Genomic DNA, 130,000 nt, shown 5'->3' on the forward strand with positions numbered 1-130,000 from the left:
GGCTCTTCGGCCCAACTTGCCCACACCGGCCAACATATCCCAGCTACACTAGTTCCATCTGCCAGCTTTTGGCCCATTTCCCGCTAAACCTGTCTTAAATGTTGCACTAGTCCCTGCCGCAAGTACCTCCTCTGGCAGCTTGTTTCATACACCCACCACCCTTTGTGAGAAAAAAATCGCCCCTCAGGTACCCAGCAAATCTTTCCCTAATTCTGCCTGATTCTGCTCCTATAATTTATGAACTTATGAACATGTGCTTCAGCGAGTTCAGTAAGAGGCAAAAGCATATTCTTGGGAGGCTAAAGGCCCTGATATTCACTGGGGAGGGAGTATAGCCAAAATGACTCAAGAATTTGGCAGACCAACTAATGCCAAATTTCATGCATTTTCTTATCATGTTTAGCCGATCCCTGGACTCCCGAGACGGCCTGGCTTCCAGCAATTAGGAAAAGGAATTGACAAAAGGTTACGATCAATGCCATGGGGAGAGACAATAGTGACCGGGAGGTACTGATTGAGAATGATCAGCCATGATCACATTGAATGGCGGTGCTGGCTCGAAGGGCCAAATGGCCTCCTCCTGCACCTATTGTCTATTGTCTATTGATACAAAGTCGCTGATCATGGGAGGGGAGGCCCCAACCAAGCCTCCCGTAGATAGGAGATCAAAAGTTTAGCTTAGTTTAGTTTCGTGTAGTTTAGTGATACAGCGCGGAAACAGGCCCTTCGGCCCCACCCCACGTGCGCACCGACCAGCGATCCCCGCACACTTACACCACCCTACACACACTAGGGACAGTTTTTCATTTGATACCAAGCCAACTAACCTGTAAACCTGGGTATCACAAAATGGTGGAGTAACTCAGCAGGTCAGGCAGCATCTAGGAGAGAGGGAATGGGTGACGTTTCAGCTCTCGACCCGAAACGTCACCCATTCCCTCTCTCCCAGATGCTGCCCAACCTGCTGAGTTACTCCAGCATTTTGTGATACCTTCGATTTGTACCAGCATCTGCAGTTATTTTCCTGTAAACCTGCACGTCTTTGGAGCGTGGGAGGAAACCGAAGTCCCCGGGAAAAAAACCCACGCAGGTCACGGGGGGATCGTACAAACTCCGTACAGACAGCACCCGTAGTCTCTGGCGTTGTAACGCAGCAACTCTACCGCTGCGCCACCGTGCCGCCCCAATAGTCAGTCGGGGAAGGGAGCACATCAAAGGGAGAGGAAAGAAAGGACCACTTCAGCTGCACAGAAAAGAGGACATTTGTGGCAGGGGGAACAAGTTCTTTGCAAGTGGAAGGAAGAGAGGACATTGCGGGCAGGGAAAAGAGCCTTTGCATGTAGGGAGAAGAAGCAAAGCAGGTGGATGGAGAGAGGCTAATGCAGCAGGGAGTGGGGGAGACATTGCAAGTAGCGTCATAGAGTCACGCCCTGTGGAAACAGGCCCTTCGGCCCAACTTGCCCATACCGACCAACATGTCCCATCTACACTAGTCGCACCTCCCTGCGTTTGCCCCATATCCCTCTAAACCTGTCCTATCCATAGACCTGTATAATTGTTTCTTAAATGTTACAGTAGACCCTGATTCAACTACCTCCTCCGGCAGCTCGTTCCATACACCCACCACCCTTTGTGTGAAAAAGTTATACCTCAGATTCTTATTAAATCTTTCCCCCTTCACCTCAAACTATGTCCTCTGGTTCTCGATTCCCCCAATCTGGGCAAAAGACTGTGTGTCCACCCGATCCAACTCGGCACGGTGGCGCGGTGCCACGGCACGGTGGCGCAGCGGTAGAGTTGCTGCCTTACAGCGAATGCAGCGCCGGAGACTCAGGTTCGATCCTGACTACGGGTGCCGTCTGTACGGAGTTTGTACGTTCTCCCCGTGACCTGCGTGGGTTTTCTCCGAGATCTTCGGTTTCCTCCCACACTCCAAAGACGTACAGGTTTGTAGGTTAATTGGCTGGGCAAATGTAAAAAAAAAAATGTCCCTTGTGTGTGTAGGATAGTGTTAATGTGCGGGGATCGCTGGGTGGCGCGGACCCGGTGGGCCGAAGGGCCTGTTTCCGCGCTGTATCTCTAAATCTAAAAAAAAAAATCTAAACTCCTATCACGATTTTATACACCTCCATTAGATCACCCCTCATCTTCCTGCGCTCCAGGGAATAGAGTCCTAGCCTACTTAACCTCTCCCTATAGCTCAGACCCTCGAGTCCTGGCAATATCCTGGTAAATCTTCTCAACACCCTTCCCAACAACACATCTTTCCTATAACATGGTGCCCAGAACTGAACACAATAATCTAAATGCAGCCTCACCAGCATCTTATATAACTGCAACATTGCCTCCCAATGTCTATACTCAAAACTCTGACAGATTAAGGCCAATTTGCCAAAAGCCTTTTACCCTATCCACCTGTGACGTCACCTTCAAGGATTTATGTACCAGCACTCCTGGAACCCTCTGCTCTACAATGCTCTCATTTCTCTGTGTTAACCAATTCCATCAACCAATCGTCAGCCCACCTGGCCAACCGATCAAGATCCTGCTGCCATTTTTGACAACCATCTATTACTATCTGCAAAACCACCCAGTTTTGTATCATCAGCAAACTTGCTAATCTTGCCCTGAACATTCTCATCCAAATCATTGATGTAGATGACAAACAGTAACGGGCCCAGCACCAAACCCTGAGGCACACCACTAGTCACAGGCCTCCAGTCCGAGAAGCAACCTTCCACCATCACCCTCTGCTTCCTTACATGGAGCCAATTTGCCATCCATTCAGCTATCTCTCCTTGGATCCCATGCGATCTAACCTTCCAGAGCAGCCTCACATGCAGAACCTTGTCGAATGCTTTACTGAAATTAGTGTTTAGTTTAGTGTTTAGTTTAGCTTAATATTTATTGGTTTAGTGTTTAGTTTAGTTTAATATTTGGTTTAGTTTAGCGATTAGTTTTAGTTTTAGAGATACAGCGCGGAAACAGGCCCTTTTGGGCCCACCGGGTCCGCACCGACCAGCGATCCCCGCACATTAACACTATCCTACACACCCTGGGGACAATTTTTTATTTTATTTTTTACATTTACAAAGCCAATTAACCTACAAACCTGGACGTCTTTGGAGTGTGGGAGGAAACCGAAGATCTCGGAGAAAACCCACGCAGGTCACGGGGAGAACGTACAAACCTCGTACAGACGGCGCCCGTAGTGGGGATCGAACTTGGGTCTTCGGGTGCCCCATTCGCTGTAAGGCAGCAACTCCACCGCTGCGCCACCGTGCCGTGTTTAGTGTTTAGTTCAGCGCAATCCCGACTACGGGCGCCGTCTGTACGAAGTTTGTACCTTCTCCCCGTGACCTGCGTGGGTTTTCTCCGAGAACTTCGGTTTACTTTTAGAGTTTAGTTTAGTAGTTTAGTTCAGTTTCATTTATTATTGTCACATGTACCGAGGTACAGTGAAAAGCTTTATTTTTGCCTGCTATCCAGTTAGTGAAAAGACGATACGTGATTACGATCAAGCCGTCCACAGTGTACAGATACAGGATAAAGGGAATAACATTTAGTGCAAGATAAATGCCAGTAAAGTCTGATCAAAGATAGTTTGAAGGTCTCCAATGGAGTAGATGGGAGGTGGCCTGGTCCTGCTGTTAGTTTCTTGTGTCCTTGTGTGCAATATTACAAGGATGGTTCAGTGCTTTAAAGACACAATGGTCTCTTTACCCACATGGCCATGTTTCACAATAACCCATCCACCGTGTTCACTATTGGTGATTTAAAATGGCTCAAAATGAAAATGAAACTATCGCAAGCAGGAGCATATCTCTGGTACTTGGATGTTACAACAAATTTCAATATTTTAGCAGCTCATTAGCAACAGATTCTCAAACTTTTCTGCTCAAGTATTTCACTTCCTCACAAGTCTCTCAAGAGCCCAATCAAAAATTAACATGTCACAGATAAACACCTCAAAAGTGCCATCGTGAAAAGGATGCAAGGTGTAATTGAAGTGAAAGGTAGACACAAACTGCTGGAGTAACTCAGCGGGTCAGGCAGCATCTCTGGAGAGAAGGAATGGGATATGGTGGCGCAGCGGTAGAGTTGCTGCCTTACAGCGCCTGAGACCCTGCTTCGATCCTGACCACGGGTGCCATCTGTACAGTATGCAGTTTGTATGTTCCTCCCGTGACCTGCGTGGGTTTTCTCTGAGATCTTCAGTTTCCTCCCACACTCCAAAGATGTAAGTTAATTGGCTTGGTATGAATGTAAATTGTCCCTAGTGGGTGGGATAGCGTCAATCTGCGTAGATCGCTGATCGGTGCAGACTCGGTGGGCCGAATAATAAACATTATTATTTATCCTGTATCTGTACACTGTGGACGGCTTGATCGTAATCGTGTATATAGTCTTTTCGTTGACTGGTTAGCAGGCAACAAAAAAGCTTCAGACCATCTGAAGAAGGGTCTCGATCCAAAACGTCACCTATTCCTTTTCTCCAGAGATGCTGCCTGACCCGCTGAGTTACTCCAGCTTTTTGTGCCTATCTTGGTGTAAACCAGCGTCTGCAGTTCCTTCCATTGAAGAGAAAGATGCTGTCTTTTCTTGGGGTAGAGGGACAGAATTAGAAAATCACAGAAGAACAATTCACGTTGTCCACAGCCTGCTCTCTCCTTTTGGCCCCTCAAATCCATTATTTCAGATAAAAACCAACTCCTTTTTAATTAGGGTTGCCAACTGTCCCGTATTAGCTTGGACTTCCCGTATATTGGGCTAAATTGGTTTGTCCCGTACGGGACCGCCCTTGTCCCGTATTAGGCTCGGGGGGCGTTGTAGGCCCGGACACTGTAGGCCCGGACACTGTAGGCCCGGACACTGCAGGCCCGGACACTGCAGGCCCGGACACTGGAGGCCCGGACACTGCAGGCCCGGACACTGCAGGCCCGGACACTGGAGGCCCGGACACTGTAGGCCCGGACACTGTAGGCCCGGACACTGCAGGCCCGGACACTGCAGGCCCGGACACTGCAGGCCCGGACATTGTAGGCCCGGACACTGTAGGCCCGGACACTGCAGGCCCGGACACTGTAGGTACTTGGGTGTAAGCTACCCCAGCAAAATATGAGGTGTTGTTCCTCCAATTTGTGCTGGCCCTCACTCTGACAAGACAGCACCTCATATTTTGCTTGGGCAGCTTACACCCCAGCGGTATGGACATTGATTTCTCTAACTTCAAGTAGCCCTTGCTTTCCCTCTCTATCCCCCACCCTCCTCATCCCCCTCCCCAGTTCTCCCACCAGTCTTACTGTCTCCGACTACATTCTATCTCTGTCCCGCTCACTCCCCTGACATCAGTCTGAAGAAGGGTCTCGACCTGAAACGTCGCCCATTCCTTTTCTCCAGAGATGCTGCCTGTCCCGCTGAGTTACTCCAGCATTTTGTGTCTACCTTTTTAATCACAACTATTGAATCTGCCTTCTACACAATTCCTGGCACTGCATTTCATCATCTACCCACTCCATGTGGTGGGTGAAGCATTTAAAACATGTTCGCATAGGCATTTGGACAGGCCTGGAATTGAAAGATATGGGTTATGTGCAGCCAGATAGGACATGGCCTTGGCATCATGGTCATTGACATTGGGGTCAAAGGGCCTGTTCTTGTGCTGTACTGTTCTGTTCGATGTTCATGCGTGAAAAAATCCCTCATGTTACCTTTACTTTAGTTTGAGTTTGAGTTCAGTTTATTATTGTTGTCAAGCGTACCGAGGTACAGTGAAGAGCTTTTTTGTTGCATGCTGCAATCACTTTCATTCTACACCGATGAGCCAAAACATTATGACCACCTGCCTCATCTGCTGTTGGTCCTCCGTGTGCAGCCGCATACGCAGCAGGGTGCGATGCACTGTGTATTGTGACACATTCCTCCCGTGACCACCATTAACATCTTCTGCGACTTGTGCCACAGTCGACCTTCTGTCGGCTCGGACCAGACGGGATAGCCTTCGTTGCCCTCGCGCATCGATGAGCCTTGGGCGCCCAACACCCTGTCTGTCGCCGGTTTGTGGTTTGTCCCTCCTCGGACCACTGTCGGTAGGTACTCACCACTGCTGACCGGGAGCACCCCACAAGCCTTGCCGTTTCAGAGATGCTCTGACCCAGTCGTCTGGCCATAACAATTTGGCCCTTGTCAAAGTCGCTCTGGTCTTTACTCCTGCCCATTTCTCCTGCATCCAACACAACAACTTCAAGACCTCACTGTTCACTTGCTGCCTAATATATCCCACCCCTTGACAAGTGCCATTGTAACAAGATAATCAATGTTATTCACTTCACCTGTCAGTGGTCATAATGTTTTGGCTCATCGGTGTATGTCCTTTCCTTCTTGACTCCACTCTCAAAGTGAGTAGTTCCTCTCAACCCTCCTCTGTCTGTACTTGTCCTAATTTTACATTCCTCCATTAGATCTCCTCAAGGTACACAATCCCAGCTTCTCTCCACATAACTAAAGTCTCACAGAGTCTTGAAGAAGTATCCCGACCCAAAACACCGCCTGTCCATTCCTTCCACAGATGCTGCCTGACCCTCTGAGTCCTCCAGCGCGTTCTATTTTGCTGAATTCCCACCTCCCTTGTGTGGGAAGGAACTGCAGGTGCTGGTTTATACCAAAGATCGACACAAAATGCTGGAGTAACTCAGCAAGTCAGACAGCATCTCTGGAGAAAAAGACTAGGTTGTGTTTAAGTTTGGTTTCATGCGTTTGAAAAAGGGTTCCGACCTGAAACGTTACCCATTCTTTTTCTCCAGAGATGCTGCTTGACCCGCTGAATTCCTCTAGTACTTCTAAGGTTTCAAAGGTCAAAGACCTTTTATTGTCACATGTACCTATTAAGGTACGGTGATATGCGAATTACCATACAGCCCCACGAAGGAAAAAAGCAACAAGACTCACAACTACATAAGAGTTAACATAAACATCCACCACAGTGGATTCCCCACATCCCTCACTGTGATGAAAGGCAATAAAGTCCAATCCTCTTCCTCTTTATTCTCCCGCGGTCGGGGCAGTCGTAACATCCATCGGGGCGATCGAAGCTCCCGCAGTTGGTGGTCGCAGCCTTCGCATCAGGGCGATTGAAACTCTCATGTTCGGGCGGTCGAAACTCCCACATCAGAGTGATCGAAACTCCCGCGTCGGGGCAATCGAAACTCCCGCTTTCCCTGCTTTCTCCCACCTACTATTGGGTATTTTTAAGGCACAGATTGACAGATTCTTGATTAGTGCGGGTGTCAGTGGTTATGGGGCGAAGGCAGGAGAATGGGGATGAGAGGGAAAGATAGATCAGCCATGATCGAATGGCGGAGTAGACTTGATGGGCCGAATGACCTAATTCTGCTCCTATCACTTACGAACTTAGTACAGTCAGTTTGAAGAAGTCCTGACCTGAAACTTCATCTATTCATCTTCTCCAGAGATGTTTGAGACACAGAATCACCCTGGCACTTTGTGCTTTGCCCAAGATTCCAGGGTCTGCAGTCCCACGCGTCTGTAAACACCATAATTTCTTGTTCTTGTCTGAAGAAGGGTCTCGACCCGAAACAGTCACCCATTCCTTCTCTCCCGAGATGCTGCCTGACCCGTTGAGTTACTCCAGCATTTTGTGTCTACCTTCGATTTTAACCAGCATCTGCAGTTTTTTCCCTATACATAATTTCTTGTTTCCTGTACATCAAGGAAAGCTCATTAATCAATTACTATTGCACTTTGTTTAACAAATTAGCCATCTTATCAGTGTCAGTAAGCAGTAGGTCAACAATGATTTCCCATTCATTTCTTTGCGTGTGGCCCTGACAATCTGTCCCTACCAAATGTCCAAATGTCCTCGCATCCGTCCAAACGCAACGGCCAAAGTTCAATATGACTGGCAATGATTCATCCAAAATAAATTAGATATTCACGCCTGAACAGAAGATTTTTTGGTAAGTAGTCACAAAATAATGAACCTTTTTAACCTTTTTCTCTACTTTTTCACACAGAGAGGGTGGTGAGTGTTTAAGAATAAGGGGTAGGCCATTTAGAACAGAGATGAGGAAAAACTTTTTTAGTCAGAGAGTTGTGAATCTGTGGAATTCTCTGCCTCAGAGGGCAGTGGAGGCCAATTCTCTGAATACATTCAAGAGGGAGCTAGATAGAGCTCTTAAGGATAGCGGAGTCAGGGGGTATGGGGAGAAGGCAGGAACGGGGTACTGATTGAGAATGATCAGCCATGATCACATTGAATGGCGGTGCTGGCTCGAAGGGCCGAATGGCCTACTCCTGCACCTATTGTCTATTATCTATTGTCTATTGAGTGCCTAGAACTCAGTGCCAGGGGAAGGAGGTGGTGGGGGTAGATACGATAGTGGCATTTACCAGGGTTTTGGATAGGCACATGGATACGCAGGGAACTGAGAGGTATGGATCACATACAGGTAGAGGATGTTAATTTAACTTGGCGTCATGTTCTTAAGTTCATCGGTCATGGGAGCAGAATTAGGCCATTCGGCCAATCGAGTCTACTCCACCATTCAATCATGGCGGGTCTATCTTTTCTCTATCTTTCTATCTTTCTGTCTGTACGGAGTTTGTACGTTCTCCCCGTGACAGTGTGGATTTTCCGCAGGTGCTCCGGTTTCCTCCCACACTCCAAAGACGTACAGGTTTGTAGGCTAATTGGCTTCGGTAAAGATTGTAAATTGTCCCTCGTGCGTAGGATAGTGTTAGTGTGCGGAGATCGCTGGTCGGCACGGACTCTCTTGAACTGTAGGTGTACGGTAGAGAGCCTGCTGGCCGATTGCATCACGGCCTGGTTCGGCAACCCGAAAACGCCCAGGAACGAAGGAGACTGCAGAAAGTGGTGAACACTCCCCAGTCCATCACGGTTCTGACCTCCCCACCATCGAAGGGACCTCCAAGAGTCGCTGCCTCAAAAAGGCAGCCAGCATCATCAGAGACCCACACACCACCCTGGCCACGCTCTCATTTCACCCCTGCCATCAGGAAGAAGGTATAGGAGCCTGAAAACTCTAACGTCCAGGTTCAGGAACAGCTTCTTCTCATCAACAATCAGGCTATTAAACACCACAACCTCCAAATGGGCTCCGAACTATATAGACTTGGGGACATTATTTTTGACTTTGCACTACTGTTCTCTATTTATTTGTCTGTTCGATTTTTTAATCCCTGGGATGGCAGGACTTTCATATGAAGAAAGACTGGATAGACTAGGCTTGTACTCGCTGGAATTTAGAAGACTGAGGGGGGATCTTATAGAAACATATAAAATTCTTAAGGGGTTGGAGAGGCTAGATGCGGGAAGATTGTTCCCGATGTTGGGGAAGTCCAGAACAAGGGGTCACAGCTTAAGGGTAAGGGGGAAGTCTTTTAGGTCCGAGATGAGAAAACATTTCTTCACACAGAGAGTGGTGAGTCTGTGGAATTCTCTGCCACAGAAGGTAGTTGAGGCCAGTTCATTGGATATATTTAAGAGGGAGTTAGATGTGGCCCTGGTGGCTAAAGGGATCAGGGGGTATGGAGAGAAGGCAGGTACAGGTTACTGAGCTGGATGATCAGCCATGATCATATTGAATGGCGGTGCAGGCTCGAAGGGCCGAATGGCCTACTCCTGCACCTATTTTCTATGTTTCTATGTTTAAATATATATATTAGTCACTAGTTTTTGTTGTTTATTATGGGTTTTACAGAGAGGTACGTTTAAATATCTGTTATGCTGCTGCAAGTTGGGTGGCGAGGCCTTTCTCCGGGTGCTCCCATTTCCTCCCACACTCGAAAGACGTACAGGTTTGTAGGTTAATTGGCTCTGGTAAAATTGTAAAATTGTAAATAGTCCCTGGGGCATGTAGGATATTGTTAGAGTGCGGGGATCACTGGTCAGCACGGACCCGGTGAGCCAAAGTATCTTTCGTTTAGAGTTTAGAGATACCATGCGGAAACAGGCTCTTCGGCCCACCGGGTCCCCGCCGACCAGCGATCCCCGCACACTAATACTATCCTATACCCACTAGGGACAATTTTTACCTTTATACTGCCAATTAACCTACATACCTGTACGTCTTTGGAGTGTGGGAGGAAACCGAAGATCTCGGAGAAAACCCAGGCTGTCATTGTGAGAACGTACAAACTCCGTACAGACAGCACCCGTAGTCGGGATCGTACCCGGGTCTCTGGCGCTGCAAGCGCTGTAAGGCAGCAACACTACCGCTGCGCCACCGTGCCACCCCGATCTTTTTTCGCACTGTATCTCTAAACTAAACTAAACTAAAACTAACCAACACTTCAGGTTAAGGACAATCCTCAACTGGAGGCTTCCTGCAAAGAGAAAAAGTGGCATTATGATGGCATTTGGCAGAGATACATTTTTGTGGTCGTGGTCATGGAAATTCCACCAATAAATTATTCCAGAGAGCTGGGAAGGGGGGAAAACCGAGTGACAAAATACCAACGAGATCAATCCTTTTCCAAATACAATCCTTTACACGCAACTTGTTAAAACCCATTAAGAAACTATGATGTGGTTTTAAAATGCAATTATTTCGTAAATGCTGGTTGTACTGGAATAAATAATTAAAACAAAAAAAAAGTGATTCTTTTTTTTAATCGTCAGCAAATATTTTCTTCATTGTTTGTGGCGTATGCTTTGTAGTTGTAAATGAAACCAAATGCATCTGCCTTCAGTGCAAACTAGGCACGGGAATGACCAAAGTATGGAGTGACAACAAACATCGATAACAAGATACGTAGAAAAAAACCCTGCAGATGTCGGTATAGATCGAAGATGGACACAGAGCGCTGGAGTAACTCAGCGGGTCAGGCAGCATCTCTGGAGAAAAAGAATGGGTGGCATTTCGGGTCACCCATAACGTCACCCATCCTTTCCCTCCAGAGATGCTGCCTGACCCGCTGAGTTACTCCAGCACATTGTGTTTTCATCTTCGATTAAAAGATAGTTACAGAAGACATGAGGACTAGAGAACTAGAGGGCGGCACGGTGGCGCAGCGGTAGAGTTGCTGCCTTATAGCGAGTGCAGCGCCGGAGACTCAGGTTCGATCCCGACTGCGGGCGCCGTCTGTACGGAGTTTGTACGTTCTCCCCGTGACCTGCGTGGGTTTTCTCCGAGATCTTCGGTTTACTCCCACACTCCAAAGACGTACAGGTTTGTAGGTTAATTGCCTGGGTAAATGTAAAAATTGTTCCTAGTGGGTGTAGGATAGTGTTAATGTGCGGGGATCGCTGGGCGGCGCGGACCCGGTGGGCCGAAGGGCCTGTTTCCGCGCTGTATCTCTAAATCTAAATCTAAATCTAAAAAATCTAAACTTGGGAATGTGAATGGTGAAGTCTTGAGGAGGAGGAGGAGGAGAGTATTACAGTTGACCAAGAGGTGCTGGATATCTTAAAACATATGAAGGTAGATAAATCTCCTGGGCCTGGTCAGATATATTCAAGGACAATCTGGGAAGCTAGAAAAGAAAATACAGGAGCTGAGGCTCCTTATGTATCTCTTTATATCTACTGTGATCCTTCTCACAGTTCACCAGTCCTCTATGTTAATGTCATCTGCATATTTGGAAACTGTTGACCCATCATTGACTCCATCTACACTTCATTCTTACTCAAGAAAGCAGCCAACAAAATCAAGGACATTCCACACCCTGGTCACTCCTTCTCCCCGTTCCCATCGGGCAGAAGATACGTAACTTTGAAAGTGTCCACCGTGTCGGGCGGCACGGTGGCGGAGCGGTAGAGTTGCTGCCTTACAGCACCTGAGACCCGGGTTCGATCCTGACTATGGCTGCTGTCTGCACGGAGATTGTACGTTCTCCCCGTGACCTGCATGGGTTTTCTCCAGGATCTCTGGTTTCCTCCCACGCTCCAAAGACGTCCATGTTTGTCAGATAATTGGCTTGGACTAATTGTAAATTGTCCCCCGTGTGTGTAGGAGAATGTTAGTGTGCGGGGATTGCTGGTTGGTGTGGACTTGGTGGGACAAAGAGTTTGTTTCCGTGCTGTATCTCTAAACTAAACTAAAGGAGACGCAGGAACAACTTTGTCCCCTTTGTTATTGGATTTCTGAACAGGTTCTAACAATAGACAATAGGCAATAGGTGCAGGAGTAGGCCATTCGGCCCTTCGAGCCAGCACCACCATTCAATGTGATCATGGCTGATCATTCACAATCAGTACCCCGATCCTGCCTTCTCCCCATGCCCCCTGACTCCGCTATCATTAAGAGCTCTATCTAGCTCTATCTTGAAAGCATCCAGAGAATTGGCCTCCACTGCCTTCTGAGGCAGAGAATTCCACAGATTCACAACTCTCTGACTGAAAAAGTTTTTCCTCATCGCAGTTCTAAATGGCCTACCCCTTATTCTTAAACTGTGGCCCATTGTTCTGGACTCTCCCAACATTGGGAACATGTTTCCTGCCTCTAATGTGTCAAATCCCTTAATGTTTCAATGAGATCCCCTCTCATCCTTGTAAATTCCAGCGTATACAAGCCTAGTCGCTCCTGTCTTTCCACACACGACAGTCCCGCCATTCTGGGAATTAACCAAGTTATTCCATAACTAGGGTACAGTTTCCATCCTCCAACCTAACTTTTGGAAGGCATTGCACTTTTTCTCTGGAACTGTTAGGCTGCAATGTTGAGCACTACATTCTGCACACTGCATCTTGGTCTGCCTTGTGCATTTGAGTTTGGCTAGATTGTGTCCATGTGTAATATCATCTAAAAGGTAGACACAAAATGCGCTGGAGGCAGCATCTCTAGAGAAAAGGAATAGGTGATATTTCGGGTTGAGACCCCTCTACTTTGATTAGACAGCATCTTGACTTATGAACTTAAGCAAACAAAATGTATTCACTGTATCTCAGTAGATATGATTAAAATAAACATAAACCCAACCCTGTAACCTGTACGCTTTTAAGTCCAAATCATTAGCAGATTTTCTTAAAAGTAATAGTTCTAGTGTACCTGTCAAAAAGCCCTTTCTGTACTGCCTTCTGAATCCTACTTTCTATCAATGTTGTTGTCAAGCTGGAAAATCTGGAAAGGGTGCAGAGAAGATTTACATGGATGTTGCCAGGACTCGAGGGCCTGAGCTATAGGGAGAGGTTGAGCAGGCTGGGTCTCTATTCCCTGGAGCGCAGGAGGATGAGAGGTGATCTTATAGATAATAGACAATAGACAATAAGTGCAGGAGGAGGCCATTCGGCCCTTCAAGCCAGCAACGCCATTCAATGTGATCATGGCTGATCATTCTCAACCAGTACCCCGTTCCTGCCTTCTCCACATACCCCCTGACTCCACTATCCTTAAGAGCTCTATCTAGTTCTCTCTTGAATGCATTCAGAGAATTGGCCTCCACTGCCTTCTGAGGCAGAGAATTCCACAGATTCACAACTCTCTGACTGAAAAAGTTTTTCCTCATCTCAGTTCTAAATGGCCTACCCCTTATTCTTAAACTGTGACCCCTTGTTCCGGACTCCCCCAACATTGGGAACATGTTTCCTGCCTCTAACGTGTCCAACCCCTTAATAATCGTATACGTTTCGATAAGATCTCCTCTCACCCTTCTAAATTCCAGTGTGTACAAGCCTAGTCGCTCCAGTGTTTCAACATATGACAGTCCCGCCGTTCCGGGAATTAACCTAGTAAACCTACGCTGCACGCCCTCAATAGCAAGAGGTGTATAAGATCATGAGAGGGATAGTCGGTGTGGGCAAGTTGGGCCGATGTGTCTGTTTCCATGCTGTATAACTCTATGACGCTAACACATATTATTCCACTGCTTTCAGTTTTGACGGCACCTTATTAAAGCTTTAAAATTAAACAATCTCAGGAACTCAGGAACAGTTTCTTCCCAGCTGTTATCAGGCATCTGAACCATCCTACCAACAACTAGCCAGCAGTCCTGAACTGCTATCTACCTCATTCATGACCCTCTGACTATCCATAACTGGCTTTACCTTGCACTAAACGTTATTCCCTTGTCATGTATCTATACACTGTAGATGGCTCGATTGAAATCGTTTATTGTCTTTTCATTGACAATAGACAATGGACGATAGGTGTAGGAGGAGGCCATTCAGCCCTTCGAGCCAGCACCGCCATTCAATGTGATCATGGCTGATCATTCTCAATCAGTACCCCGTTCCTGCCTTCTCCCCATACCCCCTGACTCCACGATCCTTAAGAGCTCTATCTAGCTCTCGCTTGAATGCATTCAGAGAATTGGCCTCCACTGCCTTCTGAGGCAGAGCAGAGATTGAATGGATAGGTCGCAACAAAACCTTTTCACTGTACCTCTCGGTACACATGACAATAAACTAAACTGTAAAGTGGAAATCTGTATGTAACTCATTTACCCCAACAAACCTCTTTGTTGCTTGGTATTCTACCAAGCTAGTTAGATATAATTGGTGTTTAACAAATGTACACTGGCTTTCTGTAATCAATGCACACATGCACACATTGGATTAATCAATAACCCAAGTGACTGCAGTTCTGCCCATGATTTGCTTTTAGAATGTTCCTTATCACCAACGACAGACTGTGTAGTTACTAGATTTCCCCCCCCCCCCCACCCCCCACCCCCACCCCCACCCCCAGCACACCAGGGTGGCATAGAGCCACAGCTGGTAGAGCTGCTGCCACACACAGCCAGAGCCCCGGGTTCGATCCTGACCTGGGGTGCTGCCTGTGTGGAGTTTGCATGTTTTCCCTGCGACCGTGTGGGGTTTCCGGGTGCTCCGACTTCCTTCCACATCCCAAAGATGTGCAGGTTTGTCGATTAACTCTGTAAAGTTGCCCCTAGTGTGTAGGGAGTGGATGGGAAAGTGGGATAACAATGAACCAGTGTGAACAGGTCGAAGGTATTTATTCACAAAATGCTGGAGTAACTTAGTGGGTCGGGTCAGGCAGCATCTCAGGAGAGAAGGAATGGTGACGTTTCGGGTCGAGACCCTTCTTCAGACTGAAGAAGGGTCTCGACCCGAAACGTCACCCATTCCTTCTCTCCCGAGATGCTGCCCGACCTGCTGAGTTACTCCAGCATTTTGTAAATAAATCGATTTGTACCAGCATCTGCAGTTATTTTCTTATACTAGGATATAGGTGGAGACAGGAAGATAGAGGGAGAACTGGGAAGGGGGAGGGGAAGAGAGGGACAGAGGAACAATTAAAGTTGGAGAAGTCAATGTTCATAATCGACGGTCGGCATGGACTCGACGGGCCAAAGAGCCTGTTTCCATTCTGTGTCTCTAAACTCTTAAACTCTTTTGTGAACATGTGCAATATTCAATTTCTCGGGCACAGATAAATCTATAAAAATTTGGAAAAAAATATGGGTCGGAGGGAACTGCAGATGCTGGTTTAAACCGAAGATAAACACAAAAAGCTGGAGTAACTCAACGGGTCAGACAGCGTCTCTGGAGAAAAGGAATAGGTGACTTTCGGGTCAGGACCCTTCTTCAGACTCGGGCTTTGACAATCTCCTGCCTTATTATGCTCAGCAATCTATCATGCATTCCAGTTGCCATCCATTTTAAGTGCAACTAACCTTCAGAGCACCTTTTATTTATCAATGTTTAGCCCATCCAGAATCTAAACTACTGCTTAAAGAATAAATATGCCCTTTGTCTCCAATCAGCCACTTCCAACCATTCCGCTGTTAATGACTGCACAGTAACTTTGGATTTCCTTCAATGTTTAATCTTGTGCTGTTTTTTAAAAATCTTTTTTAACTTCCTCTCTGACCTTTCTGTGTAATCAGTCTAGTTCTCACTGGCCGAATACTGTCTGATACCTTTTTGTCTGCACTATTTTACTTACTAAATTTTAGTTATCAGGGAGCTCTCGGGCAGACTCCATCATCGGAATGGACCTAGACTGTGGCTAAGACAACTCAGCCTTGAAGGTCTCCCATTCAAGTACAACTTTGCCCAAGTTTTGTTTCCAGTGCACTGGAACCAGACCTCTTGTCAATCATAAGGTCAAGTGATAGGAGCAGAATTAGGCCATTCAGCCCATCAAGTCAATGGTTCGATGGTTCAATGGTCCTTTATTGTCAGGTGTACCGAGGTACAGTGACATTTGTTTTGCCATACAGTCATACAAGAAAAAGCAACAAGATACATAACTACATAGTCAAGTCAAGTCAAGTCAAGTCAATTTTATTTGTATAGCACATTTAAAAACAACCCACGTTGACCAAAGTGCTGTACATCAGTTCAGGTACTAAGAACAAACATACAATGGCACACAAACATGACAGCACATACATAAACAATTCAGCCACCACAGCGGTGTGTGAGAATCCCCAGGGCACACAGCATAAGCTGAGACCCACAGTCATCAGTTCAATGTCCGGGCCACACACACGCTCCTTCACAGTGAGTATTTATTCACAAAATGCTGGAGTAACTCAGCAGGTCAGGCAGCATCTCAGGAGAGAAGGAATGGGTGACGTTTCAGGTCGAGACCCTTCTTCAGACTGATGTCAGGGGGGGCGGGACAAAGGAAGGATATAGGTGGAGACAGGAAGATAGAGGGAGATCTGGGAAAGGGGAGGGGAAGAGAGGGACAGAGGAACTATCTAAAGTGGGAGAAGTCGATGTTCATTCCACTGGGCTGCAAGCTGCCCAGGCGAAATATGAGGTGCTGTTCCTCCAATTTCCGGTGGGGCTCACTATGGCACTGGAGGAGGTCCATGACAGAAAGGTCAGACTGGGAATGGGAGGGGGAGTTGAAGTGCTCGGCCACCGGGAGATCAGTTTGGCCAACGCGGACCGAGCGCAGGTGTTGAGCGAAGCCCTTTACCGTGATGTGACCAGAGTTGTACCGACCGCTGTCACTCTCTCTGCAGTCCCTGTCCGACTGAACAGTCAGAAAGCCGTCCACACTCACACTAGACTCCGGGATGTCCCCATGGAGCCACGTCCCCACAAAACACCGAGGTCACCGCACTCACGGCACTCTCTCCGAGTCCTCACCAGCGCAGGCAGCACGGCCATCTTGTTTTTTGGCGACCTCACATTCCCCACTGTGACGGAAGGCAAATTACTTATAACTTCTTCCTCCTTTCCTCCACCATTCAATCATGGCTGACATATCTCTCCCCTCTCACCCCATTCTCCTGCCTTCTCCCCATAACCCCTGACTCCTGTGCCAATCAAAAACTATTTAATCCATTGAAATCAACCCTTCCCAATTGACTGGGTTTTACTTTAGACTTAGTTTAGTTTAGTTTAGAGATACAGAGAGGTAACCCGTCCTTCGGCCCACCGAGAGCACACTGACCGGCGATCCCCGCATATTAACACTATCCTTCACGGACTAGGGACAATTTACATTTATACCAAGCCAATTAACCTACAAACCTGTACGCCTTTGGAGTGTGGGAGGAAACAAGATCTCAGAGAAAACCCATGGGGTCATGGGAAGAACGTACAAACTCTGTACAGCACCTGTAGTCAGGATTGAACCCGGGTCCAGGCACTGTAAGCGCTGTAAGGCAGCAACTCTACCACTGCGTCATCATGCCACCCTAGAGTGTTCTATTCATTTTCATACCTATCCTAAACCTTATGATATTATATTGGATAGCATGCAACAAAGCTTTTCACTGTACCTCGGTACACGTGACAATAAACTGAACAAAGAAAAAAGCTGCCCATTCGGGAACCCGATAATTCGGCACGGTGGTGCAGCGGTAGTGCTGTTACCTTACAGCGCCAGAGACCCGGTTTCAATCCTGACTACGGGTGCTGTCTGTATGGAGTTTGTGCGTTCTCCCCATGACCGCGTGGGTTTTATCCAGGTGCTCCACAAACTCCAAAAACGTACAGGTTTGTAGGTTAATTGGCTTAGCGTGCAAAACAAGCTTTTTCACAGTACCTCAGTATACGTGACGATAATGAACCTAAATTCTGAAAATCCTCTCCAACTACACCATGGGATCACATTCATTCCTTGGTCTGAGGCCAGGGATGAAAAGACAAGTAGGCGCCCAAAAAGGGTAACTGGGAGGCATGGTGGCACGGCGGTAAAGTTGCTGCCTTACAGTGCCAGAGACCCGGGTTCGATCCTGACTATGGGCGCTGTCTGTATGGAGTTTGCACGTTCTCCCTGTGACCTCTGTGGGTGCTCTGGTTTCCTCCCACATTCCAAAGACTTACAGGTTTGTAGGTTAATAAGCATCGGTAAAAATTATACATTGTGCCTAGTGTGTAAGATAGCGTTAGTGTGTGGGGATCGCTGGTTGGTGCATTCTCAGTGGGCCGAAGGGCCTGTTTCCATGCTGTATCTCAACACTAAACTAATGTGATGAATTGTAAACTATATTCTGCACTCTTTCTTTCACTTTTGCTCTACCTATTGAATTTGAGTTTAGTTTAGTTTAGTTTAAGAGATACAGTGCGGAAACAGGCCCTTCGGCCCGCCCCGACCAGCGATCCCCGCACATTAACATTCTCCTACACCTACTAGGGACAAATTACACCAAGCCAATTAACCTACAAACCTGTATGTCTTTGGAGTGTAGGAGGAAACCGAAGATTTCGGAGAAAACCCACGCGGTCACGGGGAGAACGTACAAACTCCGTACAGACAGCAACCATAGTCAGGATCGAACCCGGTTCTCTGGCACTGCAAGCGCTGTATGGCAGCAACTCTACCGCTGCACCACCTTTTGACAATTTAATTTACAGTATGTATAGCATTATCTGATTTGATGAATAGCATGCAAAACAAAGCTTTTCACTGTACCTTGGTAGATGTGACAATAACAAACGTAAACCTATCCACTATCTTCCTAGCCATCAATGGCATTAACCTTGGTTCCCCAGTATTCCTGTGAGGTTTTCGAGTCAATTCCTGTTAAGCACAATGCAGTTGTTTTAAACCCTTTGTCATTTCCTGCTCACTATAAATTCTCATGTCTCATTCACCCTTACTGGACTTTTCCTTTTGCCTTATCATTGGACTTTATCTTAGACCATGCCTTGGACTTTATTTGCACAAGCGTTATTCCCTTTATCGTGTAACCGATGGCTCGATTGTAATCATTATTAGTCTTTCCACTGACTGGTTAGCACGCTACAAAACCTTTTCATAAGTTCATAAGTGATAGGAGCAGCATTAAGCCATTTGGCCCATCAAGTCCAATAGACAATAGACAATAGGAGCAGGAGGAGGCCATTCGGCCCTTCGAGCCAGCACCGCCATTCAATGTGATCATGGCTGATCATCCACAATCAGTACCCCGTTCCTGCCTTCTCCCCATACCCACTGACTCCGCTATCCTTAAGAGCTCTATCCAGCTCTCTCTTGAATGCAATCAGAGAATTGGCCTCCACTGCCTTCTGAGGCAGAGAATTCCACAGATTCACAACTCTCTGACTGAAAAAGTTTTTCCTCATCTCAGTTCTAAATGGCCTACCCCTTATTCTTAAACTGCGGCCCCTTGTTCTGGACTCCCCCAACATTGGGAACATGTTTCCTGCCTCTAACGTGTCCAACCCCTTAATAATCCACCATTCAATCATGGCTGATCTATCACTCCCTCCTAACCCCATTCTCCTGCCTTCTCCCCATAACCCCTGATGCCCGTACTAATCAAAAAGCTGTACAACAAACTGTTCACTATACCTCAGTACACGTGACAATAAACTAAACTCAAACTCAATTGAAGCTCTTACAATCTTAGTCCCTGAACCTATTTGTTACGGTCCTAAACCAGGAAGCATTAATGGGCGGAAATAAACAGAGTTCACATTACATTTTACAGACCTTTCATCGGAGCTGTTCGGCTGATGCCTTGTATTTGAAATGTAAGTCATCTGAAATGTAACTTGAAAGGTATTGTATATGAAATGTAACACACAAAAGACTGGCACATGCTGGACTTTGGACCAAACAAAACCAACCAATGGAAGAACTCACTAGGGCAGCATGGTGGCTCAGCGGTAGAGTTGCTGCCTCACAGTGCCAGGGACCGGGGATCGATCCTGACCATGGGTGCTGTTTGTACAGGGTTTGTACGTTCTCCCTGTGACTTGCCAATGGAACAAGAGGAGTTGAGTATAGGAGCAAAGAGGTCCTTCTGCAGTTGTACAGGGCCCTAGTGAGACCGCACCTGGAGTACTGTGTGCAGTTTTGGTCTCCAAATTTGAGGAAGGATATTCTTGCTATTGAGGGCGTGCAGCGTAGGTTTACTAGGTTAATTCCCGGAATGGCGGGACTGTTGTATGTTGAAAGACTGGAGCGACTAGGCTTGTATACACTGGAATTTAGAAGGATGAGAGGGGATCTTATTGAAACATATAAGATTATTAAGGGGTTGGACACGTTAGAGGCAGGAAGCATGTTCCCAATGTTGGGGGAGTTCAGAACCAGGGGCCACAGTTTAAGAATAAGGGGTAGGCCGTTTAGAACGGAGATGAGGAAAAACTTTTTCAGTCAGAGAGTTGTAAATCTGTGGAATTCTCTGCCTCAGAAGGCAGTGGAGGCCAATTCTCTGAATGCATTCAAGAGAGAGCTAGATAGAGCTCTTAAGGATAGCAGAGTCAGGGGGTATGGGGAGAAGGCAGGAAAGGGGTACTGATTGAGAATGATCAGCCATGATCACATTGAATGGTGGTGCTGGCTCGAAGGGCCGAATGGCCTACTCCTGCACCTATTGTCTATTGTGCTTCAGGGTAAAAAGAAACCCCATCACACCCCATGACTGTAATAAAACTAGTGCAGTTATGTCCTCCCTGTGAACCAGGTGGGTTTTCTCTGGGTGCTCCGGTTTCCTCCCACACTCAAAAGACGTACAGGTTTGTAGGCTAATGGGCTTTGGTAAATTGGTAATTTGATAAATTGTAAATTGTCCCGAGTGTGTGTCGGGTAGTGTTAGTGTGCGGGGATCGCTGGTCGGTGTGGACTCGGTGGGCCGAGGGGCCTGTTACCTCGCTGTAAACTATCATCATCATTACGTGTGGGTTTTCTCCGGGTGCTCCGGTTTCCTCCCACACTCCAAAAAAGTACAGGTTTGTCGGTTAATTTGCTTTGGTAAAATTGTAAATTGGCCCTCGTGTGTGTAGGATAGTGTTAGTTTGCAGGGATCGCGAGTCTGAGTGGACTCGGTGGGCATCTCTAAACTAAACTAAAATGTAACTTGAAAGGCCTTACATATGAAATGTAAGATACAAAAGACTGGCACATGGCCCAAAAAATCAACCTCTGGAGGAACTCAGTGGGTCAGGCTGCATCTGTGGAGGGAAAGGACGGGTGACATTTTGAGGAAGCACTTGTTTTTTTTGCACATATTTGAAATTGTTGAATGGTGTTGAGTTGGAAGATCAACCATGATCTTGTTGAATGGTGGAGCAGGCTTGACACAGTGAATGACATATTTCTGTTGTTTTGTATGTTCTGATTCAATGCTAAATCTTGAAGAAATTAGTCAGAGGCTTTTCCTCTGCTAACATTGAGTATATTTGTCAAGAGGTCAGAGTGGTAATTAAAGTGACATTGCCATTGTAAGATTAGGCACACCCTTGTGAACTTAGTTTTGCTTAGTTAGTTTATTGTCACTTGTACCAAAGTACAGTGAGAAGCTTTTTGGTGTATGCTATCCAGTCAGCGAAAAGACCATATAGGATTACAGTCAAACTGTCCACAGTGACTTTAGATTAAGCCCCATATCTGAGGAAGGATGTGCTGGTGTTGAAGAGGATCCAACGAAGGTTTACGATAATAAATCCAGGAATCATTGGGATAACATATGATAAGCATTTGACGGCATTGGGCCTGTACTCGCTGGAGTTTAGAAGGATGAGGAGGGACCTCATTGAAACTTATCAAATAGTCAAATGCCTGTATAGTGCGGATGTGGAGCGGATGTTTCCACTAATGGGAGAGTCTAGAACCAGAAGCCATAGATTTGGACGCATCTTAAGGAAGGAGATGAGGAAAAATGTATTTAATCAGAGGGTGGTGAATCTGTGGAATTCATTGCCACAGACTGCTTTGGAGGCAATCATTGGGTATTTTTAAGACAAGAGATTGACAAATTCTTGATTAGTATGGGAGAAGGCAGTAGATCAGAATGGCGGAGTAGACTTGATGGGCCAATGACCTAATTCTGCCAACCAGCGATCACCTCGTACACTGGGTAGGTTTACTCCGGGTGCTCCGGTTTCCTCCCACACTCTAAAGATGTATAGGTTTGTAGGTTAATTGGCTTTGGTTAGTTTATAAAATAGTCTTGTGTAATTTGCCTATTTTAATGCTTTATTGTGTAATCTGCCTATTTTAGTGCTTTTATTGTTGGACTGTGGGTGACTGAATTTCGTCCAAAAAAACTTTTTTGGATGACAAATAAAGCTATCTTGAATCTTGAATCTTGAATCAGAGGTTATCGGGACAAGGCAGGAAAACGGGGTTGAGAGGGAAAGATAGATAGATTTGAATGGCTGAGTAGATCTGATGGGCTGAATGACCTAATTCTAGTCCTATAACTATAACTTGCGAACTTATGTGCCTTGAACGTGTTTGGGAAAGAACAAGACCAACAAGAGGGTTAGGAGATCTCCACCACCAAACCAATAATAGTAGCAGCAAGAGGGGAGTTGGCGCCTGCAACTGAAGTTGTGGAACCCAGCATAACTAAAGTCTGAAGAAGGGTCTCGACACGAAACATCACGCATTCCTTCTCTCTAGAGATGCCGCCTGACTCTCTGAGTTACTCCAGCATTTTGTGTCTACCAGCATAATTAAACCTAAGTCCTATCCATACTTTACATATCCTGTTGTGCTGCTGCAAGTAAGAATTTCATTGTTCTATCTGGGACACATGACAATAAAACACTGACTCAAGACTCTTCACTCGTGACTCTTCACTCGTCTATACTCTTGACTCTTGACTTCACTCGTGATTCTTCGTTCGTCTTTAGTCTTGACTCTTGACTTGACTCGTGACTCGTGACTCTTCACTCTTGACTCTTCACTCTTCACTTGTGACTCTTCACTCGTGACTCGTGACTCTTCACTCGTGACTCATCACTCGTCTTTACTCTTGACTCTTGACTTCACTCGTGACTCGTGACTCTTCACTCATGACTCTTCACTCATGACTCGTGACTCTTCACTCGTCTTCACTCGTGACTCGTGACTCTTCACTCTTCATTCGTGCATCATGACTCTTGACTCGTGACTCTGCACTCTTTCTTCACCCTCCACTCTTTCTTCACTCTTCCCTCTTCACCCCTGCAAACCAGCAACCAGACCAATGGGAGATGAAGAATGAGGTGGGGGCGGGTCAATATGAATGATTGACACAGACGACAGCCAATGGGCGGTGGGTTGCGCGGAAGGGGCGGGATGCAGTAGTGATTGACGCGGTAGTGAACCAATGGGCGCGGGGATGAGCTGAAGGGACGGATCAATGCCAACGGTTGACATTGCCGGAGACCAATGGGAGATGAGGATTGAGGAAGGGGCGGGATCATCCCGGTGACGGGCAGCGCGTGTGGCCAATGGTAGGGTGGGGGCGGGATTATCCCGGTGATGGGTAGCGGGTGCGGCCAATGGTGGTGTGGAGGGCGGGATCGGCCCGCTGACGGGCAGCAGGTGCGGCCAATGGTGGGGCGGGGGACGGGATCATCCCGGTGATGGGCAGCGGGTGCGGCCAATGGTAGGGCGGGGGGCGGGCCGGAGGGGAACAATACTGGTGCGCGGGGAGGAGCGGCGCGGACTGGCGAGCGAGGGCAAGGCGAGCAGCTGCAGGCCCGGCCCCGGCGTCGGCCACCCTCACTCCCCTCCCGCAGACCCAGCCTGGCTCCCAGCACAGCCGCCGCAACCAGGCCTCGGCCCTCTGGTAAGCCGCCGCCGCAACGCAACGCAACGTCTGTGGGCTAATGCTTGGAGGGAGAGGTCGGGAAGGGACAGGGGAGCCGCCGCAACGAGCCCGGCCGCCCGCGACGCCCGCCGCTGCTGCTCCCCCCCCCCCCCCCCCCCCCCAGCTGCTGGCGGGCGGCGCATTGTTGGCCCGGCCGGTGTCATGGCCGTGGGGTTGCAGGCTGAGAGAGTTTGGGAAGATGCAAGGGTTTAAGGGGTGAGACTGGCGGAGGGTTGAGGGAATGGTTGGGGGTTGAGGGGATGGGGAGGGTGTACGGGTTAATGATGGGTGAGACTGGTGATGGGTTGAGGCTGTTGGGGAGGGTTTAAGGGGTGAGACTGGTGAAGGGTTGGGGGTTGTAGGTTGAGGGTTTGGGGAGGGTGTACGGGTTAATGGGTGAGACTAGTGAAGGGTTGAGGGAATGGTTTGGGGGATGGGGAGGGCGTACGGGTTAATGGGTGAGACATAGTGAAGGGTTGGGGAGGGTTAAGGGATGAGACTGGTGAAAGGTTGAGAGGTTTTAAGGGGTGAAACTGGTGACCAAGGGGTTGCAGGTTGAGGGGATGGGGAGGGTGTACGGGCTAAGGGGTGAGACTAGTGAAGGGTTGAGGCTGTTGGGGAGGGTTTAAGGGGTGAGACTGGTGAAGGGTTGAGGCTGTTGGGGAGGGTTTAAGGGGTGAGACTGGTGAAGGGTTGAGGCTGTTGGGGAGGGTTTAAGGGGTGAGACTGGTGAAGGGTTGAGGCTGGGGGGGGTTGAGGTGTTGGGGTGGGTGTAAGGGTTGAGAGGGTTAAGTAAGGGGTGAGGCTGGTGAAGGGTTGAGGCTGGAGGGGGGGTTGCAGGTTGAGGGGATGGGGAGGGTGTACGGGTTAAGGGGTGAGACTAGTGAAGGGTTGAGGCTGGAGGGGGGGGTGCAGGTTGAGGGGATGGAGATGGTGTACGGGTTAAGGGTGAGACTGGTGAAGAGTTGAGGGAATGAGAGGGGTTGGGGGGGGGTGTAAGGGGTGGGATCGAAGTGGTTGAGGCTTTGGGGGCTGAAGGGAAGTGAGGATTGGGGTGGAAGGGAATGGGGTTGAGGGTTGGAAGTGGGGTGAGGGTTGAAGGAGGGTTGGGGTCTGAAGGAGGTGAGAGTTTGAGGGTTGCTTGGAGAGGGGGGCTGAAGCTGGAGTGGGGGGTGGGGGAAGGAGGGATGAGGTTTGGGGCAGTCTGGAGGGGGAGGGGTGGGTGAAGGTGGTACGGGGTGGGGCGAGGGGGGGGGTGCAGGTGGGGGGGGAGGAGAGTTTAGTAGAGGGGGAAGAGGAGAGGGTTTTTTTGGGGGGGGGGAGAGACACCGAAGGAAAATAAAAGACTAACGACCTGCAGAGGCAAAGGGGGCAACTTCAAGGAGGATGTGGTTGGTGGGGGGGGGGGGTCGAATAGGGAATTCGAGCGCTTTAATCGTGTCCGATCATTACGCCTCTCGTTATTCTGTTCATAAACTATTCATCTCTTATTTAACTTTACCCCCCCCCCCCCCGAGATTGCGGGATAAAATCTTGCTCAGCAGCATTCTGTAATTCCTATTCTGTTTAAGTTTCTCTTAATTTGTTTTTGTTTTGGAAAATAATTGCAACAAATTAAACTAAAACCTCGTTCTGCAAGATTACGCCGACCACGTATCTACTACATTAATACGGTCCATATGGATTGTTCTGCGGGGCGTCGTGTTACCGTATTGCTAGCGACCATAAGGCGCCTTTGCTTTTTCTTTAACCACCGTATTTGCCCATAAGAAACGAAGAATGCAGTAAAATGTAGATCGGTTGCGTTGTATTTTTGCAATATTGGGGTGCAAAGATGTGCAATAAAAGTTTCTTTTAAAAAAAATTAAGAGAGCTCTCGCCGTTCTACCTTAAGCAATAACTGATCTCCTGATTACACGAGTCTCCATTGCTGCTACGCCAGCCAGTCGGACAAAAAAAAATCAAATCTGTAAAAGTTGTTACTGGCTTCCCTTAATCTTGCAAATCTACAAGAAAAAATTCTTGCCGTCGCCCCCCCACCCCCAAAAAAAGTGCAGTGCATTGAATATTTGAGCTTCACCGAGTAATCAAATCCACATGCCCAGGGAGACTTCCATTTCCAATCTGCAGTTTTCCCTCAAAGCAAAAAAACGAACCGCAGATGCTGAAAATCTGAAATAAAAACAGAAGTAGTGGAAATAGACGAAAGGCTGTCGGGCTAAAATATTAATTTTGTTTCTCTGCGCAGACGCTGCCTTCTCCGAGTCTTTATAAGCATTTTCTGTTTTATTTCAGCTTTTCTCTATTCTTTTAAGGATGATTTTTTTAAAGTTCCTTAGATATTCAAGATATATATGACATTTGCACCATGAATTAACAGTAAATGAAAACTATTTTGATAAATTATTGAAGCATTTGTAATCTTAGTTTTCAGATTTTTAGATTATTGCTTGGTAATAATTATGGAATTGTATTGGGTTACCTTTTTGTCTTCAGTTTAAGTAATGGATTATCATGATTGAGTTGTTTTTCACACTGAATTTATTCTTTGTTCCTTTCATGGATGATCAAATACAATGACACAGGCTTTCAGTGTTTTTTTAGTTTCCTTTTGTAGGTAGCATCAAATTTCTGTCTGGCACATCAAGTGAATTTGCAGTTGGAATACTATCCCATTACACCAAGGGTTACGCAAAATATCTCAAATTTAGAATTATTTCCAACTCACTAATGCTGTGAAGCCAATAATTTTCTAACGCCTTCATCTCGTTCTTGCTTCAGTGCTAATTCTCTGAATGCATTCAAGAGAGAGCTGGATAGAGCTCTTAAGGATAGCGGAGTCAGGGGATATGGGGAGAAGGCAGGAACGGGGTACTGATTGAGAATGATCAGCCATGATCACATTGAATGGCGGTGCTGGCTCGAAGGGCCGAATGGCCTCCTCCTACACCTATTATCTATTGTCTAATATATTTGTTATTCTGTTCCCTTATTAATAACTGACCACCCTCAAAAGATATGAACATAAAATTTGATATTGTATTAAACTAGTTTATTAAGTTGTAAATTATAACTCCTGCATTTTTTTGCATAATGTATTCAAGTACATAATATACAAATTCTGCATTTGGTTGAGCTACTTCATATGAATCGTGCACGAGTTGTTATGATTTAGCTATTGTATAAGAAACGAGATGGTAATTACCTTCTATTAACAAAGAAAACATTCCTTTTCCCCTTATAGGTCAGAACCAGTCAGAGAGCAAAGCAGTGGATGCAGCTTGATGTTGACTGGATACAGTGGATGGAGCACTTAAAAAGAGATACTTCAAATAATTCACCTCAGGAATTTTTCAAGAATCTGCTGATGCCATTGAGAAGAATAGTTTCTTTAGAAGAACCGAATTGCAAATTTTTGATGGAAATGGTACAGAGTAGTTTGAGGCTTTTTTGATTAAGCAAGGCACTTTTGGTGAATACTTTATTGCGTGAATCGACTTGGGGGAAAAAAACCCTCATTTATAATTTGAGTTTTCTCACCTGGCATGTACATAAAAGCCAAATCTCTTTGCATGTTTTGCAATAATAACAATGGACAAAATGAGTGCAGATGGATATCAATATAGAGCTCTGTATGAATACAAAAAGGAACGAGAAGAAGACATTGATTTGCATAGTGGTGACATACTGATTGTCACTAAAAATACTCTGTTAGCTTTGGGCTTTGGTGAGGGAGATGAGGCGAGACCCGAGGACATTGGCTGGCTCACCGGCATAAATGAAACCACCCAGGAAAGGGGAGATTTTCCAGGAACATATGTAGAGTTTTATGGTCGCAGGAAGATTTCTCCGCCAACGCCCAAGCCACGTCCTCCCAGGCCGTTGCCAGTCGCTCCAAATCCATTGAGACCTGAGGATGCGGATCAACAAGGTCAGTCCTTTCAGTAATACTTGGATACAAGGCTGGCGATGATTGGGTGGGGAGGTGGGGCAGTCGAAGTTGCTTGGCATAAAGAAGCAGGGATTGTCGTCGTAGCAGTTAGGGAGCACGTTAAGGGGGATCACAACAATTCCACAAATTAATTTATTGTATTAATATAATAGAAAAAATTAAATTATATAGTTTACTAATTCTATTAGCTGAATTATACTTAAAATGTGGAATGCATTTCTTTTATTGTTGGACTGTGGGTGACCGAATTTCGTCCAATATTGGATGACAAATAAAGCTATCTTGATCTTGATCTTGATATTTATGCATTGATCCGTGTTCATGAAAAGTGACTTTTGAAGTCGGTGAACTGATTGGAAAATTGCCCATGTAAATTTACTTTGCTCATATCTCAAGGTTATAAATGCTGCTGGGGTAGAATTGGAGCAGACCTCTGAACAGTTGATTATTTGATGCTTTTAAGGGTAATGTGTACAGTTTGATCTATTTTTCCAAAATATATATTTGCCATGGAGGGTGTGCAGTGAACCAGATTCACTGGTTCCAGGTTTGACAAGTTTTGTTTGAGGAAGGATTGGGTGAACCAAGTTCTCAGAGTACAGAATGAGTTTCGATCCCTTTGGAACTAATTCAACTCTTCCAATACCTCGATAGACGCAAATTGTTGGAGTAGCTAAGCGGTCAGACAGGCAGAGAAAAGGAATAGGTGATGTTTTGAGTTGAGACCCATCTTCGGACTCGGCCAAACGTCACCTGTTCCTTTTCTCCAGACATGCCGTGATATTCCAGCATTTTGTCTATTTTCAGTGTAAACTAGCATCTGCAGTTCCTTCCTACATTCTTCCTAACACCTGACTGGCTGGATAGAAGGAGGATGTTTACCCTAATTGAGAAATCTGGACCCAGGAATTGCAGTCTCAAAATATCATGGAGAAGAGAAATTGTTTCACTGAGGGTGTTGAATGCTTAGAATTCTCTATCGCTGGGATATGGGGAGACTGTCTTGTTCTAAACATATCAGTAGATAAGGTGGGATTATGGAGTTTCAGGAAAATGGCACTGTTAGATCAGCTATTGTCTTGATGAATAGTGGATGATGAAGCATGCTTGGGGTCAGCTGGCTAGCCATTTCTTGTATTTACAATGTCACGGGCCAGTTTTGAATTGCTTGCACTTCTTGACAGGCATGAGTGAGTTTTTCAAGTAGAAATGATTGACAAATGGAGCAGGTAAATTGTTTTTGCTTTCCTTATCTCTCTCGTTGTGAAACCAATAATTTGCTCTCCACGTGCTGAGAACTCTTGACTGAGGATGGTGTCAATTACTTGCACATGCAGAAGGATTGAGAACAGGTATACATTGGTAGAAGCCCAAAGAAATTTACTGAGCAAATTTCCAGTGACCTGATAAGGACAAAGAATAGTAAAATTATGCCACAAAATTGAAAATCTTGATTTGATTTATATTTGGCTGTTCTTCTTGGTCATGCAGTATCATTCTTGTGGAATTGATTGAATGTACCACTCAGGGGTTACATCTCTAGTCGTGGTTATACATCTTGGTGTTTCAATACTTCCTGTATTTGGTACTTCGAAGTTTGTAAAATAACAGGTGAATGCGATGGCTTTGGCCATATGATAGCCTTCTAAATCTCCTATCTCTTAAATCCAATCTATATTCTCTTATATCTCCACTGTGGGGTGGTGTATGATTGAAGGGGTGAATTTTAAGACCATGTCTATCTTAAGATAGAGGTTGTAGATTTGGGAGATCCTGCTGGTATTGTTTGGACAAGTAACTAGATGATGGGCGGACTACTATTCGAGCAGTCTGCTTTGATCTGAATGGTGTCAAGCTTCATGGTGGAGGTGCACACATCCAGTCTTGGGCCTCATAGTTGGTGGAAAGGGTTTTCCATGTCTAGAATTTAGTTGCTCACTACAGGATATCCAGCCTCTTTCTTGCTCACTTAGCCCACAGATTTTTTGGGCCTGGTCTGGTTGAGCTTCTGATCAGTTACAACCTATATGATATTAATGGGGGTATTTGGGGATGGTATTGCCATTGACCACCAAGATAATTGTTGGAGATTGTTATCTGCCATTTTGGTGGTATGAATGTTACTTCCCAGCCATGCCTGAGTGTTCAAATCATGCTGTATGCAGGGCATATTGACTGCTTAATTTGTTGAGGAATTGCATGTGGAGTTAATATTGCATGGTTATCGCTAAACCTTGTTAAAGCAAAATGAATGTGTCCAGGGTGATGTGGGTCTCTGCAGACTGTCTTTTTTGAGACAGCGACTCCTGTAGCTCCCTTTGATGGTGGGAAAGTCAGTATCCCTGATGGACTGGATTTGCAATCTTTATTTCTGGGCATTTGAGTTGCCATAGCAGGTTGTGATACATAGGGGCCACAGTCTTAGAATAAAGGGGAGGCCATTTAAAACTGAGGTGAGAAAGAACCTTTTCACCCAGAGAGTTGTGAATTTGTGGAATTCTCTGCCACAGACGGCAGTGGAAGCTCAAAGGTCCGAATAGCCTCGTCCTGCACCTATTTTCTATGTTTCTATTCTACTGTACACCTATTGAAGTTCAAGAGTATTAGTTGACATACCAGATCTCCTCAATCTTCTAAGTAGAGGTATTGATGGACTTTCTTTGTGATTGCATCAATGTGCTGGGTCCAGGACTCTCCACAACTGTCCCATCGATGAGGACTGGTGTGTGGATCCTTGACCTTCCTCTTCCAATGTCAAGCAGTTAGTTCCTTGGTTTCCAATCGCTTTTGACAGTTTTGATGGAAGTCAAAGTAGAGGCTGCAGCTTTACCATCTCGTAGGCAGGGCTGTAATTGGCCTTAATAGTCTAACCTGACACAAGAATCCTAACTCTTGTCAATCAGTTGAGGAGTTCAGGGTATTTGCAGGCTGCGCTTGATCAGGAAGTTTGTTTTCTATTTTCATGCAGGAGTTCAGAGGTTGCAGGACGTGTGAAATGTCAGATTCTTGTATGTCTGCAGTCCAAGATCCATTCTATTATTTCCTTGTCTCATTCTTCATCCAATACCAAGTTACCGTAATGGGATAATTTGAGCACACTGCTTTTGCAGTATTATAAGATCACTTGCCGAACATTTCTGTTTGGCAAACAATTTGAAAATTTTCAGTATTTGGGAAAGATTCGAATTTTAATTCTAGTTCAGTTGATATGTTTGTTACAAGCAAATACAACAGTTCAACTCATTCCTGTCATCCTTGTCTAATACTCTCCCACTCCACTTTTGTTGCCCCCATTGTCTTTCACCTTGGCATTATTCCCCCCCCCCCCCAGTAGATGTAAACAATTCTATATGTTTAAGATGAAGCATGCAGCAGTTATTGTTTGGAATTCTTTCCAGTATTTATCTTGTTCTAATATTGTGACATTGATTTTCTCTGTTTTGCTTGTGTCAGCTTGCTACATGCAAATTGGCAGCTGTTTTTCACTGTGAACTGTAGCTACGTTGGCTCAAACATTTTTGGACTTTGCTTATATTTTCATCTGTTTTAGTTTTTCTTCTGAATGCCTAAATACCAATTGATTTAATTGCTGTTAGAGAATTATGTTTCCTGGGTGAAAAGCTTTTACTTGTATTCATTTTGGTGCTTAGATCATAAATGTATTGCTGTGGATCAATGGAGTCCTTTTGAGTCTGTTCTTGCTGTTTGGTAGCACTCTCATTTCTAAACCCATTCACCCATTCAAGGTAATAATTTAGAATCTTGGCCAAAATCTCTGCTTCCAAAGTGTATTTCCCTTGTTTTTTTAATTTGTCCACCTACTCTCACCCCTCCCCCACCTACTCTCACCCCTCCCCCACCTACTCTCACCCCTCCCCCACCTACTCTCACCCCTCCCCCACCTACTCTCACCCCTCCCCCACCTACTCTCACCCCTCCCCCACCTACTCTCACCCCTCCCCCACCTACTCTCACCCTTCCCCCACCCACCAATCATTTTTCCATTTTATACCTTGTATACCTTCTGGTATAGTTTACAAGTGGAGGTGATATCCTTACATCTCGCATAATACCCTTCCCGTGTCAAATAATAGAGGGGGTGGCTTTATGGAGGGGAGGGGGTTTACAGAGGATTTACAAGGCAAGTTTCCTATAGAGAAATTTGTAGGTGCCTGGAGCAAACAACAGCAATGCAATATTTCATAGAAATTTCGACAGGCAGGGAATGGAGGGATCTGGACTATGCAGGCAGATATGCAGTTTGAATTGGCATCATGGTTAGCACTGAGATTGTGGGCCGAAGGGCCTATTCCTGCGATGTACTGTTCTATATGCTGTGACTTCATACTTAATACTTGAATTTGAATGTTTAATATTTAGATTTAGAGATACCGCGCGGAAACAGGTCTTCTGCCCACCGAGTCCACGCCGCCCAGCGTTCCCCGCACATTAACACTATCCTACACACACTAGGGACAATTTTTACATTTTACCCAGTCAATTAACCTACATACCTGTACGTCTTTGGAGCGTGGGAGGAAACCGAAGATCTCGGAGAAAACCCATGCAGGTCGCGGGGAGAACGTATAAACTCCGTACAGACGGCGCCCGTAGTCAGGATCGAACCCGAGTCTCAGGCGCTTCATTCGCTGTAAGGCAGCAACTCTACCACTGCACCACCGTGCCGCCCTTATTATTTCATACTCCATGGGCTGCATTTAATAACTTTGCTTAAATGAAATATTGGATCTCACTCAGTAAGTTACTTACTGTAAATTTCTTGTGGCTCATGGAGCAAAATCTGTTGTGCTGAATGGTACTGTCTGGCCCACCATCGCTAGATGCCCCTTCAAGGGCTTCCTGTCCTGTCTGGCTACTTACCATTCAAGTCAGAGGATCAACAGTCCTTCCCGGGAGTTTCCATTTCTGTAACAGGAGTGACCTATGGTCGTTTCCAGCAGAATAACAAAGGATTTAGAGAAGCATTGTGGAGGCTGGTTAAGGGCCCTGAAATTGAACTACTCGCCTCGGTATCTGCACCTGGGGTTCTCATGATGTTGCACAATGGACTCGGTGACTAGGGACCTAAGGACTATTTTCAATCCAGTCTGACCCTCTGGATTTGATCTGCACACAGAATTGTATCCAGTTTTGGATGCAAGAATATGGCATTGGGGGATGCATGTTTTATTTTGCTTGCACCAACTGCAATTTCAAAGAGCACTTAAAAACTAGCATGTGCTTTAGTGGGTAGTAAAATTCTTACGAATTGCTGTCCCTGCCATATCCTCCTTCCTAAATGTTGCTTTTGTTACAGATGGGCACATTTATATGAATTAGAAGCACAATGGTTATTAAAGTTGCAGCGAGAGGAAATGCATTCGGCTTCCTGATTTAAGGCGGTATGAATTGTTGGCTTTCTAAGAGGAAGGTGTGAATCGCTAGCTTTTTTTAAAATAGAAACTTGGGTTTTGTGTTTTTTGAATGGCTTGGTCAAAATAAAATGCGGTTTTCATGTCTTTTGAAAGTGGTTTTCATTGGAAATCTGGCTCGTGTCACAAAAAACATTGTCTTGATTCCGTGGTACACAACAATGAACATTTCCTACACAGGACAGGCCCTCTCCAATCTGCTGCTTTACATTTATCAACACTAATTTTCAGCTCCTTATCCAAAATTAATATTATAAATTAGGATATAAAAACAGGGATGTACTGCTAAGGCTTTATAAGGCACTGGTCATACCACATTTGAAGATTGTGATCTGTTTTAGGCCCCATATCTGAAGAAGGATGTGCTGGCATTGAGAAGATCCAGATGATTATGAGGATGATCATAAATTGTAGATGAGTCCACACAAGGAAAATTATTTTTTTTACATTAAAAGTATGGTATAAAAATACTGGCAAACATTCTACCTATGCCACCTCAATTTAAATAAAATGAAAGTATTTGTTAAAATCGACAATGAAATTGCCATCAATGCTGCAATACCTTGAGTAAGCATTTCTTGAACTCCAAGATTGAACATTTGCTTCAAAATGATTCCTATTGGGTGAATATTATTTGTTTAAACTATTTATTGCAAGCAATTAAGTTGCAAGCATTTGTTCAAATGCATTAAATGTTAGTGCACTTTCATGAGCATTGGCATGACATGTGGATGGCTAAAGTTATAGAAACGTGTGAAAGTTGTTTTTTCCCCCAGTGTTTATAGACAATAGTTGGTATTGGCTGAAATTAAAAGCCGATTAATTTGGACTGACATTTTGTTATGCACCTTTTTAGAAACAATAACTATAGTATATCGTAAAATTAGCAATAAACTATTCAGATTGTATATTTGTACAATTGGTCTTTACAGCAAAGAAATAAACCATTTGGTTAGTTGTATGCTTGAAACAATGCCACTTCAGTCTTACATTCCAGCATTTTCCCCAAAATATTCTCTTTAGAATGCATTTAACTTTGTATAATCCATTAAAACGTTATTTAAGAAAATGTTAAGACTTCACTTCATTTTCCTTCAAGTGATGTTATAGATCTTGCCCCTCTAGGACCAAGTTCCATCCCACTTCCCCTCTTTATGTCAGTTATTTTAAAGTTGCAACATCAGGTTACCAATCTTCCTTACTGTGGAAACAATTTATCATCTTAATGAATGCACATATTGAGTTCCTGTATCTCCACATATCAGCAATGAGAAGTTTCTGCTGTATTCTGTCCAGATCTTTGGCATGCTGATGTTTGCTTTGAATTAATGCATATCACATGTTAGCGCTCAGTAATATTAACTTGCCTTTGAATTTGGTAACAAGGCTGACTAATTAATACACTTTACTGTCACAAAATGTTACTCTTCCTTACTCTTGGAGTGACTCCACAGTGATTTTGCCAATTAACAGAAAGTAACAACCCTTATTTGGCCTTTGGAAACACTTGGATGCTGTGGGAATGATTGGCTTCAGGTTTGAGTTCGTGCAGAGGGGCTGTGGGTAACCTTCATTAAAAATCCTCATGATGTTCTGATTGTTCAATTGGAGATACATGCTGGTGACCTGTTGTTTCAAGTGTCCATGGCATAAAGGCTCTATGTACAGTGAGATAGGCCTAAAACTATGGTTAAAACTACCTGGACATTAGATTTTATGTTTGTCATAAACTGTTTAAGGCCCTGTTTGCAAGTAATAAATCTTTATAACTTTATCATTGAGATAAATGAAGACATGTGGTTAGTTTTCTTCACCGTTTTACTTTGATTAATGTTTAACTGCATGTCACATGGCTCTCGATGTGATTATCAGAGGTATTCAGAAATGGTGGAAACTATCTTCTGTCAGCACACACAGCCAATGTACAGTCCATTGGGTAATAGACAATAGGTGCAGGAGTAGGCCATTCAGCCCTTCGAGCCAGCACCACCAGTCTGGGGCTTCAGGTTCCACCTCCATAACCCTATCATTTGTAATGTGTCAGGCCGCTCTGTTTTACAAGTGGATGAGATGAGAGCAATTCTAAGTCATTTTAACTCCATAACCATGTAACCTCTGGGCAGTGGGATCTTGTGAATGATTAGGGTCAACGTGTTTGCATATCTTGTTTCCCTTGCATTTCTATTGAGTTTATACTCCTTTCTGTTAAATGCTTGATCCCTTTTTTATATGGACTGGTCTGTCCATCTGTGAAATCTAGCGTGAAATCAACTTTTCTTTTCTCTATCTGCCCTTTGGCACATTTGCACAACTTTAATTCATAGCTATTTTCCATCATTCACCCTTCTAAAATTGAGTTTTTCTGGAACTCTTGCTTGTTTCTGTTGGTTGCTGAATTACCTCGACATTACATAAAATTCTGCTATAATAGAGCCAAAGTGCTAGAGTAATTCAGCGGGTCAGGCAACATCTCTGGAGAAAAAGGATGGGTGAGCTTCAGGACGGGGCCCTTCTTCAGCTGCCCGACCCGAATGTCACCCATCCTTTTTCTCCAGAGATGCTGTGTGACCCGCTGAGTTACTTCAGCATTGTCTATTTTTGATATAAAGCTAGCATCAACAGTTCCTTGTTTGGACTAGTTCTCCTAGAAAGTGTTTCCATAATGTAAATTTGATATGACGTGATTGATTAATTTGGGTACACCATTTGTATCATGTGGACACAATTGGTTAAAATGCGATTTGGGTCGGAAATAGAACCACAATGGAAATTAAGCAGAAAAAAAGCCGCAACTTTTGTTTTAACCATAGATATCTTTGCACTGCGCCAAATCATAGCTACCTAAATTTCAGAATGATTTTTTTCACCGATAGCTTATGAACTTGTGTGACTGATGCCAGATACTTGTGCAGCTAAAGGATATGGAATTGTTTTAGAAACAATTAGACATTGCAATGGGGGAAGAGAAAAGACATTCTGGCCTTCCATCACAGTGAGGAGGGGACTGGAGGAGACTCACTGTGATGGATGTTTCTTTTTGGGGGGTTTTGTGTTGGTTGGGGTTGTGTAATTTGCTTATTTTATTGCTCTTATTGTTGGACTGTGGGTGACGAAATTTCGTCCAAAAAACTTGTTTTTTGGATGACAAATAAAGATATCTTGAATCTTGAATTGCAAGGTGCTGCTTAATGGGCATCATTGGTTGCTTAGCCTATATGTAACAAACTTGTGTTCAGTCTCCAAGCTTCTAGTTGCTTTTGCTTTGTTTTGCCATCGCAGTCCCATTCTGATCCACATGCCTGTGGTATTTGCGCTGCAGTAAGCTTGAAGAAGATCTTGCCCATCTACACCAAGGGTTCCCAACCTGGGGTAAATTTCACCTACCCAGGGAGTAAATTTGTTAATTCTGGATTTGATCATATTGACTGACTGTGTTTGGTTCTGACCGGTATCTGTTCATCATTAGTTGTTCATAAATAAGCGAAATAACATTATTATGTGCTATTATTCTTGTTATTTGAACTTAAAATAATAATGTTAAAAACAGTATTTTAAAATTTCCCCCTTTATTATGGTAGAAGTGTAAACTCAAATTACTGAACAAAATAGGGTGGGGGTAAATTTACTTTCGAAAAGTTGCAAAGGGGTAAACGGGACGAAAAAAGTTGGGAACCCCTGATCTACACTATACGGTCACTTTATTTAATTCAACAACTTCGGGTAACTTTCACAGTTGACAAAGGCCTGTTTCCATGATGTGTCTCTAAACTAAATGGATAATTTTCACTAGCTTGTCTGAATTATTAGTTTCAAATTATCAAGTGTTTTTGTTTAAAATCATATTTTCTGTTTTAAAATGTGAGAATAAAGGAAAGAGTAAATGATTCCAACACTGCTCTCAGAAGGAAACAATGGCATTGCAAATAAGTGTATACTGTGTTTGATATGCTGTTTTAATGGTTTATGAATTTGGCTGAATAATGTTGGGGCTGTTCATAGGCTTGACTCCCTTTTTAAATAAAAAAAACTTTGATCTATATTAAGAGATATGATCTCTTAATAGTTTGATTCTGCATAGGTAAAATATTCTGATGCATTCTTGTCTAGATCTTTAAAATGAGTAGAAATAGGAGCTGCAGGCTATTTAAGTTAGAATTTGACAGTGTGTTGAGAATTGAAATCTTTTGGACTTGGCAAAATACTAGTCTCGATAAACTGTGTGAATAGTTTCTCACTGCCTCAAGCAGAAAAATGACATTGGCTTGGGATGTAACTTTGTGGAGGGCACGCATGTATATAGGCCTGTATTCAATCCACATTTTTTCCAAGTGGTGCAAATAGATTTTTACATTATTAGTATGAAAAAGAGCATGTGTTACAAATGGTTATAATGTAAAGGACGGTGAAAGTTGGTATTTATCAACTTTATGTTATTTGATCAAGAAAAAAAATCTTTTCATGACCTTGAATGTCTGTGGCTGTGCTAGCAACCTATTATTCATCTCTTAATTTCCTCAGATGCTTATGGTATTCATCATGGGGTCTTAAAATAAATTGGTTTTAAATTTTCTATATTTTCTGGATTCCATTTGTTCATACAAATGGCCCAAATTGGCCTTGCCAACCAAAATGTCCATCTACGCTGGTCCCTTTTGCCTATATTTGACCCATATCCCTCAAACTTTCTTATCCATTTCTAGACCAAATGTTGCTTAAATGTTATTGTATGTTGTTCAAAGGAGAGGGAAAAGAAAAAAACTACAGGTCAGTTAAGTTAATATCTGCCATAGAGAAAATGTTAGAAGCTATAGTTAAAGGCATTATAGTGTTGGGAGCGGAGGGGATTAGTAATCTGATAAAGGTGTCCTAGTTTTGTGAAAAATACTTGAATTAAGAGCACAAATGGCCCCTCAAATTGTCTCCATTCAAAAAGATGTGATTGGAACCTCACTTTCACATTCCAGTTTGGCTTTTCATTCTTTATCCACTTCAGCCATAAAAACAGTCATACTCCGAGAGAGATACAGCGCAAATCTGGGATTAAACCCACCAAGATCATGCCGCACAATCAACCATCCATTTACACTAATCAATGTACAATCACAATTTTCTATTCTCTCCATATTCCCATCAACTCTCCCCAGACTCTACCCTTCGCCTACAAATTATGGATGTTTTTCAGTAGCCAATTAAGCTACTAGTGCCCACGTCTTTGAAACGTGGGAGAAATATGCTTCTGCCTTTTTATGAACAAGTTCCACAGTGCTCAATGCTTTGAAAAAGTGCCTTACTCCTACTTCATACACTTGTAATTCATCTGTGTTTCTATATGTGCAGTAATGAGTCATGGAATCTGGCCAAGGGTGGAAAAATATTTCCGTGTTGCTATAAATTATTTTCACTGAAATGAAGGCTTTGTGTGTGTCTTTTCAGGAAAAGGATGATTAATCATCATATGTGGAATACAGGTTGAATTTAAATTTGGCTTTAAAATTGCATTCTGGCAGATTGCTTTGATTCTTCCAGCTTTCCAATAGATGAATTGCCATATTTTTAGATTTCCAATCTTAACTGAATTTAATTATTTTTTTGTCTGAAATTGCGTATCTAATATTTTGGGTTGCAATATAGTACATACAGTCCCTAGGGTATGACAGGGTTCCATTCCTGGGAACTGTTCGTATCCTGAAATGAATAAAGACATCCAGTGGGAGAGGAGAATAGAAACGGCTATGATAGGAGAACAGGTGCAGGAAGAGTGGCTGCTGTTGGCCTCACAGACTCAGTGAGTGAGTGCGTCTGCTTGGTGCTCCCAGCTCTCCTTGGTTCAATCGAGATCCTAGTTTGTTTTGAATCTTGGGACGGTGGGGGGAGATGGTAGAAAAGGCATGTTGATACCCCATTCTGGCAAAATCGTCCCACCAATCTTCCAAATGCTCATTCATGTATATAGGATATCGATAATTCAGGTGTCGGAACCTAGGGACAACCTATAATAACTATTTAAAAAAATAATAATTCTAATCGTTTGAGTTTAGACCATTGTATGCATATTTGTTAGAATAGTTCTAGCCAAGAAACTATTTATTTTGTTACAACGATATACCACTGAAGAACCATTTGGCTAAAATGTGGTAAGGATTTTGCTCCGCTGACAAAGAAAGACATCAAACAGTACCTTCAAAAGAAGTTGGTGAGAATAACTGCTGCAAACACACAAATACATAAATCAATCATGTTTTGTCTAATGCCAAGAATCCTTTGCTGATTACAATTAAGATATTTCTGTGAAGTGGTTTGTATGCATTTGGCCCTGTTTTCAGTCCTTGTTTTCTCCTGATGCAGATCGTTTGAGAACCTCAAGTTTTGTTCATCATTCTACCTCTAAATCATTTATTTTGGTTGCCTCTTTACCCGTTGTGTTTTGAGTTTAGTTTTTGGAAAGGCTGTTGCAACACTTAAAATAAAATTAAAATATGAATTTTAAACTGAAATTGGAGCAACTTGTTGCTTGAAAATTGATGGATTTGAACTAATCTATTTTTATCTTGTTTAACTTGTATGCGTCATGTTACTGATGGTTACTGGTTTACCAATAGAGAACGAGTGCCCTGCACTAGATAGTAAGGTGCTTGCTTTGTATTGGCCTGAAATTACTGTAAAAGGAAAGCCTCTTTATTGGCATCTTCCATGCGTACACAACTATAAATGCCATAGGTTAGTGCTAAGGTTTAAATTTAATAGTTTAATTCATTTTGTTTGTTCTGTGTGAAGCGTCACCAGTTGGAAAGTAGTTGTATGTCTTGCGCTCCACTTCAGAAATGCTCTAAAGTGAATGGTGTTCTTTGTCACTTTGTAAGTTTTTGCATCTGTGACATATTGGGCCTTTTGGCAAGTGTGTTTTTTGCAATATTTTCATGTATATAAAATGTTTTATGGGTGATTGGAGTGTTTAACAATTTATCACCCACTATTTCTTAAAAATTGCAAATTATTTCTCGGTGTCTCCTCGATTTGGGGTGCTCTTCTCATGAGTGGATTCAACGATGAAAGTGATGGGCTTTTTGGATTAATGGATGAGAATTCAGCCTGCAAACATTCAGCCTGTTCTTCCATTCAATATAATCACAGTTGAGCTACATCTCATCCACTTTCCAATCCAATTCAAGTCAAGTCAAGTTCTTGACTTCTTGACTTGACTTGAATTGGATTGGAAAGTGGATGAGGTGCAGCTCAACTGTGATTATATTGAATGGAAGAGCAGGCTGAATGTTTGCATCCAGAATTAGCACTGTTTCCTGCCAAATTGCTCTGCAATTACAACGCTGGCGTAATGATGCAACACTTAATACTTTTGCCTTACAGCTCCAGGAATTGTTTTGAGCCTGACCTTTTTTTATGCTGTCAGTGTGGAGTTTGTGCATTGACTTTGAGTGTATAAGTTTCTTCCTGCTGCTTTGGTTTCATCCAACATCCCATCAGTGTGAGGTAGGTTAATTGAATAGTGTCTATCACCTCATTGGTATAGTTAAGTGATAATGGGAAGTGGCATATTTGCATTTGAAAGTGAATAAGCTGCAGGGAAAGCTACTGAAGATGAATAATTTAGCAGAAAATGTTGGATGTTTAACTTTGATACAGTCTACCCTTGTTACACTGACCACTCTAACAGGTTTTGGTTATAGGAACAAAGGAATGAATTTGTTCACGGAGTGACCGCTGGAAGAGTGGAACGAGATCTTGTCTCGATCTGTGTTTACTGTCACTCGATGTCTGTCTTTTTTTCATTAAAGTTCAGTGTAGATCATCTAAAACTTCCTCTGGTAGAAGGAAGCATGAGAATTGTGCAAGATAAAAATCTTGAAGACATCTACGTGGCATACGTAAGACGTTCCTGTAGTGCATGCATCCGTGGTGAAGAAATCCAAAATGAAGCAGGCAAACTAGCCACGCATATGGGAATGTTGTCGTTTAAGGCTAGTGATGGGTAACTATGATGAGTTGGTTAACCTATAGGTGGATTAACCAATGATGAGTGTTTGTCGGCACTGGGCCTGTACTTGCTGGGGTTTAGAAGAATGAGGGAGGGCTCATTGAAACATACAGAATAGTGAAACGCTTGGATGTGGGAAGGATGTTTCCACTAGTGGGAGAGTCCAGGACTAGAGGTCATAGCTTCAGAATTAAAGAACATTCTTTTAGGAATGAGATGAGAAATTTCTTTAGTCAGAGGGTGGTGAATCTAAAGTTCTTTGCCACAAGCTGTGGAGGCCAAGTCAGTGAATATTTTTAAGGCGGAGATAGATTCTTGATCAGTACAGATGTCGGATATTATGAGGAGAAGGCAGGAGAATGGGGTTAGGAGGGAGAGATAGGTCAGCAATGATTGAATGATGGAGTAGACTTGATGGGCCTATTCCTTATGAACTGTGGGAATTTTGAAATTATCATGGTTTAGTTAACGTGGGTCTCATGGTGAAGCTGCCAGTGCACTAACAGAAGTATAACCTTTCAGGAAGAGGTTTAGTATGTCGTTGGCCTTACTAACCCTTACTCTGTTATAGCGGCAACGACACACCATTTTTACCGCCCCCATGGTCCGTTATAATGAGGATTATCTGTATTTCAATTCTATAAACGTCAGTATAAACCCATCTGATTATTGCTCAATGTTGCTTGCAATCAGTTTCGTAGAAACATAGAAAATGGGTGCAGGAGGAGGCCATTTGGCCCTCCGAGCCAGCTCATTCCTGAGCTGCCGTTTCTCAGGATGTGATAGAGCCAGTCCAAGAAAAGATTGAGGGGAAAAAAGTAATACTTGATGTTCTTCCAAGCTGGATTATATTTCTTAAGCACAGCTGAAAAAATCTGAGTTCTGTTAATGCATACTTGACAAATTACTGCCAAACCTACATAAAACCTAGTTCTGCTGCAGTATTAATTCAGTTCTCGGCACCAAACTTTGGGAGAAACAATGAAGAGTGTGTGGAAATGACTTGCTGGAATGTTTCTGAAGATGAGGAAAAGCTCTTGTGTCTAATCTCTGCCCAGAAGGGTATTTGTGATAGTCAATTTTATTCCCGATCTATTTAGTTACTTTAACTTTCCCAGCTGTAATGAACAGTCCAAAATAGCAGTTGAGATATTAGCTACTGTACCATATTTTATAAAAAAATATTCCTGAGAAAGGTATTTCAGGAGCAGGCCCATGTGTTTGTTTTCAATACTGTTAACAATAACTCAAGAAAATCTATAAAAGCATGAAAAATTGCAGGGAAAGACCAGTGGAATTTTACGAGAAATGTATGATGTGAAGTCAACTCATTGAGTTATGGCTTTCTGTATGAAAGTGTAAAGGAAACTCAAAAGATACATTCAGCACATTTTGAGAAAGAATGTTGAGTTTCTACTGATAATAGTCATATAGCACAGAAACGTGCCCTTCGGCCCTACTCTTCCATACTGACCAAAATGTTGAATCCAAGATAGTCCCATTTACCTGCGTACAGCCCATATCTCTTATCTGTGTACGCGTCTAAATATTCATTGTACCTGACTCAACTACTTCCTCTGGGAGCACGTTCCTTATACCCACCTCTCTCTTCTGCAAAAGTCACCCCTCTATTCACAATCTAGTTTGCAAATAGTTTAATATATTAAAAAAATCTGATTAATATGCTAACTTCAAGAATCCACCAATTTTTCAAATATTGTAAGCTTCAGTACTTCAGAAACCAGTGATTAAATAGTGTAAACATTAAATAAATTTTAGAAAGTCCAATGTCTGTCTTTTTGCCCATCTTGCCAGTCTTAAATCTTTCATTTGGATGGTTTAAGACTATTGTTTATTTTGATTTGGAACAAATAAAAGTTAATGGAAAAATAGAGTATTTCTTGGGTGCCTGTCAGTTTCTTGGGTGCCTGTCAAATTTCTTCACAGGACCTAACATTGGCACCATTAAATAACGTGCTGCCGCTCATTCCCTTTGCAAGGAATTTGTGATATGATTGTTGCAGTTGTATTTCAAAATTGAATTTTCATTATGCAGTCAGTATTTGGGCAGCTTTAATCAGATTTTTTTTTGGCCTGGTCAACATACTTTCAAACACCCATGAAAATCTAGCTAACTCGAAAGGATTTGACCTCCATATTTGTCGTTTACATGGTATAAAAACTCGTGGTCTATTGCCAGTTTTTGGAATATGGCCTTTTGACCTTTTGTACCATACTTCCCTGTAGAAGCAGATTAAATGCAAAGGGACTGAATTTGTTCCAATTTTTGTGCAAATGTACTTTTTGTAAACATTCTCGTGTTGACATTGGTTTGTTGGGGAGAGTTAACTTTAAATCATTGTTCCATCTAGCTTTGATTCTGAACAAAATTGCTATGCTTTTTAAATGTGGTGAAACAAAACTAATAAACAGTCTAATATAACTTGGAGGACGCCAAAACCAAATTTTTATAGCCCTTCATCTCCTGTCTTTGGATTTTTCGTATGTTCCATGATGAAATCTGATTAAATTCTATAAGCATGATTTTATTGGCAGGCGTAAGATGTGTTGTCTTGTATTCAAGTCTTGGTGAAAGATGGGTGGATACTGTGTTATCCTTGCAGATATTTCCAGCAGATTAATAACTTTTTACCTGAAATTTTAACTTTATTCATCTGATAACTGTATACCAAGGAAACTAAATAACTTTTCACTGAGCATTCTAGCCTCTTTTCAAAGAAAGATGATTGAATCAAAGGATGTGAACAATCATTGGGGTGAGGGATGTCTATCTGAAAGCATAATGCAGAGACACGGAAATCTGTGGATCACTTTCACAGTGAGGGAGGAAAATGTCGAACTCGTGGTCTCATAGTGTAGTAGTATGAGTTCTGTGGTTTGAGGCTGCCGTGGGGTGTAGTATCACGGTTGGGAGTCTGCAACAAGACAAGAACAAGGTTGGTGGAAGATAGACACAAAAAGCTGGAGTAACTCGGTGGGACAGGCAGCATCTCTGGAGAGAAGGAATGGGCGATCATCTTCCAGCACCATAAAATGTTAATGTGAATTAATTTGCAATTGTGTTAATTGTGCATGGGGTGGTGATTAATTGACAGTCCAAATTAAGCATAATTTGGGAACCAAGCTACTGATTGTCTAGTGTGTCGGAAGGAACTGCAGATGCTGGTTTAAGCTGAAGATAGACACAAAATGCTGGAGTAACTCAACGGGAAAGGCTGCATCTCTGGAGAGAAGGAATGGGTGACGTTTTGGGCCGAGACCATTTTTCCTTTCTCAAGAAGGGTCTTGGCCCAAAAACATTGCCCATTCCTTCTCTCCAGAGATGCTACCTGTCCTCCTGAGTTACCCTGGGATTTTGTCTATCTACTGATTGTCTAGTATTCCTTGGTTTAAGGACTAGATAACATCAAAGTTCAGTTCTTATTTTGTTGCCATAGAGTTGATTTAACTAAAAATACAATTAATTTATCCTGCGCCTTGGTATTCATGGATTCTAGATTGCAGATTACTGTAATCTATTAGAGCAAAGATACAACAGTTTTTGCACTCAGACCTTGATGTAAACAAATAAAGTATTTTTGAGATTGTAAGTGTACTTTAAGAAGCTTCACAGAAAGCTGGATGTGCGGACTTGATTTTTTTTATCCCCCTCTTTAATTATACCGTAAGGATTTCTAATTAATTTGGGAACTTTAGGCCTGTTTTTTTTCTCCTCAGTATGTGCGTGCAAATGTGTACATGTGCATTTCATTACTTGATTGCTCAAGGAGCCTTTTGTTTAAGTTGGCAAAGCTAGTTGTGGAAGCATAGTTTGTCTGCTGGCAGATTAACTACATGGCAGGCAAAAAGGGCCATGTGAACCATAGAAAATTCTACATATTTTTGCTTGAGAAAGCCATGCATAACATGGGTAGAGCAACTTTGGAGACTGCTGGAGCTTGTCTCACTGCCATAATTAATCTGACATCAAATATGTAGTCTTTTGTGTGTGATCTATAGTGTTCTTGAATACTCGGCAATATGCCTTTGTTCCCAGAGTGGAAATCTTTCTGGATAAAGTTGCTGCGAATTTTAATTTGACAGTTAAGAACTTAAATTTGGCTATTTATACTCCCTTCACCCCTCGGATCTGGTCTGTTTTATAAAGTACTAGCTGATCTAGTTTCCCATTGTATAATTCTCAATTTGGCTTGGTATACACAGTTCCTTTAGAAATGATTCTTTGCTGTTACTCTCATCAGGGATCGATGGTAAATTGAATAAAAGCTTCATTGACTTACCCTGAATATATTTTCCTACTCTTTTGGAAGATCTGGGTAGATCTTTTTACCAGTACAAAGACCAGTTGCTTATGTCTTGCTCTCAAAATACTTTTATGCAACTATGTAGAAAGTTACTTATTCCATTACTGAAAACTTGAGTGGAAGGAAGCAATTCTTGATCCGAGATTCTCATCCAAATAAGACGATTTATAACATGAAACATTTTATATTCTTGTGAAAAGTTTGTTGCTTGCTGATACCTTTTGGCTATTTTATATTTGGTAGATTGAATTTTAAAGAAATTAACTGCGTATCATCTACTTAACGTTGGCCTTTTCTGTGTCTTCATACGCTGCGGACTCCCATGCAATTAAAGCCTCTTACACCTTCGTGGGCTCAATTCCTTCATAGGAACGCCATTTCTAAAATTGATCACAGCTCTTCATTCACAATTTAAGAGATCACAATCCCAAAGTTTAGAAGTGAAATAATAGATGGATTGTATCTATGTGCCTTTTTCTACTTTGCCTCAAAGTAGCATTTTAAGCTCAAATTAATTAGATCCCATGTTGAGTCTGCAGAAGGGTATCGACCTGAAACGTCACCCATTCCTTCTTTCCAAGGATGCTGCCTGTCCCGCTGAGTTACTCCAGCATTTTGTGTCTATCTTAATTCTATAAATCTTTTTAAAATCAAGACATATTTTTGATCCCTGTGAGATAGATGGGGATTGGGAATGTGGAGGAATAGTTGAAGAGGGTGATAAACTTAACACGAGTGTTGTTCAACTTTAAAGAAAGGGAATGAAAGTGAAGTCTGTGAGAGAATTCTTGAATCTTGATCCACAGGTGTTCACCATCCTTAGTGTGGTGTAACAAGCAGTGATAGAACAAAATACAAAGTATTGTGTAGAAGTGTTTTGATCCGAAACATCTCCTATTTCTTTTCTCTGAAGATGCTGTCTGACCTGCTGAGTTACTCCAGCATTTGTGTCTAAGTATAATTTTGGTTGCTTCAGGTGTCAAATTGCTCTAAAACAAGTTTAAACCTCTGCCTTGGAATTGGCAGAATGGACATCTTTTTCATAATTATCTTGGAATACCATTTATTCATACACACCAGATAAATGTCTACACTGCGACGTTGCAGATATTTATAAAGCAAACACTGTTGTATTTAGTCAGAAGCCACATTATATGTACAGTGTACACAGGTTCATTTGATTTTTATACCTTCAGCGTAGAAGCATTGTTTGTTTTCAAAATGTTTATGAAATTGGTTCATTCAGGCTAGGCTATCTCAGCTCTTCCATGGAGAAACAGCCCCCCATTGTTTTTTCTTTAGTTAGTCATTCTACAATTTGTTGTCTCATCCATTATCCCAAAGTTTGATAATCTGGTCATTTTACAGTCAAATATTACGGGGAGAACACAGGATAATGCGGTTAAGGGAAAAATAGATCAGCCATCATCAAATGGAGGAGTAGACACAATGGGCCAAATGATCTGATTCTGCTCTTATATTTTATGGTCCAAATGCATGGGAAATCCAATTCTGCCTTCATGCAGGAAGAGTTCTAACAAAAATGTTCAGTTGAGATTGGAAATTGTGAAATTAAAAATTAACATTTGATCTTTTGAAATTGTCCCTGTTTTTTTTTCATTATTCAAACATGATGCAGATTTCACGTGTAAGTTTATTACCTATTGGGAGCAAGAAGATGATTTATGACTGACCTTGAACTTTCAGTCAGTTTGTTGACCGTATTGACATGATGCTATTTAAGTAGCGTTCTAAGACGCTTGGGGGTGATGTGTGGAGGTCTGATGTCATAAAGCTCTGCCTGACTTTAAAAAATAAGTATTGGAAACTTAAACAGTTTATGTAAAATAGAATAATGTTAATATTTCTGAATGAGGTTTTGTGTGTACATGTGACAGCAAATCCATTCTCCAGAAATGTTCAATCCGGACTTTATGGAATAGAAAGTTAGTCATCCAGAAACAATAACACAAGTATTTTTAATTACTGCCCTTGAATAAGTCAGTCTTGATATGACCGTATCTCAGCTTGTCTACTGTGTAGGAAGGAACTGCAAATGTTGGTTTACACAGAAGATAGACACAAAATGCTGGAGTAACAGCGGGTCAGGCAGCACCTGAAGTCTGAAGAAGGGTCTCAACCTGAATCGTTACCTATTCCTTCAATCCAGAGATGCTGCCTGTCCTGCTGAGTTATTCCACCATTAACTTCAGGACATTTATGAATGGATCTGTAAAAGCTGGTAATTGTGGGTTGAAGGGGTTTGTGGTTCACCTAATGCATTTTAATCATATTCCACTTTTAAATTCTAATGACAACTAAAATATTCCGATGCACCGCATGGTTGAAAAGGGAGCTTATGAAATGTCTTGGTTTAAATATTTCTGCAAACCCATTATAATTACTGGCATATTTAGAGAAATCTATATACTAAAACTCTTGTTTGTTTGTTCCTGAACTACAGCCAAAACGGTACATGATAGCGCAACAATTTAAAGCCCACCTTACTCACCGTCGTCCCTTTGGTGCTAATGGAAGTTTTATTGAAATCAGTGTTATATTTTAAAAGTTATTCACATTTTAAAGTTGAAAGCTATCTCTGGGGGAGGGAGGGGGGGGGGGGATGGAGTGGGGGAGAGGGGGAGGGTGCTGCACCAAAATACAGGAGAGGTTTCGGCCCAACCGGTCCACTTGGTCTAGTATTATAATAAAATTTTGTGGAAATGTTTTTGTTACCTGAGCTGATAGTTGTTTTAGGCTAGGTGTGTACAGAGAATGGACTTGAACGCAGATTCTGAGGTTGCTTTGAAGATTAAAGGATTGTGCATTACAGCCATATACAAGTTAGCATGTTATTGTAGAAATGGAGGTGAAGGTGATTGCATTTGGTTTCATATAAAATCAGGTTGACGTTAAGGTGCTAAAATGCAAAAAGACATCATCACTGATTTATTATATAGCTCGTGTCTAAAATGTACCACAAGAGCACAGAAGAAAGGTCTCCACCCGAAATGTCACCTATTCCTTTTCTTCAGAGATGCTTCCTGGCCCACTGAGTTATTCCAGCTTTTTGTATCTTCGGTGTAAACCAAGATCTGCAGTTCCTTCCTAAACATGAACTTGTCTGCCATTCGTTGAGGTCATGCTTGATCTTCTACTTCCGCGTCAATTTTCTGCACATTCTCCCCTTGCCATATTTCCTTTAATATCCAGAAATCTGTTGACTTTTGCTTTGAATAAATTCAATCACTGAGCTTCCATGGACTGAACACAGATTGGAGTTGCGTATATTTGAATATTGTTGTTTTCTCCACAGTTCATTATATTGTACATTCGATGTTTGCTATGGTGCATTACGTTATCTGTCCGTTACATTATCTGATTGTTACGCATTATCAAAATAGAAATACTGCAAGAGGTCTGGAGAGAAAAGGATTGGTGATACTGCGGATATCGGGTAATTTTCTTTTTGACTGTCGGCAGACATCTTGGGTATTTCAAGTGCTTTTTTGACGGTTCTGGTACTTGCTGCTTTTCTTCCCTAAATGCAAGCATTTGCTATGTGGAAGTCAGCTCTGTGGATTTTATTGTGTATGGTGTCTCCTAGTGGCCAGATTATATTTTTGTCATGGGAGGTTTTCTAACCCAGTGTGTCATTTCAAGGAAAGTATTTGCTAGATTATTTAAAAATAACTAGAATAGCTTTTTTGAAATCCATTGTCTGTAGTTATCTTGAAAACAGAAGTGCTGATAGACACACAATGCTGGAATAACTCAGCGGGACAGGCAGCAGCTCGAGAGAGAGAAGCATTGGGTGATGTTTTGGGTTGAGACCCATCCCCAATCTGAAGAAAGGGTCTCAACCTGAAACATCACCCATTCCTTCTCTCCAGAGATGCTGCCTGTCCCGCTGAGTTACTCCAGCATATTGTGTCTATCTTCGGTTTAAACTAGCATCTGCAGTTCCTTCCTTTTCAAACAGAAGTGAAGTGATGGTCCCTTAAAATATTCAAAATTAGAAGCTGAGACGATTTGGATGAATTAAAAACATTCATACTGGTCTTCGCATCTTTAGTCATTCAGTGGGTTTTCCCTGGGTGCCCTGGTTTCTGCCCATATTCCAAAGATGTGCAGGTTTGTAGGGCACCTGGCTTCTGTAAATTGACCCTAGTATGTAGGATTGAATTACGGTACGGGTGATCGCTGGTCGGCCTTTTTCCACGCTGTATCTTTAAAGTCTAAAGTTTAAAGTCCTTGACTCCTCAAACAGCAGAGTGACCTAACCTCATACACTTAAATCAGGTCATCCTTTGGTGTGGAACTTGGCATATAATGAATAGCACCTCATTTATTAATTTATCTCCACAAAGTAATTATTTTGCTGAGGAGTATAGTTCTCGTTGCTCAGTTCTCATTTTGAAGAGATGTTGCAGGTAATGGGTGAGGGGTGCTGGCTGCGTATTACAATTTCAAGAGAACCTGAAGAAAGATCTTAAATGTTCGCGCAAATGTAACCTGCTATGGGTATATTAGTAAATATGCAGATGATACTAAGATAGGTGGAGTAGTTGATAGTGAGGTAGATTTTCAAAGTCTACAGAGAGACTTGGGCCTTTTGGAAGGGTGGGCTGAAGGATGGCAGATGGAGTTTAATGCTGATAAGTGTGAGGTGCTGCATTTTGGTAGGACAAATCAAAATAGGACGTACAGGGTAAATGGTAGGGAATTGAGGAATGCAGTGGAACAGAGGGATCTGGGAATAACTGCATTGTTCCCTGAAGGTGGAATCTCATGTGGATAGGGTGGTGAAGAAGGCGTTTGGTATGCTTGCCTTTATAAATCAGAGCATCGAGTATAGAAGTTGGGATGTAATGTTGAAATTGTACAGGGCATTGGTGAGGCCGAATCTGGAGTATGGTGTGCAGTTCTGGTCGCCAAATTATAGGAAGGATGTCGACAAAATGGAGAGGGTACAGAGGAGATTTACTAGAATGTTGCCTGGGTTTCAGCACTTAGGCTACAGAGAGAGGTTGAACAGGTTGGGTCTTTATTCTTTGGAGCGTAGAAGGTTGAGGGGGGACTTGATAGAGGTTTTAAAAATTTTGAGAGGGACGGACAGAGTTGACGTGGGTAGGCTTTTCCCTTTGAGAGTGGGGAAGATTCCAACAAGGGGACATAGCTTCAGAATTGAGGGACAAAGGTTTAGGGGTAACATGAGGGGGAACTTCTTTACTCAGAGGGTTGTGGCTGTATGGAATGGGCTTCCGGTGGAAGTGGTGGAGGCTGGCTCGATTTTATTATTTAAGAGTAAATTGGATAGGTATATGGATAGGAGGGGATTGGAGGGTTATGGTCTGAGTGCAGGTAGATGAGACTAGGTCAGGGAGAATGGTCGGCGTAGACTGGTAGGGCCGGACAGGCCTGTTTCCATGCTGTAGTTGTTATATGTTATATGGACCAATTTTGCATTTATTAAGGAAATACTTTAGTACAGTAAAACTCTAATAATCCATGACGTAGGTGTACTGAAATCATGATGATTTGGCATCTTGCTCGCCAGGCATCTTTCCCCTGCTCCCCAGCAGCTTGCTGGAGTTCCTGGAAAAATTCTTATTCTACTGTGTGACATTTAAAGAAAATGAGTTATATCTGCATTGGAGCATCACGAGAATAACATCGGGTAGTCTGGAAAATCTGTTAGTCCAGCATCGTCTGAGTCCCAATTGTGACCAATTTGAGGTTTGTATCTTGTTCTTTGGAAGCAGAACATCATCAGCTTATCATGTGTACATTGGTCAAACAATTTTTAAGATGGAATGCGATGGGAATCCTATACAATATTGAATGATTTCTTGTGGAGTAGATGAGTGAACTGAGTGTGTAAAAATGTACATTGGGGTGCAGCAAAGTAATTTGAGAGGAAGATTGTTTGGAGATCAAATACAAGCGGACACTTGGCCAATCACCAGTTTCTTTGCAGTTAGTTTTTTGTAATTTTATACGATCAAAATTTTATGTCACTGAAAGGAAGCATGCAGGTACAGCAGGCAGTGAAGAAAGCCAATGGAATGTTGGCCTTCATAACAAGAGGAGTTGAGTATAGGAGCAAAGAGGTCCTTCTGCAGTTGTACAGGGCCCTAGTGAGACCGCACCTGGGGTACTGTGTGCAGTTTTGGTCTCCAAATTTGAGGAAGGATATTCTTGCTATTGAGGGCGTGCAGCGTAGGTTTACTAGGTAATTCCCGGAATGGCGGGTCTGTCGTATGTTGAAAGACTGGAGCGGCTAAGCTTGTATACACTGGAATTTAGAAGGATGAGGGGGGATCTTATCGAAACATAAGATTATTAAGGGGTTTGAACACGTTAGAGGCAGGAAAGATGTTCCCAATGCTGGGGGAGTCCAGAACAAGGGGCCACAGTTTAAGAATAAGGGGTAGGCCATTTAGAACAGAGGTGAGGAAAACCTTTTTCAGTCAGAGAGTTGTAAATCTGTGGAAGTCACTGCCTCAGAAGGCAGTGGAGGCCTAGTCTCTGAATGCATTCGAGAGAACTAGATAGAGCTCTTAAGGATAGCGGAGTCAGGGGGTATGGGGAGAAGGCAGGATTGGGGTACTGATTGAGAATGATCAGCCATGATCACATTGAATGGTGGTGCTGGCTCGAAGGGCCGAATGGCCTACTCCTGCACCTATTGTCTATTAAATGGTTATATCTGAAGTCTTGAACTCTGCACAGCACATGCATGAATTGGACTTTGATATGTTTGTAGAAACCTCTGTCTTACCCAGGTATAGAAAATTGGTGATAGTCATATTAATCTATGTATACTGTGTGTCTGGGTTTTGCTAAAATAGTCCATGGCTAGCATGTGTGGAAACTTTTTAATGCTTAAGAAGCTACAACATGACCTGGCTATAGAGCACAGCCTAATTTATCATGCTGATGAATCTTTGGCCTGTGATATCGAGCTGCAGTAATTATCAATAGACCTTACAAAAACCACCTGTCGTTATTTATAGCATACTTTTCTTAGAATATATTTGTCGGAATTGGATGGATTACTGGGAGCTCAAAATGCACTTGGTAGGCAGTTTATTAACCCATGAGGTTCCATAAAATCTTGTGCTTCAACATTATAGGAAGGGATGTAAAGATAAGATATTTTTTCTTTATCTATTTCGCTTTATATTTTAAAATACAACAAATGGAAGTACCTGTTGAGCTGAGCTTTAATATGAAGGGCCAACTTCTATCAGCCTCTTTGTTGTTCAATGTGTTCTTTGCTCCCAAAAATGAAGATTGCAACTTGTGAAGAAAAAATAAATCAAACTTAATATGCTTCATGTAAGCTTATATTAAAGTGCAAATTAAGTTCCAGCCTCAGTAAAAATTATGAAATTATAAATACCAGGCCGATTTTGTGTACAATGTTCATGTTAGTTTCTCAGTGTATAATACAACATTCAGATGCCTGCCTTGATCAGGAAACAGCTGGAGGAACTGAGTGGGTCAGACAGCATCTGTGGAGGGAAATGACCAACGTTTTAAGTCTGGTCCTTTCAGATTCTATCAATCTATTCCTTTACCAATTTAATAGAATTGGGTATATAAACAATGTTGATTACAAATAAATATTTAACTCTAAGCTTTGAGTGGAATCACAACCTGGAAATGAAAATTCTACTTGAACGTGAACCAGGTAAATAAGTTTGATTACATTTAAATAATGGTTCATAGTGCTTCCTGGTAGAAGTTAGTTGATAAAGTTTGAAATAAAGGCTCCACTTTTCTTCAGATAGCAGGGAAAGAAGAAATTGTAAACATGAGGAATCACAGCATGATAGATAAATTGCCTTGGTTACGTGCTACAGAAATTTCTTGATAGACAATAGACAATAGGTGCAGGAGTAGGCCATTCAGCCCTTCGAGCCAGCACCGCCATTCAATGCGATCATGGCTGATCACTCTCAATCAGTACCCCGTTCCTGCCTTCTCCCCATACCCCCTCACTCCGCTATCCTTAAGAGCTCTATCCAGCTCTCTCTTATCATATCATATCATATATATACAGACGGAAACAGGCCTTTTCGGCCCACCAAGTCCGTGCCGCCCAGCGATCCCCGTACATTAACACTATCCTACACCCACTAGGGACAATTTTTACATTTACCCAGCCAATTAACCTACATACCTGTACGTCTTTGGAGTGTGGGAGGAAACTGAAGATCTCGGAGAAAACCCACGCAGGTCACGGGGAGAACGTACAAACTCCTTACAGTGCAGCACCCGTAGTCAGGATCGAACTACCTTCACCACTCTCTGACTGAAAAAGTTCTTCCTCATCTCCGTTCTAAATGGCCTACCCCTTATTCTTAAACTGTGGCCCCTTGTTCTGGACTCCCCCAACATTGGGAACATGTTTCCTGCCTCTAATGTGTCCAATCCCCTAATTATCTTATATGTTTCAATAAGATCCCCCCTCATCCTTCTAAATTCCAGTGTATACAAGCTTAGCCGCTCCAGTCTTTCAACATACGACAGACCCGCCATTCCGGGAATTACCTAGTAAACCTACGCTGCACGCCCTCCATAGCAAGAATATCCTTCCTCAAATTTGGAGACCAAAACTGCACACAGTACTCCAGGTGCGGTCTCACCAGGGCCCGTACAACTGTAGAAGGACCTCTTTGCTCCTATTTGCTGGCAACTAAAATCTTGACCAAGTAATCATATTGGAATGCCATCAGTAAACAATGCAAAGGATTTGTATTAATACAAACCATAATGTATCTATAGTAATCTAAAAAGCATTCGTAGATTAACAATGTGGTACAAAAAAATTCTAGAAGTTGCCACTGCATGTCTTTTGAAATGGTAGATGATTTGGACACCATTGCTATATCTGAGTACGTTGTCACGCAAGGCAGTGTTGCCTGTTTCTGATTAAGAGTTTGTTGCCAAGAACTGCAGTGTGGATGGGAAGGTTTTCTTGGATTGGATTTGCATGATTGGTTGTTGCTTAGCCTGGTTAAAAAATAGAACTGTGGAATCTGACAGTTGTGATGTGTCATCAGAAGTCTGACCTTACTGCCATCAAATCCATTGCAAACTGAAAGTGCAGATAGCTGGTTCTACATGTGTGCGCGCTACATCTAGCCAGATTCCCAATTTCTTTGATTACAGCTGTTTGATATCCGGTCCATGATCTGGTCTGTCTGAAATCAACAAAGATGATTACGTTAAGTGAGAAGTTGATTAAAAATAGCAGTAAAGAAATCTTCAAAGTTACGCGAATTCTAAAGTGCAAACTTGCTTCTCGATATTCTTGTTCTACATTGCTGATTCCGCAAAAGGAACCTTCTCACCGTAAGCACATTTTTAAATAGTAGTATTTGCATTTAACTGTTGAAATTGTACATAATGCATAGGGATAACGTAACTGAGGCTCTTGGCATCTTTGATAATTTTAAATAGTCGGTAATAAAAATCCATAGTGTCTTTCCTACCAGGCTTCAATATTGAGCTGGAACAGTAGAATAACATAACATTCAAGCCTTTGGTTAAATCATCAACTACTTCAAATACTGAAGTTATGAGCCATTACAAAGAATAGGTCGCGAGAGTTTTAGTTGGGGGTAGGGATGCAATGGGGGAAATTAGAGTCTTGGATTTTTGAAACCGAGTGGCTGATATTAGTTTTGATTAACTTTCATATAATGGTGCACTAATACTGTTACAAGCTTTAAAAAAATTACTTTAATGATTTACCATGGTTATTTAGGTTGTCAATCTTTAACTTAGATATGGCTAGCCGGCCTTCCATGGTAGAACTGGTGGGCAATTTCTAGAGATCATCTATTCTCGCATGCTCTCGCCTTTAACTCTTTCTATTGACTTTTTACATTTATCACTCTGTATTTGCATGTGAGGAAATTTTCAAGTTACACGAATGTATCTCAATAGTGCTATTGATAAAGGAGCAAGAAGAAAAGGATATTTTGAATTACAAGAAGTCATTAACCAGGACATTACACTTGGGTTTGTAGGCACAACAAACTACAGATGCTGTAATCTAGAGCACAAAACAAAGTGATCAGGCAGCATCTGAGGAAGGAATGGACGGAATTTGGGTGGAAATTTTGTAGTTAGAAATCGTAGAGGCAAATGATGAAAATGAGAATGTTATCTCAATCGAGAAAGTCTTTGCAACTGTAGAAAATAATGTCTACCCATTGGATCTATTCTGATTTGAATGTAGTCTCATTTGTCCTCTAAATTATACCATAATTTATTAATTTCAAGCTGTGTTTAATGGGTAGTGTTCCAATCAATATTATAATTAATTATGTGTGGGGCATAGTAAAATTGGAATCGGCTAATTTATGGTTGAATCAAAAGCACCTCTTCACATTGGGTATTTGAAATCTGGAACTTTTCTCCAAAATAGTGAATGCTGCATTAATTTAAATGTTCTAGGCTACAATGCATAGATTTTGAGTAAGGGTAACTACCAAAAAGCCCCGTACAAGGGCGAGGCTGGCAAATGCAGGGGATGTCTCCACCTGCAGGTTTCCCTTCACGTTGCACGTCATTCTTGCATGGGAATATATCACTTACTTATTACTAAGTTTCAATCTTGGAACTCCCCTACTCAGTCGGCCATGTAGATGAGTGGAATTGAGATAGAGGTCTACCAGTGTTGAATTGAATGGCAGGGCAGCTGATTAGATTGTTAATAGGCTAGTCGGCCATTAGAGAGGCCGAAAAATTAAATGATTTGGTTGAGCAGACTGAGTGTTTCTGTGGCTTATAACTTTTAACTCGTTGATTTAAATTCATGTCATCCAGATCCAAAACATGTGGTGAAATGTAGATGAGGTGAGTAGCCATATTTTCCCCAAGGTATGGAAGTCTAAAACTAGAGGGCAGAGGTTTAGGGTGAGAATGGAACGATTAAAGAGGAATCTGAGGGACAGCTTTTTCACAAAGAGGATGGTGCATATATTGAATGAGCTGCCAGAAGTATTAAAATTTGAATTAGCAAATACAGCATTTAAAAGACATTTGGATATGTATGTGGATACTGGAGGGATACGGGCCAAGTGCAGGCAATTGGGACTAGCTTGTGGTGGGGCAACTTGGCTGGTTGGGCTGAAGAGCCTGTTTCTGTGCTGTATAGCTCTGACTCTGACTTTCGTTCCTTTTGGCCTAGTAGATACTAGGAAAGGCAAGGCAAGTTTATTTATATAGCACATTTCATACAGCAATGGCAATTCAAAGTGCTTTACACAGAGCATTAAAAAAAATACAGAACAAGGAGAAAAGGTAGGAAAATCAAACTCTTGGGCAGCTTGCCAGTGTTAACTTGCATTGTGGACATGGGTGTTAAAGTGGCTAGTTTGGGGAAAAAATAAACATGGCAGACATGGCTATTTGGGTTTAGTATGTGGCTGTGTGGCTGTGTTCTGCAGCTGCGGCTCACCGGCAGTCTCTCTGTCTTTTTTTTGTTTTTTTGTCTGTCATCGTTTAATGTACGTTTTGTTTTTATTTTTAACTCTGTGTATGTGGGGGGGTGGTGGGGGGGTTGGGGGAAACCTTTTTTCAAATCTCCTCAACGGAGATGCGACCTTTACCGTGTCGTATCTCCGTTCGCGCTACGGCCTAACATCGTGGAGTCGGCGGCCTCCAGCTGGGATCGACCTTGAAAACTCCGGTCGCAGGGCCTGGACTTACCATCTCGGAGGCTTCGGCCGTGGGCCCTGCAGACCGCAACATCGGCAGTTCGCAGGTCCCTGGCTGGCGACCGGCTTTCGGGAGCTCCAGCCGTAGCAGCTTCAACCGCCCCGAAGTGCGAGGTATGATCGACCCGCTCGCAGGCCCCTCATCGCCCTGCGTGGCTCGGCCGCAGCACTTTCCATCGCCCGGTGGGGGCTCAGGACTTTCATCGGCCTGCTTGGCTCGGCCCTGGGACTTTCCATCGCCCGGTGGGGGCTCAGGACCTTCATCGGCCTGCTCGGCTCGGCCCTGGGACTTTCCATCGCCCGGTGGGGGCTTCAAAAAGTTGGGAGCCTCGATCACCTCGTGGCACCACGGGAGAAGAAATCAGGAGGAGATAAGACTTTGCCTTCCATCACAGTGAGGGTGTGCCTAGAACAATCACTGTGATGGCTGTTTGTGTAAAAAATTGTGTAAAAATTGTATCTGTGTGTCCTGTGCTTTTAGTTGTCTACTGCCGCCGGACCCTGACGTGAGAGGACGCTGGCGTTGTTTATTCGCCGCTTCTCCGTTAGGATAGTTTGTCTGTTTGTTTTTATGTTTGATTGTTTATGTAAAGCGCTTTGAGCACCTGATAAGGCGCTATATAAAATTAATGCTTATTATTATTATTATTATTATAGTATTGAACGCAACCAACAGACCTGGACAATGTCCATTGAATGCTATATTAGGATCTTTTGCATCAATCTGAACTGCCATTTAAAACTATTCAAATAGATGTAAATAAAATGCCAACTAGAAAAATTAAGTAAAATTATTTGCACATTATACATAAGTTTGAAGATCTAATTTCACATACCCAGATCAACAGCCAAGACCTTCATGGATCATAGCTGGCAATTTTCCCCTTTCTCTTAAACCCCTCCCCCTCCTGACCTACCCTGAAATGTGGTTGCTTTCTCAGCCACCGATTGTTATGCAAGCTACTACTTTCATGGATTTTTTTTTGAGATTGGATTTATTGGGAGTTTGCTGTGAGCATTGGCTGCCTTGTTGGGTGCAGCAGCTAATTTGTTCCTCCTTTTAATGTCCTTGCAGCTGTTTTCGATGTATATATTTTTTGTTAATATTAGTTCCCATGGTAACTGGTTTATCCAATCCAATATCAGCATTCGGTTGCAAAAATAATTCAATGTTCGAAAAGTAAATCTGGAATAGAGCATCTGAATTAACTGGAAGATCCTGGTGTTATTGAAGTTAGAAGCACCATCTGCTAAACAATTTGACTCTTGTAAGCAGATGTATATTGATGCATGGAAAAGTTTTGACATGGTTGCAATTGTTGGCATTAATTCTAAATTGGCTGCCAGAAAACAAAAAAAGTCTTTGGTCTTTGATTAAACCTTACTATTAAATAGCATTTGTATTTAAATTTTTTGTTTTCTGCTAAACCAAAGAATCTCGTGACCTATAGTTTCATCAAAGTATATACACATACAAGCTCATCAGTAGTATGAAAAGTATCAGTTTATTTTAAATTATACTTGTTTCTTTTCCAAGGCAACAAGCAAATAAGGAATAAGAATTCTTAAGTCTTTGATTTATAATTACACCAAACTTGCATTTCAGTTTTAGACATTGGGTAGTTGTGAACCTGATACCTGATCACTTGTTTTCTGTAAATCAGTTACTGGTCTAAAACAGCTTGCATTTATGTAATATCTTGGTAGTAAAGCATTCGCAGAACTAATTACACTAAAGGGAGAGATAAGGGAAGGGGTAATCAAAAGTTTTTAAGGAGGAATAAATGATCATCTTCTCTCCTTCGAAGAATGAATGAAACTTTATTGTCACGTGTACCCAGGGTTGAAAGCTTTGTTTTGCATACAACCTAGACAATACACGATTGTTGCCGCCGACAAAGTTCTAAAGTTACAAAAGTGATCGGGCAAAGATACCTGATGGCAGCACCGCCAATAATATGGCAAAAAAAGTGTACGATATCCAAGAGGCCCTCAATCTTCTGAGCATCTTCTTTCAAAAAGGCTTATCTTTAAAGTTGTGCTCCACCTCTTCGCATTGATCTGACATGATAACTTGTATCAGAGGCAAAAGTCACATGGCACTAATCTGGCGCCATCCTTTACAATAGATAATCAGTGTGTTTCAAATGCAGAAATTTGTTAATTGACTGAGATGGTATTGAAAGATTGGGAATATCAGTATTCCATGATCTCAGGTGGCAGAGCAGGCACAAGGAGAAAAATGACATATTCATGCATCTATTTTTATGTTAACAAAATGGCACATCCTGTCCAATATAAAGTTTTTGTAGATATCTTGTGGCACAACTGTGTCTTCAATTGGAGCCTTGCTTGAACTCGTAGTTTAAATACTGCAAGCTTAAGCTAGTCTTAAAAGATAAAAAGATTTTTTAAATCTTCCATTTTCTATGAATGTTGAATATTTTAATAGAATCAATGATCAGTTTCTGAGGCTGGCTGCATGATACAGATGAGACGAGATATAATATAATAAGATGGTTGAAGTAAAACTAATGCCTATACAAGCAGTTATCAGTATGTTCTTCATCACAGACATCCCACAGCTGATGTTTAACTAGAGACCCCTGTTTAATATCGCAACCAATGGATGCCAACAGCTGTGTTGAAACTCATCCTTGGTACAGCACAGAATGGAATATCCACTTAAGAGAAAAATAGTCTAAGAAATCAAACGATAAATAGTCAGCATGTTCTGTAAAAGGCTTCAATCTCATTTGAATTCCATGATGTGCAGCGTGGACAAAGATAATGTAATACATTGTGGCGTGCATCGGACAACCCGAAATAAGGCGAGCAGCCAGGAGTGTTAACGGCAGGTATTGTAATTGGCAAATCGCTGGCCACTGTAATGCTGGACGGTCGTACGTTCTCTCCGCTGCAGAGACTGCCCCAGGGCCAAAGACTCGCCTTATTTCGGGTTGTCCGATGCACGCCACAATGTATTACATTATCTGCCCCAGGGCCAACACCCGGGCCCTCCCCGGACTATACCAAGTGCCGAGGGGTTCGATGCACAGGGTGGCCTGACCTCTGGGAGGCACCACAACACTTTAAATTTGCAAAAGGTCTTAAACAGGGTGTATTACTGAATGCAATTGGGAATGGCGGGACTATCATATGTTGAAAGACTGGAGCGACTAGGCTTGTATACACTGGAATTTAGAAGGATGAGAGGGGATCTTATCGAAACGTATAAGATTATTAAGGGGTTGGATACGTTAGAGGCAGGAAACATGTTCCCAATGTTGGGGTAGTCCAGAACCAGGGGCCACAGTTTAAGAATGAGGGGTAGGCCATTTAGGAGGGAGATGAGGATAAACTTTTTCAGTCAGAGAGTTGTGAATCTGTGGAATTCTCTGCCTCAGAAGGCAGTGGAGGCCAATTCTCTGAATGTATTCAAGAGAGAGCTAGATAGAGCTCTTAAGGATAGCGGAGTCAGGAGGTATGGGGAGAAGGCAGGAACGGGGTACTGATTGAGAATGATCAGCCATGATCACATTGAATGGTGGTGCTGGCTCGAAGGGCCGAATGGCCTACTCCTGCGTCTATTGTCAATGTAGAAATGAGGGCCCATAGATATCTCTGGTTATTGTCATACTAATTTTGATTTTTGAATCTTATTTCTAAATTAGCTAAAAATAGTCAAAAGGGTGTGGCAATATTTTACATTAATAATCTTATCCTGCAGATTATTTCTGATTGATCAAACATTGGTATGAGATTGTATTTTGTTAAACGTCTTTAATTATTTGCAAAATAACCATAGGAATAGAGTACACATATGCGTTGCTAAAAGAAACATGACCATTTTAAACAACATGCAAATCATGTACTTTTCTAATTCATTGCTCTAAATTTGAGGTATCCAGACTGGTTAGACCACATTTGGTGCACTTGTTATGATTCAAATCTTTGAATTTAAAAGGGTATAGAAGCACTGAAGGGAGAAAATGGATTTACCACGACAATGCCGGAAATTTGGGTGTTTTGCACACTAAAAATTTTTTTTTTGTTTCTTTGGAAAAGCTGCTGGAAGGTTTAACTAAGTGTTCTGATAATTATATATTTTGGGTGGATAGTGTTTCCACCTGTGGGGAATAGCAAAACTATAGGCAATCAACATAGAATTGTCACGAAAAGGGCGAATGAGGAATTCAAAGAAACCTGTTTATCCAGAGTGACATGGATGTGGAGGTTGCTGCAAAAGTTGGAGTAAATGATAGGTTCATAAGGGAAGGTGAGATAAACAGAAGGGAGGTTATAATAAAGGTTTGACACTAGAAGGTGTAGAATGTAGACATTCTGTAAAATTAGTACTTTTATACACCCCAAGAATCCCTGAAAAGAGCCTGAATTCTCAATTTTCTAAATGCCTATCTTGCAATTGGAGCAAATAGTAGCTTTCCTGATTGTGTAGAATTACTGACTGTATGTGGAAGATCAGTTTTTCAGAATTTATAAAGCAGATAATCCATGCATTTACCAGAACTTAGTAGAAATCTCATTGTGCTGTAGAGGCAGCGCAACAATAGAGTTGCGAGAGACCCGGGTTCCACACTGACTACGGATACTTGTCTGTGTGGAGTTTGTACGTTCTCCCCGTGACCTGCGCGGGTGTTCTCCAGTTTCCTCACACACTCCAAAGACGGACAGGTCTGTAGGTTAATCAGTTTGATATAATTGCAAATTGTCCCTAGTGTGTGGGATAATGTAAGTGTGCAGGGATTGCTGGTCGGCGTGGACTCTGTGGGCCGAAGGACTTGATTCTGCCCTGTATCTTTAAACTGAAAAACTAAACATTCAGAACTTTACTTCTACACAAAGCCCATCATTCAACTGTCATCTCGTATAGAAAACTGATTCAAATAGTTACTGCTGATACTTTTGTACATAGATCATAGAAAAACAGCACAGAAACAACCCTTTGCCAGCACCAAACATAATGCCGAGGTGAACTAATCTCCTCTGCCCCACATGATCCATATCCCTCTGTTCCCTGCATGTCCAGTACAGGTGCTCCTCAGCTTACGATGGGGTTCTGTTCTGAGAAACCCATCGCAAACCGAAAATATTGTAAGTCGAAAAGCATTTAATACACCGGATCACGTGGCCGGAAGCGAGCTGTGGCTCGCTACAGGTTGCTGCCGTTTGCATTATCTCAAAGTTGAAATATCGCAAGTCGAAGCATCGTAAGCCGGGGAGCACCTGTATTTGTACTTTGGTTTCTTACTGGGATTTTCAATTTCTTCTCTGCATGCTTTTAATTTAAACTTTCGTTAACAACTGAACTTCTCTGATCATTCAAAACTAAATTCTGTGAAATCTGGGCCACATCTTCAGATTTGTTTTGATCTTTTGGAGGGAGACATTTTCTATGCAGATGAAAAAATTTAATTGAACAAGGCAACAAATTTCCATCCTTGAATAACAGAGGCCTACTTGCGATACATTAGTTTATCTAAAGCAAAGCTCAATATGCAATAGATATCATGTCACTTATTTACAAATCTGAAGGAATTGGTTCACTGAAGGTCAACACGGTAGGCTACATTCCCTAAAGATTTTATTCAAAGGAGTAGAAGTCTGAATTCTGCTCTTAACACTGACTTAATTACATTTGTTTTAGAAATCTGAAAATAAATTGAAACAGAGATAAGTCTCAATGCAGTTACAAAGTGTCTCTTCCACTTTTAATTCCATGAAAGAGTATCCTTCAAGGTGCAGAAATACAACAGTGCCCTCATCTGGCGATGACAATGCTGCACTGCTTTTAAAACAAATGTTTTACAACCATCCACTCAAGTTTCTCTAGTCAGCAATTTAAAACATTTACATAACTTAGAGCAGGACTGGTACTAGATAAAAGTGCGCACAAACCTAATGTTGGTTGAGCCGTTACAGGTCTTTCTAACTTCCAGTAGTATTTTGTACACAAAATTAACCTGTTAAATTACAATCTGAGAATGATTTAAACGGAAGACAGCAGCTCTTTGGTGTTTGAGATATGGTGTAATAAATTACTTCAAGCTGTGCAGAGTTGAGCACTAAGCCAAAAAACTGCTCACGGTGTTTGGGGAATTGCAGTGAAAATCTGGAGGAGGAGTTGCGATCTTGTCCTCCACAGATGCTGCCTGGGCCACTGAGTTCCTGCAGCATTCCTCTTTGCACAATGAAAGTATAAACTGCATGAGTGTCACTGCGATGGAGGGAATGTACAATACTGAGACTGTCGATGCATTTATTTAGCGTTTAAAATTTAAATATCTATGCAATTATTTTTAGACTATTGAACGATTACAATTAGATTTTTTTTAAATCTGCAGGTCCAATTATACCAGATTTAATGGAGCAGTTCTCTCCCCCAAGTCTTGCTCCGGCAATCCTTATGAAGTTAGTAGAGGCCATCGAAAGGACGGGTAAGATGAACAAAGTTCATAATTTGAGTTTCAGAAATAATATTTTGAATTAAAACAAATGTAATTTGTTTAAAAGATGAATGAAGTTATGGGCTTGGCATCTTATAACTACTTTGCAAGATAAAATGTTGCCAGCAAAATAAAATCATTGTAATTTGGAATCAACTAATATCTCAAATTTTAATGGTGCATGATCTTTGCTCAAATGTTTTTAGTTAACATTATTTGTAGTGCTGCAATTTTAACTGATCTGCAGATCATTATCAAATGGAAAATAATTTTGTAATGTTAGTATTTTAAATCCATGAGTTCTGGCTTCAGGAATACACTATAGTTTGAGGATAGTGTGGCTCATGGAAATAAAGGAGCTTGTCTGCTGTGCCTTCCATAATGTTTGGGACAAAGACCATTTATTTATTTGCCTCTACTCCACAATTTGAGATTTGTAATAGAAAAAAATCACACGTGGGTAAAGTGCACATTGTCAGATTTTAATAAAGGCCATTTTTATACATTTTGGTTTCACCATGTAGAAATTACAGCAGTGTTATGGACATCACCAGTTGCTGGGTGTCTTCTCTGGTGATGCTCTGCCAGGCCTGTATTGCAGCCATCTTTATCTTATGCTTGTTTTGGGGGCTAATACCCTTCAATTTTCTCTTCATCACATAAAAGACATGCTCAATTAGGTTCAGATTGGGTGATTGACTTGGCCACTCAAGAATCAAGCAATTTTAGCTTTGAAAAACTCCTTTGGTGCTTTAGCAGTTTTGGCAGTTGTCTTGCTGTAGAACGAACCACCAGCCAATGAGTTTTGAGGCATTTGTTTGAACTTGAGCAGATAGGATGTGTCTATACACTTCAGAATCCATTATGCTACTACCATCAGCAGTGTATCATCAATGAAGATAAGTGAGCCAGTACCTTCAGCAGCCATACATGCCCAGGCCATAACACCTCACCACTGTGTTTCACAGATGAGGTGGTATGCTTTGTATCTTGGGCAGTTCCTTCTCTCCTCCATACTTTGCTCTTACCATCACTCTGATATAAGTTAATCTTCGTCTCATCTGTCCACAATACTTTTTTCCAGAACCATGGTTGGTCTTTTAAGTACTTTTTGGCAAATTGTAACCTGGCCATCCTATTTTTGCAGCTAACCAGTGGCTTGCATTTTGCAGTGTAGCCTCTGTATTTCTGTTCATGAAATCTTCTGTGGACAGTGGTCATTGACAAACTCACACCTAACTCCTGAAGAGTGTTTCTGATCTGTTGGACTTGTGTTTAGGGATTTTTCTTTATCATAGAGTGAATTCTTCTGTCATCAGCTGTGGAGGTCTTCCTTGGCCTGCCAGTCCCTTTTCAATTAGTAAGCTCACCAGTGCTCTCTTTATGATGTTCCAAACAGTTGATTTTGGTAAGCCTAAGGTTTGGCTGATGTCTCTAACAGTTTTATTCTTGTTTCTCAGTCTCATAATGGCTTCTTTGACTTTCATTGGCACAACTTTGGTCCTCATGTTGATAAACAGCAATAAAAGTTTCCAAGGGTGATGTAAAGACTGGAGCAAAGACTGGGTGCTGAGAGCTCTTATACCTGCAATAAGGAGGCAATTAAACACACCTGAGCAATTACAAACACCTGTGAAGCCATGTGTCCCAAACATTATGGTGCCCTGAAATGGGGGGACTATGTATAAACACAGCTGTAATTTCTACATGGTGAAACCAAAATGTATAAAAATACCCTTTCATAAAATCGGACAATGTGCACTTTAACTGCATGCGATTTTTTTTTTTTTCCTATTACAAATCTCAAATTGTGGGGTACAGAGGCAAATAAATAAATGATGGGTCTTTGTCCCAAACTTTATGGAGGGCACTGTACATCTGAAATTCACTATTTACTGGTAATGCTGTTAAAGAATTGTTTGGATATTGAATATGTGAATATAGATTTCTCTAACTTCATGTAACTCCTACTTATAAATTATCCTCCAAGATTTCCGTCACCTCCAACGGGATCCCACTACTAGCCACATCTTCCCATCTCCACCCCTTTCTGCTTTCCGCAGAGACCGTTCCCTCCGTAACTCCCTGGTCCACTCGTCCCTTCCCACCCAAAGCACCCCCTCCCCAGGTACTTTCTCCTGCAACTGCAGGAGATGCAACACCTGTCCCTTTACCTCCCCCCTCGACTCCATCCAAGAAACCAAACAGTCTTACCAGGTGAGGCAGAAGTTCACCTGCACCTCCTCCAACCTTGTCTATTGTATCCGCTGTTCCAGATGTCAACTTCTCTACATCGGCGAGACCAAACACAGGCTCAAGTTTCGCTCAACACCTTCGCTCAGTCCGTCTTAACCAACCTGATCTCCTGGTTGCTCAGCACTTCAACTCCCCCCTCCCACTCCCAGTCTGTCCTTTCTGTCATAGAGGAACAGCATCTCATATTTTGCCTGGGCACTTTACACCCCGAGCGGTATGAACATTGACTTGTCCAACTTCAGATAGTTCCTCTGTCCCTCTCTTTCCCCCCCACAGTCCCAGTTCTCCCACTGTCTTCCTGTCTCCAACTATATCCTATATTTGTCCCGCCCCCTCCCCTGACATCAGTCTGAAGAAGGGTCTCGACCCGAAACGTCACCCATTCCTTCTCTCCTGAGATACTGCCTGACCCGCTCAGTTACTCCTGCATTTTATGTCTACCTTCAATTTGAACCAGCATCTGCGGTTATTTTCCTACCTACTTTCCCCCCTCTCTTTGTCCCTCTTCCACCCTTGTTTTCCGACTAGCTTCAACGTCATTAAATTTTCTGTATGCCTCGTTGTCACCTTCCCCTCAGCCAACAATGAACCGTTCTACATTTCCTTGATCACCCTCTGCTTTGATCTGTCGTTTTCACACATTACCCGTCTATCTCTGGTCTCCGTCTCCCCTGACTCTCGCCTCGACATGAAACATCACCCATTCTTTCTCTCCAGTGATGCTGCCGGTCCCGCTGAGTTACTCCAGCTATCAAAGTGTCTATCAAAGAATGGCTTATGACAGTCACTGCCTTCCAAACTGATAGCTTAAACTGGTCATTTAGCTTTATAGTTCCCTAATTTTTCCAGTGTAACCTGAGCATGAAGCTCACTTAATGCAAACGTTTGATTTATGTTTACCAGGTCTTGAGAGTGCCAATTTATACCGGACTTCTGGTTCATGTGGTGGTGCTGAATTAAAGCAGTTGTTGGATTATGGTAAATACTTGTCACATTTGGATGCTTTTCAAGTTGTAAAACACAATGCTTGATAAAAATGTGTACACTGTTCTTTTATATGTATATATGGTTAAGTGTATTGCCCCTTAAGTGAACTATTGCTGTCTTTCCGCATCACTTTTATTGATAAAGGAGCAGGATTTTCCCCATTTTGTTGGAAGGTGTGGGAAGTGTGGTGGTGAATGTTGCTAATTATGACTTTCTTAAATTTCTTAAGCTTTTGCTTATCTTCACTGAAGTAAAAAAAAAAAAAATCAAGTTGTTTTGGGTAGCCGCCGCATAACCTTGGCGTGAAGGTCCTGAAACAGTTAATCGAGACAGTTTTCAGTGCCATTCAGTACTTTTAGTTTGTATGTACTTTGGGTTGCCACTAGAGGGCTGCTTAACACAGTGTTCACATTACCGAAATGAATTACCAGGGGACCAAAAGATACCAGCTGATTTATCCAAAACTAATTTATCCCATTAATCATTGAAATCAAAATTGTTACTGCTGGTTTTATTTCCATCTCATTTAAGTTTGATCCAGTCCTTTGTAAATGAGCTTATACAATAAGCAGAAGGTATTTATTCACAAAATGCTGGAGTAACTCAGCAGGTCAGGCAGCATCTCAGGAGAGAAGGAATGGGTGATGTTTTGGGTCTCGACCCGAAACGTCACCCATTCCTTCTCTCCTGAGATGGAGGCTTTAGAAAGGATTCAGAGTGGATTCAGCGTGCGTTTACCAGATTGATGCCTGGAGTGGAGGGTATTAGCCTCCAGGAGAGGTTGGACGGATTTCAATTGTTTTTTCTGGTACCCCAGAGGTTGCAGGGAGACCTGATAGAAGTGTATAAGATTATGAAGTCGTAGATGGGGTAGACTGGAGGGTGGCTAGTGCCTAGAACATGCTGCCGGGTTGAAGCAGGTACATTCGTGTAATTTAATAAAAAGACTTTTGGCTAGACAATAGAGGGATATGGGTTATGTGCAGGTTGATAATTGACTTAGCATCATGTTCGGCACAGACATTGTGGGCCTGTTCTTGAGCTGTACTGTGCTGTGTTCTATAAAAGGTAAAACATGTAAAGCACCATTTTTTATTAATTTAATGGAAGGAATTCCCATGAAAGTTCTTCTGTTCTAATATTTCTCCATTTGGATAAAATGTTGATATAGATGTCAGCTGCCTTTTGAGATCCAAGTAGAGGTCTTATGTTACATTGAACATGAGCATACCGGTTGACCATTGAGTTTGTAACAAACGTATGTGACACTGTGCTACAAAGTACATTTTAGTGTAATCTGACCCATGGCTACTTTTTTTCTCTCCCGCCTCGGAGCAATATTAATGCTGTCAATGCTCGTGCTCTGGTTGTGGTTGATAACTAGGTCTAGCATACAGCCAGACACTTTGGCTCCCACTGACTAGCAATATGCATACCCTCACTCCATCTAATCCAACCACTGGGGACTCCTAATATGGCTATTTGTGGAAGTTTGTGTTTTTTCTTGCTGTGCTGGAAATCTGCCCTACACAGGCTTATCGGAAGGTATATCTCATAACAATGGCACTGCTTTTTGTAAACAGATCTCTGCATGCTTATTGCTGTGCCTTCTCTATAAAAGTTAAAAGTTCAGTAAAACTCACAACAGCCAATTTGTTTTGAAAATATTTCTGCGTAGTTACGTGTGTTTCTCAATACACTAGATGCACCTTCGGTGGACATGGAACAGTTTGATCTGCAGTCGCAGACTGAGGCAGTGAAACTATATCTTCAGGAATTACCAAATCCTGTCATTCCTTCATCGATCCACAGTGATATGGTTTATATAGCTCAAGGTAAGAAAGAAATAACTTGAATTTGTAATAAACCTCTAACAGTCTCAGAATATAAAAATCTTTAGTTGGTACTGGAATACTTTGAAAGAAAGTTTGGAAGAAATGTGGAAATTCAGAAAGATATTCAGGAATCAAGGTTGCACTTATGGGAGGAAAATAGTTCATTGCAAAATTCCATAAATTGCAAATGAAAAAAGGACATATTAAATTGTTTTAGCTAATGGTGGGAGTATGCATTGTGCTTTTGAAAATATAATTGGATTTTTAACAACAAATTCTGAGGTAAAACGCAAGACCAAGTTAGCTGGAGTTCAACAACTGGACTTACTGAAAAATTCAAAATATTTTATTTTTCTAACAGTCTCTTATCCCAAACCGCTCAACTTTTTTTTGCCCAGCTCCTAGCCTGTGGTTTACTTCTAAATCTGCATTCATTGTAAATTTCACATTTTTTATGCACGTCGTGCAAAACTAATGGTTCCGTTCATTTTATGTCAAATTGATGTTACATTGAGGGTCAGAATAAGATTTTTGCTTCATTCATTGAACTGTCCTCAATTGCAAACAAGAATAATTGTTAATCCTTCGCCTGTGGTTTGCCCACAAATTTCAGTAGTTTGTATTAAACCAAGAGCTGTGTGCAGAAGTACGTGTGAACCTCTAACGTGAGCTTGATTTGGCACGCACAGTACTGAGGGACTTAACCACTGTTTGTACTGTGTGGTATATAAAGCTTGGGTGTGGTTATATAACAAAAATTAAAAATGCAGAAGACCTCCTGCTGCTCAGTATGTCGCACTGGTTAGCCTGCAGTGTGAGGCCCTATTAACTTTTTATATTGGTGCAGAATGCAATGAAAGGATGTGGTTTCTCCTTCTACTCGATCTATAAATTGTCCAATCATTTGCATCAGAGAAATAGCAGACCTATAGTACAGCGCGTACTTGAGTATTTGTGGTCGGTGTCACAATGCATGCAGTTTTCCACTAGCTACCCACAGTACTTTAAAGGTTTTCTTTTAAACCAGACGTGAATTATTAACTCTCTGGATTAGCCTCAATGTTATCGTAACAAATTTTGGACACAGTGAATTTTGATCTTTGCTGCATGTTAATAGATCTTTTATCTAGCTATTGACAGCCAGCCATGATATTTAAATTTCTTCAATGCAGAGGTACTCAATACAGAGGAGTGTGCACAGTTGCTGAGGAGAGCTATCCGGTCCCATAATGTGCCTCAGCAGTACTGGCTTACACTTCATTATTTGATCAAGCATTTCTGCAAACTTTGTCAAAACTCTGGAAAGAACAACCTGAGTGCAAGAACTTTGGCGGAAATTTTCAGTCCTCTACTTTTTAGACAACAGGCGGCAAGGTACGTATGCTACCAGAAAGTCTGCTTCCGAAACATTTGAGAAACATCAAAATATTAACTTTTCTTGTATGGTTTTAATGTTATACCAGTTTAAAATTAAATTTGCCATTGTAATTTTTTTTTAAATAAATGTTTTGGTTTCAGATTTTCATTATTTGAGATTTTAAATTACTTTTTATCTTTGCTTATCTAGTTCGGATACAAATCCTGAATATCTCACAAAAATTGTGGAAGTACTTATAACTAGTGAATGCCACGAAACTCAGACTGCTCCAGTGCCGGCACCAGGTAAGATTCTGTCTCTTGCTTAAATGTTTAAAACATATGTAAACCCCAATGGTGTTATCACTCCAGAACGATCACTTTTGTTTTGTATAAAGAACTAATATGGTTTTACACTTCAGTTCAGAACAAAATTAGTTTGTCAAAAAGTAAATATTCTTGTACTAAACCATTTGTTCCAGTAAGGTCTCTTTTCATTTCGGCTTGTAGTCATTTACAAAGATGGCTTGGTGTAGTTTTTCCTCAAAGTTCATCTTATGATAGAAGTTTTAGATTTAAAGCTCCTGTATCAAATAATTGATCTGGTGTTAGATACTTTTTGTGTCATCTAGACATGGTTTGCTTAACAGAACCGTGTATAACATTGATGGTTGTGGTAAAGAACTACGAGATTTAGTTACTTTCATTTTGAACGTTTTTCAGTTTTTTAAATGGATGTGAAACTAGTTAGCAAGGATGTCAAGTTTTTAGAGCAGTATGCCTAGAATGTACTGCCAGGGATGGTGGTGGGGGCCAATACAATAGTCATGTATAAAAGGCTTTTGAGGAATGAAGGGATATGGATCATGTGCAGGCAGAGGAGATTAGTTTAGCTTTACATTTTTGGCATGTACATTATGGGTTGAGGGACCTGGCCCTGTGCTGTACTGTTCTGCTCTCATCATTTGAACTTGCATATTAATCTTTAAAAATAACACACTCCATGTAGTTTTTCAGAACTAAATGGGATATGTGGCATATAGGATTTCCTTTTTATTTCATAGGTGCAAATTTTCTAATTTTGCATTGCATTCTCTGCATATTTCGTTATTTACAAATTCAAGAAAACTTGTCATCTGAGCAAGAGGAAGAAATGATTTGGTGTTCTTCCACTGGTTATCAGAGGTGTTTTAATTGACCAGTCGCTCAGCTAGAACTTTGGATATGCTACATGGACTATTCCTAAAGGCTGCACCATTGTTTTCCTTGCCTGAATTTCATTTTTGGTGGGGTGAAGAGGAAGCCCATTGACCTCAGTTCAGATTAAATTAGGGAGCACACCAGCATAATCAGTTTAGTTTATTGTCACGTATGCTGAGGTGCAGTGAAAAGATTTTGTTGTGGTGGGAGTTGATGACAGCTATGAATTTTGTTCCACGTGAATCTGAAGAAGGGTCCCGACCAGAAGTGTCATCTATCTGTGTTCCCTATAGATGCTGTCTGACCCGTTGAGATCGTCCAGCACTGTCTTTTTTTAATAAACCAGCATCTGCAGTTCCTTGCATCCACAATCTAGTTTTGCTTCCTTGTTAGGCCAATGATCTCCGATAGGAGTGGTGAAAAGGAATCTACGTGGCTGAGTATTGAAGGCCCGTATGTATACTCAATGACGATCAGTGTATTTAAGTTACAATTAACCTTGATATTAGACAATGGATAATAGACAATAGACAATAGGTGCAGGAGTAGGCCATTCAGCCCTTCGAGCCAGCACCGCCATTCAATGCGATCATGGCTGATCACTCTCAATCAGTACCCCGTTCCTGCCTTCTCCCCATACCCCCTCACTCCGCTATCCTTAAGAGCTCTATCCAGCTCTCTCTTGAAAGCATCCAACGAACTGGCCTCCACTGCCTTCTGAGGCAGAGAATTCCACACCTTCACAACTGAAAAAGTTCTTCCTCATCTCCGTTCTAAATGGCCTACCCCTTATTCTTAAACTGTGGCCCCTTGTTCTGGACTCCCCCAACATTGGGAACATGTTTCCTGCCTCTAATGTGTCCAATCCCCTAATTATCTTATATGTTTCAATAAGATCCCCCCTCATCCTTCTAAATTCCAGTGTATACAAGCCTAATTGCTCCAGCCTTTCAACATACGACAGTCCCGCCATTCCGGGAATTAACCTAGTGAACCTATGCTGCACGCCCTCAATAGCAAGAATATTATTTGAGTCTGTTGGATTCATCAATATCCACATTAACATTTCTGTGTTGCAGGCAACTCCTCCATCTGCAATTATCCTGTCTTTGATTAGGAATCCATCTGAATCATCTGTTGATAGCATAGCACTGGTCTGGATGAAACAAACTTCCAGCTCTTTAATCACTCCTCCTCAGGCAGCCATGCCAAAGACCTTGTCTGCTTTGGAATTCTTCACTCAGCTTTTTTCTTTCAGTCTCTCAAGACCAATATTTATCAAAACCTTTGATCATTAGCACCACGTAATTTGTTCTTTATCAACTTTAGTTTGAAAATCCTCCTGTGAGTGGGTTTCTGGGTTGTACCATTAACGGCACTTTGTAAATGGTTGTTTCTTGTGCAACCGTGGTTAGTTTATTGCCTGAACCAAGCAAAGCAGGAAGTCCACAGTTTGACAACTGTTCTGTAATGAATTGACCAACTTCTATTTGGTCAGTCATAGCCTTCTGAACTCGCGTTTAGGGAAAGAGAAGATTTTAGCTCTTGATTGCCATAGCAACAAATTTTCTTAAGAGTTAGGTAAAAAGAATACTTGAAATTTACTCGTGATTTTGAACATAATTATATCTTCAGCTTTTCTTAGAGACATAGGGCATGCTGCTCCGTGCTGTATGACTATCTAAGCGAGTTCCATTTGCCTGTGTTTGGCTTCTTTCACTCCATTCTTCTACCTTATGGCTCCACATGTCATTTATATTCCTGCATTCTATCTGGGGGCGGGAGGGGTGCTGTGTGTCACAGACAAACTGCATTTTCCAAGCCCAAGGAAATTTGAAGTGATAATAAATCTTTTAAGAAATCTTCACAGCATCCCCCCTCTTTAAATTATGCACATGCCACGAATTGTCCACAGCACACAGTTTTATTGTTATATATATATATATGTATGAATGCATATTTTCAAATTTTTAAAGATGCAGTAGCATTTTTTAGTAATGTTGTGCTGAATAACCGATAGCCATGGGAGCAAAAGTGGACTTGACTCATTTTTAGGCAGCAGGGCTGCCTGGAGGTCCACTTTGGTAGTATTGACACATGAGTTGCACTGGACAGCGCCTTCTGATGGTGTTAGTTTGAGGCATCTGAGGGGAGTATGCTGAATGAGCAGATCATTATGCCCATTAGTGTCCTATGCTGATTTGATGCCAAGGCTGCCATTTTGAAATTGTACAGTGAACATGCACTATTGCACATTATTGAATATCCATTCAGAGCCAAAAGAACGCCAGTCTACATGGCCCCACCTCGGTGTTATTTAAAAGTTCATGAATAATTTACAGCTTAGTTGATTTATTGCTCCATTGTTATATTGCTGCAAGTATTTTGTGGTTTAGAGTGGTGGTTCAAATTGCTGTTGTGTGCAAGCAATAATGCAGCTGTGCAGTGTTCCCAAACTTGATTCCATTGTTAGCTTCTTTCCAACAAAGCATTACTGGAATAACATGTACATCTGTATTAGGTGTTCAAGGAGAAATTCTCATTGAAATTCTGAAGAGAAATGTGAGATATTATTTCAATAGCGATATTGTTGCCTCTCGTTGACTGGAATGAACGTTTGTATCTGGCTACTTCCAGACTGGACTTGGAAAAACCTGTATTTTGTCATATGCTTCTCCATGAGGGATATCACAGATGCTCTATTCAACAAGAGCTAACTCTGTTATCTTCTGTCCTGCCAGAGGCTTGCAGGGCAGTTAGAGAGAAAAAAACAACATGGGTTTGCAAGAGTAGCAGTCTTCCCAATGGGATAAGTGAATGATCTGCCTTATGCCAGACCAAAATCTCTTTAAATTGTTTGAAGCAATAAATCTCGTGTTCAGCTGGTGTAGATCATCGAAGGCGAATCATGGCAACGTGGGCAGCAAACCTTTGTCATGGCTTCAGTCATCATGCCTTCACGCCATGACCACCATAACAAACTAAAGAGCAACAATTGTTATCCATTGGTTGCATACGTTTCTGATGCTCAGTACAGATGTAGCTCTCATACAGTGAAAGCCCTAATGCTTCTCAAGTGTGATGCAGCACTGCTGTGAAAGGGTCCTTCCTTTTACGAAGAAGTTATCAAGGTTTGTATGTTCAACTGCCTTGTTGCTGTGAGGAAGCTAGGTATGCCTTGATCTTCTGAGAAATAGATCAAGGAAGTGCAACCTAGACAACTCCCTTCCTGTATGTTTCTGCAGTTTCAGTTTTGGGGATCTCCAGTTCCCATTCACTGTCACATGCCTTGCCTCCCCTTCTGTCATTACGAATCATGCTGCCTGCTTGGCACCAATGCAACGATGAGTTGCCACAAATTTAATGACGCAAACCAAATTTGTAAATTTATTAATAGTGTTTAATACAAAAGAATCGTGTTCCTTCCTGCCTGCAGTGCATCCTTGCTTGATAGTGCTCAGCTAGTGATTGGCTTTTTATGGAGAGGAAGACTACTGGTGGGTTTGGCATGATCTCCAGGCAGGTCCAGCGCCCTGGTTATGGACTCTATCATGTTCATGTGCGATACAGATGAAGTAGCAATGCTATCCTGCAAGAATGTGCTTGGTTTGTACCCTGTTATAAACTAGGCAGCTGGGAAGGCTGGTTTGCTTTGAGACATTGCAAGGTATTTTGCACACTGATCTTCCAAATATGACGACAATGAGTTTGAATGTTTCTCCTATGTTTACTTACATGAGGCACTGCAAGTTTGATTCAGTTATAAAGCAGTGAGCTACCATATGTTAGACTCCAAGCCCTGTGTTAAAGCCTGAGCCACATTTGTGCTGAACGTCTCTGACCTTGAACTCCTTGACCTTGCACATGGGATTTCTTGTAGACATTCCAATGTAACGTGTTGTGTGTTCATTGTGTAAACCAATAAGCTTTTTTTTCGCTTTGAATTTCATTGAAGGGCCACATCAGAGCCTACTGAGGGTAGTGTGCAATCTTGGTCTCTAGTACCTTTGCATTTCTACATCTGTAGGAGCCATTTGTGTTTATGCTGGCTGTTTTAACATATATTATTTTGTCTAGATAGCTTGCTGTATTATTTTGGACACTTGGGGGCAGTCGTGAGATGAATACATATATGGGTATAACGTACTGGGAGGAGTCAGAACTAGGCGCTGTATCTGCAGATGCAGAGACGGGACGGGGCAGACACGGAGTTTGGTGAGATACACTTCTTACCAGATCTGCGACGAGAGCTAAAAGCTTGGGGAGATACAGACCTGCAACAGACCTGTTTGTACTACTACTTCAATAAACGACTAATTAAACTGAAAATACGTTTGGAAAATCTCTCTGTTGGTTTGCGTCAAGTTCGCTTCCACTCCCTGTGAAGTAATGGCTATCGGAAAGGACTTTATTGGAAAAGACTGAAGTTGCCATTATAACATCTTTATCGCTGCTCCCCCTGCAATGAACCACCCTGGCCAAATGTCCCAATCCCATGTAAATGTTGGCTGCTTGTGTACAACTGCATTAATGGCAATGTTGATTACTGAGCTTGTGGAAAAACAAATGACGTTGAGTAACATTCTAGCCTGGTCACATTTCCGTGATGCATTGCTAGAGCATGTGTTTTTTGGGTACCTTGGGAACAAAGTAAAGGGGTAGAAGTTGTAGCGACTAAAAGGTTGGGACGAGGGAAGGAATGTGTCCTTGCACTATATCTACAGTTTTATTGTTGTAAATGTACTTGAGTGAGGAAGGGGTTTTTGTTTCACATCGGTGTCTTTGATATTTCCAGTCCTTTTGCTAGCCATGGTCCAATGATGGCCAACTGAATAGCATGCAGACAATTTAGGGGATGCATCCATGCCCATGAATGGTTGTTTTTGGGTTAATTGCAGTTGACTTTGGTTATGTCACCTTCTTCCTTGGGGAATAGGTGTGTGCAGTGTTTGAGCTCTGGTGTCATGAACAGCCGGCACGATAAATGCAAGGCTTGGAGCATTGCTGAGTTTGTGAGCATGAATGTTTGCGATGTGTACTTACAGAATATTTTGGTAGTGAGCAATACCATGCAAGGTAGGTGAGCTTTGGGCATTACAAGCCACTTAAAATGTTCTCCTCCCACCCCGAAGGACTCGGCAGTGATTCTCAATTAGCTCAACTGGATTGTATCAGCCTTAGCCACAAAATGCTGGAGTAACTCAGCAGGTCAGGCAGCATCTCTGGAGAGAAGAATAGGTGACATTTCGGGTTGGAGCCCTTCCTCAGACTCTTTATAATCCTTGCTTTGCAGCCATCTGTAATGGGACAGCACAAATTATATATTATGTAGTCTTCAAATGGAAACTTTACAGATGCATACTGCTTTTGTTATTTAATATTTACTATTACTAATACCCTACGCTGACCTGACAAATTGAAATCTAGTTCTGGGTTCATGTGCGTCCAAGAGTGTTTTATTGTCATGTATCCCAGATAGAACAATGAAATTCTTACTTGCTGCAGCACAACAGAATATGTAAACATAGTGCACTGTACAAAAATATGATAAATGAGAAAGAAAAAAAAAAGTTCAGTGTGTGTGTATATACACATACCCACAAGTACACACATATACTCAAAAAACAAACAATAGTAATGCAATAATAATAATAGTCTATTGAAGTTCAGAGCTTATTTGAGGTTGTAGTGTTTAATAGCCAGGTGGTTGTTGGGAAGAAGCTGTTCCTGATGGCAGCGGTGAAATGAGTGTGTGGCCAGGATGGTGTGTGTCTCTGATGCTGGCTGCCTTTTTGAGGGAGGCAGCGACTCCGATAAATCCCTTCGATGGTTGGGAGGTCAGAGCCGATGATGGACTTGGCTGTGTTCACAACTTTTTGCAGTCTTCTTCGCTCCTAGGCATTCAAGTTGCTTAACCAGGCCATGATGCAACCAGTCCATGTGCTCTCTACTGTACACCTGTAGAAGTTCAAGAGAATCCTCTTTGACATACCGAATCTCTGCAATCTTCTCAGGAAGTATTGATGTGCTTTCTTTATAATTGCATCAGTGTGCAGGGTCCAGGAAAGATCTTTGGAAATATGCACGCCCAGGAATTTGAAGTTTTTTTACACTCTCCACCGTCGTCCCGTTGATATAAACAGGATTGTGGGTCCTCGTCTTTCCGCTTCCAAATTTCACAATCAGTTCATTGGTTTTACTGATATTAAGAGCCATGTTGTTGTGCTGGCACCATTTGGTCAATCGGTCAATCTCATTTCTATACTCTGACTCGTCACCATCTGTAATTTGTCTAACAACGGCGGTGTCGTCGGCGAACTTGAAGATGGTGTTCGCACTGTGTCGCACAGTCATGAGTATAGAGTGAGTCGAACAGGGGGCTGAGCACGCAGCCTTGAGGTGCTCCCGTACTGATTGTTAATGAGGAAGAGGTATTTCTGCCAATTCGAACAGACTGTGGTCAATGGATGAGGGTCTTTGGATGATAGAAGTCGAGGATCCAATTGCAGAGGGATGCGCAGAGACCCAGTTCCATGAGCTTGGTAACCAGCTTGGAGGGGATGATTGGTATTGAACAACGAGCTGAAGTCTACAAGCAACAGCCTGATTTCGTTAACCACAATTTTAGTTGGAAATTTGAAGTTACAGGGTTAGTATTACGAGGAACTACCGATCTGGAGACTAGTTCACAGCCTGTCGCAGCAACCAGAGAATTTAAGTTCAAGTAATTTGAGTCTGGAATAGAAAGCTAGTGTGAGTAATGTTGATAGTAAAACTAATTTTGTTGTAAAAACTCTGTTCACTATTGTCTATCAGATAAGGAATTCTGCCATCTTTATCCAATCTGACCTGTATTTTATTACAAGCACGCTTATAGTTGACTGTTAACCACCTCAATGAGAACTAGGCATGCACAATAAATTCTGGCTTTACGCATATCCTATGAATGAATTAAATTGTTAGTTTGAATCTGCTTGGATGACAAATGGTCAGGCGCTTTCTGTTTCGTGCATGTGTTTGGTAGCTATTGGTAAGCCAATATATGGGTCAATCTCGTGTTCTGTTACTTTTTGTGCTAAACCAGTGCCTCATTTCATAGGGAGGCAGTTTGAGACCTGGTCAAAACAGTCAATTTAGGATGTGGAGGTCATGCGTACCTTGTCTTAAATGGTACTTGGATCCTGATGCGTGTGAGCATGGCTTTTAATCTAATGAGCTGTAAATGTAATGGAATAAAGTGCAACACGCACTAAACATGATATTTCTCACACTAAGGGGATTGGTACTAAATGAGCCTAGAAGCTCTGAACTTATGAGTTCTTTACAGTAACCATCCTTCCTTTCTCCAAGACATGTTGCCAACTAATGGAGAGTTTACCCCAACTTTTCATCAACTTTAGTTTCAACTGAGCTCTTTAATATCACATTTGGTGAAATGCTAATTTGATGTTTAAGATGGACACCTTCAACCTGCCCTTGGATAGGATTAGCTTTCTTGTGTCCAAAGTTGAGTTCTGAACCCAATGACCCGATGATCAACAAACTTGGCATCAGTGAGCATCTTCTTGGAAACTAGGCACGCACAGTAAATTCCTCTGTTCACAATCCATTCTAATATTTTGTAGATAGCATTAAATAGCCGGATTTGGTTTTGTGTGTGGACAAGACACGTCCTAACCAATTTACTTTGTTGTGCTTGAATCTAATGGATTGACCAGAGGTGCAGATGATTCTTGAACATCATTTATTCAAGTATTTTGGAACCCCTCATGTGCTATATTCACTCAGCTGTTTGTTAATATCATCAAGGGCAGGGAAGTGGCACAGCTGGTAGAGCTCCTGCCTCTCAGCTCCAGAGACCTGGAGTTCAATCCTGACCTTGGATGCTTTCTGTTTGAAGTTTGCACAATCTCCCTGTGACCGTGTCAGTTTTCTCCAGGTGCTACGGCTTCCTCCCACATAACAAAGAAGTAGGGCGGCACGGTGGCACGGAGTTGCTGCCTTACAGCGAATGCAGCGCCGGACACTCGGGTTCAATCCTGACTACGGGTGCTGTACTGTACGGAGTTTGTACGTTCTCCCCGTGACCTGCATGGGTTTTCTCCGAGATCTTCGGTTTCCTTCCTCACTCCAAAGACGTACAGGTTTAGGTTTGTAGGTTAATTGGCTGGGCAAATGTAAAAATTGTCCCTAGTGGGTGTAGGATAGTGTTAATGTGCAGGGATCACTGGGCGGCGCGGACCCGGTGGGCCAAAGGGCCTGTTTCTGCGCTGTGTGTCTAAATCTAAAAAAAATCTAAAGTATGGGTTTGTAGGATAATTGACCTCTGTAAAATTGCCCCTAGTGTGCAGGGAATGGGTGAGAAAGTAGAACTAGTGTGAACGGGTGATCAATGGGGACATGGAGTCAGTGGACCGATCAGCTTGTTTCCATGCTGTATTTAAACTAAACTAGAAAATCAAATTGATTGAAAACTGGCTACCTTGGGAATACTTCTAAATCGTTCACTCAGTACTTGGAAATGGTCGTCCTGTCATTTGCTGTTATGATAGGCCCAAGCATTGCTGTGGATACAAATATTGTATAATTACTGTTTTTGGTGTTTTGACCGTTCCCATTGTGGCAGGATTCATAGAAATGTGAGGGGTTGGGAAGTCCAATGTGGGCAGGACCTGCACAGTGAATTGTAGAGCTCTAGGGAGTGTTACGTAGCAGAGGGATCTAGGAGTGCAGATACATAGTTCATTGAAGATCGAGTCGCAGGTAGTTAGGGTGGTCAAAAAGGGATTTGGCACATTGGCCTTCAGTCAGAGTATTGAGTATAGAAGTCGGGAGGTCATGCTGCAGTTATAGATGACATTGGTGAGGCCACATTTAGAGTATTGTGTTCAGTTTTGGTCACCATGTTATAGGAAAGATGTTGCCAGGTATGTTGCCAGGACTTGAGGGTTTTAGCTATAGGGAGAGGTTGAGCAGGCTAAAATTTTATTCCTTGGAGCGAATGAGGATGAGGGGTGATCTTTGAGGTCTACAAAATCATGAGAGAAATAGATTGCCTAAACACAGAGCCTTTTGCCCAGTGTTATGGAATTGAGAACCATAGGTTTAAGGTGGGGGGGGGGGTGAATTTAAAAGGAGCCCGAGTGGTAATTTTTCACATACAGGGTGGAGGGTGTATGGAACAAGCTGCTGGAGATAGTTGAGGCAGGTACTATTGCAACGTTTAAGAAGCATTTGGACAGATGCATGGATAGGACAGGTTTAGAGGGATCTGGGTCAAAGGGAGGCAAGTGAGACGAGTGTAGATGGGACATGTTGGTCGGCGTGGGCAAGTTGGGCTGAAGGACCTATTTCTAAGCTGTATGACTCTGACTATGACGAATAATTTGTTTTGGGAGTGAATTGAGAAGATTTATAGGACATAAATTTGCAATTTAAGCTAACTTTATGCTGGTGTTCATGATTAACTTCCTTGGAACAGTTTGAAATCTTTATCGGGAGTATTCTTAAAATCTGTACTGAGTTGCCTGCCACATGGGCATTTCTATTGAAATGCACTGAGGGCTGAAATATGAGCTGTCTAAACTAATGCAGTCATTTTTGTTCTGCACCTGTAGCCTGACCTGAGGGGATTAATAGTCTGATTCCAAGTTGGATTGCTTGCAAAAGAAATCTTGAGGAAGGCTTTGATTATATTTTTGCTGAACAAGCTTAGCTACTTCTTGCATGTAGCTGCTTGAGGTAGTTGGTTTTTCTGCAGGGACTATTTAAGAAAGTTTGCAGTATTTCTGAAATGGGGTGTGGTATTTTCTGCATTAGAAAAAACTTGTACTTTTGTTTGTGAGAGCTTATTCAAATTTCTAACTTGCAGCCTTCTCTTCCTCCTCCCCACCAAGAATACCCCTCCACCCCCTCCCCTTCATGTATTCAAACGAGATACAAATCCCAAACTCAGCAAATATTTGAGCTTGCTTCGGTTAATGTTTAATGAGAGATCTTTATCGTTAGTTAAATGCAGACCACTGGCAGTGCTGGGAGTACAGAACTTGGGTTCATTTTTTAATTATTAACTTTGTGCTCTGCAGAGGTACCTGTACCCTCATTGCAGAGAGTTCAGATACAAGTTGCATGCATTTCTGAGGACACTAATCACAAGAAACTGACGTTCAGACACGTTGTTTGGTGTTATTAGCAGCAAGCTGCTTCTGCAACTCTAAACATGCATTTGGGAAAGGCAAAATGTGGTCGGCTTTTAAGTTTTTCTACATTTGTCCGGAATGTTGTAGAGACTGTCCAAAAAAAAAAAGTTTATCAAAAACAAACCACAATGGTGATAATGCACTGCAAAATGTAAGCTTATCTAGAAGTGCATTCTTTTTATTCTCATTTTATTTCTTGAGTTTTGCAGCACGATTTTTTATTTCTTTATCCTCTCCTTCCCCAGCCCAGCAACTACATTGTCCCTATTACCTGCCATAGCATTCAGTCCGACCGCGTGAAGGCAGTGGAAAATCACCTGTCTGCTCCACCTATGCTGGCTTAGCATACGGTGCGCAGTAAGATAGATTGGTTTGAGTTGTGCATTAACCTGATTGTACAAGTGTATGCATCCAGGGCTTGGCTCTTTCAGTAAAGCCCTAGAGGTTTAAAATGTTCGCGTTCTTGTTTCGTAACTACAGATTACTATTTCTATTTTTTTTTTTACTACCACCTGTAAAAGTAATTTTACCTTTGTGCATATACTTAAATCGGAGTGTATTTCCACAGTATCATAGTTTTTAATGTTAATTGGGGTTTTTTAAAGTTGCTTCCATTACAGGTTTAATGGAAGCTCTTCAGTGTTGGGTTTTGTATGTGAACTCATTTGCAAACTTTCTCCAGCAGATAGACAAATAGCAGTAGAAAGTTCACCAGACTTGTAAATCGGTAAAGTGCTGTACCATAAATGGCTCATTAAAAGCTACTACAGTTTTGCAGGGATCTTGAATAGGTTTTTAAGTGTATCGGGTTGATTATTTTTGGCTGTTAAAATAATCCCGTTGTGATTTTTGATTGCCAAGTGGCAACTTTGCAGCAAAGTCTCAAAAGTCAGCTTTTGAGCTGAATAGAGGAATGTCTCATTGTGCCTCCCTTTTGATTTAGTCCTACTTTGATCTTGTAGAATTAGGAGAAAGTGGGATGCTTCAACTCAAGTGCTGAGGTATTTCAAGAGCAAAGCTCTGCAGGTAAACCCGCTTGTGCAGAGCTTTGTCCTCTAGTGTGTATGTGCCTGTTCTTCCTGTTGGACTTTGCACTATTGCCTCCTCGCCTGTGTAATTGGGGGGTTTTCAGGTCAGTTGATGTATATTTTAAAAACTTCGGGCCGATAATTTAACTGGGTTTTATGCATTACCTTTTTAATAGCTTGCAGCTATTTTGAAACATGATGTTATTTGTTCACCTTAGACTTGCTATTTCAGGTTTGCAATAGGTTTAAAATAGTGTAAATCCTTCTCAATGTTAACACTTCTTGGAATGAACTAGCTGTGTCTGTTGCCAAATGCACTGAGAAGCCTACGTGCTGCAGTTTGGGTTTTGTCAGCTTGCCAAAAGTGGGTTGTGCCAAGCTGGAACCCTTGGATATGAAGCTGAAAATTCCAAGGGTTAATTTATTCTGTTATCTATTTCTGTTCTAATGTAATTTTTCCATGTACTTAATTTTGGAATTGAAATATAAAATGATACTGAAAGCCACTGCATATAGGAAATGAGCAGGAGTGGTCTGGTGACATTATCTGGATTGGATTGGCTGTGCAGTATGATGTAAGAGGTTACAGTGCAGCCCTTCATAGGTTTTAAAATGAATTCCAAGACACCATTATAAAAAGACTGCATTTGTTCTTATGACTGACCCTGAGCAGCAGTGTTTGAATCTTATTGTGCAATACAGTTCGGAATATGGAAGAACTAGAATTAGACTACCATAGAACAGAACTTCACTGTGCCACAGATTTGATATTTTACATAGAAATGGATCCACCAGGTAATGCTGCAATAAAATCAAACTAGCACTGGTTTTAATATATGTGTGTACAATTTCTCAATGTTAGAAACTTGGATGTTATTCTTGGTAAAAAAAGTGAGCAATGCAGATTGTACAATGTTTGTAATCTTTCAGAAAAGGCATGTCATGTTTATTGTGAATGAGGAAGATTTCTCACGACCCCTATTTCCCTCCCCCCCTCCCCAAAACCCTCCCCCATCACCTCTTTGTACCGGACTCGTTAACTTCAGAACTGTAGGGGGGTACTTTAGTTATTGCTTGTGTAGCACTATTTAACAGCTGATAAGAGTAACTATATTTATCCTTTTTAAGACTGTTGAATGATAAAAAGAAATTCCCCCGAAATATTGTTTTACCCTTGCTGTGAGGTTAGTAAATAAGCTGATGTTTAGCAAGATGCATCACGGTAGATTTTTCTCAGATCTAACTAGTGATGTAAAAGGAGTGCATTTAGACAAACAAATTATTACAAGATAAGTAATTAGCTAAGAATGACTTAACGGATGCCTCTGAATCTGCACGGACTTGTATGTGGTGAGCATCACAGTGATGGTTTATTGTGACCAGCGCAGGATTCATTTGACATTAAAATGATGTGCAATGTTAAATTCTAGTTTCATGATACAAGGGCTGAATTTTGAGAGGGAAGTTGTGCATTCCTTGTGCAGGAAGAACTGAAAAGCTATCTCTCTTTTTAGCAGGCAAATTGATTAAATGCAGCTTCACTTCCAACTCTAAAGTTGACCTAATATCAGTGCTGATTTTTCTGATCATAATTTTAACTATTTTATATTTTGTATGTAGTTCCACTTTAGTCCAATTTGTATCCTATACAAATTTGGAATAATGGAGAGTTAAATCTGCAGGTTTTAGTCAGTAATCTTATGTTAAGTTGTAATGAAATGTGTGGGGGGAAATACAGTGGGTCTATGAACAATTGCAAGCTAGTATTTTTTTTTGTAAATTAAATTGTCTGACATGTGTCGTAGGTTTTTAATTTGCATTTTTAGATACCAGCATTATATGACAGTGGCCGGCTCATATTCTTTCCAGTGGCATATTTAATGTGCAGCTCAAAACCTATAAAGAGCCTCTGTGTTTAGTGTCCCTATATTAATGACTAATCTTTGACGATTTAATGTCCACTGGAGCTGAAAAAAATTCTGCAGTATTGTTTTTATTGGCTGTAGAATTTGTTTCTGTATGGTTCATTTAAAGAGCTCTGAGCAGGTTTTCAGTGCAGTATCTTAACTCTTGCATGGCCATTTCCTCCTCCACCAGTCAAACAGTGGACCTAGAAAAATATTTGGATTTTGTTTGGTTTTTTTTTTGGAAACTTAATTAGTGGGAGAATATTTGAAAATTGTTAAGCCGAAAGTGCTGTAATGTCAGATTTAATCTGACAGGTGTGCTCGCTTCTGGTAGTGTGCTGAATACATCATTGGACATTTCCTGATGCTACATAATACTTGTGATTATTTGAACAGGTTCGAGCTCTGGGAAGCTCCTTAAATTCAGGTGTGCTCATAATTTGTTATTTGTTTTAAAAAGTAAGATCTAATTTGGTGCATATATTGAAAATTGCTTTGGAATTTTGTACTGTATATTTGTCCTATAGAAAATAAGCCACAGTATTTCAGTATAGAGCTAGACTAACAATCAAGTTCAATGAAGAAGGGTCTTGACCCGAAACGTCACCCATTCCTTCTCTCCCGAGATGATGCCTGACCCGCTGAGTTACTCCAGCATTTTGAGTCTGTCTTCGATTTAAACCAGCATCTGCCGTTTTTTTTCCTCCAAATCTGCCCTACTAATTATCAGTTAAAGGCATCAAGCATCTTTTGGTCTGTCCTTACCTATATGCAGAATTTCTAGAGATTAAGCTGAATTGGAGGGATGTGTTCATTCTTATTGCAGTTGGGTAATTGTCCATATTGTGGAATTATCTATTTCCTTATGATACATTTTCCTAGAATGTGGTACTTAGTGTATTCAACCACTGCATTTCAGTCATACACTAAATCGACTTCCTTAATTAAATAACAGTTGATTTCTGGTTTGTTACTGAAGGATGCTGTTAATACAAAATGATTCATTCTTGTGAGGCTAAGCAGCATCCATTTTAACCACAGCCAACTGCAATGCACTAAAAGTTTAATACAGTCGCATTTAACGCACAGCGTTAGTAATTAAACATTTAAGTACTGTTAAAATGTGTTCTCTTTGTTTGTGGTAACTTTTGAAAACCTCCCTATTATTCATATGACTGGCATGTTTATCTAAAACGAATCTGATATATTAGACATTTTTTTTTAAAAACACAAGTATTTTGGAAATGTTCCTCAGTTTTTATTTTTTAATTCACACAGCTTTGCCTCCGAAACCACCAAAAGTAGCACCTGTAACCAATAACGGGATAAATAGCACCATGTCTCTACAAGATGCAGAATGGTACTGGGGAGACATTTCCAGGTAAGTCCGTGAGCTTAGAAGTTCCAAGTATTTAAGAAAACAGTAAGTACTACAGTTCAGCCTTAAGATGGAGCTAAAATGATCAGCCAGATATAGATTCGAGCAGGAAATGCGATTAAATATAAACACCAAACCCCCAAAAAACTATCTTTGTTATATGAATAGCTAAAGTGGAGTCCTTGTGTGCTTGTCAACAGGGGTAGTATTAAGGATATTAATTAAATTGGAGAAGAAACATTCACCCAGTCAAAGTTGGCTTTGATTAAACAGACATTTTTCCTGCTACATGCAGGTTAGAACATAACCGGACTCTGCAAATCTGGCAAAAAGTATTTGGCTGGGATGGTTTGCAACTATATATACGTGCACACATTTTTGGAATGTAAATTGGATTCAAACTTGTTCCCAAAGGAAGAGTATCTGCTAAAATGAAATTAACATTCCCAAAACAGTATCTCTGTACTCTATAGTGGTATTTATCTAAGTTGCAACATGCTAAATTTTTTTTTTTTTAATTTCTCTCTCTGCTTAATCCTTAAGTTGCATTCTGCCGCAGAGTACTGGTATAACGGAGCATTCATTTTGGTTTCAGGGAGGAAGTCAATGAAAAACTGCGCGATACGGCTGACGGCACCTTCTTGGTCCGGGATGCATCTACGAAAATGCATGGTGACTACACTCTTACCTTGAGGTGAATTTTCCTAATATTCTGAACTTTTTTGGCACATTTTTTTTGGTTTTGCTGACTCATGAAATACAGTTTTTTTGCCAAACTTAAACTGGAAAATGCGATTTGTTTGCAGGAAAGGCGGCAACAATAAATTAATCAAAATTTTTCATCGAGATGGCAAATATGGCTTTTCTGACCCATTGACATTCAATTCGGTGGTGGAGCTTATAAATCACTATCGCCATGAATCTTTGGCACAATACAACCCAAAGCTAGATGTTAAACTGTTGTATCCAGTGTCCAAGTTCCAACAGGTATGATTTGTTTGTAAGCAGTCCTTTTACACTTTTTTAAATGTAAAGCAAGCCTGTTACAACTTGAAGTGTCTGAAGAAGGGTTCCGTCCCGAAATGTCACCTACTCCTTTTCTCCAGAGCTGCTGCCCAAAGATAATAGAGCAGAGCAAGATAGACCACTCGACCCTAAAAACCAAAGTATGTTATGGTGCCATTTTAGAAGGCAGAAACTTGCAGAACCATTTAAAAAGAAAAATAACCAAAATCTGTGAATTGATAGATATATTCTGCATTTTTATGGTATCATCACACTTACTGTTCCCCCAAAACACTGATTACACTACGAGAGGCACAGCGAACGGTGGGTTTTGCTTACTAAAATGGCAGACATTACGCTCCGTTGCATACTACACTTCAGTATAGGCGATTTCAACGGAGTGGTTCATCTTGCTCCTCTGGTATCTTTGCTGCCCCTTCCGCTGAGTTACACCAGCATTTTGTGTCTCTCTTCGGTATAAACCAGCATCTGCAGTTCCTTACTACACATAATTTTGAAGGAAGCTTAATGATATTGAACCAGATCGTGCTGACACATTTCATTGCCTACCGTCCTATCATCACCATTCATGATCACCATGATACACAGATATAGAAGGGCCACGTTTCTGGCCCAGCGTATCCAGTAGTGTGATCTCACTGGCAGTGGCGTCTTCAATGGCAATTGATAAGCCTAATACCTGAAACCCTCCCTAAAAAGATTTTAACAGCTGGCAAAACCCCACCACCGGAATAGCTGGCTTTTAACAGCTGTGGTTAAATGTCCTTAATTCTGGATTAAGTTTGCCTTTGGACTCCCAATTGCCGGAGGAAAATGACAGATTTGATGTTCTGAATCTGTCGGTGAGCTTTAGAACTTGCACGGAAGTCATCGACTTCCATTTAAGTGGATGAGAAAAGAGAATAATATCGCTTCTGATATCGACCAGCATGATTTGATTCGTCAGAGATTTTGTGTAATGTCCATTTCTGTTGTGTGGTGCTGGTTATTTATCAGTGCATATTTTTGTGTTGTCTTCAGGATCAGGTGGTAAAAGAGGATAACATTGATGCAGTAGGCAAGAAACTCCATGAGTATCATACTCAATACCAAGAGAAAAGCAGGGAATACGACCGACTTTATGAAGAATGTACAAGGACATCTCAAGTGAGTTTTGCTGCAAACCGAATTTCTAGAACAAGGGGCCACAGTTTAAGAATAAGGGGTAGGCCATTTAGAACTGAGATGAGGAAAAACTTTTTCAGTCAGAGTTGTGAATCTGTGGAATTCTCTGCCTCAGAAGGCAGTGGAGGACAATTCTCTGAATGCATTCAAGAGAGAGCTAAATAGAGCTCTTAAAGATAGTGGAGTCAGGGGGTATGGGGAGAAGGCAGGAACGGGGCACTGATTGAGAATGATCAGCCATGATCACATTGAATGGCGGTGCTGGCTCGATGGGCCGAATGGCCTCCTCCTGCACCTATTGTCTATTATAAAATGTTATACTTTTTTTGTGGAACAAAATATTTGAGGTTGGCTAGATTTTTTAGAGTTGAATTGTTAATCGTTCATTTAATAAAATTGATTTTAGGTTTTTGAAATGGAACTATTTGTGTTCAATTTTTTTAACTTTGTTTATTTTCAATTAGGAAATACAAATGAAAAGGACAGCGATTGAAGCATTTAATGAAACAATCAAAATATTTGAGGAACAGTGTCAAACACAGGAAAGGTACAGCAAGGAATACATTGAAAAATTCAGGCGAGAAGGAAATGAAAAAGAGATCCAAAGGTTCGTATCTACTTAACTTACTAGCTTTGGCCTTTCATTGTTAATTTAATTTCCAGGCAATTGTAAATGGATAAAATCTCACTTATGTTTGTGATATACATAGTATGTATTTGCACTAGATTTGAAAGGCACACCTATGTTAGCAGTGGTAACAATGCAGAAATCTGTACTGCAGGAAATGGTATAAATATAGACAATGGAAGGCTACATAAATTTCTGAGAGAGAAGAAAATACAGGTCATGGGAGAAGGTTCAAATGGAGCATGAACGATGAGGACTAATCTGGGGCTGAATAGTCCTTCAATGCTATTTATTTGGTTAAAATAATCCAACTCAGTAATATCCAACTCTGATCTAACTGGTCTGCGCCCATATTTATATTCCTAATGAGCCTTATTGTTTGTTTTCAAACATCTCTTATGTTCCCCTTTTCCCATCACCGACACCTCTGCATTGAGCCCATTTCCATCAATCATAGTTGTTTCAAATACCCCATGCAGCAGTTTAGTTCTGCATTAGTGAAACATAAACTGATGCTAAATTTTTGTGATGACTATCTTTGTCTCAGACTTAAACTTCGTCACAATCGGAAACTATTTTTTGCATGTCTGCCTTCTTAAACCCCTATTATTTTGAAGAACCATCCTGGCTCTCAATCTATTTTTCCTCTCCAAGAGAAAGATAATCAATTGTCAATCTGCTTTATCATTTCCGATAGTTTTATCCTCTCAAGTTAACCTTTTCTGCATTTAATTTAGCGTTTCACTGCACTTTTATAAAGTTCAGAATTGTATACGCTACTCTGAATGTGCATTCATGATGTATGTCAATTTAAATTTCCCATATATTGGATTCTATTCCTCTGGAATCAATTTACATTTGTATTTGTTATGATTTTCTGGTCCACTTTGTAAATTATGTACTGCATTCCCATACGTCTTTCCTCCAACACCCCATGTCATCCTTGCCAAGAAATAATTGGACTGGGAGAGAGGAGGAAAAAGTCAGTTTTGAGTTGCACTTGGTGGAGGATGGGTTGGCTAACACAAAGGACATAGTCTGCTACGGGGCACAGCCAGGTTGCGTGGGATAAATTAGAGTGGTCTTCTGGTCAGTGGTTTAATTGAGGCAGGTCGGAGATAATGCAAATAAAGAAACATAACATGTTATTAATGAAGGTCGTCAGGCTGTGCTTGAGAGAGAAAAACTAAGCCAATATACTTAACAACATGGGTGGAGTACTTAACAGCAGAGATGGTCAGTTACCTGAAGTTATAAATATCCAATCCAGGTGTAGGATGAGGTGCCGTTCCTCAAGCTTGTTTTGTTATAAACAATGCAGGCCACTGATTGCAGATTGGTGAGATGAAAAATTAAAGTGGCAGGCAAAAGGAAATTCTCTGTCATCTCTGCAGACTAAACCCGGCTCTTTCGTGGAATGTTTAGTTTTATAGACAATAGACAATAGGTGCAGGAGTAGGCCATTCAGCCCTTCGAGCCAGCACCGCCATTCAATGCGATCATGGCTGATCACTCTCAATCAGTACCCCGTTCCTGCCTTCTCCCCATATCCCCTCACTCCGCTATCCTTTAGAGCTCTATCCAGCTCTCTCTTGAAAGCATCCAACGAACTGGCCTCCACTGCCTTCTGAGGCAGAGAATTCCACAACTTCACCACCCTCTGACTGAAAAAGTTCTTCCTCATCTCCGTTCTAAATGGCCTACCCCTTATTCTTAAACTGTGGCCCCTTGTTCTGGACTCCCCCAACATTGGGAACATGTTATCTGCCTCTAATGTGTCCAATCCCCTAATTATCTTATATGTTTCAATAAGATCCCCCCTCATCCTTCTAAATTCCAGTGTATACAAGCCCAATCGCTCCAGCCTTTCAACATACGACAGTCCCGCCATTCCGGGAATTAACCTAGTGAACCTACACTGCACGCCCTCCACAGCAAGAATATCCTTCCTCAAATTTGGAGACCAAAACTGCACACAGTACTCCAGGTGCGGTCTCACCAGGGCCCGGTACAACTGTAGAAGGACCTCTTTGCTCCTATACTCAACTCCTCTTGTTACGAAGGCCAACATTCCATTGGCTTTCTTCACTGCCTGCTGTACCTGCATGCTTCCTTTCATTGACTGATGCACTAGGACACCCAGATCTCGTTGAACTCCCCCTCCTCCTAACTTGACACCATTCAGATAATAATCTGCCTTTCTATTCTTACTTCCAAAGTGAATAACCTCACACTTATCTACATTAAACTGCATCTGCCATGTATCTGCCCACTCACACAACCTGTCCAAGTCACCCTGCAGCCTTATTGCATCTTCCTCACAATTCACACTACCCCCCAACTTAGTATCATCTGCAAATTTGCTAATGGTACTTTTAATCCCTTCGTCTAAGTCATTAATGTATATCGTAAATAGCTGGGGTCCCAGCACCGAACCTTGCGGTACCCCACTGGTCACTGCCTGCCATTCCGAAATAGAGCACTTATCTACTTGTCCTGATAATTCTTAGAATTAAGGTTGTGCATCATCAAGGACCAGTCTCTCCCCGGTCACTCCCACGTCTCCCATTAGGCAAAAGGTACAGAAGTTTGAAAACTTATACCTTCAGATTCAGGGACCATTCCCAACTGTTCAGGCAACTGAACGGTCCTCTCACCAGCTAGAGTGTGGTCCTGACCTGCCATCTACCTCATTGGAGACCTTTAAACTGACCTTTAATCGGACTTTATCTTGCACTAAATAATATACCCTTTACATTTGACGGCTTGGTTGTAATCATGTGTCGTCTTGCCTGGATAACATGCAACAATAAAGCTTTTTGGTGTACCTCTGTATACATGACAATCATAAACTAAACAATAACTATTTTAGGAATCTATGCAAAGTATATTTTTTTCATTCTGTCTCAGATATCTTGTCCTTCTTTTCTGTAAAAGCCACGATGACACATCTTGATCTGTGGTGGGAATTAATCTAGGAATCCACCTTTTATTTGAATTGCTCTCCTGTCTGTCATTTTTTTCCCCATTGAGTTATTGTAAGTGAATATAATTATATTCCACCTTGTACCTGAATATCCAGAGGTGCAATTCTTTTGAACCTAGGGCATATTTCCTCTGGTTTGGCTTTTTTTTAAATGATGCTATTGCTCCAGCCCAGTTTTACTCAAGACTCCACCATCTGTAATTCCTCATGTCACCTTCCTCTTATTCTTATAATCTTCCCTCCTACGATTTTCGTTGTTTTTGTTAGGGTCTTTTGTGTTAGCTCGGGGAAAAATGTCTACATTTTCTTGATGTTGTTTTGACTTGAGTTATCTAGCTTGTCTGTGTATCTTTTATTTTTGCTTATTTTATAGTACAATATTTGTGTTTAAGTCTACAATATTTTCCTGTTCCCCTGCTTTCCTATCAGCCCTTAAGTCATCTATACTATTTTCCCCAGGTTTAATTTTATCTTCCCAGTGGTATCAGATTTTTAATTAATCTATTGGAGAAGGCATGTTTTTGAAAAATTTAAAAGGGCCAATTTTCTGTGGTTGCATAAGTCAAGTAACCCTTAACCCAAAACTGGGGAGTTCCGACTTTAAGTATCATGTTCAGATTTAATGTTCATAATGTATTTTTTCTTTAGGATTATGGTCAATTATGAAAAGCTGAAGTCTCGCATTAGTGAAATTGTCGACAGCAAGCGGAGGTTAGAAGAAGATTTGAAGAAACAAGCAGCTGATTACAGGGAGATTGACAAACGGATGAACAGCATCAAACCTGACCTCATTCAACTAAGAAAAACGAGAGACCAGTACCTCACGTAAGCAAAATAATTCAAGGTCATTTAAACCTTAAGGTCCTGGAATACCTGGGACGCGAGGCAAATGTAGGCATGGACACTACCTGACCTGCTGGCAATTTCAGATTTCCATCATAAGTTATAGGGGCAGAATTAGGCCATTCGGCCCATCTGGTCTACTCTACCATTCAATCATTGCTGATCTATCTTTCCCTCTCAACCCCATTCTCATGACTTCTCCCCATCACCCCTGACACTCGCACTAATCAAGAATCTATCAATCTCCGCCTTAAAAATATCCACTGACCTGGCCTCCACAGCTGTCTGGCAAAGAATTTCACAGATTCACCGCCCTCTGACTAAAGAAATCCCCCCTCGTCTCCTTTCTAAAGGTACATCCTTTTATTCTGAGGCTGTGGCCTCTGGTCCTAGACTCTCCCACTAGTGGAAACATTCTCTGCTGCATTTTGCTTAGTGTTTTGAAATTATCAGAATGCAAGTGTGGCAGCTATATGAATACAGCGTAATAAGAAACATATTATTTGGTTTGAAATCTTTATGGGGTTGTTGCAGTTGGATTGGAAATAGAAATCGCAGTGAATTTTGGTTCACGGGGGAGACTTCAGAAAATTAACTCCTTCAATGTGACACTTGACTGCCAGGGCAGAGTTTTGGTTGTGATACCAAAAGCATTGGAAGCTCTCTAGATTGGGCAAAGGAGCAAATATTCGGTAAAGGGGATCATAAATAGTGACTTGGGTATCTCATAATCTGTATGCTTAATAATATTCACTCCTGTCAATTTTATTTTTCTGTTCAAGATGGTTGACGCAAAAGGGAGTTCGACAAAAGAAGATTAATGAGTGGCTTGGCATTAAGAATGAGAACGCTGAAGAGTAAGTGACTTTTTAATTTTTAACTGCTTTTACATGGATATTATTTTTCTGGGTTTTGATGCGTTGATAACAGAATTTTTTTAATTTGTTTTAGCCAATACTCTATGGTGGAGGATGATGAAGATCTACCTCATCACGATGAACGATCTTGGAACGTGGGGAGTATTAACAGGACTCGGGCGGAGAGCCTTCTAAGAGGAAAACGGGATGGGACGTTCTTGATCCGGGAAAGCAGCAAGCCAGGCTGTTACGCATGTTCAGTTGTGTACGTCACCTCATCCTTTGCTGCAGATGCTATATAAAACACTACTCGGGCGGAGAGCCTCTACTAAACAATTTTAAGATCATAGTCAGGGCACTGTAGAGATTTTCCTGCATGATTAATACCCTTTTGAATACTTTAGTTTAGAGATACAGCGGGGAGACAGGCCCTTCGGCCCACCGGGTCCGGGCCGACCAGCAATCCCCGTACATTAGTGCTATCCTACACGCGCTAGGGACAATTTACACGTATGCCATGTATACAAACCCAAGCCAATTAACCTACAAACCGGTGCTTCTTTGGAATGTGGGAGGAAACTGAAGATCTTGGAGAAAACGCACATAGCAGCTAAGTCACAGGGTTACATGCATGAACATTGTTGTTGACCTAAGGAATATCCTTGGCCATACTTCTCAGCAGTCAGATATGGCCTTTGTTCAATATTTTATCAGGGGTACTTCACCTCCAGCAGTGACGCATGATTTCAGTTCTCTCCTGAAGTGGTAGCCTAGTTTCGAATATGGAGAATGGATTAGCTCTTCAATTCTTGCAAAATGTTGTTGGGAATGCACGCTAAAGTGATTTTTCAGCCAATGCTTGGGACCAATTCCTTAATTTATATCACCTTCATGCCCTTCTTGCCCTTTTATTAACTTCTCATTCAAGAGTATTCAAGAGAGAGTTAGATATAGCTCTTGGGGCTTACAGAATCAGGGGATATGGGAGATCAGCCATAATTATATTAAATGGCGGTGCTGGCTCGAAGGGCAGAATGGCCTAGTCCTACACCTATTTCTATGTTTCCACCTTTTTTTATTTTCTGACCTGTCCCTGTTAAAGATCTTTTATTCTGCTATACTCGCCATCTGTAATTCAGACAAGTTTATCCAACTATAGTCCATCATGAGGTTTAAAATCGCAGACCTCATTGGAATATTACTGTTGTGTCTGCTGGAAGATATCGCTCTTTGGTGTGTCAAGCATTAATGCTGATAGAAGAATATAAAATTAGAAGAGGCATAGAAAGGCAAGGCAGTCTGAACCTTTTTTTCCCCCTTTGATAGAATTATCAAAGTCATAGGGACATACCTGCATTGTGAGTGGGGCAAAGTTTAAAGGAGATGTGAAGGGCAAGTTCCTTTTTTTAGGGTGGCATCAACACTGCCAGAGATGATGGTGGAGGCAGATGTGATAATGGCCCTTGAGAGGTTTTCCGAGCAGTAAATGGATATGGAGGGATATGGATCCTGTGCAGGCAGAGATATAGATTCTTGATTAGTAGGGGTGCCAAGGAATACGGGGAGAAGGCAGGAGAATGGGCTTAAGGGGGAAGAGAGGGATCAGCCATGATTGAATGGCGGAGTGGACGATGGGCTGAATGGCCTAAATCTGCTCCTATCACTTATGAACTTATTAGTTTAACCTGGCATTATGTTCAGCATGGAATTCTGGACCAAAGTGCCTGTTCCTCTGCTATACCGTTCTATGTTTAATACTTGATAGGTAATATTATCCAAACTTAAGTGTAAGTTGATATTTTCTACCTTAAAAGATAATCAAAAGGGTTTTAAACTATATATTGATTGATGTACTATTTCCAATTCATTTCAATTTTTCTTTTCCTCCTTTTAGTGTGGATGGCGATGTGAAGCATTGTGTCATAAATAAAACTCCCACGGGATATGGATTTGCGGAACCATACAACTTGTACAATTCTCTTCGGGAACTGGTGGTACATTATCAGCATACGTCACTCGTACAGCACAATGACTCCCTTAATGTCACACTAACTTATCCAGTATATGGCAATCAGAGAAGATGAGAGCTGAAGACTTGGCTTTTGACTGCTGGACTTGGTCATTGAAATGGCTTCTACAACTCTGCCCTGATTCAGTTTGATTCCTGTTCAGGAGATGGTGTGCAAACTTGACTTGAGCTCTCCAGAGAGGAGAGAAGCAACCGCGCTAGAGCTCTGAATATAAACTCGTAGCGTGCTTTTTTTGTAAGGAAGCACATATTAATTGAGCACTGCTATAAACTGTCTCCTTTTTGGGGATGTAGAGGCAGGTTTTTATCGGTGCTTGTTTACATTCTTCAAAAGGATTTACCAGTTGGAATGTTGGATCCTGCAAATCCATGGAAATTTTTAAAAAACTGATGGAAGAACATCAATGTTTATTAAAAAAAAAAGTGAAATGTTTCTCTTTGGTCCAGATCGTGGAAATGAATCAAAATGGAACAGCTCATTAGAGAAATGAGTGAGGACTTCACATGTAGCAAGCTGGCACCTTGGAAAATTTGTACCAGGTTTATCATGAGAAAGGGAAAGTTTTTTTGTTGTTCAGGCGGGAGGGGGGTGCGTGAATGGGACACTGTCAAAAGTGCCGGATTTCTAGACTTGAGGCCATGAAAGCCTGTTTTATAAACTGTTTGAAAAAAAAATCTGAAGGAAAAGACTTCTACAAAAGTGGCACACAGTATAATGTATATAATATGTATATGCATCAACCCCACTCTGCAATAGTTGGATCAAGTAAAAATGCTGTCAGCTTAATCATAGCATTGTTTCCTATTTTAAAGCTCTTTTTTATTTCAGATATGGAATATGCCGGCCTGCATAGCAATATCACATTTAAAAAAAAAAAAAGAGTACCCATGATATAAGCTTTGTTTTGTTGCCTAAAAGTGTTGTCAGTTTTCACATTGTTCTGTTGGGTGTTTCCAAAACACGGAGGGTGCCTGTGAATGCAGCATTGCCAATTAGAGGTGAGGAGAGGGTGGAGAATCTGATGTATTCTAAATCACTGGCTCGATAGATTTTAAGACAAAATTTATAAATCAAAAGACGTCAAAACCTATTGCAGAAATTTGTTGTCTAGCTGTGGTTTTCCACTGGTTTAACCGTGTTTAAGCCACGTTGTTTTCGCCTAACAAGCAGCCATATTTTATATATCCAGAAAACACTAAACTTTCTTTTCTCACAACAAAAGTATCAAGGCCCTGGCCTAATGTTAACAAGTCTCTTGCTCCGTTTTGAAATCTGGAACTCTGTGTCCCCACAGTTTTCCATCCCTACACTCTTCAAGCTTTTAACATCAAGCTTAATATACTCGTTGTTTTCTGACTTGCTTCACCTTTATCTTCAATTAAACCATGGTCCTGCAGTTGTGGGCCTTGGCACTTTTAACTTATTACCTCAGTTGTTTTAAAAACAAAATTAGCCATCTAATGGGCATAATTGTAACCCTGTACCTGAAACTTTAGTGGTCGTGTTAGTGGGAAAACAACATGCTTGATATCAAATTACTTTATCTTGCTCGGTGCATTGCTATAATTCAGCTTCTTGTTTCACACAACACAAAAGCAGAAGCGTTTTGGAACTTCAACAGTGTAATGGTGCCCCTTTTGAGACTCCAGGGAAGACATGGTACCCTTGTAGTGCATTTAACTTTTCAGCTATATGGTGTGGTCCTCTAGCGTAAGGTGGTAGAGTACTAGCCTCCCGAACTAAATTGTCAGTGCAACAGTTCTTCAGATTTTTTAAATTCCCATCTGAGGACTCTTTTTCATCGTTTCACCCCCACATTTAAAGTAAACCTTCTGGAAGAACACAGTGGATCAAGCAGCTACAGGATAATTGAGTCATTATAACCTTGCAATCGGTCACCAGAGACCCTTGAACCATTTTTGTAGTCGACATTAACGGAGGTCACCATGATGGAGAAGGGGTTGGGAAAAAATTGAAACGTTTCTTGCAGCTGAACTTTCTCCAAACTAAGTGATCTATTGTACAGTTGTAAGATTTAGATGATGATTTCTGCACATCACATAACCAAGCATTGTTGACTATGCAACTTTGAGTTGTCACAGAACATAACGTTCAAACCTGCTAAAAGACAATCGAGTAAAGTTTAATATTAATTTAATTCCACAAGTAAACCACAATTGGGGTGCTAAAACATTTTTCTACAAAAAAAAAAACACTTGGTGACAGAGGGCTTGCTTATTTTATAATCCAATGTGCAAGTCACCTTAAGACGCAACGTAGTAGAGTAACTCAGCGGGTCAGGCTGTAGAACTTGGATAGGTGACATTTTGGGTCGAGCCCCTTCAGACCCTTCTTCAAGTCATCTTCATTAGCTTGTGAGGAAAAGCTGGTATTGTTTACTTCTCCCAGATGTGTAATGAAGATACTAAACCTAAAATATTAGAGGACAAAGATGTGTGAGGCTTTGGCATTATGCGCGTTATTATCCTTTTGGGTGCACCGACCGCCCTGTTGCAAACTTTTAATATTTTCCAGCCTGAGAATACTTGTGCTTTTGGTAGTGTGAAACAACCTGGTCCTGTGTCTGCAACAAAGTAATTCTGGTTCCATGAGCATGCTTTAGCTCTTCCAAAGGTACCACGTGAGATGAGCTTTACAAAACTTAATTCAAACTGTTAAATGTTTGGGTGTTGAACTGGTTATGCGCACAGAATTTTCTTTCTGTATTGGAAATTCATTTCGTTTTCTGTGTCTCTACGGTGTACGTTCTTTGTATTTTTGCTGTAGCTGTGTTTTTTGAAGAAGCTTTGCTCCTTTTTAAATGTGTGTAATGCTTTGTTTTAATGGTACTACTGCTGAGGAGCTTTTTTTTTTAAGGAAAAAAAATTGCATTGTGTGCCATTTTGTTTGGTGTTGCATTTCTGTGAAACTTCCTTCATTGTGGAACTCTTGTGTTTTCACATGGTGATGCATATCTTAACAAAACTGATCTGAAAAGGATATTAATCTTGTAATTATTCATGAGCCATTTTATTTCTTGAAGTAATAAATGTAGTTGCAGAATTTTGTCCTGACGTTGGGCGTTTTAAAAGGAAAAAGTTCCATCATCCCCATCCCAGAACTATTCTACATTCTACATTCCGTTGAGTAATTAGAGTAACTTCAAAGTGGGGCAAGGGTGTTCGGACTGAATCTTTCAGCTAATCTCGTGAGGAATTAATTCTGTTTTTCCAAGTTGGTTTTTTTCTCTCATTTTTGACTAGCTACTTTCCAAAAGAGAAATCAGATACAACTTTAGTTCTGCTAAGCCCTTTGGCAGGATCATCACCACAAGACTGCAGTTGATGCCTGATGTGCTGCTATTTCTTTTCAGTCTTTTTTTTAAACTTAACCTCCATTAGTTGAAATAATGTTTGTACATTAGTTAAGGTTGCTTTGTTTAAAAAGCCTTTTCCTTTTTAAAAAAAAAATCCAGAAAGTAGCAGGTTAGGCTGTGTTGCCTGAGAAGACTATACAATCACTGTAAAGTACAGCCTCTTAAAGCTATGCTTTTTCTAGATTTAATAGGGGTTTTTTTTTTTCCATTTTAATTTGCTATTATTCATGTATATGGCTATCATAAGGAATAAAGTTTTGTTTGGAAAAAAAGTGCTTTGTGTGGAGCTGAGGAGGAAGCTATATGTAGGTTTTTTTAATAGCTTCCATGGCCTGTTAGCTGCTATTTCTCACGTGACAACAAAATGTAATTGTAGATTTTTGTTACGAGGTGCTGTTGTTTTAAATAGCCATGAAGACGGGAGGTGTGTAGTTGCCATGGATATTGACATCGAGAATGTGTTAAATGCAAAGATCCTTGGCAACTGCACACCTATGAATTAATTAATGGCATTAGAGCTAAGAATCCCCTTTTCTTTAAGAAGGCCCTATTGTTCAGGGACTACATAACCATGAAATTACCATTCCTTTCATTATAGGCCATTTTTGAATTATGGCTGACAGCTACCTCTCCATGCATTACTTAAAAACTGCACAGATGGTAAAAGTACTATTTGCAGCCATTTAAGCAATTTTGCGAGAATGTGCACTTAGGCAAGTAGGAAGTTTGTACAGTTTATTACAGTACAGAAGACCAAACCAATGGTACTTGTGACTGAATGGGGAAAAAAATTCTCTCACCTCAACCTAGATATTTTTTTTCCACCAACATTGGTATATCTTCACGAAAGTCCAAAGTGTTTTTAACTCAATTTTGCATAACAATTCTACAATATGTATCGATCATCAGTGCCTGATTTACCATTTGGAAATAATGAGATTACCTAATTGAGAGACCACAATGCTGGAGTGACTCAGTGGGTCAGGCAGCATCTCACGAGGAATAGGTGGCGTTTCGGGTCAGGTCTGAAGAAAGGTTCCGACCCAAAACATCACCAATTTAGTCCAGAGATGATGCCTGATCTGCTGAGTTACTCCAGCATATTGTCTCTCTTCGTGTTAACCAGCATCTGCAGTTCCTTCCTACACAGATTACCTAATTGAGGGAGTGCAGCGTAGATTTACTAGGTTAATTCCCGGAATGGCAGGACTGTCGTATGTTGAAAGACTGGATCGACTAGGCTTGTATACACTGGAATTTAGAAGGATGAGAGGAGATCTTATTGAAACGTATAAGATTATTAAGGGGTTGGACACGTTAGAGGCAGGAAACATGTTCCCAATGTTGGGGGAGTCCCGAACAAGGGGCTACAGTTTAAGAATAAGGGGTAGGCCATTTAGAACTGAGATGAGAAAAAACTTTTGCAGTCAGAGAGTTGTAAATCTGTGGAATTCTCTGCCTCAGAAGGCAGTGGAGGCCAATTCTCTGAATGCATTCAAGAGAGAGCTAGATAGAGCTCTTAAGGATAGTGGAGTCAGGGGGTATGGGAAGAAGGCAGGAACGGGGTACTGATTGAGAATGATAACATTGAATGGCGATGCTGGCTCGAAGAGCCGAATGGCCTCCTCCTGCACCTATTGTCTGTTGCCTATTGATTTGAACTGCTTTTTACATGACATGTCTATCCAGTGAAAGGTTTCTATCTGGAGTGGTTAGCCTTGTCAGGAGTACTGCTGAGAGAAATGGGATTTCCAGCATCAATTTATTGGGTGGCATAAGTACCCTTTTCAAGCTACTAAATGGTAACAGCAGTGCACACACATTGGCTGTATAACTTGCAGGTGAGGCCATTGGACACAGTGGATATTTGAAATGTGCAGAGCACACAGTTAACTCCTATCTCTGTTACATTGACGGCTGCACCCATTCTGAACTCATGGATTTCATCAACTTCACCACCAATTTCCATCCTGCATTCAAATTCACTTGGACCATCTGACACCTCCCTCCCCTTTCTTGATCTGACAGTCTCCATCACAGGAAATAGACCATCGACTGACGTCTATTGCTAGCCCACTGACTCCTGCAACTATCTCGACTACACTTCTTCCCACCCTGCTTCCTGCAAAGACTCTATCCCCCTACTCCCAAATCCTCTGTCTACTCCACGTCTGCCCTCAAGATGAGGTGTTCCATACCAGGACATCCGAGATATCCTCATTCTTTAGGGAACAGGGGTTCCCCCTCTCGCATCATAGATGAGGCCCTCACTAGGGTCTCCTCGATATCCTCTTGCTGCCATTCCCCCAAGTCCCCATAGTCCTTGCCTTTCACCCCATCAGCCGTCGCACACAAAACATAATCCTCCGACATTTTTGCCGCCTCCAACGGGATCCCACCACGAATCATATCTTCCCATCTCCAACCCTTGCCGCTTCCCACAGAGACTGTTCCCTCTGCATCTCCCTGGTTAACTCGTCCCGAACCACCCCCTCCCCAGGTACCTTTCTCTACAACTGCAGAGGATGCAACGCCTGTCCCTGTGCCTCCTCCCTCGACTCTGTCCAGGGACCCCACCAGTCCTTGCAGGTTAGTCAGAGGTTCACTTGCACCTCCTCCAACCTCATCTACTGTATCCGTGGTTCAAGATGTGGACTCTTGTACATCAGCGAGACAAAACATAGACTGGGCGATTATTTTGCTGAACACCTTCGCTCAGTCTGCCTGAACCTACCTAATCTCCCGGTTGCCGGACACTTTAATTCTCCTCCCCATTCCCACCCAGGCCTTTCTGTCCTAGGTTTCGATTGTCAGAGTGAGGCTAAATGCACATTGGAGGTACAGCATCTCATATTTCGCTTGGGCAGCTTACAAGCCAGTAGTATGATTATTGATTTCTCTAACTTCAGGTCGCACCAGCTTCTCGTTTTCACCCAACAAACGGCTAACAATGGCTTGTTTCCTTTATCGTCGTTAACTTTTTTCATATCTTTCATTCATTGTTCTTTATCTCTCTACATCATCGTCTATATTTCTCATTTCCCTTTTCCCTAACTAGTCTGAAGAAGGGTGTCGACCTGAAACGTCGCCCATTCCTTCTCTCCAGAGATGCTGCCTGACCCGCTGAGTTACTCCAGCTTTTTGTGTCTATCTTTGGTTTAAACCAACATCTGCAGTTTCTTCCGACACACGGCTATCAATGTCACCTGACACAAGGGTGCACAGGCAGTTCAGTGGTGGAGTTGGTTCCTTACAGCACCAGAGACCCAGGTTCAATCCTGACTACGGGTGCTGTCTAGGGATTTGTACATTCTCCCCATGACCTGCGTGGGTTTTCTCCAGGTGCCTGGGTTTCCTCCTGCACTCAGACGTGTAGGCTAATTGACCTGGTAAGATTGTAAATTGTCCTTAGGTTGTGTGTACACTAATGTTAGTGTACGGGGACCGCCGGTCGGCACGGACTCAGTGGGCCGAAAGGCTTGTTTCTCCGCTGTATCACTAAACTAAAGAGATGATCTTCAAGCTCCATATTACAACCAGTATTCACTTTTAACCTTGCATGATTTAATACCTATTGAACTATTAATGAAATGATAACGGGGTACTTGAAAAATAATAGGAATGAGCAGATAATGAAAGGGAAATTGGGCTTAACAAACCTATTGGATTGTTGAAGAGAGTAGCAGGGGGAGGTTTAAATTTGGATTTCAATATGGAGACATGTAAAATCTAAGATTGTTGGTTTATTTATTGGCATATCCTGAGAATTAGTTAGGAAACAGGAGCAATAAATGGAGCATTTAATGGCTGGAAGACTAGCTCATGTGGTATAGATGGCTGCCGGGTCACAATCTAAATGATTTGAAGGAGTTATACTACTTCTAGGCTTTGCTTATGATACAAACTGAGTGTCAATGTGTGTGGTGCAAAGGAATTTACACTGGGTATGTGGATTGTGCAAGCTTGGAGGAATGGGGTTGCTCCTCTCCAATTGACAATGGGCCATTGTGGAAGCACATCTTCCCCCGCCAACAATGGGCCAAATGGACTCCACCCTTCCTGAGGTCTCCTGTTGCCAGCCCCGTTTTGGTCTGGCCTTCTCTATCTTTCAATCGGAAGAAAGATTCCAACCTGAAACGTCACCTGTTCCTTTCCTCCAGAGATGCTGCCTTGTCCCTCTGAGTTACTCCAGCATTTTGTCTCTCTGGTGTAAGAGTTCCTTCCTACACATTTTGTCTGCTCCACTGCCAAAGTTCCTTGAGGCATGCCTACTTTGAAGAAGCTCTTCTCTTCCCTCTGAGTTCTGCAACACCCTGTCTCACTCCTCCCCTTCTGTGACCTGCTCCCCCTCCGATTCCTACTGGTCTCCAGTCCGTCAGTAGCACTTCCCCACCTAACGATGGGCCTTACATAGAAAATAGGTGCAGGAGGAGGCCATTTGGCCCAGCACCGCCATTCATTGTGATCATGGCTGATCGTCCCCAATCAATAACCTGTGCCTGCCTTCTCCCCATATCCCTTGATTCCACTAGCTCCAACACACGAATTAAAATGTTGACATGGAAGTAGAGTCGAGAGTGTTTTATTGTCATTTGTCCCAGATAGAACAATTAAATTCGTACTTGCTGCAGCACAACAGAATATGTAAACATAGTACACTGTAAATAATAATAATAATAGTCTATGTAGTTCAGAGCTTATGAGGTTGTAGTGTTTAATAGCCTGGTGGTTGTAGGGAAGAAGCTGTCCCTGAACCTGGACGTTAGTTTTCAGGCTCCTGTACCTTCTTCCCGATGGCAGGGCGTGGCCAGGGTGGTGTGGGTCTCTGATGATGTTGGCTTCTTCTTTGAGGCAGCAACTCTGATAAATCCCTTCGATGGTGGGGAGGTCAGAGGTGGTGATGTACTGGGCAGTGTTCACAACTTTTTTCTGTCTTTTCCGCTTCTGAACATTCAGTCAATATGCATGAAATTGGACATACAACTAACTGCTCCTGGCCTTCAGAGCAAGAGGATTAAAGTGCGTGAGAAAAGATGTAATTGTAAAAGGTCCTTGTGAAATCTCCCATGGAAGGAAATGCAAATGAAAATGGCCTCCCCATGTAAGGCCAGCAGCACAATCAAGGACGAGTCGTGCCCCGGCCACTCCCTTTTCTCCCCTCTCCCATCGGGCAAAAGGTACAGAAGTGTGAAAACGCACACCTCCAGATTCAGGGACAGCTTCTTCCCAGCTGTTATCAGGCAACTGAACCATCCTACCAGCAACTAGAGAGAAGTCCTGAGCTACCATCTACCTCACCGGAGATCCCTCTGACTACCTTTGATCAGACTTTGCTGGCTTTATCTTGCACTAAACGTTATTCCGTTTATCATATCTGAATGCTGTGGATGGCTCCATTGTAATTCGTGTATGGTCTTGGGTTTAGCGCAGAGAAGCAGCTCGAGTAAAAGATCAGCCAAAATCTTATTAAATACGATGCGATAGGACTTTATTCATCCCAGGAGGGAAATTGATCTGCCAACAGTCATATAAACACAAAATACATGAAACATGAAATTAGTGATGAGTGGAAAGGATTGGGGACATGCAAAGATTGGGGAGGGGGAGGGGGAGGGGGGGGGGGTTGGTCTCAGTCCCACGACAGAAGGGGGAGGAGTCGTGCAGTTTGATAGCCACAGCGAAGATGGATCTCTTGTGGCGTTCTGTGCTGCATCTTGGTGGAACCAATCTGTTGCTGAAGGTGCTCCACAGGTTGACCAGTGTGTCATGGAGGGGGTGAGCTGTATTGTCCAGGATGCTCTGCGGTTTGACTCCAAGACCACCTCCCATGAATCCAACTCCGCTCCCAGGACAGAGCCAGCCTTCCCGATGAGTATGTTGATCCTATTGGCGTTATCAGCCTTTGCCATGCTGCCCGAGCACACGGCAGTGACGAAGATGCCGCTGGCTACCACTGAATGATGAAGTAGGCATGAGGGGCTGAATCTGACCCACCTCCTGTGATCTAATTTCGCAGATGCAAGCATCTTTCCCCACAGTAGCCTTATTTAAAGGAACAGTTAAACAAGATAAACAGAAGATGCTGGAGTCAGAGGGATAGGCAGCATCTCTGGAGGAAAGGATTAGGTGATGTTTCGGGTCGAGATTCTTCTTCAGACAGAGTCGGGAGATGAAAACTAAAGGTACAATAGGTGCAGGAGGAGTCCATTCGGCCCTTTGAGCCAGCACCGCCATTCAATGTGATCATGGCTGATCATTCTCAATCAGTACCCCGTTCCCGCTTTCTCCCCATACCCCCTGACTCCGCTATCCTTAAGAGCTCTATCTAGCTCTCTCTTGAATATATTCAGAGAATTGGCCTCCACTGCCCTGAGGCAGAGAATTCCACAGATTCACAACTCTCTGACTGAAAAAGTTTTTCCTCATCTCTGTTCTAAATGGCCTACCCCTTATTCTCAAACTGTGGCCCCTGGTTCTGGACTCCCCCAACATTGGGAACATGTTTCCTGCCTCTAATGTGTCCAACCCCTTAATAATCTTATACGTTTCGATAAGATCCCCTCTCATCCTTCTAAATTCCAGTGTATACAAGCCCAGTCGCTCCAGTCTTTCAACATATGACAGTCCCGCCATTCCGGGAATTAACCTAGTAAACCTACGCTGCACGCCCTCAATAGCAAGAATATCCTTCCTCAAATTTGGAGACCAAAACTGCACACAGTACTCCAGGTGCGGTCTCACTAGGGCCCTGTACAACTGCAGAAGGACCTCTTTGCTCCTATACTCAACTCCTCTTGTTATGAAGGCCAACATTCCATTGGCTTTCTTCACTGCCTGCTGTACCTGCATGCTTCCTTTCAGTGACTGATGCACTAGGACACCCAGATCACGTTGTACGTCCCCTTTTCGTATCTTGACACCATTCAGATAATAATCTGCCTTCCTATTCTTACCACCAAGGTGGATAACCTCACACTTATCCACATTAAACTGCATCTGCCAAGCATCCGCCCACTCACACAACCTGTCCAAGTCACCCTGCAACCTCATAGCATCTTCCTCACAGTTCACACTGCCACCCAGCTTTGTATCATCTGCAAATTTGCTAATGGTACTTTTAATCCCTTCATCCAAGTCATTGAAGTATATTGTAAATAGCTGCGTTCCCAACACCGATCCTTGCGGTACCCCACTAGTCACTGCCTGCCATTCTGAAAGGGACCCATTTATCCCCACTCTTTGCTTTCTGTCTATCAACCAACTTTCTATCCATGTCAGTACCCTACCTCCAATACCATGTGCTCTAATTTTGCCCACCAATCTCCTATGTGGGACCTTGTCGAAGGCTTTCTGAAAGTCGAGGTACACCACATCCACCGGCTCTCCACTGTCAATTTTCCTAGTTACATCCTCAAAAAATTCCAGTAGATTAGTAAAGCATGATTTCCCCTTCGTAAATCCATGCTGACTCGGAACGATCCTGTTACTGCTATCCAAATGCTCCGCAATTTCGTCTTTTATAATTGACTCCCGCATCTTCCCCACCACTGATGTCAGACTAACTGGTCTATAATTTCCCGTTTTCTCTCTCCCTCCTTTCTTGAAAAGTGGGATAACATTAGCTACCCTCCAATCCACAGGAACTGACCCGGAATCTATAGAACATTGGAAAATAATCACTAATGCGTCCACAATTTCTAGAGCCACCTCCTTAAGCACCCTGGGATGCATACCATCAGGCCCTGGGGATTTATCAGCCTTGAGTCCCATCAGTCTACCCAAAACCTTTTCCTGCCTAATGTGGATTTCCTCCAGTTCCTCTGTCACCCTAGGATCTCTGGCCACTAGAACATCTGGGAGATTGTTTGTATCCTCCTTAGTGAAGACAGATCCAAAGTACCGGTTCAACTCATCTGCCATTTCCTTGTTCCCCATAATAAATTCCCCTGCTTCTGTCTTCAAGGGACCCACATTTGCCTTGACTATTTTTTTTCCTCTTTACATACCTAAAAAAGCTTTTACTATCCTCCTTTATATTATTGGCTAGTTTACCCTCGTACCTCATCTTTTCTCCCCGTATTGCCTTTTTAGTTATCTTCTGTTGCTCTTTAAAGGAGTCCCAATCCTCTGACTTCCTGCTCTTCTTTGCTATGTTATACTTCTTCCCTTTAATTTTTATGCTGTCCTTGACTTCCCTTGTCAGCCACGGGTGCCTCTTACTCCCCTTAGAATCTTTCCTCCTCTTTGGGATAAACAGAACAAATCAGAGCTGGCATCAATGAGAGGTGGAGCCCACAATGGTCCATTGTTGGCTGTGGAAGAGGTGATAATGAAGGGATACGAGCAGTGAATCTAGCAGGGTGGGGAAGGGATGGGGAGAGGGAATGTAAGGGATATGACACTAAAGACCAACAACTCTCACCAACTTCTACGGATGCGCCGTAGAACGCATTTTATGGGGATGCCTCACAGTTTGGTTTGGTATCACAAGATGCTGGAGTAACTCAGCGGGTCAGGCAGCATCTCTGGAGAGAAGGAATGGGTGACGTTTCAGGTCGAGACCCTTCTTCAAACAGCTTGGTTTGGGAGCGGCTCCATCCATTCATTGTAATCATGTCTTGTCTTTCCGCTGTCTGGTTAGCACGCACCAAAAACTTTGCACTGCACCTCGGTACACGTGACAATTAACTAAACAATAAACCTAGAATGGGCAGATGTGGGGGGAAGCCCACATAGTCACTGGGAAAACATGCAAACTCCAAACAGGTGCCTACGGTCAGAATTACCCAAATGCCTCCAAGATGGAAGTGCTGTCAGTGACAATAGACAATAGGTGCAGGAGTAGGCAATTCGGCCCTTCGAGCCAGCACCGCCATTCAATGTGATCATGGCTGATCAGTGGTACTTGGCTGAACTGACGTGTGTATGGGTCCAATCTGTTACCATCTCGACAGTCAAGTCATTACTCTGCACATTTGAACATTCTTGCAGCATGAACTCATTTCTACTTTCTGTCATTGTTTAGATTTAAATTAGTTTATTGGCAAATACACCAGGGTACGATCATTGCTGACGACATTAACGATCACCTGCAATTCCATTCAATTGTACTTTGTTCTCACTAGTTCCAGATTCAGGGACAGTTTCTTCCCACCTGTTATCAGGCAACTGAACCATCCTACCACAATCAGAGAGCAGTCCTGAACTACTATCTACCTCCATGGTGACCCTTGGACTATGCTTGATCGGACTTTGCTGGCTTTACCTTGCACTAAACGTTATTCCCTTATCATGTATCTGTACACTGTAAATGGCTCGATTATAATTGTGTATTGACTTTCTGCTGGCTGGTTAGCACAATAGAATAGGCCCAAGTCATCATGTGAAGGGGGACCCGTCTTGCTGGACAAATTTGCTGGAATTCTTTGGAGAAGTAAATAGCAGGATCGACAAAGGAGAGTCAGTAGATGTTGTTTACTTAGGTTTTCAGAAAGCCTTTGATAAGGTGCCACACGTGAGGCTGCTAAGGAAGATGAGAGCCCACAGTATCAAAGGGCAGATGCTAACATGGACAGCAGGTTGGCTGGATGGCAGAAGACAGAGAGTGGCAATAAAGGGGGCTTTTTCTGGTTGGCTGCCGGTGACCAGCGGAGTTCCGCAGGGGTCGGTGCTGGGGCCACTGCCCTTCACGTAGTATATTAATGATTTGGACGAGGGGATTGAAGGCTTTGTGGCCAAGTTTGCGGATGCTACGAAAATAGGTGGAGGGGCAGGTAGTGTAGAGAAAGCAGGGACTCTGCAGAAGGACTTGGACAGGTTGGGAGAGTGGGCAGAGAAGTGGCAGATGGAATATCGTGCAGCAAAGTGTGGAGTCGTGCATGTTGGTAGTAGGAATAAAGGCGTAGACTAATTTCTAAATGGGGAGAGAATTCAGAAATCAGAGGTGTGGGATTCCCAAAAAGTTAATCTGCAAGTCAAATTGGTAGAAAGCAAACTCAATGCGAGCATGTATTTCATGAGGGCTTGCATACAAAGACAGGGATGTATATACTGAGGCTCTATAAGGCGCTGATAAGGCCGCATCTGGAATATTGTGAGCAATTTTGGGCACCATATCTGAGGAGGGATGTGCTGACTCTGGAGAGGGTCCCAGAGGAGGTTTACAAGAATGATCCCAGGAATTAGTAGGTTAACATATGATGAGCGTTTGTCAGCACTGGGCCTGTAATCGCTGGAGTTTAGAAGAATGAGGGGGAACCTCATTGAAACGTACGGAATAGTGAAAGGCCCGGATAGAGTGGATGTGGAGAGGATGTTTCCACTGGTGGGAGAATCTAGGACTAGAGGTCATAGCCTCTGAATTAAAGGATGTTCTTTAACGAAGAAGATGATGAGAAATATCTTTATCTATTGATTTTTATTGTCACAGAAGGTTGTAGAAACCAAGTTAGTGGATATTTAAGGCAGAGATAGATAGATTTTTGATTGGTACATGTGTCAGAGGTTATGGGGAGAGGGGGGGAGAGATAGATCAGCCATGATTGAACGGCGGAGTAGATTTGATGGGCCGAATGGCCTAATTCTACTCCTATCACTTCTGACCTTCTGACTTATGACCACATGCAACAAAAGCTTTTCACTGCACGTGACAATAAATTAAACTGCGTAGACCTGTCTCTGTGGTTTCCTGTTGCAAAACCCCTCGTTCAGTAATGAAAGCACCCTAGTTCCTTTGTGTAGGAAGGAACTGCAGAAACAGGTTTAAACCGAAGATAGACACAAAATGCTGGAGTAATTCACTCGATGGGCAGCATCACTGGAGAAAAGACATTCAGTCTGAAAGAACAGTCTCAACCCACAATGTCATCTATTCCTTCTCTCCAGAGATGCTGCCTGTTCCGCTGAGTTACCCTGATTCCTTTGGCTACCCTAGCTTTTAACTTGATCAGGTTATATGCCACTTCTGACACTCAAAGCATTTTGAATTTAGAGTTGCAAAAGATGGCCGACTTCAGACATACAGCATGGAAACGGGCCCTTTGGCCCACCAAGACCAGCAATCACCACCACAATCCTACACACTAGGGACAATTTACAATCTTCAGAAGCCAATTAACCTACAAACCTGCGCGTCTTTGGAGTGTGGGAGGAAACCAGAGCACCAGGAGAAAACCCACGTGGTCACGGGGAGAACGTACAAACTCCCCATGACCGCGTCACAGGACCCATAGTCAGGTTCGTAGTCAGACGTAGTCAGGATCAAGCCCGGGTGTCTGGCGCTGTAAGGCAGCAACTCTACCGCTGCGCCACCGTGCTGCCCTGATATTGCGTTTAACGTAGCTATTTATTGCATTCTCTCTGACTTTGAATTCTGCTTTGGGACGCTAGACTTCACCAATCTCTTCCTAAAGTGCAGTCACATTTGGACTTGGGCAACCCATGCAGCAAAAACTAGTGTCACTTACATTCACAATCAATCACAATTTTGTGCACAAGATCAAATAGCAGATTCTGTGTGTTTAATGAATTTAATTGGATTTGTTGATTGATTAAACTGCAAACAGATCTGTCAGGCAGTTTGTGGTGCAAAAAGATATCAGGGTTACATTGTTGAGACCGGTCTTTCAATGAGGCAATATATTTGTTGTCAGTCGTGACTGACTTATAATTCCTAGTTCCAAATACTCAAGGAGGTGGCTCTAGAAATCGTGGGCGCATTGGTGATCATTTTCCAATGTTCTATAGATTCAGGATCAGTTCCTGTGGATTGGAGTGTAGCTAATGTTATCCCACTTTTCAAGAAAGGAACGAGAGAGAAAATGGGGAATTACAGACCAGTTAGCCTGACTTCGGTGGTGGGGAAGATGCTGGAGTCAATTATTAAAGAAGTAATAACGGTGCATTTGGATAGCAGTAAAAGGATTGGTCCAAGTCAGCATGGATTTATGAAAGGGGAAATTTAGAGCACATGGTATTGGGGGTAGGGTATTGACATGGGTAGAGAATTGGTTGGTAGACAGGAAACAAAGAGTAGGAATAAACGGGTCCCTTCAGAATGGCAGGCAGTGGCGAGTGGAGTGCTGCAAGGCTCGGTGCTGGGGCTGCAACGATTTACAATATATATTAATGATTTAGAAGATGAAATTAAAAGTAACACAAGCAAATTTACAGATGACACAAAGCTGGTGGCAGTGTGAACTGCGAAGAGGATGCAAGGAGGTTGCAGGGTGACTTGGACAGGATGAATGAGTGGGCAGATGCAGGGCAGATGCAGTATAATGTGAGGTTATTCACTTTGGCGGCAAGAACAAGGAGACAGATTATTATCTCAATGGTGTCAGATTCTGAAAAAGGGAAGTGCAACGAGATCTGGGTGTCCTTGTACACCAGTCACTGAAAGTAAACATGCAGGTAGAGCAGGCAGTGAAGAAAGCTAATGGCATGTTGGCCTTCATAACGGGAGGATTTGAGTGTAGGAGTAAAGAAGTCCTTCTGCAGTTGTACAGCACCCTGGTGAGACCACATCTGGAGTATTGTGTGCAGTTTTGGTCTCCTAATTTGAGGAAGGAAATCCTTGTTATTGAGGAAGTGCAGCGTAGGTTCACCAGGTTAATCCCCGGGATGGCGGGACTGTCATATGAGGAATGATTGGAAAGACTGGGCTTGTATTCACTGGAATTTTGAAGGATGAGAGGGGATCTTATATAAAATTATAAAAGGACTGGACAAGCTAAATGCAGGAAAAATGTTCCCAATGTTGGGGGAGTCCAGAACCAGGGGCCACAGTCTAAGAATAAAGGGGAGACCATTTAAAACTGAGATGAGAAAAAACGTTTTCACCCAGAGAGTTGTAAATTTGTGGAATTCTGTGCCACAAAGCCAGTGGAGGCCAAATCACTGGATGAATTTAAAAGAGAGTTAGATGGAGCTCTCAGGGCTAGTGGAATCAAGGGATATGGGGAGAAGGCAGGCATGGGTTACTGATTGGGGACGATCAGCCATGATCACAATGAATGGCGGTGCTGGCTCAAACGGCCGAATGGCCTCCTCCTGCACCTATTTTCTATGTTTGTAAGGGGAAAGATTTACAAGGAACCTGAGGGGTAACTTTTTTGTATCGGGTATCAGGTGGATGTATCGAACTAGCTGCCAGAGGGTTTTGTTTAGTTTTGGGATGCAGCACGGAAAAGGCCCTTCGGCCCATCCAGTCCGCACCGACCCGTGATACCTGCAACACTAAGACTATCCTACACACACTCGGGACAATTTGCAATTATACCAAAGATAATTAACCTACAAACCCGTACATCTTTGGAGTGTGGGAGGAAACCGGAGCACCCGGAGAAAACCCACGTAGGTCACGGGGAGAACGTACAAGCTCCGTACAGTCAGCACCCGTAGTCAGGACCGAACGTGGGTCTCTACTGCTGCACCACTGAGTTGCCCTAGGTGGTTGAGGCTGATACAACAGCAACATTTAAAAGACACTTGGACAGGTACGTGGATAAGAGAGGTTTGGAGGGAATGCGTAGAAAGAAACTGCTGATGCTGGTATATACTGAAAATGGATACAAAGTGCTGGAGTAACTCAACAGGTCAGGCAGCATCACTGGAGAAAAAGGATAGAGTTGGTCTGAAGAATGGTCCCAACCCATAACGTCACCTAGCCTTTTTCTCCAGAGATGCTGTAGACTCAGAGAGTCGGCTGAGTTACTCCAGCACTTTGTGTCTATCTATCTATCTGAGGTTGAGAAGGGTATGGGACAAACATGGTCAAATGGGGCATCTGTGGACAAAATGAGCCAAAAGGCCTGTTTCTGTGCTGTCTGACACTAAAGGGTTTGCCAAGGAGAACTACATTTCAGAGGCCATTTCATTTCAAAGGATGACTTTCTTTCACTTTTTATGTTATTGTTTTGTACAGACCTACGTTCCCCAAGGCCATTTTCTGCTGTTATTTGGACCAAAAATGTACTAACTGAAAGACTGGACACACAATGCTGGAGTAACTCAGCGGGACAGGCAGCATCTCGGGAGAGAAGGAATGGATGACGGTTTGGGTCAAGACCCTTCATCAGATTGAGAGTCGGGGGGTGGGGGAAATGACAGATATGGAAGGGTAAGGTGTGAAAACTAGAGATCAAAGGGGAGGAAGTTCAAGGAAAATATAGAATAGTGTAAGAAAATAACTGCAGATGCTGGTACAAATCGAAGGTATTTATTCACAGTAACTCAGCGGGTCAGGCAGCATCTCGGGAGAGAAGGAATGGGTGACGTTTCGGGTCGAGACCCATCTCCAGACTAGATCATTGTTAGCTCGGAGGGTGACAACGAAGCATACAATGTAAAATATTATCAGATGAACAGTCAGACTGGTCGGAGAACTAGGGTGGGGAAGGGATGGAGAGAGAGAGGGAAAGCACGGGTTACTTGATGTTAGAGAAGTCAATGTTCATACCGCTGGGGTGTAAGCTGCCCAAGCAAAATATGAGGTTCTGTCCTCCAATTTGCACTGGGCCTCACTCTGACAGTGGAGAAGGCCCAGGACAGAAAGGTCAGTGTGGGAATGGGAGGGGGAATTAAAGTGTTTAGCAACTGGGAGAACATAGAAACATAGAAACATAGAAACATAGAAACATAGAAACATAGAAACATAGAAAATAGGTGCAGGAGTAGGCCATTCGGCCCTTCGAGCCTGCACCGCCATTTAATATGATCATGGCTGATCATCCAGCTCAGTAGCCTGTACCTGCCTTCTCTCCATACCCCCTGATCCCTTTAGCTAAAAGGGCCACATCTAACTCCCTCTTAAATATAGCCAATGAACTGGCCTCAACTACCTTCTGTGGCAGAGAATTCCACAGACTCACCACTCTCTGTGTGAAGAAATGTTTTCTCATCTCGGTCCTAAAAGACTTCCCCCTTATCCTTAAGCTGTGACCCCTGGTTCTGGACTTCCCCAACATCGGGAACAATCTTCCCGCATCTAGCCTCTCCAACCCCTTAAGAATTTTATATGTTTCTATAAGATCCCCCCTCAATCTTCTAAATTCCAGCGAGTACAAGCCCAGTCTTTCCTCATATGAAAGTCCTGCCATCCCAGGGATCAATCTGGTGAACCTTCTCTGTACTCCCTCTAAGGCAAGAACGTCTTTCCTCAGGTTAGGAGACCAAAACTGCACACAATACTCCAGGTGCAGTCTCACCAAGGCCCTGGGCCTTGAACGGTGGGTTTAGGTTTAGATTTCTCCAGAGATGCTGCCCTATTGAGGGCGTGCAGTGTAGGTTTACTAGATTAATTCCCGGAATAGCGGGACTGTCATATGTTGAAACACTGGAGCGACTAGGTTTGTATACACTGGAATTTAGAAGGATGAGAGGGGATCTTATCGAAACATATAAGATTATTAAGGGGTTGGACACGTTAGAGGCAGGAAACATGTTCCCAATGTTGGGGGAGTCCAAAACCAGGGGCCACAGTTTAAGAATAAGGGGTAGGCCATTTAGAACAGAGATGAGGAAAAACTTTTTTAGTCAGAGAGTTGTGAATCTGTGGAATTCTCTGCCTCAGAGGGCAGTGGAGGCCAATTCTCTGAATACATTCAAGAGAGAGCTAGATAGAGCTCTTAAGGATAGCGGAGTCAGGGGGTATGGGGAGAAGGCAGGAACGGGGTACTGATTGAGAATGATCAGCCATGATCACATTGAATGGCGGTGTTGGCTCGAAGGGCCGAATGGCCTCCTCCTGCACCTATTGTCTATTGTCCCGCTGAGTTACTCCAGCAGTTTGTGTCCATCTTCGGCAGATAATTAGAGTTGGGAGAGAAACAGAAATTGTTGGAAATAACCAACAGGTCAGGTAGCATTGCTGGAGAGAGGAACAGTGTCAATGCTTCAGGTTGTCAACTTTTGTCAGAACTAGAAAGAGTTAGCAATGAAACGGACTTGAATGTTCGGGCACCAAAAGAGAACATAGATGCTAATTATTACAAGGGGTGGTAGCTCAACCCATTGAGTTACTCCAGCATTTTGTGTCTACCTTCGGTATAAACCAGCATCTGCAGTTCCTTGCCACTCTGCCTAAGACGTCGCCCATTCAGGATGGAGATTAAATGAAATTTCTTCCCCAGGGAACAGGGAATGCTTGGATATTTTAACCCAATATGACCGTCATGGCTCAGTGACTGATGGTATTCAGGAAATAAGTGAAAACTAGTAAAATGCAGAAGGGAAATCTACATTGAAATGATATGAAGTTAGTGCAAGGAAGAAGACGTGAGATGTAAGATCGGGATAAATATGGACATTCAATTTTTTGGAGGTCTGCCGTTGGGATCACGTAACATTTCATTGAGGTTCATAGAAACATAGAAAATAGGTGCAGGAGTAGGCCATTCGGCCCTTCAAGCCTGCACCGCCATTCAATATGATCATGGCTGATCATCCAACTCAGTATCCCGTACCTGCCTTCTCTCCATACCCCCTGATCCCTTTAGCCACAAGGGCCACATCTAACTCCCTCTTAAAGATAACCAATGAACTGGCCTCATGTAAAGGGTGCTTACAATGTATCCCACCCCACCCCAACTGGCCTTATGGTTCGAACCATAAGCACAATGTTCAGCGAGGTGACGTGACTCGGCCACATAATCAGCGACTGACTCACCCCAGGCTGACGATGACGAGAGTCGAATTTGTAACGCTGGACGATGACCGACGGTTTCGGGACCTTGTGATTCGTGACTGTTGACACAATCTCAGAATATTCGACTTGCCCGGGTTTCTGTGGAGCAAGTAAACTCGAGATGCGTCTGTACGTTGGTCCTCCACACACGGAAAGCAAGATGGCCCTCTTCTTTCCCGCATCTGTAATGTCGTTGGCTAGGAAGTAATGTTCAATGCGCTCGGCGAACTGCACCCGGTCGCCCTGTGCGACATCAAATTCCCCTATTGAGCCAATAGGGGAGGGGGGGAAGAACAAAGATGGACATGGGGTGGGATACTTTGTAACTTTGTAAGCACCCTTTACGTTGCGGCTCTTTGGGTATGCGGCTCTTTGGACTTGTCACAGGTGATAATAAAGTATTCCATTCAATTCAATAGGCAACGTTTCAGGTTGGACTGAAGAAGGGTCCTGACTCAAAACATCACCTATCCATATTCTCCAGAGATGCTGCCTGACCCGCTGAGTTACTCCAGCCCTCTGTGAAACGTCACCTATCCGTGTTCTCCAGAGATGCTGCCTGACCCGCTGAGTTACTCCAGCACTCTGTAGAACATCACCTATCCGTGTTCTCCAGAGATGCTGCCTGACCCGCTGAGTTACTCCAGCACTCTGTAGAACATCACCTATCCGTGTTCTCCAGAGATGCTGCCTGACCCGCTGAGTTGCTCCAGCACTCTGGAGAACACGGATAGGTGATGTTCTACAGAGATGCTGTCTGACCCGCTGAGTTACTCCAGCACTCTGTGAAACGTCTCCTATCCGTGTTCTCCAGAGATGCTGCCTGACCCGCTGAGTTACTCCAGCACTCTGTGAAACGTCTCCTCTCCGTGTTCTCCAGAGATGCTGCCTGACCCGCTGAGTTACTCCAGCACTCTGTGAAACGTCACCTATCCATGTTCTCCAGAGATGCTGCCTGACCCGCTGAGTTACTCCAGCACTCTGTGAAACGTCACCTATCCATATTCTCCACCGATGCTGCCTGACCCACTAAGTTACTCCAGCACTCTGTTTTTTTTTTACTTGCTTATCGTTCCATTTACTGTGACAGTTTTTTCAATAGAATGTGTTATCAACATAGCTTTCAATCTACTTGAGTGAGGAAGAAGAAACAGGTCATTATTCTGGCCTTTCCAATTTCATCAGCAGGGTTACCGGGATATTAGTTGAGCCATACAACCAAAGTAAGTTCTAACCTCAGTAAGTTCTAACTTCAGATAGACACCCAGTTTATCTGAAGTTTCTAGTCTGAAGAAGGGTCCCAACCTGCAACATCACCCATTCCTTCTCTCCACAGATGCTGCCTGTCCCGCTGAGTTACTCCAGCTTTTTGTGTCTATCTTTGGTTTAAACCAGCATCTGCAGTTCCTACCTCCACAAGTTCTAACTTCAGTTGTTTTAGATTGCAATCTTCATGCATTCTCAATCAGTACCCCGTTCCTGCCTTCTCCCCATACCCCCTGACTCCGCTATCCTTAAGAGCTCTATCTAGCTCTCTCTTGAATGCATTTAGAGAATTGGCCTCCACTGCCTTCTGATGCAGAGAATTCCACAGATTCACAACTCTCTGACTGAAAAAGTTTTTACTCATCTCAGTTCTAAATGGCCTACCACTTATTCTTAAACTGTGTCCCCTTGTTCTGAACTCCCCCAACATTGGGAACATGTTTCCTGCCTCTAACGTGTCCAACCCCTTAATAATCTTATACGTTTCGATAAGATCTCCTCTCATCCTTCTAAATTCCAGTGTATATAAGCCTAGTCGCTCCAGTCTTTCAACATATGACAGTCCCGCCATTCCGGGAATCAACCTAGTAAACCTACGCTGCACGCCCTCAATAGCAAGAATATCCTTCCTCAAATTTGGAGACCAAAACTGCACACAGTACTCCAGGTGCGGTCTCACTAGGGCCCTGTACAACTGCAGAAGGACCTCTTTGCTCCTATACTCAACTCCTCTTGTTATGAAGGCCAACATTCCATTGGCCATCCTATGCCTGGTCTGACTCCTGCAGTATTTAGCAGTTCCCAACATAATGCTGGGGAATGCCGGTATGGAAAATCACTACCATCTTCCACAGTACATCTCAGGTCTGTATCAGTCTGGGGCTGATTAACATGGCAGCAGCCGTGTGACAAGTTACAGTTAGAGTCATAGTCAAAGAGTGATACAGCTAGGGTTGCTAACTGTCTCGTATTAGCTTGGACATCCCATATATTGGGCTAAATTGGTTTGTCCCGTATGGGACTGCCCTTGTCCCGTATTAGGCCCGGGGGCGCTGTAGGTCCGGACACTGTAGGCCAAGACACTGTAGGCCAAGACACTGTAGGCCCGGGGGCCACTGTAGGCCCAGACACTGTAGGCCCAGGGGCCACTGTAGGCCCGGACACTGTAGGTCCAGACATTGTAGGCCCGGGGGCCACTGAATGGCCCGGACAGTGTAGGTCTTGGAGGCCCAGGTGCCGCCTAATGGAGGTTGCATAGCAACTCGCCACCCAGCCCGGGTGGCCGATATTGGTGGAGTGGGAGCACGTGGCTGCTGACTGGGTGCGGTCACGTGGGGCGCGGGGCGGTGACGTCATTTTTTGTCCCTTATTTGGGAGTGAAAAAGTTGGCATCCCTCGATACAGTGTGGAAATAGGCCCTTCGGCCCAACTTGCCCACTCCGACCAACATGTACCACCTATACTAGTTATATAAGACATTGGTGATGTTGTCAAGTTGGAACGGGTGCAGAGAAGATTTACAAGGATTTTTCAGTTTAATTTATTGTCACGTGGTACACTGACAATAGGTACAGTGAAAAGCTTTTGTTGCGTGCTAACCAGTCAGCAGAAAGACAATCCATGATTACAATCGCCATTTACAGTGTGCAGACACATGATAAGGGAATAAAGTTTCGTGCAAGGTAAAGCCAGCAAAGTCCGATCAAGGATAGTCCGAGGGTCACCAATGAGGTAGATGGTAGTTCAGCACTGCTCTCTGGTTGTGGTACGATGATTGATTCAGTTGCCTGATAACAGCTGGGAAGAAACTGTCCCTGAATCTGGAGGTGTGTGTTTTCACACGTCTATACTTTTTGCCTGACGGGAGAGGGGAGAAGAGGGAGTGGATAGGACTTGAGGGCCTGAGCTACAGGGGGAGGTTGAGCAGGCTGGGACTCTATTCCTTCATACATTCATAATTGATAGGAGCAGAATCAGGCCATTCGGCCCATCCAGTCTACTCCGCCATTCAATCATGGCTGACCTATCTCTCCCTCCGAACCCCATTCTCCTGCCTTCTCCCCGTAACCCCTGACACACGTACTAATCAAGAATCTATCTATCTCTGCCTTAAAAATATTCATTGACTTGACCTCCACAGACTTCTGTGGCAATGAACTCCACAGATTCACCACCCTTGCAGCACAAGAGGATGAGCGCTGATCTTATCGCGGTGTACAGAATCATGTGAGAAATAGATCAGGTAGACGCACAGAGACTCAAGCCCAGAGTAAGGGAATCATGAACCAGAGTTTAAGGTGAGAGGGGAAATTTAATAGGAACCTGAGGGGGAAACTATTTTTACACAATGGGAGGTGGGTATATGGAACGAGCTGCCGGAAGAAGTAGTTGAGGCAGGGACTATCGCAATGTTTAAGAAACAATTAGACAGGTACGTACGTGGATAGGACAGGTTTTGAGGGATATGGGCCAAACCCAGGCAGATGGGACTGGTGTAGATGGGACATATTGGTCAGCGTGGGCAAGTTGGGCTGAAGGGCCTGTTTCCACATTTCCGATTCTATGTCTCTCTACGACCCTGTTTTGATATGTTCATTGTAGACTTGCTTTGTGGGTTTACTCCATTTTCCTACAGATGATGTTGTTTTATTGTGTGATAGTGAGGCATGATATTTTCTGAGGTTTAAAATAGCCTGTAACTCCGGCATCTGTCCTGAATTGACATTATGTTTTGGGTATCAACATCACCTGGTGGTTTCACAAAGGAGGTGTGGATTGAAGCCTCGCTAAAGGCATTTCAAATGGACATTTTGCACTAGTTCAGTTCCAGTTTAGTTTAAGAAAATAACTGCAGATGCTGGTACAAATCGAAGGTATTTATTCACAAAATGCTGGAGTAACTCAGCGGGTCAGGCAGCATCTCAGGCAGCATCTCAGGCAGCATCTCAGGCAGCATCTCAGGCAGCATCTCAGGCAGCATCTCAGGCAGCATCTCAGGCAGCATCTCAGGCAGCATCTCAGGCAGCATCTCAGGCAGCATCTCAGGCAGCATCTCAGGAGAGGAGTGTAAGAAAATAACTGCAGATGCTGGTACAAATCGAAGGAGTATAAGCAGAAGGGTCAGTCTGAAGAAGGGTCTCGACCCGAAACGTCGCCCATTCCTTCTCTCCCGAGATGCTGCCTGACCTGCTGAGTTACTCCAGCATTTTGTGAATAAATACCTTCAGTTTAGTTTAGATACGCAGCGCGGAATCAGGCCCCTCGGCCCATCGAATCCATGCCGACCAGCGACCACCCGCACTCCAATTCTATCGCACTCAACTGGAACAGTGTACAGAAGCCAATCGACCAACCATCGCCCGCCCGCACACCAGTCCCATCCTCCACACACAGGGCAATTCACAGAAGCCAATTCACCTGAAAACCTACAGGTGGGGAGAACCGCAGATGCTGGCTGACACCAGAGATGGACACAAAGTGCTGGAGTAGCTCAGCGGGTCGGGCAGCATCTCTGGAGGGAAAAAGGACAGGTGACGTTTTGAGTCGGGTCCCTTCTTCAGAGCCTGAACCCGGGGTCGAACCTGGGTCTCTGGCGCTGTGAGGCAGCAACTCTACCGCTGCGCCACCGTGACAATAGAAACATAGAAAATAGGTGCAGGAGTAGGCCATTCGGCCCTTCGAGCCTGCACCGCCATTCAATATGATCATGGCTGATCATCCAGCTCAGTAACCTGTACCTGCCTTCTCTCAATACCCCCTGATCCCTTTAGCCACAAGGGCCACATCTAACTCCCTCTTAAATATAGCCAATGAACTGGCCTCAACTACCTTCTGTGGCAGAGAATTCCACAGACTCACCACTCTCTGTGTGAAGAAATGTTTTCTCATCTCGGTCCTAAAAGACTTCCCCCTTATCCTTAAGCTGTGACCCCTGGTTCTGGACTTCCCCAACATCGGGAATAATCTTCCCGCATCTAGCCTCTCCAACCCCTTAAGAATTTTATATGTTTCTATAAGATCCCCCCTCAGTCTTCTAAATTCCAGCGAGTACAAGCCCAGTCTATCCAGTCTTTCTTCATATGAAAGTCCTGCCATCCCAGAGATCAATCTGGTGAACCTTCTCTGTACTCCCTCTAAGGCTAGAATGTCTTTCCTCAGATTAGGAGACCAAAACTGTTCGCAATACTCCAGGTGTGGTCTCACCAAGGCCCTGTACAACTGCAGCAGAACCTCCCTGCTCCTATACTCAAAAAATAGGGTCGCACACGGTGGTTGCTCAATAAGATGCAGTGATACCCGCTGATAAAAGTCAGGAGAGAGTCAAGAGTATAAGAAGATAACTGCAGATGTTGGTACAAATCAAAGGTATTTATTCACAAAATGCTGGAGTAACTCAGCGGGTCAGGCAGCATCTCGGGAGAGAAGGAATGGGTGACATTTCGAGTCGAGACCCTTCTTCACACTGATGTCAGGGGGGGCGTGACAAAGGAAGGATATAGGTGGAGACAGGAAGATAGAGGGAGATCTGGGAAGGAGGAGGGGACGGGAGGGACAGAGGAACTATCTAAAGTTGGAGAAGTCGATGTTCATACCACCGGGCTGCAAACTGCCCAGGCAAAATATGAGGTGCTGTTCCTCTAATTTCCGGTGGGCCTCACTATGACAATGGAGGAGGCCCATGACAGAAAGGTCAGACTGGGAATGGGAGGGGGAGTTGAAGTGCTCGGCCACCGGGAGATCAGTTTGGTTAATGCGGACTGAGCGCAGGTGTTTAGCGAAGAGTGTTTGATTGTCACACGTCCCAGATAGAAGAACAATGAAACCCTTACTTGCAGCAGCACAACAGCACATTAGGTTGCATTCACGGTATGAGACCGACTCCTTCACATAAACTGCCAAAGCATCAAACGTTTTTGTTATATTCTCCTTTTGACTCCACAGGTAAAAAATCACAGATTTTAATTTGCGATAACGTGGACATTTGTTTATTTTCTGGTGGTTCACGTGATATGCAAGCATGGTAACATGCAGCAATCTAGATACCAACAGCTTCACAGAACATAGAGCAGTGCAAAATGTGGTCGACACAAAAAACTGCAGATGCTGGTTTGAACAAAGGAGTAACCCAGTGGGTCAGGCGGCATCTCTGGAGAACATGGATAGGTGACTTTAGAACTTACTGTAGAGATTCAGTGTGGAAACAATAGACAATAGGTGCAGGAGGAGGCCATTCGGCCCTTCGAGCCAGCACCGCCATTCAATGTGATCATGGCTGATCATTCTCAATCAGTACCCCGTGCCTGCCTTCTCCCCATACCCCCTGACTCCGCTATCCTTAAGAGCTCTATCCAGCTCTCTCTTGAATGCATTCAGAAAATTGGCCTCCACCGCCTTCTGAGGCAGAGAATTCCACAGATTCACAACTCTCTGACTGAAAATGTTTTCCCTCATCTCCATTCTAAATGGCTACCCCTTATTCTTAAACTGTGGCCCCTTGTTCTGGACTCCCCCAACATTGGGAACATGTTTCCTGCCTCTAACGTGTCCAACCCCTTAATAATCTTATACGTTTCGATAAGATCCCCTCTCATCCTTCTAAATTCCAGTGTATACAAGCCTAGTCGTTCCAGTCTTTAAACATATGACAGTCCCGCCATTCCGGGAATTAACCTAGTAAACCTACGCTGCACGCCCTCAATAGCAAGGGTATGAAGGCTCACAAAACATTCTTCAAATCCATCAGAAATAATCTGCTTGAATTGAAATTGAATTTAGTTTGGAGATACAGCGCGGAATCAGTGTCCTTCGGCCCACCGAGTCCGCGTCGACCAGCGATCCCCGCACATTAACACCATCCCGCACACCCGCTAGGGACAATTTTTACATTGATACTAAGCCCATTAACCTACAAACCTGTACGTCTTTGGAGTGTGTGAGGAAACCTGGAGAAAACCCACGCAGGTCACGGGGAGAACGTACAAACTCCGTACAGACAGCACCCGTAGTCAGGATGGAACCCGGGTCTCTGGCGCTGTGAGGCGGCAACTCTACCCGCTGCGCCACCAGAGAACAAAAACCCCTCGCCATTTTACAACATTTCTATTTTTCTGCATCCCGTGGCGAAGGACATTAGTTTGCGTCGGTGTGTGGGATCTTGTGTCGGTTTTGAAGGTCACACATCGTGGCATATCTGGTACGTTACTGAATTGGATTTGTGGCCTCCCTCCATGGGAATAAACAGTGAGAAGCGATAAATTGATATTTGCTTTCTTATCTTGACACCCACACAAAATTGGACTGGGTTCCACTTGGTTCCTGCACTTTGTCAACGTCCTGATTGTTGTCATCAGCGGCGATATTTTTTTTACTAATGACATGTCCTTCTGAACACTTGTTCATTCCTCCAGTGAAAGATAAACACCAGCCCGATCACAGCTGGAAGCTATAAATAGAATCAGGATGACAAATTGTCCGCTATCTTCAGTTTTTGTGAGAGGCAAGTCAATAGTTGAGTCAATAAGGTGGACACAAAATGCTGGAGTAACTCAGCGGCTCGGGCAGCATCTCAGGAGAGAAGGAATGGGTGACGTTTCGGGTCGACCGGAAACGTCACCCATTCCTTCTCTCCTGAAATGTTGCCTGACCCACTGAGTTACTCCAGCATTTTATGTCCACCTTCGATTTAAACCAGCACCTGCAGTGTCTTTTTCCTAATTTAGTCAATAATGTTGCCGTGTGAAGTTTCCCATCCAAGTCTCTCTGATTATTAGCATTCTCTTGAGCGCTTGGTAATCAAATCTGAGTTATGTCATGGCTCGCCAGAGGCAATCTCAGCTGGAAAAGGTGGCAAAAGGATTGTTAAAAACGATGGCAATTCGCATCCCAGTTGGTAATTTGAAATATATAAATTCAATGATAAAGTTTCATCAGAACTGCCAAAGATTCCATTCTGTGAACGGGCTGCCAGGGGTGGTGGTGGAGGCAGATGTCTTTGAGTTTAGGTTATTGTCAGGTGTGTCGAAGTACAGTGAAAAGCTTTTGTTGCGTGCCATCAAGTCAGCGGAAAGACAATACATGATTACAATCGAGCCGTCCACAGGGCACAGATACATGGTAAGGGAATAACGTTTTGTGCAAGACAAAGGCAGGGAGAAGGCAATTCTGGATTTAGTGTTGTGTAATGAACCAATAGACAATAGACAATAAGTGCAGGAGGAGGCCATTCGGCCCTTCGAGCCAGCACCGCCATTCAATGTGATCATGGCTGATCATTCTCAATCAGTACCCCGTTCCTGCCTTCTCCCCATACCCCCTGACTCCGCTATCCTTAAGAGCTCTGTCCAGCTCTCTCTTGAATGCATTCAGAGAATTGGCCTCCAATGCCTTCTGAGGCAGAGAATTCCACAGATTCACAACTCTCTGACTGAAAACGTTTTTCCTCATCTCAGTTCTAAATGGCCTACCCCTTATTCTTAAACTGTGGCCCCTTGTTCTGGACTCCCCCAACATTGGGAACATGTTTCCTGCCTCTAACGTGTCCAACCCCTTAATAATCAGTACTCCAGGTGTGGTCTCACTAGGGCCCGGTACAACTGCAGAAGGACCTCTTTGCTTCTATACTCAACTCCTCTCGTTATGAATGCCAACAGGGTCGGTGCTGGGGTCGCTAGTCTTCACGTTGTTTTATCAATGATTTGGACGAGGGGATTGAAGGCTTTGCAGCCAAGTTTGCAGATGATACGAAAATAGGTGGAGGGGCAGGTAGTGCCGAGAAAGCAGGGACTCTGCAGAAGGACTTGGACACGTTGGGAGAGTGGGCACAGAAGTGGCAGATGGAATATGGTGCAGCAAAGTGTGGAGTCGTGCATTTTGGTAGTAGGAATAAAGGCGTAGATTGTTTTCTAAATGGGGAGAGAATCCTGAAATTAGAGGAACAAAGCAACTTGGGAATGCTGGTGCAGGATTCCCAAAATGTTTACCTGCAAGTCGAATCGATAGTAAAGAAGGCAAACGCAATGCTAGCATTCATTACAAGAGGGCTTGTGTACAAAAACACGGACGTAATGCTGAGGCTCTACAAGGCACTGGTCAGGCCGCATCTGGAATATTGTGAGCAATTCTGGGCACCATTTCTGAGGAAGGATGTGCTGGCTCTGGAGAGGGTCCAGAGGGGGGGTTATAAGAATGATCCTAGGAATTAGTAGGTTAACATATGAAGAACGTTTGTCGGCACTGGGCCTGTAATCGCTGGAGTTTAGAAAAATGAGGGGGGACCTCATTGAAACGTACAGAATAGCGAAAAGCTTGGATAGAGTGGATGTGGAGAGGATGATTCCACTAGTGGGAGAGTCTAGGACTAGAGACTTAGCCTTAGAATTAAAGGATGTTTTTTTAGGAAGGAGATGAGGAGAAATTTCTTTAGTCAGAGGGTGATGAATCTGGAATTCTTTGCCATAGAAGGCTGTGGAGGCCAAGTCAGTGGATATTTTTAAGGCAGAGATAGATTTTTCATTAGTACGGGTGTCAGAGGTTACGGGGAGAAGGCAGGAGAATGGGGTTAGGAGGGAGAGATAGATCTGCCATGATTGAATGGCGGAGTAGAGTTGATGGGCCGAATGGCCTAATTCTGCTCCAATCACTTATGACCTTACGACCTTATGCCACCTGTGCTGCTGAGTTACTCCAGAATTTTTGTGTCCATCTTTGGTTTAAACCAGCATCTGCAGAAAGCCTTCGACAAGGTTCCACATAGGAGATTAGTGGGCAAAATTAGAGCACATGGTATTGGAGGTCGGGTACTGACGTGGATAGAAAATTGGTTGACAGACAGAAAGCAAAGAGTGGGGATAAATGGGTCCCTTTCGGAGGGAAGACGGTAGAACAGCAATGGCAGGTATTCCTGGGAATAATGCAGAGGTTGCAGGATCAATTTATTCCAAAGAGATGGAAAGACTCTAAGGGGAGTAAGAGACACCTGTGGCTGACAAGGGAAGTCAGGGACAGCATAAAAATTAAGGAGAGGAAGTATAACATAGCAAAGAAGAGTGGGAAGACAGAGGATTGGGACTCTTTTAAAGAGCAACAAAAGTTAACTAAAAAGGCAATACGGGGAGAAAAGATGAGGTACGAGGATAAACTAGCCAATAATATAAAGGAGGATAGCAAAAGGTTTTTTAGGTACGTGAAGAGGAAAAAAATAGTCAAGGCAAATGTGGGTCCCTTGAAGACAGAAGCAGGGGAATTTATTATGGGGAACAAAGAAATGGCAGACGAGTTAAACCGTTACTTTGGATCTGTCTTCACTGAGGAAGATACACACAATCTCCCAAATGTTCTAGGGGCCGGAGAACCTAGGGTGATGGAGGAACTGAAGGAAATCCACATTAGGCAGGAAATGGTTTTGGGTAGACTGATGGGACTGAAGGCTGATAAATCCCCAGGGCCTGATGGTCTGCATCCCAGAGTACTTAAGGAGGTGGCTCTAGAAATAGTGGAAGCATTGGAGATCATTTTTCAATGTTCTATAGATTCAGGATCAGTTCCTGTGGATTGGAGGATAGCAAATGTTATCCCACTTTTTAAGAAAGGAGGGAGAGAGAAAACGGGTAATTATAGACCAGTTAGTCTGACATCAGTGGTGGGGAAGATGCTGGAGTCAGCATTAAACTCCATCTGCCATCTTTCAGCCCACCCTTCCAAAAGGCCCAAGTCTCTTTGTAGACTTTGAAACTCTACTTCATTACTAACTACACCACCTATCTTAGTATCATCTGCATATTTACTAATCCAATTTGCCACACCATCATCCAGATCATTAATGTAAATGACAAACAACAGTGGACCCAACACAGATCCCTGGGGCACTCCACTAGACACTGGCCTCCAACCTGACATACAATTGTCAACCATTACCCGCTGGTATCTCCCATTCAGCCATTGTTGGGGTATGGGGAGAAGGCAGGAACGGGGTATTGATTGAGAATGATCAGCCATGATCACATTGAAAGGCAGTGCTGGCTCGAAGGGCCGAATGGCCTCCTCCTGCACCTATTATCTATTATCTATTGTCTATTGCAGTCCCTTCCTGCACAGACCTGTGTATTGGGCAGTATATGGCAGGCAAGGTGCTCCATCTATCTGCATTCCTGCCTGCTTCAGAGCTGAATATTAGTCCTGCTCCACATTGTTGTTTGAAAAGATAACCTCTCACGCCTTAGGAAACCACGTCGAGATTAGGGGACAGACACATAATAAAGTTAAGGTGGCTGGGACCGTGAGGGCATTGTACAAAATGGCTTTCAAAACAATCACTACACTTGTTGGTAAGGTCTTGAGAAATTTGCCACACTTTGTCCCACAATACAATGATGTCAGCTCTTATGTTATTGGGAAACGACATGTGCCGACTGCAAGTCAACGGAGCAAATGGTCATTATTTGATTAGACATTTCACAATAGCTTTGTTAATGGATAATAGTTGGCAAGCAACGCAGGGACTGAGTGGACTGAATATACTTCCCAAAGTGTTGCAACCAGCAACAATGCAATTCAAGCCGAGAATTCCCAGACTGGATTGTAACATCGATCTGAAAAAATATCTGACATCAATAACGTGGCGCAGCGGTAGAGTTGCTGCCTCACGGCGCCAGAGGCCCGGGTTCCATCCTGACCACGGGTGCTGTCTGTACGGAGTTTGGATGTTGTCCCTGTGACCTGCGTGGGTTTTCTCCGGGTGCTCCGGTTTCCTCCCACACTCCAAAGACGTGCAGGTTTGCAGGTTCATTGGCTTTGGTAACAGTGGTAAATTGTCCCTAGTGTGTAGGATAGCGCAAGTGTACGGGGATCGTTGGTCGGCACGGACTCAATGGGCCGAAGGGCCTGTTTCCGCACAGTGTCTCTAAACTAAACTAAACAACACTGTGTTCATTCTGGATGGGAGTTCGTGGTTAGAGTCATAGTCATAAAGTCATACAGCGTGGAAACAGGCCCTTCGGCCCAACTTGACCAACATGCCCCATCTACACCAGTCCCACCTGCCTGCCTTTAGCCCACAACCCTCTAAACCTGTCCTATACATATACCTGTCTAAATCTTTCTTAAATATTGCAATAGTACCTGCCTCAACTACCCTCTCCGGCAGCTCATTGCATAACATTTTTGTTCCAAGAGGGCAGGAGTATCGGTGTTTGGTATTTTTGTCAATAGTATTTGTGCTCTGTATTGACATCAATGGAGTCAAAGTATGGAATCAATTGTCCTCCCTCATGTAATCGATACTAATGGAAGGAATTGACCAGACCTGGACTGTGTGGGAAGGAACTGCATCGAAGATAGACACAAAATGCTGGAGTAACTCAGCGGGACAGGCAGCATCTCCGGAGAGAAGGAACGGGTGTCGCTTCGGGTCGAGACCCTTCTTCAGACTGGATTGTTTTCTCTGGAAGGTCGGAGGTAGAGAGGAGACCTGATAGGAGTATGTCAAATTATGAAAGGCATAGTTAGGGTAGACAGTTTAAAGGCAATGTGCAGGGCATGTTTTTTACACAGAGAGTGGTGGGAGCCTGGAACACATTGGTAGTGGAGGCAGATACGATAGTGGTGCTTAAGAAGCTTTGAGATAGGCACGTGTGCAGGCAGGGAATGGGGGATATACAGTAGATCATGTGCAGGAAGATGAGATTTAGTTTATCTTGGTCTCATCTTAGGCATGGACACTGTGGGCTGAAGGGCCTGTCTGCGTGCTTTTTTTCGTTTAGACAATAGGTGCAGGAGTAGGCCATTTGGCCCTTCGAGCCAGCACCGCCATTCAATGTGATCATGGCTGATCATTCTCAATCAGTACCCCGTTCCTGCCTTCTCCCCATACCCCCTGACTCCGCTATCCTTAAGAGCTCTATCTAGCTCTCTCTTGAATGCATTCAGAGAATTGGCCCCCACTGCCTTCTGAGGCAGAGAATTCCACAGATTCACAAGTCTCTGACTGAAAAAGTTTTTCCTCATCTCCGTTCTAAATGGCCTATCCCTTATTCTTAAACTGTGGCCCCTTGTTCTGGACTCCCCCGACATTGGGAACATGTTTCCTGCCTCTAACGTGTCCAATAATCTTATACGTTTCGATAAGATCTCCTCTCATCCTTCTAAATTCCAGTGTATACAAGCCTAGTCGCTCCAGTCTAGTTTAGAGATACAGGGCGAAAACATGCCCTTCAGCCCAGCGGGTCCGCGCTGACCATCGATCCCCGCACATTAACATTCACTTGAGTTAGATGGAGCTCTAGGGGTTAGTAGAATCAAGAGATATGGGGAGAATGCAGGCACGGGTTACTGATTGTGGACGATCAGCCATGATCACAATGAATGGCGGTGCTGGGTCGAAGGGCCGAATGGCCTCCTCCTGCACCTATTTTCTATGTTTCTGTGTTTCTATCCTACATACACTAGGGACAATTTTTACATGTGCCAAGCCAATTGACCTACTTACTTGTACGTCTTTTGAGTGTGGGAGGAAACCGAAGATCTCGGAGAAAACCCACGCACGCCACAAGGAGAATGTACAAACTCGTAGTCAGGATGGAACCCGGGTCTCTGGCGCTGCAAGCGCTGTAAGGCAGCAACTCTACCGCTGCGCCACCGTGACCGCCCATACTGTGTACTGTCCTACCTTCGATGTTATAACAATGGAATGGAGGTGTGAAATCAATAGTCCTTACCTATTCAACCCATATCTCAATGGGTTAAATGGAACAGAGGGACTCTTTTTAAACCACAAATAATGATTTTAATTGAGATGAAAGTTGCTGGAACACTGAGAGATCAGCAGGTCAGGCAGCGTCTGTAGAAATAAAGATAGTTATGCTGGGAATGGAGTGATATGGATTATGTGCAGGCAGATAAGAGTTGGCCTTGGCATCATGTTCAGCTGAGGCATTGTGGGTCAAAGGGTCTGTTCCTGTGCTGTACTGTTCTATTTGTCCCGGGGAACCGTGCGCGTGGCGGGATTATCCCGGGGAGCCGTGCGCGTGGTGGGAGTGTCCCGGGGAACCGTGCGCGTGGCGGGATTGTCCCGGGGAGCCGTGCGCGTGGCGGGATTGTCCCAGGGAGTCACGCTGGCCCGATCCACCCGCCGAACAACTGCGCCACCGCC

The 130,000-nt window shown here is 42.9% G+C and overlaps 1 protein-coding gene across 2 annotated transcripts; it reads left to right on the plus strand.

Annotated features, from left to right (window-relative positions):
- The first annotated feature begins 23,797 nt into the window (after positions 1-23,797).
- Positions 23,798-99,118, plus strand: pik3r1 (phosphoinositide-3-kinase, regulatory subunit 1 (alpha)). Of its 2 annotated transcripts, XM_078396728.1 has the most exons (16): positions 23,798-23,919; positions 27,185-27,871; positions 63,749-63,841; positions 67,010-67,084; positions 68,797-68,928; positions 70,101-70,302; positions 70,496-70,590; positions 85,897-85,999; positions 86,592-86,690; positions 86,803-86,983; positions 88,043-88,168; positions 88,651-88,793; positions 92,449-92,625; positions 93,426-93,500; positions 93,595-93,765; positions 95,395-99,118. In XM_078396728.1, exons 2-16 carry the CDS (start codon positions 27,532-27,534, stop codon positions 95,582-95,584), a joined length of 2,202 nt encoding a protein of 733 aa, XP_078252854.1. In that variant the 5' UTR covers positions 23,798-23,919; positions 27,185-27,531; the 3' UTR covers positions 95,585-99,118. The 2 variants fall into 2 exon arrangements, with proteins under 2 accessions (XP_078252854.1, XP_078252855.1); XM_078396729.1 differs by lacking the exons at positions 23,798-23,919; positions 27,185-27,871; positions 63,749-63,841; ... (2 more) ...; positions 70,101-70,302; positions 70,496-70,590 and adding an exon at positions 83,354-83,506.
- Positions 99,119-130,000: the final 30,882 nt, after the last annotated feature.

Source organism: Rhinoraja longicauda, chromosome 3 (genome assembly GCF_053455715.1).
Source record: "Rhinoraja longicauda isolate Sanriku21f chromosome 3, sRhiLon1.1, whole genome shotgun sequence".
NCBI classification, from domain to species: domain Eukaryota; kingdom Metazoa; phylum Chordata; class Chondrichthyes; order Rajiformes; family Arhynchobatidae; genus Rhinoraja; species Rhinoraja longicauda.

What these genes read in the sequence shown, in the direction of transcription:
- pik3r1 (XM_078396728.1), top strand. Translation starts at nt 27,532, where the DNA reads ATGGACAAAATGAGTGCAGATGGATATCAATATAGAGCTCTGTATGAA. An exon ending in AATGAAAAAGAGATCCAAAG is followed by an intron (nt 88,794 to 92,448) that starts GTTCGTATCTAC and finishes TTTTTTCTTTAG; the next exon opens with GATTATGGTCAATTATGAAA. An exon ending in ACGAGAGACCAGTACCTCAC is followed by an intron (nt 92,626 to 93,425) that starts GTAAGCAAAATA and finishes TTTCTGTTCAAG; the next exon opens with ATGGTTGACGCAAAAGGGAG.